The following is a 131,351-nucleotide window of genomic DNA, read 5'->3' as shown; positions in this document are numbered from 1 at the left end:
GATGGAGCCAAGGGTGCAGCTGTGGCACCCTGGCCATGCCGCTTCGGCTGTGCTGTGCCACTCTGGCTGCTCCTGACCATGCACAGGCTTCTTCTCACTGCCCAGCAATGGTCATTTTTACTCTGGGATCTTCTAACCCCTCACTGGGTTCTTTCTTTTCTATCTTGTGGAGTTACAGCTGCTTCTGACTGCAGCCCTCTGTTCTCTGTTTTGGGTGCTGGTGCACCTGCTCACTGGCAGAGCAAGGAACTGAAAAATATGTTGGACTTGAATAAACTCCAAGCAACACCTGACCCATCAGTGTGTTATCAATATTCTTGTACTAAAGGCAAAAGCCAGCCCTATACCAGCTGTTGGGAAAATTACAATGAAATTAACTCTATTCCAGCCCAAAAGGTATCCAGGTGTGAGCTCAAATCTTGCAGCCTGAGGCCGCAGCAATCCCAGCTCCCCATGCTGAGCCAGGAAGGAGAACAACATCCCAACTCACCCAGTGCCATAACTGAGTAATTCATCCTACTTAAAATTTATTTATTTGAGCTAAACTACTGATACCTCTCAACACTGTGCTGAGCCACTGCTGATGGCTCTGCTTCCCAGTGGGAGAGGGAAGCAGGGCTTAGAGTGGGATTTAGTGGCTCTGCTGCCTGTATCTCCTGGCAGCTATGCATCCGCTGCTGTGCCAGGGCTCCACAGTGTCCCCAGCATTGTGCTGGCCCTGCCAGGGCCACACGTGAACCAGTGAGAGCTCCAGTGCCACAGCAGCCCTGGGCACTGCTGCACCTCAGAGTCCCACTGCCTCCCAAAATCCCCGTCCCAGCCATCCAGCTGCTCCACACTGGCGGAACAAGAGAGAGGGAGGAGACATAATTCAATCTAGGGCTGAAAAATGCCTTAGCTTAATTTCGGTGGGTCATGGACATAATCAAATCAGCTCCGTGCATTGGAATATCATTTCCATGTTTCCACAAAGACGGATAATTGTGCTTGGAAAACTAGCCCTTGGTGCTCAGTGGGAAAATGTACCATGGGGGTGGGAGGGGGCCAGGAGCTGGGCTGGCAGTGCTGAGCAGAGCCGGGGTGTGCTGCTGTGCCTGCTCAGGGTACTGGTATGGGTTGATGAGGGCAGACAAGGGGCTGGGAGCATCGCCCCGCTGTGCCAGCAGTGACATGCAGGTGAGAGGTGGCCCGGGCAGGAGGACACCGGGCAGGGAGAGGTGGTGTTGGCACATTGCGGGGTGAGCCACGGCTCCGTGTGGAGCATGGTGCCAGATCCCAACTTTCAGGAACATTCAGTGATGGATTAAATGCAATCTGACTACCACTGTGGGAGGTTGGAGAGAATTACTTCATACAAATGCACTTTGGAAAGTATTTAGAGTCAAATTTTCAAAAGCCCCTGGACGACTTAAGAGCCAAAATCCCATTTTCCAAAGTCACTTAAATGAGCAAGAAAAGATCAGTTAAGAAAACACGCGAGCAGCCGGGGCCTGGGGGCACGGGCTGCGGTGGCGGCGGGTGCAGCACCACACCACGATCAGCCACTGCGGCCCTTACCCTGGGAGACACGAGCATGCATCGGCCTCAAAAAACATCCCTGTGTTTCTTCCGGAGGAATCAGCCCGGGATGGGTCCCGCTGGGTCAGATCAAAGGGAATGGTCCCGCTGGGGTCAGGGACAGCTCCCAGCTCAGCAGTTGTGGGGCTGCCGCTGCCACCTCCGGCTCCCATTGCGGACCCCGCCGGGCTATCCACCGGCTGTAATGGGAGAAGGCAGAGCTGCAGCTGGGAACTGAAGGGCTCCTTCCCTTACCCCACAACCGCTGCAGACTCCTAAAGGCATCTCCAGTTCCCCGCTCAGCATCCTAATGAACCGCAAGGGCAGCTGGGACCCTTTGAGGCAGCAACCATGGAGACTCAACCCCCACAAAGAGCAAATCCCAAAGCAATTAGCTTTGCAAGGCTCGGCCGGGCTGGTGGAGGTTCCACATTCCTCGGTGGCTGTAAAGCTCTTTACTGGGATTGTTTTCCTGCGTGAGCCCTGCCCGGGGTACACATAGTGGCTCCGGCTCCCAGCACCTTTGGTGCATGCAATAAAAAATCACTCTCACGTTGCCTTTGCTCGGGCTGAATCGCTGCGAGTTCATACACTTCCCCCAATAGAAAGCAAAAGGGATCTGAGACAGAATTCTTGATCCAGGATCCTTTACAATTCCTGGAGGACATTTTTGGAAAGGGAAGGGTTGTATTTACTTTGGCAGCTGACTCTGCTCCTATATACATATGCATGGAAAAACTGCACTCACCTACTGTTTCCAAGGCTTCCTTGTCTGCAGTGCACCAGCCCAGGTGGTAGCCGGCGGCCCCCGGACCTCTGTTTGGAAATGGCACGTGGAATTGGAAGCTGAAGTTTAGATCTCTCCCCAGGGCAGCCCTGGAGGCTGCTGGCCCTTCCCAGGAGCACTGGAGGGGATGCAGCAGGCCCGGAACTCATCGCAGCTCAACACAACCAGAGGCAGGACCGTCCCTGTGATGCCCCCAAGTGCCCCTACCACCCTCCTCTCCTGGCATCTCTCCCCACCTGTACCTCCAGCCTTCCCGTGGCTGCTGTGATTAATTCACTGACAGTGGGGTTGGAATAAATCCACTCATTGGCACGTTGTAAATTCATCATGTGCTGGGGACACACAGTCCAGCCCACCATAAACACCGCTGGCTACGAGCTAGTAAACCTGCCTCCAGAGCTGGTGGGTGAATGGAGTCCCTGGGTCCTGGGGGCTGCTCCAATCCGGAGCTGGGGTGACCCCACAGCACCCAGCTGTCTCTGAAAGGAGGTGGTTCAAGAAAGGGCTGTCAGGAGCAGCCCAGCTGCTGCTGTCACCCTCCCAGTTTGTATCTTTCCTCCCTGTGCCATTCCTGCCCTGGTGGTAGGGGTCCATGCTCCTATTAGTACTGGGGACCCATGTGATGAGGGCAGGGTGCTGCAGCCTGTCTGGGAGCTGCCCAGAGCACACAGAGGAAGTTTGTTACCCTGGTGTTCTGCTGAGCTGCTGAAATGTTCAGGCAGTAAACTAGTTGTAAAACAGAAAAAACAAAAACAAAAACAAAAACATTTTATTATCCACCAAACAGCTGCTGCTTCATTTTATGGGGGTCATTATCTGAGGAGGTCAGGCTGGCAGAGCAGAGACAGCAGCCCAGGTCTTGGTGGGCTCCAGGCTCCTGGCACCCCAGCTCAGCTTCTCCATCCCCCAGTGCCACAGGAGGCGCAGGCAGGGAAGGGTACCTGTGGCTTTATCAGCTGCACAATTGTTGGGGCTGTCAGCAGGTTGCTCTGGGGAAGGGGCATGGGGGGATCCACCTGCAGGGCCAGACAGTGCGTAAGCAGCTGCCCAGGGGAGAGCAGGGAGCAGGCATCAGGGCTGGTTCCCACCGTCTTCCCTGGGAAAGGAAGCTGGGGCAGAGATCATCTCTTTCCCAGAGGAAGCCAAGTGCTTGGGATGTGGCACTGGCACAGGTTGCAGATGCCATCCTGGGGGGCTGAGGCTGCAGCAGCCCCAGCACTGCACAGAGCCTGCTCCCCCTGGAGAACTGAATGCAGGGCTAAGGGGCACCACCAGGGATGATATCCCCATGGAGGCATGAGCATCAACCAGGGACAGACAATCATGTGGACATGCCAGATGTTGCCCTGCTGCTCCCTTTTCTCGTTCTCCATCCCTTGTGCCCCCTTTGCCCATTCTGGTGGGGGCTGTGTGCTCCACATGGGCCCATTTTAGGGACCTGGAACATGGATTCTTCCAGCACTGGGGAGGGGGCCTGGGGTCTGTGCCTGCCCAAGAGCTCTGGGCAGCTCCAGCCTCTATGAAATAATTTGTTATTTTAGTTGTAAAACAGTAAGTGGCCCCTTTCCAGGAGGAGAAGGGAAAAGCCAAACAGCCCCACTCCTGTTAATGACTGAACCAGTCATACAGCATGGGAGCAGGACTTGTCTCCCCTGTGCCCCCTCTGACACCCCTGTGCCCCCTCTGACACTCCTGTGCCCTCTCCATTGCCATGGAGGAGCATAAGGGCAGAGCTAATGATTGATTACCAGGGCTGCCACCTCTCAGAGGAGCTGCTGTTCAGGGCCACAGCACTGCAGTGCCACGGGCTGCAGGGACACAGCCTGCCTTGCCATGGTTTTCATCACAGGCTGCCGAAGATCCTCTGTTTCAGAGGTAACAGTGGAGCTCCAGTGTGTCCAGTACAGCACCACTGCCCGAGCCATTGCCCAGCTGTGGCTGTCACCAGGATGTTCCCAGGCACAGCAGTGAGGTGACAGCAGCACAGCATAAGCCAACCAAAGCTGTCACAATCTCTAACTCTTTATGCCCCATGTTGGATGCTGGGACAAGTTTCCCCATCTGAGTTTCAAAGGGGATGGGAAGTCCCAGGATGGAGGTGGGGATGAATGGGATTGTGTTGTTCCCTAGGCCAGGTGTGGGTGTCGTTTGCTTCTTGGCATCTTCCCTGCCCCCAGGGATGGGGACACCCCCTCCTGTTGCTCTGAGCAGGAGCCCTGGGGTGCAGCAGGGACTCAGCAGGGCCCTGCTCAGGGATTTTTCTCCCCAGCAGAAGCAGTGCCTGCTCTGAGTGCTGGGAACAAAGAACCCAACCCCATTTCATCAAGGTCATTCCCAGGATCCCAGGGATCTTGCAGCGGTGCTGGGGCAGCCCAAGCATCACTCCCAGAATCTGGCAGCACCATGTGGAAGGCTCCAGGGCCATGCAGGCAACACCCTTTCCACTGTCAGGTTAAAGACTCGAGTCCTCAAAAATGCAAAAAATGCACCGGGAATCAAAGTTGGCCTGAAGAGTTTTGATCTTTCTGCAATTGCTGCAGGATTGCTCTAAGTGCATCCAGATGGTTTAGACCACACAGACACAGCACCCACCACCATCGTCACCTTCATCCACCCTGTCCCACCCCTTCTGCCCTGCTCCTTCACCTCAGGGGCTGGGGGGATGTGCCAAGGGGCAGCGCTCAGGGACACAGCAGGTTGAGCTGCATGTCACTAGGGTCAACCCTAAAGGATGGCAGTAGGGTGATCTGTCCCCTAGGGCTGGTGGCTTGTCGTGCGGCCCTAAGGTGGCAGGGCTACTGCCCCAGCTTGTACCTGGGGTGAGGAATGTGACCTCCCATTGTTTTGCTAAATGTAATGGAGACCTGAGCACACTGTAGCCAAACTTCAGAGCAGCTGCTGAGAGGTGATGCTGAACTGTGTCTCAAAACCACTGGCTTTGTCCCCTTGGCTCTGGCACAACCCCTGCACAGCTCCTCAGTGTGTCAGGTCCCTGCCTGGCTCTGTGACTTCACTATTTCAGTGATCATTGCTAGTTCCAAAACTTCCAAGAGGAAGGAAGATGGTCGTGGTAGTTTAGAATACATGAGGGTTGTGCCTACAGGAAGCTGAGGCAGGGCAGACCTGCACTTATTCTGGTGCTTTTACTGCATCTCAGAGCTGAGGAGGGAAGGATGGAAGGGTAGATGAAGGCTGGCAGACACCCTGGCCTCGAGTTGTTCCCCAGAGATGTTTGGTCCCAGCTCAGGGCATCTGTTCTGGCCCCATCTTCCCATCCTTCCTTCCTCTCTTCCTGCTCCCCAAGATCTGATGAGCAGGTGATGCTAAATCAGACAAAGGCTCATTCTCATCCACCAATCACATTACTCATGCTCAGAGCCACAGTGGGAACAGGGCTGGCGAGGCAGTGCAGGTGCTTGGATTTGGACAGCGGTGCTGGAGTGGGCAGAGGGGCACAGGCAGGGCTGGTGGTCCCTCCTGCCCATGTGGGGGCCCCCAGAGCACACTGGTGCTGGCAGCGCTGACCCCGGTCTCACTCCTTGCAGGAGGGGGAATGTATTTACCCAGAGCTTGCTCCTCAGGGAACAAACCTGTAGTGGCTTTTTGTCAAAAAGCAAGAACATTTCTAGGCAGTTCAGAATTTCTTTTCCTGAAAGCCAGTTCCCAGGAAGGAAAACATGTTTTGGCCAAAAACTGATGCCCAATTCTGAGTGGTTTAGCTGAGAACAGAAGATAAAGTGTCAGCAGCGAGAGTGCCTCACCACCAAGGACACCAGGTCCCCCCGTGCAGGGGACCCGGGGCTGTGCCCCAGCTGGAATCACCCCAATGACAGCCCAGCTGTCAGCGTAGGGCTCATGTGGTACGTGGTGGGGATGCTCCCAGCATCCAGCATGTTCCTCTCCCATCACCTCCCATCACCTGGAGTAAGGTCCTGGTCCCATCCCTGCTGACCTCCTTGTCCCCAGTCCCAGCTGACACCCGCAGGCCGGTGGCTGTGTTCCCCCTCCCCTGCACTGCCCACCAAACTGAGGAAGTCACAACCGCAGAGCTCTTGAAAGCATTTTTTTGGTGGAGACCACCGGTACTGAGAGATTAAAATTGCTGTTGTTTCTTCCATTACTCAGCTTTCCTGAATTATGGGGTGTAATACTCAGAGAGTGGGAATAATTAGGGGAGAACAATGGCAGGCTTGAAGGCTTAACTACGCCTGTGTGGTACTGCTGGCCAGGCCAGCCTGCTGTCACATTTCTCTAGGCCTCCATTTTCCACAGGCTGTGCCAAGCCTTTTCCACCACGGTACCCGCTCTGGCTTCCTCATTCCTGGAGATCTGCTCCCCGGAATGTCCCGGTTAACACTCAGTTCCCCGGCTGCCAGCCAGCACCCACAGCACGGTGCTCTGTGCCCTGCCCGGCGGGGATGCGGGAGCCTGGGGGATGCAGGAGTGTGGGACAGAGGGATGCTGAACCCTGGAGTAAAGGGATGCGGGAGCTCAGGGGATGTGGGAGTGAGGGAGGCTAGAGGGATGCAGGAGGCCAGGGCAGGCCCATTGCCTTTCTGTCCCCTCCAGACTCCTCCGCATGAGGCAAGCAGAGGTCCCACCAGGTCATTTCAGTGTTCCATGCTCGGGGAAGCCACTGGATTTCTCCCCTTGGCAGGGAACACCCTCCAGCTCCTCAGTGGCATCTTGCTCAAGAGCCTTCCCAGCAATGGCTCGGCGCTGCGGGGCCTGGGGAGCAGTGACAGCCCTGGCCGAGAGCTTGGGCAAGAGGCCACAATGCTGGTCCCAGCCCCAGGCAGTCACTGGCTCCAGCCGGGGCATGCGGGCAGCTGTGGGGGGCTCTGTGCCTGCCATGGAACGGGGACAAGGAGCCACAGCCCAGGGCAGAGCCAGCCCAGTGCCTGGCAACTTCTCCCTGAGCTCTTGGATGTCAGCGCTAGCGCTAATTAAAATAAAAGCAATATTTTTTTGCTGTAAAAAGAGACATTGTTCTGGCGAGCACTTTCCCCGAGTCAGCTCCTGTGTCTGTGTGACAGGCAGGGAGAAGCCAACAGGATCCTGGGGCTGCAAGGACCGTCTGGGGCTTTGCTTCATTCGGGGAGGGGATTGGTTCTGAATTTTCAAACCGTTTTCTCGTTTCTCTATTAACAACTATTTGGAAGTCTTGACTGCAGCCATCCCTGGTCATCCAGGCATCTGGTTCAGTCCTGCTTGTGGTGAGCCACTTGCCATAGCAGGGACAGGATGGGGTTGGGGATGGGATCAGGGCTGGGGGATGAGATGGGATCAGGGACAGCTCATTAGGTCTCCACTTTAATTAATGTTTTATGGGCAGGTGGCTCCCCTTGAGCTTATCAGAAACTTGCTCTGCTCCCAGAATTCCTGGTCTCTCAGGAGCTCCTGTTTTTTCTCACAGTCAGTCTCAAGACTTCATTTTTCTGCTGAAAAACAGCCTGAGTGGAATAATATTTTAGTTATTGGGCACTTCGAGGAAAATTTCCATAGCTACCAATTGGGATTGTGGCTAGGATGGGAATTCACTAAAACCTGAAGTCAGTCATCCCACAACCCTGTACCCAGTGGTCCTGAGAGACACCCTTTGAGCTCTCCTGGGCAGCAGCAGCTGTGCCAAGACCTTGCTCAGAGCAGAATTCCTCTTGGAGCTCATCCTGTCTGTGATACCCAGAGGACCAATGATGATGGTGGAGCCTGGGTTGATGTCCTGCACCACCACTCTGGGGCTCTACCCTTCACCATTGAGAAAATGCATCAGTGTGAGTATTTTGCTGAACTCGAGGGGAATTTTTCACAGGTCTGTTCCTTTGTGCAAGCTCTTTATGTCCCAGTGTGTGCACATTATAGATGTTACTACTTTAGACTGATAATTCAATTAGAATGATGTTTATAGAAAATACCATTCAAGTCATTTTGTATGAGTTAAATTATTGAATTGATCAAGTGCTGCTATAGCTGTGTTAATGAGGTATTATTATGATTAAGTGTTGGTAAATCCTTTAGACTTAATCCACTGATCCAATCTGAGGCTAAATTTAGTAAGGGGATCCTCTCTGTGCCTGGTGACTCAGCTTGGGAGTGTCCTGTACCCCCTTGCATTCCTGACTTTTTCCTCCCTTCCTTTTTCTCTCCACATTTCCATTTAAATCATTGTAGACTGTTTTTAATCCACTTTTTCTTGGTGTGATTTATCTACACCATAGGAAATAGAGTGACAGAATTATATCAAACTTGCTTTTGCCTGTGATTCAGCCCCAAACCCCTCATTAACCACAGGCTCAGGGAAACAGCCACCATTCTAGAGGCTTCCTTACTTGGAAGCCACAATTAAAACTATTTTAAAAGAAAACGAACATTTCTCATCGAAATTCCTGCCTCTCGTTGTGGGCCAAGGCTGCTCAGCACCAGCAGCTTTCCGAGCTGCCTCTGGGCAAATCCACCATGCTGGGCTCTGGGAGTCCTGGCTGCAGCTGGGAAAATGGAAATTTTCCTGTGGAAATTCAGGAAGGCTGGAGCGGCTTCCTCGGGTCCAGCGAGCACATGGCTCCATTTGCTGTCTCTGGGCAAAGCCGGTGCCTGAGCTGTTCCCATCGCACGGCTCCCCGGCAGTTTTGGGGGGATCCCGGCTACCCCCTGCACCTCCGGCAGCTGAGAGAGGCTTCCCGAGGGAAGCGGAGCTGCTGCTGCTGCTGGGACCGCTGTGCTTTGAATTATTGGGGTTTGGGGCTGTGGAACGAGGTATGGGGGACGGGACTGTCCCACTCGGGGAGAGCCCCGGTCATGCCACGGGGCTGGGAATGGTGGCGTGGCCGATGTCACCCTCCTTCCCTGCGACCGGATCGTCCCTTCCCATTGCAGCTGCCACTGCCCAAAGGGCCACACAGAGCAACAGAGCACCACGGAGAGCCGGGACCTGAGCAGGGGCAGGAGGACACTGAGATGAGTCCCACCCTGCATGTGCCTCTGGTGGCCTGTCTGTGCCGGAGGAAGGACGATTCTCCCTGCGTTTCCCTTCGCCCAGGACTCAGCAGCCGCCTCCGGCGCAGTGTTGGCTTTCACAGGGCTGGATCCGCTCCGCAGCCGGGCAGAGCGTGGGAGGAGGGTGCCGATCCCGCTTAGGAAACACAAAACAATAAAAGAGGAACAATGGAGCTTCCTTCCCGTCACCCCAAATACCAAACGCCACCAGAATGTGGCTCAGCTCCGAGCAGCGCTGCCGGGGCTGCTCCTGTGCCCCCGGACCCGAGGGAGGAACTGCAGACACCTCCTCTTCCGCGCCCTGGCAAGGGATGCTGCGGGAGGGCGTGTGCCAAGGAGCATCGCCAATGGTCTGCCCTGACCCGCCGCTGCTGCCAGAGGCATTCCCAGCTTTGCAAACTGCGTTTGGGCCAGGGTAGGGGGTGCAGCGTGGCCGTGCCTTGCGAGGAGATTTTGTCAGCTGCCTGCACTTCCAGGGTAGCCAAACACGTATTGCAGCCGGCCCAGGGGCCCACGAAGGGTTATAAAAACATCCAGATAGTCAAACTCACCAGATCATTATCAGCCAGGGAACATGTTCTCATGGATTTGGTGCCTGTGTAGGGCCAAGCATGGGGAGATGCTCAGCCAGGTTGGTCACAGCTGGGCATTTGTGGGGAGCTGGGTCCACACCTGAGTGGTACTCACATCCCGTGTATCCCACAGCTGGATGTGGCAGGCGCTTAGGACACAGGGCCAGAGCCCCCTGAGGGACTGGTACCTGCCTGTCCCTGCTGGCTCCTCCTGCACTTTGGCTGCTTGGGGCCACCAGCACCGTGCCAGCCCTGCCAACAAGCCCCATCCCTGGTGCACGAGCCCTTGTGGGTGAAACATCCTTCGCACAGCCTCAGTGAGTGCCCGGCACCCTGGCCAAGCACATCTGGCTGAAAGCTGTGGGAGCTGCCCCAGCAATGAGGACACCAGCCCGGAAATGCCTCTTTCCCAGAGAGATTCTCTTGTCCCATGCAGCATCCCCTCCCAGCACCGTCACTGGCCTTTCAGCAAGTGCTGGACTGTGGGGTCTGGACAGTGCCCAGGGGTGTCACCCACCCTGTTTTGGGTGACAGAAGCCAAGCTAGGAGCTCTGCTTCCTACTGGAGAGTAGAGAAGGGACCACCTGGCTCATGGCTGGTGAAAGACTGGGGAGTGTGGCTGGAGCTCATCACCAGCCAGGAGCAGTGGCCAGGTTGTCCAGGTTTTCCAACACTGGCCAGGCTGTCCCCACTCTGGGGACATAAACTGGTTTAAACCCTCACCCTGGACCCTGTGAGTCACACATTGACCTTCAGCTCCTGCCAGTGCGCTCCATCAGGACACCAGCCAATGTCTCATTTTCCTGCAGGAGGGGGACAAAGGCTGGAAAGCTCCTTCCACCTCTGCAGGCACTGCAGCAACCAAAGCTCTTCCATCCTGCTGCTGTGCGAGCCTGGGATGTGGTTGGTACATGGTGCTGTGGCCAATGCCATCACGGGGTGCTCAGGCTGGTGATGGGGGGGCTCACCCCAGGCACTGGGGTCCTGCAGCGCTGCTCTCCGGCACCACTCCCACCCCATGTCCCGCATTCCCCCCTCGACTTGTTGCTATTGTCATCTCCAATATCACGCAGGGATGTGAGAGGCTGGAAGTTGCCTCTTTTCCTGCCAGGTTAAATCGCTCACTAGGAATGTCTATTATTCCCACAAGTCAACTTTCCCCTCCGCGGTATGTGTCAGGGGTCAGGGCTGGCACCACATGAAAGCGATGGGTATTCAATAACCGAGAGCTGTGGAAAGGCTTCAGTCCAAGCCCAGCCACGTTGGGGTTTATTGATGCAGATGCCTTTCCCCATTTGTTTCCTATAAACAGCACATGGTAATATTTAGTAGGCTTCAAACAGAGCTTTTTGCATATTCTCCCTTGTCTGCAGCGAGCTGCTCAGTAGTAGACAGTTTTAATTTTCTTAATGCAATTTCTGCTTTTTGTTCTTCCAGAAGGTCTGGGCTGGTTTTGACCCTGTCGCCCCAGCAAATTACTGTAATTCCCAAGGGGCTGGGAGCAGGAGTCCAGGATCTACTCTCTGAAGGGGTGAAGACAAGGGGTCTCACTCCCCGCAGACCCTCTGGGACAGCCTCAGGAGCCGGGTGCATACTGGGACTGTTTGGGGCTGCCCTGGCTGGCTCCTGCTCCTGGCCAGGCTGGCAGCACGTGGTGCTTGCCAGCTCGAGAGAAAAAAACCCACATTATTGCAAAAGCTGCCACTTCCTCATCCTCAGAGCTGGAAGAGGTCGGGGCACAGCCCTGGGTGCTCAGTGCCCAGGATGAAGTGTAACTGCAGGGTGACCCTGGAGCAGAGATCCCACCAGAGCAGGGCTCCTGGGGAGCACTTACACAAGAAAGTGAAGCATGAACTGCTCCTGGAGAGAAGCCGCTGCTGTTCCTTGTCTCCAAGCTCCTGGCAACAGCACTACATGTCTGATGCCAGCCATGGAGCCACATCAAGCTGGCAGCAGAGGAAGCTCAGATGCCCCTCCAGGTGATTTTTTGCCACTGTAAATGCCCACAGAGTCTTGGCTCTGCAGCAGCTGCCTTGGGCTGGTGGCAGAGTCCCAGCCACTGAGCACACAGTGGATTCACAGACGCCAAGTCAGCAACACTGAGTGTCTCCTCCCAGCCCCTCCATGTGTGGAATACTGGGCAGGTTCTGCCAGGCAGCAGCTTCCAGGCCCACCAGCAGCCAGGAATTCTTGGTGCAGTGCTACTGTCACCCTGCCAGCCCTGGGCACCCCATCACCATTGTCACCCTGCCAGCCTCAGGCAGGGGTTGAGCCCCTGCTGCCACTCCCCACCAGCACACAGGCAAGAGACCAAAGAATTGACACTGTGATTCTTTTAATGCAATTGATTCTAAAATGCAGCTGTAAAGTGACTTGGAATGGTCAACAATGAGAAATAAGGGATGGTTTTGAGCTCTGCACTGTGACCATGCGGCACCTCTGCCACCAACACCCACCTGCCACCGCTAGGCCACTGCCATGCCTCTGCTCTTACAGCCACTCACTGTTCCTTCACAGGGCACATGTCACACAGGACATCCAAAGGACTATTTGGGGCCAAAAAAGGGCAAGACATCCAGTGCCAGATGACCCAACATTCCTCCAGAAAAGCCAAAAAAGAGTAGCACAAGCAGTGGGTTGCTTCCTCTCACCTCATATTCGGGCATCAACCAATGCAGATTCCGGACCTCACAAAGACCTTGAGGGGCTGTTGTCTTCATGCTACATAAAGTGATTTGGGAACCCAGTGCCTGACTGTTCTTTGGCTCTGGGTGGTAGAGGAAGCTGATGTTCCAATCTCTTGCTTTTTGTTATCTAATACTTCTTTATGTATTTATTTTTGAGAGCAGCAAGTGCCACAGGTCAAGTTATTGGGAAATTCTACTGAACACTAGTGAGAACAAACTCAGGCACTGCCCTCACACCATGCAGCCTTTACATTCCCAAACAGAAGAACAGAACCTGAAATGCCTTTAACACCTAGCAGGCCTCAGCCTGAGTTTGGTTCTCACTCTGTGACTCCCCGTAGAGCCCTGGGCTGTGCCCACTGTGGAGCACTGGTGCCATTTTAGCCACTCTTTCTCCAGGTAAAATAGTTCCTACTGCTCCACTGGAGTTTGACCTCTCCCCTCCCAAGAGGCTTTCTGGGGGAGGGAGACTGGAAAGGCCATTGGATTCCCAGATTTCTGTGGTGCCCCCTGAGCAGAGCAGCCCCCACCCTGGTGCCAGCACTCCAACAGCTCTCCCCAGTCATCCCTTTGGATCAAGCCTGCATTTGCCAGCAACTTCAGAATCAAGTGCAGGAAGCCAGTTTGATCTACAGAAACACTACACACATCTCCAAACACCTCATTTAAAGAAGGGCAGGGTTTAGCAGGGAATCAGTGGGCTCTTGTAGCTTGGTCTCCAATTCTGGCCATCTGATACCGATGCAGATGTGAAGAGATTGGAACTCTCCTGGAGTCTGAGCAGTTGTTCTCACACAACCCAGGTCGCAATTGGAAACTGAGCCTAGGAAACCCCCAGAGGGAGGGAAAAGGACATCAAATGATGAAAAAGCTTCAGAATGAACCTGGGAAATAAACACCAACCAGACAATAATCTTCTACAGAGGATCAAAATGAGAGTAGAAGAAAACAACATCTGTGACAATCAGTGAGTCTGTCTGAGTGTGCACAGGCAGAAGATCTCTATGGATCTGTGAGGAAAGCTAATGGCCAAACCCAACTGGTCCCTCCAGTCCCCAGGGAGATGGGGCTGTGGTTCACTCTTCCCCAGCTGGAAGGTTGTCTTCAATCCTCCTGATGAACTTCATCCGTATTTCTGTGACGCTGTCGCCCTTCAGGGTGTCCTGGACAAACTTCACATCGACAGCCATCTGCACCTAAGTGAGGGAAGAGTAGAGAGAAGCTGGTAACTCCCTCCTCACAGCAGCTTCTCCAGGGATTGAATGACCCTGGAGCACCAGCTTAAGGGCTCTAAGGGCATGACATGACACACAGGGCTCGACACAGTCCTAAATTTGAGACACAGCTGTTCTCTTGTACTGAGCAATTCCCAGCTAGGGCTCACAGCAGTTGCAGAGTGAGGATTTTGGAACTTCATATAAACTCAGGGAGATACTACCAGTGCTTGAACTTGGCTTGAGAGTTGAAGGGGCTCAGGGACCACCTCTGGACCTCAGCTGCCACACATGACAGCACCCAAATGCTCCTGCAGCTCTGCCCTTCTCCTGGGAATGCGTTTCAAGTCCAAAGCAAACCCAGAAGTCAGGCACACGAGACAGAATTCAAGCATCTGCTGACACTTGGCTATCCATATACCCACCCCAAGGAAGACAGAGAGAGATGTGGCTCACCATTTCCAGGGCACCTCTCAGCACCCCACAGAGCAGGTTGGAGTAGATGAGGGTTGAGTGGTTGTCAGGGAGCTCCACAAAGTCCACCAAGGGGTTATTTTCCAAGATCAGGGAGAACTCATCACCCCCAGGGCTCCAGTTGGTGATGCTCGGAGTGATGCCCAAGTACATCTTAAATGCAATCTATTGTGGCAAACAAGAGAAAGAAAAACAGGTGAAGCAACAGCACAGTGTTGATCTCTGTAAAATTATTCAAGGGGTTTGCAAACATCTCTCCTTTCTTCCAGTTCCCACCAGCCAGCAGTACTTGGGCTAAAGCTTTTTTTTCCCTCCCCAAAATCTTTGTCAGACTCTCATAACCGTCCCATGAGTATATTCCATCCTCACATGCAAAACCCCAAAAAAGCCTGACAAAGCTGTGCTTGGACATTTACCTTTGCAATAACATCTGCAGTTTCACGGAAATCATGGCATCTCCCAACGTTGGAACGGGCCAGGAAGTCCTCAATGAGCCGGACACCGATGTTGTAACCCCTGTGAAGGGACAAGAGCAACAGCTTTAGAAAGACAACAAATATTTATAAAAGAAGAAGATAGTGAAGAAGCAAAGTCTAATCTGAGAAATGACAGTGTTAAATAACTTCAGCCTGCCTGGATTTTGCTGCTGGAGCAGCACACAGGCATGTGGTCGTGATCCCTGCTGTGATCCACGCAGTGATCCCAGCTCCCACACAGTTATAGCACAGCAGATCCACTCCTACTTGTGCATCCACTCACATTTTGTCCAGCTGCTTGTTGACATCATCGTCATTCTCATAGTCCTTGCAGAGCTGGGTCACCAGGGCGCCATACGTCAGCGTGAACAGCTCCGAGTTCTGTGCACAGGAAAAGAGACTGACCCACTAGAACCTGCCCAGGCTCCGCTGCCTCCATGTCCAGCGCCGCCACCATCGACACAGAGGGGAACCGGGACCTGCTGTCTCAAAGGAATCTGGTGCTTAATAAGGAGAGATCCCAGCTCCAATTCTGGCAACAACTTCATTCTCCTTGGAACAGGGCTTGGAGGAACCCGGTCTACTGGAAGGTGCCCCTGCCTTTGGTAGGGGGTGGAACTGGAGGAGTTTTAAGATCTCTTTCAACCCAAATCATTCTGGGACTTTGGGAAAGAGATCAACACCTCCTGGATAGCTGGAGGTGCCATGCCAGGGTCCTGAATTTACCTCTACCACTGGCCTAGAGCTGAGATCTGACTCAAACTCTTCCCTCTGTTTCATGAACATGCTACAAGTGGGCAGTGCCCATTAGGCTCCAGCTCTGGTCTTTTCAAGAGACCCAAAATGCTCCTCCAGTCAGGGATTTATGTAATTCTGTACCACGAAAAAGGACTCATCCGGAAAAAGTTTTCATCTTAGAAAATTGTCCAGGCACAGAATTTGCTTCACAGATTGAAATCAGCTCCTCAGACCCATAATAGGCTCAGGGAGGACAAACCCAGGCCAGCTCAGCATTCATGTTCTGCTGTGCATATCCACTCTAGGACTGGCCAGGACCAAAGTCACTCATGTTTTCTTTGCACAATTGTCAGATTTGCAGAAAAATTGGAAAAAAGGAAAAGTTCTCTTCTCCCAGCCACTACCTTCAATCCTCACCCTTAAATGATGTCAAAGAGCATTTTTTGGGAGCCACTAAGTCAGACCAGGGATTAACGAGGTCGTTACAGGCTGCAGAACAAAACTCTGCAAAAGGAAGTGTTTTGGGGAACAAACAAACCCCCAGCACTGGTTTCTGCTGTCAGTTTTGGCATGCAGAGGGATCACAGGGGCTGACCTGGGATCTGTCACCTACCATGAGCTGCAGAGAGGCAGAAGGTGAAATGAATGGCAAATACCAATACTAGAGAATGAAAGCAGCAGCAGGCAGGGAGGGAAAAGAGACAAGATCAGAGTTAAGTGACAACACAGATCACCATAAGTTCACACAAAGCCACAAAAAACACAAAGAAAACACCCCCAAACAAATAGAAATTTGGTTTATAGAGGACACAGGGAATTCCACCTTGTCTTGTTCCTGGATTAGGAAAAAACTCTTCCCTATGTGAGAGTGGGGAGGCCCTGGCACAGGGTGCCCAGAGAAGCTGTGGCTGCCCCTGGATCCCTGCAAGTGTCCAAGGCCAGGTTAGAGCAACTTGGGACAGTGGAAGGCGTCCCTGCCCATGGTAGGGGGTGGAATGGGATGAGCTTTAAGGCCCCTTCCAATCCAAACCCGTCTGGGATCCTGGGATTGCCATTCACAAGGACAAAATGCTTCAGGTATAAAAACAACCAGTCAGGCTGCTTGGAGCTGCTGCCCCACTTTGGATCTAAAGAACTGACATGTTCTTTGGGGGTTTAACTTAAAAATTTGCTTTTCTTTCAAAAAACTAAAGGTCAGGCAATTCACATCATCAGAAGGACAAGGTGGACATTCCTTTGGCTCAGCTGGAGTCAGAGACTTGGCAGAGAATTTAACAGACATGCAGAACAGGTAGTGTTGGTTTTAAGGGTTTCAGTTTTAGTAAAGACGACTGGAGAGGGGATGGGGATGGATGGAGAGAATCCAGCTGTCTCCAGCCTGAGGTGCTGTCACCGTGTGAGGCCATGGCAGCGTCACCTGCCACCATAAGCCCCAACACACCCGGAGCTGATCTCACTTATTGCCAAGACATTGTTATTAAAGGCAACTGAAGCTGTTGCAATAAGGCAAATTCCTAAATTCAAATTTGGACAAGAAGTTTTTGTTTTTATCCCATTTGATGTAATAAAAAAGCCCAAAGCTTTCCCAGTATTTTTATTATTGGACACTGCAGAGCAGTGTACACTCTTCACACTATGCATCTGTTGTATGGCTACAGAAGTGTCAGAACTCCAGCGAATTAACACAATTCTTTACATAAGCACTGTATTTAAGGAGCTGAATCCCTAGAAAATAGTCCCCTGGGGTTGGAGAGGCAGGAGAGGGCAGCTAAGCCCGACCCAGCCCCTCCTCAGGCCAATGAGGGAGAAAATCCCAGGTTTTACTTTTTATTACTTATTTTGCATTAAAAATTAATGAATTCGACCTGTTTTGACCCAGCATTCGAGCTCAGCTCTGGAGCTTTGGGCTCCATCTCTCAGTTCCTGACTCAGCCGGGCGGATAACGCGGAATGAGCTGGCGAGGGGAAGCGAGACATGCCAGGGAAGCGTTATGGGTGCGAACTCCCCATCAACGGGAGCGCTCGGTGCCGTGATTGCTACTCGGCCCCGCCGCACCGGGCCCGATCACCCCCGTCCCGGGCAGGTTCCCCGGGAGCCCCATGCCATGCGGTGGCCGCGCCGGCCCCGCCGTTACCATTTTCTTGCTCTCGGTGCCGCGCCCGCCCTGCCGCGACATCGTGTCCGCCCAGCCCGACCCAGCCGCTCCGTCCGCCGCAGGGCACCAAGGGACACCCGGGGCACCGCGGGGCACCACGGGACACGCAGTCCCCACCACGCCGCCGTCCGCGCTCCGCCTGCCCGGCTGGACTACAAAACCCAGACTGCATCGCGCGCCCACAGGGAGCACCTGTCCAGCATCACGTGACCGCCGGATATCGACCAATCCCGGCGTGTAGGGGGGGTCAGGTGATGGCCGCGGTCGCCGCGAGGGGGCGCTACCGCCCGCCGCAAGCGTGGCGCTACCGCTGTCGAGGCCGCGCTGGGCCCAGCCCGGCCGGGGACAGCCGCTCCCTCCGCCTCAGGTCCCGGGACAGCCGCTCCCTCCGCCTCAGGTCCCGGGACAGCCCGCTCCCGCCGCCCCGCGCCTCACGTCCCGGGATAGCCGCTCCCTCCGCCTCAGGTCCCGGGACAGCCGCTCCCGCCGCCCCCCGCTTCATGTCAAAATGATATGTGGATAGAAAAAGAACTCTATAACTCGCAGAGTAGTTATATGAGCAGGTATGAATTTATTTAGCACTGAGGCTCATGGGGGATATCTCCTCCAAAAAGCATGCACACCTTTTTAGGTTTGGCTTTCTCCTTTTATCCTTTACAAACTAGGGTTGCCCAATACGCTTAATACATATTCATTTCCTAACCCCGCCTGTCCTTGCTTCATATTACAATTAGCTCCACGCCCCTTTGCAGCTGCACACTGGTCGTTTCTGGTCAGTTCAGTGGTCGTTTGGGGGGGTCTTTGAGATGAGCTCAGCAATTTTCTCCTTAGCTGGACTCTTGTCTTTTCGCACGTGCCTCTTTCAGTCTTTTGACCACCTTTTAGACTTTGAATCCGTTCCTTCTGGCTTAGGGATCCAAGGAGTCTCCTTATCCTGTGGTGCCTCAGTCTTTGCATCTTGTTTGTGTGTTCTAGCTCTTTATCTTATCTTGCAGTCTGACACTTGTCCTGTTCTTGTGGAGTAGGGTATGTTTTTTGTCAACTCCGCCCTTCTTTTAGCCAAGCATTTCTTTATATTTAATTCGTAATTTCTACATTTCAACGGGACAGCCTCTCTCCTCCGTTGAGCGCTTGGCAACCGGCACAACGAACGATGTGTGCGGGAAGATGCCGGTTGGTGTCCAGGCGCTGGAAAGCGCGAGGGCTGCAAGGAAGGCGAATAAGGAAGGTGCTTTGCAGCCACAGCTCGTGCGCGAAGCTTTCAGACTGCAAGAGGAAGGTAGCTGCCGCTCGCCCGCTTGCTGAATAGACGCTAGCTGTCGTCTGGAAGAAGGTCAGCCACGTTGTCCTAGTTTAGGGCAAATTTGGGAGGAAAACTCCAAGTGGGTGTTTCCCCAGGAAAAAAAATTCAAAGGATCCCTCCCTCCAACGGGTCCGGGGGAAAAAAAACCAAACAACTACCTTGGAGAGGAGTGGAGAAACCTCTTTATTTAACAGAAATTGAACAATATTAAACCGTAAAAGCTCTCGCTGTTCGACGGGATGGCAAACCTAGGAAGAAAAGTCCTTTTCATGTGGTGTAGCTCAGCTCGCTCAGGTTCTTCTCAGTCCCTCCAGCGCTGGATAGCGCTGAGGCGCAGGCCCTGGTGAGCAACAGGCGTGAGCTCCCGGGATTTGTCTGGGAGTTTTTCAGTCCAAAAGAGGTTTGCACAGATCCAGGAAGAAATAAGGGAAAGCAAAAACAAAATCCCAGGGACTCCTCTGCCTCAGCTAGCTAAAACTAACTAAAAGGCAAAGAGAAGCTCTCTCCCGCTGTCTGTCCCTTCTGCAGACACCACAGTCCAGGAGTGGGATGTGTGGGAGTGATGTTTTCTTTCAACACAAACTGAGCGCTTCTTCTTCTCCCCCACCCCGCCTTCGCTCTCAGAGCCAGTCTTAAAAGCACAGAACTTCATCTAGAACATAAACCTGACGATTGGGGATAGCAGTATCATCAAGTCACTCCAGGACACACAGCTTCCTTGTGCTGCTACCTACTGCTCTTGCTGCTCTCTGCGGGAACTCTTGCGCTTTCCCTTAGGCTCGGAGATGCAGAGAAACGCCCTGTGCAAGGCAGAAGCCTGCCACACCAACGGTGTATGAGAGTGGTGCAAGTGCATGTTTGCCTAAGTGGCAGGGGTCAGCTGCACAAATATGTGTGGTCCTGGCGCACGTTCGCCTCCGTCGGACGCAGTGGAAAAGCTTTGCGCTTGCACCAAGACCAAGAAAGGCAGAAGGCGGGACTGCGGAGCTCGGAGAAGGTACACCGCAAGAGGCGAGCCTCTTTCGGCACAAGCAGCGTTCCAGAGCGCTTGGCAAGCGGCACAACGAACGATGTGTGCGGGAAGACGCCGGTTGGCGTCCGGGCGCTGGAAAGCGCGAGCGCTGCATCAAGTCCCGGGAGAGACGCTCTTGCTGCCCCCAGCCTCACGTCCAGGGTGTCTTCCGGCAGAGTGCAGTCCCTGCTTGGCCGGTGGCTGCTTGGTGGCCTCGGTGCTGCTCTATATAGTCAGTATGGCTTCCTGCAGGCCTCCCCACGACCCCCCAGCCCTGGCTCATGTTGCTGAATCAATAATTCTTCATGACCCGTCAGCAGAGCATGGGTCTCACTGTGCGAAAGGGCCTTTTCCCAGTACACTCGGGGTCGGCTTTTGCTCCCATCTTGGTCCCACACTGCTGCCTTGGAATCGGAATGAATTGTGGAGTATCCCAAACTGGAAGGGATACACAAGGATTATGTCCAACTCCTGTCCCTGCACAGGACACCCCAGCCATCCCACTGTATACCTGAAAACATTGTCCAAACACACCTTGATCTCTGCCAGGGCCGGGCCCTGGGGACCCTGTTTCTGTGCCTTCCTTGCCCAGCTCCAGAAGCTCGGGAAGGCTGATTCCAGGGGAAAGGGCAGCTGGTGTCCATGGGTGGATGAAGCAAGCCCTGTGCTGGCAAGATTGTGCAGGCTCAGAGCCTTAGGCTGCAGCTCAATGTGTAACACAAGCAGGTTTCCACCCTGTGAGGCCTGCAAATGGCCCCACAAGAACAGGACAAAGGAAGGGTGTCACAGAAACTGGCCTGGCTTGGGGCTGAAGGAGCTGCAGGGAATATTTCCTGGGACAACTCAGCTTCCCCTAACCCTCCACAAGCCAACATGGCTCCCGATGCACCAAGTTCTACTCCCACATAGACTGTGCCTGGCATTGTTTACTTATTCAATTTATTACTTGATTCAATCTCCTGTTGTTTACGTATTTATCCCATTATGTCTTTGTCCCGAACCTGTCACTGAGTGAATGCTGAGCCCTGACCTGGCTGGGGGGGTGTGCCGGGGGCAGAACATGCTCTGGGTACAGGGGAACCCCCCCACTTCTGCTGGCTGCTCAGGAATCCAGCAGCTGGGAGCTGGCTTGCTGTCACCACCGAGCAGGAGTGTGGGGACCAGCTGGGCTGCGGTGACCTGCTGGCATTGCCTTACATGGCTGCATCCCCGGGACACCGCCAGCTGCGAGGCACTGGGCCTGGCACTGGAGCGTGGTGCAATTCTGGCCTGGGGGGCTGCCTGCAGCACTTTCATTGTGCCAGTGAGCTGATGGCACTCTGTGCTCCCTGTCTCCAGCTCTGCAGTACCAGGTCCCCTCCTGCTCCCAGTCCCAAATGCCACCTTGTGCTCTCCACCACATTAACCCCAGTGTGGTGGTAGCTGATGGAGGTCACTGAATCCTATAACACCCTGAGTTGGAAGGGACCCACAAGGACCACGGAGTCATGCTCCTGGCCCTGCACAGGACACACCAACAATCCCACCATGTGTCTGAGAGCACTGTCAAAATGCTACTGGAGCTCTGGCAACCTTGGGCCTGTGCCCATTCCCTGGGGAACCTGTTCACTGCCTGATCACCCTTCGGGGGAAGAACCTTGTCTTAATATCCAACGTAAGAAGGCACCGTGTCCCTGGCGACTGCAGAGGTCCCTGGCAGTGTCCCTCTGTGCTGAGCTGGGGGGCGTGAGAGGACATATAGGGCACCCGCGCTGGCATCTCACTCCGTGTCCTGCAATAACGCCCAGGAAGCACACGGAGATCCTTCCCAGGTGGAGCCGTTACTGCTCCCCGGGCAGGGGCCGGCTGCAGCCGAGGGCACTGAGAACCGGTCTGACGGCGCCGGGCGGCTCTGCCGGTTCCCGCTCGCACACGGGATGCTCCGGGAGACGGGTGGAACCGAAACGCCGCGACGGGGCCGGGCTGCGCGGGGCTTGGGGCTCGTCGCCCCTCGAATATAGACCCGGATGCACGGGGTGAATCTCACAAATCGGCCCGGGGGGCGATGGGGACCTGACAAAACCCCGGGCACCCCTGAGCCGTCCGGCCTGCCGCGCTCCGCCCCGTCCGGTGGGCGCAGGGCAGACTGCAGCGCGCTCCGCCCCGCCCCGCCCCTCGCGGGGACCTCGGAGCGCCGGGGCCGAGCCGGGCCGGGCCGAGCCGTGCAGATCCCGGCAGCCGGGCCGAGCCATGCCGTGCGGGGCTCTCCCAGCAGCGGCGCTGGGGCTGCGGGTCCTGGTTCTGAGCGCTGCGCTGGGCGCGGGGGCGGCCCGGGCTCAGCCGCCCCCCTTCCCTTTCTGGGACCCCTCGCTGTCCTGGCAGCGCCGCCTTGACGACCTGCTGGGCCGGCTGAGCCCCGCCGAGCTGGTGCTGCAGGTGAGGGGGCGGCGGGACCCCCTCGGGGCTCCCGCGGGACTCCTCGCTCAGCGCCGCTGCCCTGCAGGTGGCGAGGGGGGGAGCGATGGGGAACGGCCCCGCGCCCCCCATCCCGCGGTTGGGCATCGCGCCCTACAACTGGAACACGGAGTGTCTGCGGGGTGACGGCGAGGCGCCTGGGTGGGCCACGGCTTTCCCGCAGGCCTTGGGGCTTGCTGCCGCTTTCAGGTACCAGCACCGGTGACCGGGGACCGAGGGTGTGGGATGGGACCTTGTGAGACAGGTCCCCCCTGTCTTGCCTACGCCACCCTGACACCGCTGTGCTGTCCCCACAGCCCTGAGCTCATCTACCGTGTGGCCAACGCCACGGCCACCGAGGTGAGAGCCAAGCACAACAGCTTTGCTGCTGCTGGCCGCTACAGTGACCACACCGGGCTCAGCTGCTTCAGCCCTGTCCTGAACATCATGAGGCACCCACTGTGGGGGAGGAACCAGGTGCCAGCTTGGGCGGGTGATCCCCGGCTGGGATTGGGCCACAAAGGACTGTGGCTGACCAGCTGGACATGACCATGGCTTGCCAGGCTGCGGGAATATAGGGACAGGACTCCCAAAGGTGACCTGCCTGTGCCCTGGACAGGAGACCTATGGGGAGGACCCGTTTCTGAGTGGGGAGCTGGCCCGCAGCTTTGTGCAGGGGCTGCAGGGCCAGCACCCCCGCTATGCCAAGGCCAGCGCTGGCTGCAAACACTTCAGCGTGCATGGAGGCCCTGAGAACATCCCTGTCTCCAGGCTAAGCTTTGATGCCAAGGTGAGTGCAGTGGGGCAGGGGGTGTTAAGAGGGCAGGCGACAGTCCAGATGCTGACCCCACTCTGCCATGATGCTTTCAGGTGCTGGAGCGGGACTGGCGCATGACCTTCCTGCCCCAGTTCCAGGCATGTGTGCGTGCTGGCTCCTACAGCTTCATGTGCAGCTACAACAGGTGTGGAGAGTGGCAGGAGCCACATCAGCTGGGCTGCCCCTGGCCAGTGCCCCGTGCTCCTGGCTGCCCCATCCCCTCTCCAACAGGATCAACGGCGTTCCTGCTTGTGCCAACAAGAAGCTGCTGACAGACATCCTGCGTGGCGAGTGGGGCTTTGATGGCTACGTGGTGAGCGATGAGGGGGCTGTGGAGCTCATCATGCTAGGGCACCACTACACACACAGCTTCCTGGAGACAGCAGTTGGTGAGCTCACAGGCTGGGCATGGGGTCAGTCCCCAGGCATCGCACAGCCATGACGGGAGTTCTCCTTTCTCCCTGGCATGGCAGCCTCAGTGAATGCTGGCTGCAACCTGGAGCTCTCCTATGGCTTGAGGAACAACGTCTTCATGCACATCCCTCAGGCTCTGGCCATGGGCAACATCACATTGCAGGTAAGCTGAGGGGAGTGGGTTCAGGGGTGTGGGCAGAGAGCCTGAGCTGTCCCTGCCAAGCACAACTGTGGTGTTTGGGTTGTGGTCTCCACAGATGCTGCGTGACCGAGTCCGGCCCCTCTTCTACACACGGATGCGGCTGGGGGAGTTTGATCCCCCAGCCATGAACCCCTACAACTCCCTGGACCTGAGTGTAGTGCAGAGTCCCGAGCACCGCAACCTCTCGCTGGAAGCTGCTGTCAAGAGCTTTGTTCTCCTGAAGAACATGCGGGGCACACTGCCCCTGCAGGCCCAGGACCTACCTGGCCAGCACCTTGCGGTGAGCCGCTGCAAGGTGGCAGGCAGGGGAACATGCTAGGCTCCACACCCATGGTACACAGGTGTCACAGGTTTTCTGGTGCCAAGCCTCACCTTTTGCCCCCTGCAGGTTGTGGGTCCCTTTGCTGACAATCCCCAGGTACTCTTTGGGGACTATGCACCAGTGCCAGAGCCTCAGTACATCTACACTCCCCGGTGAGACAGCATAGACCCACCTCATGTCCTCCTCTCCTGGTCACAGTTCCCCTCTGGATACTGTCCAGGGCTGCTGCTGGAGCTGCTTGGCCCTTGGCTGGTGGCCAGGGCAAGGGGGCTGTCCCCATTGGGCCCCAACCCTGGGGCACAGCTGCCCCTGTGTCCTCTGCTCTTCCCTGGTGCAGGAGGGGGCTGGAGATGCTGGGGGCCAATGTCAGCTTCACAGCGGGCTGCAGCGAGCCACAGTGCCAGCAGTACTCGCGGGCAGAGCTGCTGAGGGTCGTGGGGGCAGCTGATGTGGTGCTGGTCTGCCTGGGGACAGGTAGGTGGCAGCAGAAGGGCACTGGGTTGGCACTGCCAGGGGAAGGGGAGTGCTCTGGGAGAGGGGGGATGCCCATGAGCCATCTCTGAGGCGGTCAGTGCCTCTCTGCCCTGTCTGCCCAAAGGGGTGTAAGGGGCTCTCCCTTGGCTGTCCCCACCCAGGGGTAGATGTGGAGACAGAGGCGAAAGACCGGAGAGACCTGTCCCTGCCAGGACACCAGCTGGAGCTGCTGCAGGATGCTGTGCAGGCGGGTAGGGGCTCTGTGGGACTTCAGCTCGCCCAGGTGTTCCCATCCATGGGACATGCCAGGGCCATCCCAGCAGTGCCACTACAGGGCTCCCAGTGACTGCCACTTCCCTGCAGCTGCTGGCCGCCCCGTCATTCTGCTGCTGTTCAATGCGGGGCCCCTGGACGTGAGCTGGGCACAGGCACATGACGGTGTGGGGGCCATCCTGGCCTGCTTCTTCCCTGCCCAGGCCACTGGCTTGGCCATTGCCAGGGTATTGCTGGGTGAGGCGGGGACAAGCCCGGCTGGCCGGCTGCCAGCCACTTGGCCTGCAGGCATGCACCAGGTAAGGCCAGGGCTGCTGGTCACCCCCTTAGCCCTTCCCTGCCTTGGTGGCTGCAACAACTGGGGGATGCAGGGCTGATTCTTGCCTGTGCCTGCCCGGCTCTGCCCTGTTCCACTCGCCCCTTGTCCCACAGGTGCCGCCAATGGAGAACTACACCATGGAGGGACGGACATACCGGTATTATGGGCAGGAGGCCCCACTCTACCCTTTTGGGTATGGGCTGTCCTACACCACCTTCCGCTATCGGGACCTGGTGCTGAGCCCCCCAGTGCTGCCTGTCTGTGCCAACCTCTCTGTGTCTGTGGTGCTGGAGAACACGGGGCTGCGGGACAGCGAGGAGGTGGGCACAGCTGCTCTGTACTGAGCTGGCTGTACGGCGTACAGATGTGCCCGAGCTCCTCCCTGCAGGGGGACTGCTGTGGAATCCCATCGTGCTAACTCCCATCCCTCCGTGCAGGTGGTGCAGCTGTACCTGCGCTGGGAGCAGTCATCTGTGCCGGTGCCCCGCTGGCAGCTGGTGGCTTTCCGCCGTGTGGCGTTGCTGGCCAGCCGGGAGGCCAAGCTGTCCTTCCAGGTGCTGGCTGAGCAGCGTGCAGTCTGGGCACAGGACTGGCGCCTGGAGCCTGGCACCTTCACCCTCTTTGCTGGTGGGCAGCAGCCGGACCAGAAGACACGGGCGCCCTCGGAGGTGCTGAGCGCACGGTTCAGCGTCACTGGCACGGCCCGACCCTTACATGCATGTTAGCAGCATGGCCACGCATGGTGGCCACGGGGTGCTGGCAGAGGGAAGAGATGTGAGGCACCCCGTGTGCTGTGGGCAGCGTGGTGGTTCTCTGCCCTGCAATAAAGTGCTGGTGCTCCTGGCAGCTGTGTGGGGCCTCCCCTCCATCCTCCCTGCACAGCGCTGACATTTCCCGGGAGCAGGACCACGCTGCTCTTGTCCTGCTCAGTGCTTTCACCCTCCTCCCATGGCTGTCCCACCCAGAGGGGCTGCTGCAGGCCCACATCCTGCCCGTGCCCCACACCGACCATGGGGCAGCGGCCGCCCGGACCTGTGGCCACACGTGCCTGCGCCTCCCACTCTATTTATAGCTGCCGGGCTGCTCCGGTGCATTCCCTGCACTGAGGGAGCGGGTGACTGGCAGCCTGGGAAGCTCGGAGGGCAAGGGCTGACCCTTCTCCTTCCGAAGAAGGATCGCCTTCCCAGGCAGGATCCAGGGAGTGGGAGGGATGCTGCAGGGAAGGGGGCAGAGATGCTGTGTTTGGAGCTCTGGCCCGAGGGACAGATCCAACCCTGCAGCAGCTCGGGGGCTGCAGAACAGCCCTGGGATGTGATTCCAGCAGCAATGCTGGCAGGGAGACGGAGCTGGGCAGGAACTCTTCCGGATGGTGTTGGAAGACTGTGATCTCCTCCAGCTCCGAGGCCGGAGGCCAAGGTGGGGGTGGCGGGGAGTGCATGGGGCTGCCCAGGCCTGACCCCATGACATCAGGACACTAACTACAGATGCGGCTTGGGATAATTACAGACCAGGCGCGAGCTGTGGCAGGGCAGGGCGCAGCCCGCTGTGGCTCAGCCCATTTCTGGCCCATTTGTCACTGACACCCACGGGGGGTTGTCTTGCAGCAGCTGGGATTTGCCATGGGCTGTTGCGTAGCCCCTTGGCAAGATGCTGGGGTTCTGGTTGTTGCCCTGACATGCTGCTGGTGGTGGGTTCCTGTTGCATCCATCCACCCCAGGACAGGACACAGAGACAGACACTTGTCCCCAGGATCCTGTTGGGTCACTGCCCCACAGCTAGTGGGAATCAGCTGGAGTGTTTTGGGAACAGGGATTCAGATCAGCCCTTGTGGGCACTGTGTCACAGAGCAGCAGGGTGGGAGCAGCCTGGGGTGAGGGGCTGAGGACAGATGTGGGAGCAGATGGAAACAGGTGGGATGGGATGTACCACACATTACTTTGCTCAGAGGTGCTGGTAGGGTTTGTTTGATATCCTTGTCCCTGTTTGCTCCCAGACTTGCACAGTGTCAGCTCCTGCTGGCAGGGCTGAGCTGTGGCTGTAGTTATCCTTTGACTTTGGGGTGCTGATCACTTTGGGTCCCTACAATCAGTGTCAGGACCAGGTGTTGGGGCCCCGGGGTGTAGCTCCCTACCCAGACTGGCCTGATGAAGCCATGGTGTTGTTGCACCCCACGCTGCAGGGCTGAGGAGCACAGGGAGTGCTGGGGCATGCAGCAGCCAGGGCTGGGTGCCGTGCTCATCATGAGCTCATCGGATTTTCCATCAGCTCAGGGAGAGCAGCTGTTCCCAGCACCACAGAAATGGCGGGGCTGGACCCAGGAACCCCAACACAGTGGGGCTCTGCCTGCAGCAGAGTGATCAGTCAATCCCTCCTTGTATAAGCCCATCGACTTGCGGGGCATTCACAAGCCCTCTCATGTTGCACTGCTGGAGCATGGCCACAGGCCCTGTACACCCGTGGCTGCCCCTTCCTCACCATGCCTCCTGCTCCAGACTCACCCCACTGCGGGGAGGAGGACCATAGGACATGGCTGGATCCAGTACCAGGCTGTCCTAGAGCCTTGAGATGCTCATCTGCTCCAGGTGATTCTGTGGGACCCACAGGCAAAGAGGCTTTGAAAGCCACCCATAGTCACCCTTGGAGATGTCATGGAATGCCTCCAGTCCTGCTCTGCCAGATTCCTTCTGTGCCATGGAAATATGGGGCTGTGGGGCTGCTGCAGCCCCATGGAGGATCAGCCATGCAATGGGAGTAGGGTTGTTCCCCTTTCCTGTCCCAAGCCATAATCCTGGCTTTGTGAGTTCGCGGGGACACTACACTCCATGCCAACCTCCTGGGGTGCCCAGCTCCCTGAGCTGGGGCTTGGCCATGGAGCATTCCCTGGTGGGGAGTCAGCTGGCAGGTGAGGCTCGGGGAGTTTTGGGAAGCCTCTGCTCTGTCTGAGCCAGGTGAGAGGGTGCAGGGCTGGAGGCTGTAGGAGGGTGATGACTTTAGGGTGATTTGGGGTATAGAGCTACCCCTGCAGCATCATAGAGTGGGGCCACCCTGTCTGCTGAGGAGCTCCCCATCCCTGAGTCAGGGGAATGCACTTCCAAGGGAAAGGGTTGGGATTTCGGTAAACCTGTTTCCCTGGTAGGTGAGGGAGAATGAGTGGCAGCGGATCTCCTGGCCTGCGGTGACATCATCCCCAAAACAGGCATCTCTGATGGGTGCTGCCCGCAGAAAACTCACTCTGTTTATCCACACACCCAGAGCGGAGCACTCTGCGGGATGCCTGAAGCAGTCTGGTCGCGTGGTGGACAAGGACATGTCCCTGCCTCCTGGTGCCCCTGCAGAGCCTGGAGCCGTGTTCCTCCCACTGCTGCTGCTGCCCACTTGTCCCCTACCCTGGCCGTGCAGCTACATTCCCGTCCAAGCAGGGTCGAAAGGGATTTCACCGTAGAGCGGGGCCCGCTGCTCCTGCCCCAGGAGCGGCCCCCGTTGTCTGCCGGTTACCGGGCAGGGTGGGGTGCGGGGGGAGCCCCGCGAGCGGGGGCGGCTGCTGGCGGTGACTAAGACTCACGTGTGACGGGGAGCGGGGCAGCAGCAGCTCCAAGGCCTCTCGAACAGCTGAGGTGGGGCTCGAAAACGGGAAATCGGTGTCTTTTTGGGATGCCTGAGGCTGGAGCAGCTGGAACGGGTGGCGCTCGCTGTGCATCGCGGTGCTGCTTGGGGCGGGGCGTTTGCTGCGGGGCCAGGGCTACGGGAGTGACCGGAGCATCGTAAAATGTGTTTGCGAGTCCTAAAATCTGGGAGAGCAGGGGCTGGAGCAGGGCGAATGGCCGAGCAAAGCCGGGGGATGCTGAGCACGGCAGGGGCAGAACCGAGGCAGGGGTGAGGGGCGCGGGGTCCCAGCCACGGGCGCGGCAGGAGCGGCGCAGGCTCCGGGCTGCGGGGCCGCGTCTGGAGCCGGGGCGAGGCGGAGCATCCCCCGGCCGCTCCCCCCGGCCGGGGCCGCGGGGCCGGGGCGGGGAGCACTGAGCGTCCTCCCCCGCGGGCCGGGGGGAGCGGGGCTGGGCCAGCCCCTGCGCCTGCCGCGCCATGGAGCGGAGCTGCGCCGGGCGGGAGCCGCAGCCCCGGCCCCAGCCCCAGCCCCTCGGTAAGGATTCGCGGCGGCACTGGCGCCGGTACCGGTTCCGGGGGCGCCCGGGCCCCCTCCCGCACCGCGGGGCCGCAGGGAGTCCGGGTGCGGGATGCGGCCCGCCGTGCCGGCGGAGATGCGGCGGCCGGGTCCGCTGAATGCGGCGGTGCGGAGCGGGGCGGTGGCCCAGGAAGGCGGTGGAGAAGCCGGGGGGGCGAGGGGGGTGGGTAACGCGCTGCCCGGGCCGGGGCGGCTTCCCGAGAGGGACAAAGCCCGGGCACGGCTCTTCCATCTTGGGGAGGGCCGGAACGGCCCCGGCCCCGCCGGCGGCGGGGGTGCAAGGGGACCGACTGTCCTTGGGGAGCCCCGGGGGTGGCGGCGCCGGCGCCGCCCCGGCTCGTCCCCTCGTCCCCGCCGGCCGGTGGGCGATGTCCCCCGTGGGAGGCACACGGTGCCCCCCGCCCGCCCGGGGCCGGCCCTGCCCCGCCGCGTGGACTCGCGGCTCGTCCCAGCAGGGCCGATCCCGTTGCCCCGGGATGAAGCAGGGAGGGCGGCGGCGGCGGCGAGGCCGCTCCCGGGGCCGGGGCTGGGGCTGCCTCTCGGCACTCCAGCGCAGCGCTCGCTGTGACTAAGCAGAGCTCCGCGGCGGGGCCGCTTCCCACCGCGGGAGGAAGAGGAGAGGCGGCTCCCCTCCCCCTCGGCCCCAGTGCTCCGTCGCCCTGGCCCGCGGAGAAGGAGGGATGGCTGCGGCTCCCGGCGATGTTGAAAACCGGCGGCTCCTGCACCAAGCGGCCGCGGGTCCTGGCATCGCTGCCCGAACGACGCGTCCTGCGCCAGACATGTTGTCTGAGTCCCTGTCTTTACCTCCGCCGCCTTCCTGCCTGCCGTGGCCTGCCCGCTCGATGCTGTCGCTGCCCGGAGACCGGGGCTGGCTGCTCTCGGCCACCTTGGGCTCTCCGCACACCCGGATGGGTCACTCTGGCTGCTCTGCTGTTTGCACAGAATGGTGCTGAAGAAGCACGGGTGGTTTTGCACCATGTCCTCCTTCGGTGACCATCCCTGACATGTCCCACGTGTGTGACCTGCATGACTGGGCAGCCCGGGCTGCTTCCTGTCTTGCTGCCTAGAACAGGTGTCGGGGTCGGAGACACAGCAGGGACGAGATTTCACTCAAGGGACCCACCATGTGTGCGGCAGCCAGTGGCACTGGAGGCCAGAAACTCGTGAAGGACAGCCAGGGCAGGGTGGCCTGCGGAGCTGCCCAGCTGGGCAGAGGGATGCAGTGGACAGAGGGACTAGGAACTAAGCAGGCAGAGGAGCACACAGAGGTCTGTCCTTATCCAAGTTTCCCCCAGCTTCTCCAGCCTTTCTCCCTTGGCAGGGCAGAGAGGGAGGGTGAGCTGGTTGCCTGCCAGTGCCTGTGTTTGGGAGCAGCAGCTCAGAGTTCTCCCAGTGCGGGAGCCGCTGCTGTGTAACCGTCAGAGCAACGTGATGCGATGTGCAGAGTGGTGATGTGACAGTCCCGTGGTGCCATGTCCAAAATAGTTAGCACAGCTCTAGCTCCTTGGAGGGCTCTGAGCAGGGTCAGGCAGCCCCACAGGCAGCTTGCCGGGAGTGGAGCTGGATCCTGCACAACACCAGCCCTGGTAGGTGCCGCCTCTGTGTTGTGAGGCACAGGACCTGTTTTTTGGGGTACTGACCTGCTCCCCAAGGGGCTGGATGCTGGCAGGTGCACAGCCCCGTGCTCTGCCTTCCAGCCAGGTTTCTGTTTCCCAGCGTGATGCTAGCAGACAGGTTTTTGGGAGCATGGCTGGGTTGGCTGCCTTGGGCATTGGTGGCGCCACATGGGTCGCCCCAAGGACGAGGGCACCTCCTGTCATCACTGCCAGTGTGCCAGATGGATGGTGGGCAGGTGTTCCGGCCCCTGCCCTCGGGCTGTTTGGGGTTGCACTGTAACCACAGTCACAGTTTGCTGCGGGGGTGCTGCGGTCAGCATCAACTCCAGCTCTTTCTTACAGATGTGTTTTAAACCCTGGAAACCCCCTGGCTCTGGGCTTGGTCTCAAGATCGCAAGTTCCCCTTGTTGCTCTCCAGCTTGGTACATCACTGCTGGCTCGGCAGTGGCGCAGGAGCTTGGTGATCTCTGCCCTTGCCCAGGGGCTGGTGCAGTTCCCCCATGACTGCCCCCCATACCCTATCCTGGAGCCTTGGCAGGACACAAAGTCCTGGGAAAGGGGCCAAATATGCCTCTTTCTCCTGCCTGGCACCTGGTTGTGCCCTCCCAGCAGCCCTGCTGCCTGCCCCCTCCTGCCCTGCTCCAGCCTGTCCCTGGAGGCCTGTCCCTGAAGCAGGCTGTGGTGGGTACTGTAGGCTGAAGCCCAGGCAGCTGCCAGCTGTGTTTCACTGGCTCCAAGCTGGCGGGGAGAGGAGCCAGCCATGGGTGACAGTGCCCATGTGCCTAGGGACAGGCTGCAAGTTGCTGTCCTTGTTGGGGGCAGGGTGTCATTGCCGATGGCGGCTGCCCAAGGCAGGGGCTGCTGGCATTGCCCATGTCTCCTTGCCCAGGCATGTGAGCCAGCACTGAGGTTGTGTGTCAGTGCTGTGCCTGCAGATACATAGTGGGGACGTATTGGGAATGCGGTGTGGACGTTCCAGGGATGTGTTAGGAGCATGTGCTCACTGTCCCTGTCATCCAGGTGTGAGGGTTGCTGCAGCGCAGGGGAATCCCAGGAGCTGGGTGGGACAGGGCAGGGCTCGGCCCCAAGGCATGTCTGAGTGTTGAGGCAGGGGTGGGATCAGGGGCAGCACGGGCTTGGAGCACCCCTAGGGCTTGGAGCATCCCAGTGCATCCCACAGTGCTCTGGTGGTCTCAGGTAGATCACACGGAGTGATCCCTGCTCTGTGGCCATGGCTGTCATCCTGCTCTGCACGAGGACCTGCTGGCAACAAGAGACCCAGAGACCTGTCCCCATGGGGCTGCAGGGGAGGCAGCTGGGAACAGCTGCACCAGGGAGGGCCTGAGGGTGTATTGCTCACATGGATGTCCCCACAGGCTGCAGGGAGCAGCCCTGCAGGGCCAGCAGTGACTCTTTGGGCTGGCCTCAGGGTCTTGTCCTTGGCACAGCAGGGACTGGTGCAATGCCTAGTGTGTCTGGGCACTGTGATGTCAGCACCTTTGTTTGGCTTTCCACTGCTCACCAATGACATCCACTGCATCATCAGCCCTGCTGTCCTGCCCCCCTGGGGTAGGGGCAGGTCCCAGTTGATGCCCCCGGCCCCGCTGGGCACTGCACACGGAGCAGCCTGTGGCTGCAGAGCGAGAACACAAGGATACAGAGCTGGGGGGAGCTGAGGTGACATCAGGCGGGTACCCCCCCCCCCCTCTGTTCTTACAGGCAGTGCCCTGCAGGGACAGTTAATGAGGGCCGCTGGTCCAAGCAGCGCCCGCGGGCCTCAATGTGCTCTCGCTTCACGGCACCGGGATCTGCCTCTGCCTGCCTGAGCATCCCTGGCCATGTGCTGGCCAAGGAATCACGCTGCACTGGGCACCACCGGGCTGGAGGTGCCACTGGTGCTTGGTGGCATGGGCACCAGTGCCAAAGGAACCCGTAGGACGAGCAGGATGGGCTGGATGACGCCGCATCTAGGGCAGCACCTCAGTCTGTGCTGGGCACAGCGCAGTCCCGGTGGCAGCAGAGGGGCCGGTGCCATGCAGGCTTGCCTGGGCTGGGTGCTGCAGGGCAGCCATGCCTGCGTGTCTGGGGGGACGGGAGCTAATCCATGTGGAATGGCCTGGCCGGGGGAGAGGGGACTCCCGCACCGCCTGGGCGCAGGCAGCGTTGGGTTTCAGGGCAGCTGCCGTGCTGGAGCAGCGACAGGGACAGATGGCGGCAGGGCTGGCTCTGCCCCACCTTAGGGGTCTTGGCTGGGCCTGGAGGTCTTGGCCGTGCCCACAGCCCTACCCTAGCCACAGGTGCTGTTGTCTTTCTGGACAGTGGGGCAGGGCAGATCCTGCCAAGGGCTCTGTGCCTGACTGTGTGGGGTGGCAGGAGGCACCCACTGTTCCCTGCCAGTGCTTCCCACACATCCAGGGCTCTCTGAGGTATTTCCATCTGCTCAGGGGTTCAGCCGGGCCTTGATTCTTTCACTTGGCCCTGTGGGTAGCACTTGGCTGTGCCACCACGGTGGTCCCAGCTGGGACACACATGGTGACACTGCAGGTGCTATCCTGGGATCTGGCACCTGGGGTTCCAAGCCTTGCTGTCTGTGGTTGCCCATCTGAGGCAGGGCTGGGGGAACGGAGCAGGGGACCCCCCCAGTCCCAGCCCCTCATCAGACCGATGGCCGCCTCACAGGGTGCAGCGCTGGGGACATGGGATGTGCAGGATCGGGGCCAGGGGATGGGCCGGCTTCCTGCAACAGAAAATACCCGGAAAGCCTGCGGGGGGGCCAGGGCTGGCTGTGTCCCCACAGAGTCCAGGGTGGGGAAAACTTGTTGGCACAGCCCTGGCCTGGGGGGCTGCAGCAGCATCCCCAGCCCCTCTCAGGAGACCAAGGGACCTGGGTGTGCCCATGCTGTCAGTGCAGGGGGCTGGAAGTGCCTCTTTGGGTAGCCTGGGCTGACCCTGGCTCGGAGCGCTCCAGCATGGGGTGGATGAGAATGCGAGGGGCGCGTGAGGAGCTGTGGGGTGGGTGAGCAGCCATGGAGTGGGTGAGGAGTGGCGCCGGCTGTGTTTGCAGAGCCCACACTTTGCCCCTTGCTGATGGTTGTGGAGAGCTCTGCAAACATGGCTGAGCTGGCGTGTGACATCAGCTGGTGGTGTGTGCTTGTCACCAGGGTTCTGCCATCCCCCCCTGGAGCGGGGACCCACCCTGCAGTGATGCCCATGGAGATGGAGCTGTGCGTCCTGGGTTGGATCTGGCATCATTCTGGCCAGAAGTGATGGTGCTGCCACTGTGTGGGGGTTGGAATTGGGATCCTGGAAAGTACTGAAGGGTTTGTTTGTAAAGGGCTGATAATGGGGGCCAGGGGAGTCACCACTGTGGTCACTGAGGACACTTTCCACACCTACACAGGGCATTGCCACGCACTGGCACCATGGTGGGGTGTGCTCAGGGCTCCCTCGGGGTGCCTGGAGGCCATCCAGAAGGGGGAGATCCCCGAGGCTGCCCCATGGCTGGCCCCAGGCAGGGAGGGGGCTCTGTCTGGCAGCCTCGTGTGCATTCCTGGGCCATGAGTTCATGGCTGCGGGTCCATGGCGCGATGGGGGCCATGGGCTGTCACAGTGACGTCAGGCCATGGCCCGCACCCATCCTGCCTCCAACTGCACTGTGGAAGCACTTGAATGCCTTGTCCCCTTGGGGAGAGTGGCAGGGGAGTCTGTGGATCCCTGTGCCCATGGAGGGTCTCTGGCCCCGTGTCCCCCCATGGCAGGGCCAGGCAGCAGCTGCCAGGGGATGAAGGGCAGCTTTGTGGTGGCAGTGCCTGGTGGAGCCCGGCTGTCCCTCTGTGCATTGTGTGCCCAGCGCCTGGCACTCGCTGTGGGTGCCTCTCAGTATTGGGGCAGCAGCAGCAGAGCTCAGGTGGGGTCACAGTGCCCTCCCCAGCCTTGCTCCTGAGGGCTGTGTTTGGGGGGACAGGACTGTGCCCCCCAAGGGCTGTGTTTGGAGAGGATGCATCTTCCACAAGCTTCCACAACTGAGTGACCTTGTGTTCTGCTCTACCCCTCTTGCAGGGAAGCCACCATCCCCGATGGGAGACAGCATCCCCCCGCTCTCTGTGCCACCCCCTTCGCCTGGAGATGCAGTGCAAGGAGAGCGCAGCCCCTGCCCACACAACCGACCTGGCCCTCCAGATGTCATCCCCTCGGAAGAGACCGTTCCACCTGTCCCTGCAGCCATCACCCCCTCTGAAAACATTGTCTCGTCTGTCCCTGCAGCCATGCCCCCCTCCTGGCAGCCCGTGATGCCCCCCGCTGCAAGCAGCCCCCCGCAACATGACCGACCTGGCCCTCCAGCCGTGGCACTGCCAGGACAGCCCGTGTCTCCCAGCCCTACGACTCTGGTCCCCTCAGCACAGAGTGTTCCCCCCAGGTGCGACCGGTCCCCCTGCCCCAAGCCACCTGGGATGGAGCGCCCCAAAGAAGAGGCATTGCCCCACACCGCTGGCCAGCCTGCCCCCATCCTTGCTGCTGCCCCTTGCTCTGCGGAGACGCTGCCCCGTGGGAGCCAGCTCCCAGCCCCAGCTGCCACTGAAGGGGCCCCTCCTGATGCCAAGAGCTCCCTGGGTGCCACAGCCGGGCCCTCAAAGGATGTGACCCCCCGGAGCAGCCGCCCCTCACCGTCTCCTGCCACCAGCCCCCGGCCCAAGCAAGGTGGGTGCCAGGAGGTTGCAGTGCTCCAGTGATGCTCCACACTATGGGCACCAGTCGATGCCTGGTGGGGCCAGGCACTACCCTGACAGTGTTTCCCCTCTGCAGATGCCCAGAAAGCCCAGGCAAGGCACAAGCAGGCAAAGGAGCGGCGTGAGGAACGGGCCAAGTACCTGGGTATGGGGCTGGGAGGGAAAGTGGATGGGAGGAGGCAGGGGCTAAGGAGCTTTGCCGGGTAATGACCAATCCCATTAGCTGTGGTGAGCTGAGCCCAGCCAGGAGCTGAGGTGCTGGCAGCTCTGCCCACCAGGCACACCACTGATTCCCCAGCACACCGCTGACCCCTGGGCACACTGCTGACCCCCAGGCATGGTGCTGATCCCACAGCACATTGTTGCTCCCTGTTTTGGATGCTTGCCGGCTCTGTGCAGGTGCCAGCAGCCCCGGTGCCCGGCTCTGCCGTGTCAGGCAGCCCCAGAGGGGCTCGGGGCAGTGGGCGAGCGGGGCCCCTGCGCTGCGCATGGGGCCTCCTTGTCCCCGCGCTCTTTCCACCCTCATTCCCCCATTGTTCGCCGCGCGGCTCGGCGGGCTCCCGGCGGGCTCCCGGCCTTCCTTTTGTCCTGGCCCAAACCCCTCCCTCGGCAGCCGTGATGCTGCCTGCCCCGCGAGCCCGGCCGCGTGCCCCGGCCGCAGCCGCTCTGTGGCCCCACGCCACTGGCATGGGCACGCGGTCCCACCAGGGGGCTGGCCAGGGCTGTGCCTCTGGTGCGACCCCGCTGTCCCCCACAGCTGCCAAGCGGGTGCTGTGGCTGGAGAAGGAGGAGAAGGCCCGGCTGCTGCGGGAGAAGCAGCTGGAGGAGCGGCGCAAGCGGCTGGAGGAGCAGCGGCTGCGGGCGGAGAAGCGCCGGGCAGTCCTGGAGGAGCGGCAGAGGCAGAAGCTGGAGAAGAATAAGGTGGGGATGGGAATGGGTATCATGAGTGCAGTGAACATGGGGCTGAGGTGGCATATGGGATACAATCCCTGAGGAGTTCTTGTGGCTCCAGCAGCCCTTCAGAAGATGCTTCGGGAGCCCTTCGGGAGCTGCCCACTGTGCCCGTTCTCTGCTGCCCCTCCTTCATGGTGCACAGCCTGTGCTGTGCCCAGCTTTTTTGGCTGTGTGCCTTGGCCAGGGCAGGCATCACTGTCCTGTCTCCCTCCAAGCACCCCCATCGCTGTGATGGCCTCATGCTGGGAGGCTCTGGCTGGCCCCAGCCCCACTCCTGCAGCCGCTGGGCTCAGCCTGTCCCTCTCCCTTGGGCAGGAGCGCTATGAGGCAGCAATCCAGCGGTCGGTCAAGAAGACGTGGGCAGAGATCCGGCAGCAGCGGTGGTCCTGGGCTGGGGCCCTGCACCATGGCTCCCCTGCACACAAGGACGGTGAGTGCCAGGCTGGGCACAGGCACCTCGGGACCCTGTGGCTCTGACAGTGGTGAGGGTAGCTGGGCATCTTGCTGGCAACCCTCAAGCCCAGCTCAGGCCCACTTGGTGGGGTCATGCTGCCATCACTCTGGGCTGTGCTGGGGACTGATGGGGTCCCGTGGCTGTTCCCTGCTCCTGTGGGGCTGGGTGTAAGCTGGAGGCTGTGCATCACAGTCACTGTTCCACTCAGAGTCCTGCCTGGGGGCAGACCTGGCTGCCTCAGCATGCCATGGCCACACTGCCAGGTCTCCAGCAGCCTGAAGAGTCTCTGGCCCCAGGGGCTGTGGAGCTGCACAAAGCCTCTGCGAGCTCTGGTTGGGGTCTGTGCTGTGGTGTCTCCCCTTATCCCGCAGCTGGGTGGGGGCAGTGCTTGGCAGGTCCAGTATGGAGGTGACTGTGGCTATATGTGTGGCTGCAGAAGCTGGTCCTGCTCCTTGGGGGCTTCTTGAGGAACGATTAGGAACGATTCAGCACTTGGACATGTGGAGGTCTCCACTGTCCCCTGACTGCTGTGCTGTGCTGGCAGGTGCTAGCACTGTCTGGCATGGATGGTGACATGGAGGAGAGCGCTGTGTCCCTGGGAACTGGCCTTCACGTGCCATGGGGCAGCTGTGGTGGCCGTAGCTGTACCTGGCCAGGCTGTGTAGAGGTGTTGTGTTTCTGGCTGTACCTGACCAGGCTGTGTACAGGTGTTGTGTGCCAGGTTGTGTGTACTGGCACTGTGTGCCCAGCGCCGCGTGTGTTCAAGTGTTGCGTGCCCAGCAGTTCCTGGCTGGGCTGTGTGTACTGGCTCCATGTTCTGGGTACACCTATCTCGGTGCCGTGCGTGCCACTGTGGCTCATGGCTCTCTCGGGGTGTCTGTGGTGCAGCACCTGGCAGGGTCTTGCAAGGGGACACCTTCCCCTGTTGCTTCCCATTGGGATGTCCTGCTGGAGCTGCTGCCATCTGTCACTCACCAATCTCCCCCCTGCACTGGCCCTGAGCTTCTCTGGCTGTTTTGTCCAGAGGAGCCTGGGGTGGGGAGATCCCAGCTACCTGTGGAGGTGCTGCCAGCCACCAGCACTATCCTGGCGATGCCAAAGTGACCCTGCACTGGTGTGATGTTGTCTTGTGTCTGTCTGGACCTGCTGCCCTTCCCCAGGGTGGATGCTGGCCTGATGCTGCCGAGGTTCCCAGCCACCTGCTCCTGATTCCCAGGACTGTGTTTGGAAAGGCTGTTGTAGCGTGGCCTGGGAGCCACCCTGGCACTCTGAGGATGAGATCCCTGCATGATCCCAGCATGACCCTGCAGGGTTCAGACACTGCCATACTGAATGCCAGTGCTGCGTGTCGTGTCCCCAGACAATGGTAGCTCCTCTAGCCCCACTCTGTGCCGTATCACTGGATTCCAGCATCTCCTGTCCCACTCTGTATCGTGTCCCCAGACTCCAGCGTCTCCTGTCCCACTCTGTATCGTGTCCCCAGACTCCAGCATCTCCTGTCCCACTCTGTATCGTGTCCCCAGACTCCAGCATCTCTTGTCACATTCTGTGTTGCATCCCTGGATTCCAGCATCTCCTACCCCATTCTGTGCCGTGTCCCCGGACTCCAGCATCTCCACTGATCCTTCCACTTCTGCCCCAGTGCCCTGGCACAGCCGTGCATGCTGCATGTGGGGGGCCTGGCCCCGGCCCCGGGACCTTAATGCCCTTGTGTCTTTTCCCTCCTCCAGGTGCGAGCCGGTGCTCGGTGTCCGCTGTAAACCTCCCCAAACACGTCGACTCTATAATCAACAAGCGGCTCTCCAAATCCTCCGCCACCCTCTGGAACTCTCCCAGTAGAAGTAAGAGCCCTTTGCGTTTGCCCCAGCGCAGGGGGCACAGCCCAGCCCCCACCCAGCGCTGGGGACCCCCTATGCCAGGGTCCACCATTCCCAGGTGCCCGTGGAGAGAGGAGAAGCCGTTTGCTGTTTGCGGGAGGAGGCTGGAACCGGCTGGTGGCTCTTGAGGCTGTGTGGGCTGGGAGGAGAAGGAAGAGGAGGAGGAGGAGGAGGAGGAATGGCTGGGTGGTGGCAGCCCCATGGGGCGCCAGGATGAGGATGGGAGCCTGGCTCCCTGCCCCAGGGCAGTTCTGGTGGGTGCTGGTGCAGCCACAGAGGGGCTGCCTGTCGCTGGCTCTCCTGGGGCTGGGCAAGATGCCAGTGTCCCCACAGGCTCCTGGGGCTGGGTGCCATGGAGCTCTGTGACCGTGCTGCTGCAAGGTCATCCTGGCCCAGGGAGCGCTGCCCAGGGCTGCAGCCATGCCGGAGGGATGTGTCCAACCAACAGAGGGTTGTGTCCAGTGCCGGGGCTGCCCGGATGGGTATAAATAGCCAGAGCAGCTGACGCCGGTGGCTGTGGTGACGCAGGCAGCTCCCACCACCCTGTTCTGGGGCTCAGCCCACGGACAGGCACCTAGGGGCTGTCAGCACTGCCGGGGTGGGAGCAGCATCTCCCTGGGCTCGTGCCAGACCTGCCACCCTGTCCCCCTGCAGCACCCATGGCTCTGTGCTCTCTTTTCCTGGCAGCCGGTGCTGCCCCTGGCCTGACATCCAGGGATGGGATAGGATGCCCCTCTGGAGAGGGGCAGAGGGGCCCTGTCTCTGTGGGTGTTTCCCATGCGCCGTGGGGTGTTTAGTGATGTGCTGCAGGGAAGCCAGCAGCAGCTTGGTGCCCAGCTGAGCCAACTGTGTGGCCAGGCATCACCGTTCTGTGGGTGCTGTGAGGCTGGCCTGGCTCCTGGGACATGCTTGGTGATTCAGCACAGCTCCTGTGGGATTAGGGCACGCTGTGGTGTCCCCTGGGCAGCTGGCACGTGCCAGCGCCTTGGTCACACAGGACAGGGCCACAGAAGGGTGCCATTGCTGGGCACAAAGAGAGGGCAGAGTGGGGAGGATGCTGCTACCAGGGTGGCACCCAGCACCACTGGTACACGGTACCTGCGGTGTCCACAGGACACAAGGACACCATTGTCATCATGCCACAGCGCCGTCCACAGGTGCCCAGCCACCCACCCATGCCTGGGCCTGCATGGCCCTTCATCCTGCTCAGCTGTGTGGGGCCCTGGGGACCCCTCCCCAGCACAGCCAAGCTCTGGGCGCTCCTGGAACTGTGCATGTGCCATGGTATTGCTGCAGACACATGGCTGCTCCTCCCAGCAGTGACTGTGCGGACAGGACTGGGGTCTGGAGGACTGTGGTACACTAATGGCCCCTCTCCCTCCCCAGACCGGAGCTTGCAGCTGAGCCCATGGGAGAGCAGCATCGTGGACCGGCTGATGACGCCCACCCTGTCTTTCCTCGCGCGCAGCCGGAGCGCTGTGACACTGGCTGGGAATGGCAAGGAGCAGGGTGAGCCCCCAGGGTGTCACGGACACAAGGGTTCTGGCACAGGCAGGGACCCAGCATGAGGGAGCCTGGAGTCAGTGGGCAGCTGGTGTTGCTGCTGGCTCCATCTTGACCCTGGTCACTCGTCCCCCAGTGCCCGTGTGCCCCCGCTCAGCCTCCGCCAGCCCCCTCAGCCCCTGCCACAACCACCGCCTGCCACACCGCTGCTGGGAGCGCCGGAAGGTGGCCGCCGCCAGCCCTGATGTGACACCGCGCCGCAGGACTGAGCCCTTGCCTGTGAGTGCCATCTCCTGCAGGGACCACGAGTGCCAGGGCAGCTGAGGGGCACAGCGTGGCTTCTGGCTGAGCGCAGCACCCAGTGCTGACGCTGTCTGTGTCTGTCCTTGGCTGGAGCAGAAGAAGAAGGAGAAGAAGGAGAAGGATCGGGAGAATGCCAAGGAGCGCAGCGCCCTGTCCCATGAGCGCAGCCTCAAGAAGCGGCAGTCACTGCCGGCAGCACAGCCCTGGCTCCTGCCTGCAGCTGACAGCAGGTCGGGACCCCCCACCCTGAGGCTTCCCCTGACCCCACCTGGGGGCTTCCCCAGCCCCACTAACGCAGTCTCTTGCTCTGTTTGCAGCCCTGGTCCCAAGAACCGTCCCTCATCCCCTGCCATCCCCAAGAATCGTCCCTCATCCCCTGCCACTCTCAAGAACCGTCCCTCATCCCCTGCCACTCTCAAGAACCGTCCCTCATCCCCTGCCGCCCCAAAGGACCGTCCCTCATCCCCTGCCATCCCCAAGAATCGTCCCTCATCCCCTGCCACTCTCAAGAACCGTCCCTCATCCCCTGCCACCCCCAAGGCCCACTCAGCATCCCTCAGCCCGGCCCTCAGCTCTCCCCACAAGCCACCCCTGCCTCGAAGCACCCATTCCTCCCCCAAGGTGCGGGCCAGGGCCCGGGAGGAGCGGGGAGAGCAGGAGGGCCAGCCGAAGGCCCGTGAGAGGAAGGAGGAGGAGCGGGGTCCGGCACCCCCAGCCCTTTCTGAGCCCCCCAAGGTGCCCGCTGAACCGACAGCAGGTGGGTACAGCATGGTCAGGGAAGCCTCAGGGCTGGGAGAAGCCAGAGCAGCCCTGATACTGCCTACCTCCCCCAGGCCCCCCAGTACATGCAGCCCCCGGCCCTGTGCTGGCCAGCCCCCCAGCCAGACCTCCTGCTGGCACCACGGACCGGGAGGAAGCTGCCCGGCTGTTGGCGGAGAAACGACGCCAGGCCCGGGAGCAGCGGGAGCGGGAGGAGCGGGAGCGCCGGGAGCAGGAGGAGCAGGAGAGGTGGGTGTTGTCCCCCCTGGCCCCCAGCCCCGTCCTCCTGCCGTGCTAAGGGCCCCCTCCCCGCAGGCGGATGCAGGAGGAACGGGCGCAGCGGGCGGCCGAGGAACAGAGCCGGCGGGAGGCCCTGGCACGGCTACAGGAGGAGCGAGAGGCCCAGGAGAGAGCCCGAGCTGCACAAGAGGAGGTGGAGCGGCTGCAGAGACAGGTTGGGGGAAAGGGGCTGAAGGAGATGGGGTACAAAGGCAGGGATGGATTCAGTCTGCAGGGGGATGGAGGAGTGAGAACCAGCCCAGCCTCTCAAGGCCCAGGGTGGCAGGGAACACGAGGCAGGGCAGTGCTGAGCTGTCCAGGCAGCACATCCCCACAGTCCCTGCCCCATCCCTTTCCTCCCTGTCACATCTCATCTGTGTGTCTGTGTCCTGCTGTGACACAGAGGGAAGAAGCTGAGGCGAGGGCACGTGAAGAGGCTGAGCGGCAGCGCCTGGAGCGGGAGAAGCACTTCCAGCGTGAGGAGCAGGAGCGGCTGGAGAGGAAGAAGGTGAGGGTGGGGGCCATCTCCAGGCATGGGGCATGGCAGGTTTTTTCCCTGGAAGGGACCTTGCCTGGCAGCAGGGGCAGGTCTGGGTGTCCAGGGCCATGTGTGAGTCCCTCTGTGACTGCAGCGCCTGGAGGAGATCATGAAGAGGACGCGCAAGTCGGACGTAGCAGACACCAAGGTGAGAGCTTGTCCTCTGTCCCGAGGCACTGGGGACTTGGGGCGCTGCACAGAGTGCTTCCCAGCACTCTGCACAGAGTCCCAGCATTCCCAGCAGAGTGCTGCAGACCCTCACAGCTCTCCTATCCCTGCAGAAGGAGGATGACAAGAAGGTGGTGAATGGGAAAGCAGCCAAACAGGAAAATGTCCCAGGTGTGTGGGCACCCCAGGCCTGCTTCTCCCAGCCATGGTGTGGCCCAAGCCATGGCTGAGCCAGGTTCTGCCATGTCCTCAGGCCGCGAGAAGCACCTGGGGCCAATTCCAAAGGCAGAAGAGCTCCCGGAGATGGAGACCCCAAGTGCAGGGACACCAGGGGGAACGAAGGGCTTGGTGGGTGAGGGGCTGCAGCCAAGGTGAGCACAGGGACACCGGGGGGGGCCGGGGGGCGGCGGGGCTAGGGCTGAGCCCAGCCCTCCCATCGCGCAGCTCCAAGGAGGCAGCAGCCCTGGTGAACGGCATGCAGCCCGGCAAGCACGAGAACGGCTTCTCGGGCACCGAGGGCTCCAAGGAGCTGCGGGATCTCTCCCACCACGGTGGTAGTCCTGGCAGCATCATCCCCTTTGGCGACAAGGAGCCCTTCCTCAAGCAGGCCGTGGTGAAGCCCCCGCAGGTGACAGGTGAGCAGCGGGAGGGTACTGGGGGGACGGCGCTGTGCGCATCCCAGGCTCACGCTGCTCTCCCCACCCGCAGAGGTGCTGTGAGGGCCTGGCCGATGTTCCTAGGGCCACTGCCTACACCCTGACCCCGGCGGCCCACACAGACCTGTAGCTGTCATCAGAACACGACCCTCACTGCTCCTCTTGGGCGCCCGGGGGCTGTGGGACCCCGGTGAGGACGCCTGACTCCTCTCTTTGTTCTCGTTTTTATTTCGTTTTTTTGTTGGGGTTTTTTATTTTAAATATGCACCTTATCAGACTGACAGCCCACCCTCGCAGCCCACCGGAGCTGCCCCAGACGTGTGGTGTAATGATGTAGTTATTTAACTCGCTGGGTACAACGTCTGTGAATACTGTAAATAGAGCCGGCCGGGCGCGGGGGTGCTCTGAGGGGCTCGGGGTGGGGGCCGTGTCATAGCTCCCTGTCCCCACGTTCCCCCGCATGTCCGTGTGTCCAGTGTCCCCGGGCCCGGCCGGCACCACGCTGCTCTGTGCCCTTGTGACAGTGTTATGCATCCAGACAACCTTTGACAACAATTAAAAGTGGACAATGCCCTCAGCGTGCCTCTCTGTGTCCGGGGAAGGGACTGGGCGGGTCCGTGCCCGCGCCTCGATGCTCCGCCAGGCAGGGCAGGGCACTCTCCCCGCCTCCACAGCAGCGGGGCAGTTCGCCCCCGGAGTCCCCAGCACTGCCCAGTCCATCAGCTCCGTCCCGGCGATGGGGGGAAACCTCATCCTGGCTGCCCCACTAGCATGCAGGGCCTTCTCTCCCGGGCCCTCAGGAGCTGCACATGGGACAAACCGGGAGCCCGGGGCCTGCATCATTAGGGCTGGACGGGAGAGACCCCGGAAGGCCCCTTCGGAGAGGGCAGCGCCGCGCCCTGGCCGCCCGCGCGGCAGAGAAGGCCAGGCCGGGCCGGGCCTGGCTGGGCGGACGCGCCCCGTCACCGCCTCCGCCGCCATTTCCCGCCCGCGGTCCCGCTCCCCGCCGGAAGGGCTGCGCGCACTGCCGCGCCACGGCCGGAGGCGGAAGTGACGGATGGCGCGCGCGGCTCCTGCCGGGAGCTGTAGTGCGACGGAGCAGCCGGATCCCGGGCGCGCTGCGCGGACCGGACTACGGCTCCCGGCGGCCCCCGCGGGCGGGCAGAGCGCGAGCGCGGACCGGAAGTGCGTGAGGCGGAGGCGGAGGGGGCGCTTGGTGCGGAGGGGCCGTGGCGAAGCGGCGCCGGTGAGTGCAGGGGCACTGGGGGGGTCCGCGGGGTCCCTGCTCCGCCCCGCCCGCCGCCACCGGGAGCTTCTCTTACCCTCCCTCCTCTCTGGGCCCTCCGCAGCCGCCTCGCCCCGGCTCTGCCCACTCCCCGCTCCCGCCCCTCCTGGGCCTCATCGCGGCGCTGCTCCCCCCACTTTCCCAGTGTCCTGGCCCCGCATGTCCCCGGGCGAGGCTCGTTCGCGGCTCTCTGGACCGCTCTGGCCCGGCCCCAGCGGCGCCTCGTGGTGCGCCTGGGCCCGGCCAGGCCTTGGCGCCTCCTCGCGGCCCCGGGGCCGGTTGGGCCTGCCCGGTCCTTTCCCGGAGCCGCTCGTGTTCGGCTGTGGTCTTCGGAGACTGTTCCTCTGTCCAATTCCCGGAGATCCCTGTCCTCCACCCGCGCCTCTGAGCCGTTAGATTCTCCTCCGCATCGGTCTGTCCCGGAGGTCCCATCCCGGTGTCCGGGGCTCCGCGTGCTGCTGCGATTCGGGAGGCGCTGCCGGGGCCACCGAGGAGGCGGGCGGGGCCCGGCAGCTTGAGGGGGCCGCAGCCGTGACCCCGCGTCCCAACCCCTGCAGGTGCGTGGCTTCCGCGGCGTCCCGCACCGGCGCTCAGCACCGCCCTTTTCCCGGTTCAGCAGGAGAGATCGGTGCTTTCTCACTGCCTGCTTTGTGTCTTGCTTAAACGTGAAGTTTGGCTGAACTTCAGGCGATGTGGCAGAAGAGGCGTTGCAGTGGCTCAGACGCACGTGTGAAGCCTGAGTCTTCATTTTTCGTGTACTGATAAAGGGTTTTTTTGCTAGTTCGTGTTGTTTCGGGGAAATGAACGTGTTTGGGGTTTCTACGAATGCATTTCAAAGTCTACCCGATTGTCACTGTATTTTCTCGTGCATGGGTTTCTGGGTGTTTGTGTGGAAATTGACATGGAATAAGCATGGAATTGGCATGAAATAAGCTCCACAGAATCATCGAATCATAGGATGGTTTGGGTTGGAATGGACCATTAGGCTCATCGCTCCCACCCCTTCCATGTGCAGGGCCGCCTTCCACTACCCCAGCTTGGACACCTCCAGGGACAGGGCAGCCACAGCTACTCTGGGTGACCTGTGCCAGGGCCTCCCCATTCTCACAGGGAAGAATTTCTCCTTAAGCTTCGATCTAAACCCGCTTTCAGTATGAAGCCATTCCCTGTGCCCTGCCTTGGGAGGAGTGGGTGAACTCAGTGTGTGTGGTGTGTATGCAACAGCGTCCTCTCAGGTCAGAGGTGGGGGACTCCTTGATTTTTATGGGTACAGTGATGTGCCAGACACTGTGGCACAAGGACTGGTTTGTTGCTTGAAGTTAACAATTTAAAACCGTTTGGAAGATGTCTTATAACTGGTGGTGGAAGAGAAAAGCTTTTATTGCTGCAGTAGCAGGGTCATATCAGCAAATGGATGTTCTCAGGCAGCTTTTCCCGAGAGTACAATTAAATCATCCAGTTACCCTCTGGAAGGACTCGAGAATTCCCTCTCGTAGGGAGCGAGGGCAGATGCTGTGAGAGTGCAGATGGTGTGTGACATTTTGGGTGGGCTTTACTGTGCCCTTGGTGGGTGTCAGGCTGGGAGAGCTGCTCCCAGGTACTGGATGTTACAACCTTGGCTCCACTCACTCAAAAGGTGTTTCAAAGCTTTGCCTCTCAGGTTCCCTCAAAGGCAGTCAGGTGTAGGCACAGGAAGGCAAGTGCTAGGATCCAGCAGTGCTTTCTTCCATGGCTGCTGTGTGTCTTGCTCTGGAACTTCACAGGTGCCCAGCATGGAGTGAGGAAATGGCTGGCTTTTTGACCTCTTACGAATTGCACAGTCTCATAGCAGATGAAAGGACTAAAGAAGACAGTTACTGTAGAGGGCTTTTGCAAATACACATTTTTGTGTCATAGGATCCTCTGAAGGGTCTAGGGCCTTGTGATTTTTGTCTAACATTTCTTTGGGTGCTGCTACCTATTTTTGAATTGCATCCTTCCTTCTAGGAATTATTGTCCCTGCTTCAGCAGGAACAGGGAGGGCAAGTAAGAACTTGATTTGAACAGTTACCTCTAATGTCTGTAGGCAGCTGAAGGTTGGGAATGCTGCTCCTGAGGCAGTGATCTGCATGGGCCTTGGTGTGATTTGGAAACGCTACAGCCTGGTCACAGGGGATTGCAGAATTCTGAGGTCTGAACCCTTCCCCTCCAGCTGGAGTCCTGTCCATGGGACGAGGGAGGTGCAGGGCAGCCAAAGCCTTGCTGCTCCTTACCTCATTTTCACGTTCTTTTTGTCCAGAGGTTCAGAGAGAAAACCTTGTACCTGTCAGGTTATTACAAAGGGTGGTCAGGCATTGGAAGGGAGGGGCTGCCCAGGGAGGTTTGGAGTCCCCATCCCTGGAAGTGTCCAAGGAACATGTGAATGTGGCACTCAGTGCTCTGGGCTGGGTGACGAGGTGGGGATCAGTCACAAGCTGGACTCGGTGATCTTGCAGATCTTTTCCAACCTAAATGGATCTGTAAAGACCTGGCCCTGGGAAGGAGGTGCCTTTCCAAGGTGCTGTAAAGAACAGTGTGCTCTGGCTGCAGCCACATGTTTGCCCAGGCTGTGTTGGCAGCAGCAGGCGTGTGCAGCGATGGATCCCTGCCCATGTTCTTTGTCTGCAGGAGTCCTGCCCGTGTCTCTGCTGAGTTATACCCTGGTGACTTCCTGCTGTTTTCTATCCCTCCTAATTCCCTGTCTCTCTTGAGTTGTGTGTCTGCAAAAAAGTTCTGCTGTCAGTGCTTAAGGGCTGTCTGGGAAGAGGCTTCTCTGGATGCTGGGGTTTTGGACCAGCCATGGGCCCTGACCTTTGCTTCTGGTTCTTTTTCATGGAAGTAAAGCTTTGTCGTGTATTGTAAATAAAATGGGTATTCTGCTGATGGGGCTATAATAATATAATTTAGCTATCTGCTGCTTTGTCCAGTTCATTTAAGTCAGGAAGTATGTAAACAATTAAAGGAAATAGTTATTTGGGTCAAGCCAGGCATGTGGGCTCATAGTGAGGTGTTTGAGGCTTCAGGAAAGCTGGTGAACACTTTCTGACATGGGTATTGCTATTAGAAAACAAAAATGTTACGGTTATAAAACAGCAGCATATAGTATAAGTGACGATCCATGCACATCAGCAGATCTAAATTTGGTTTACCTGCTCCCACTTTCTCTGCTGTTAAAGAAGTGTTGCTTTGGGAGGCCTAGGCAGTGCTGAGCTGGACTGGATAATCCTGAGGATTCCTTTTGTTGTAAGGCTGTGATGTCCCTAGCTGTATCCCTGAAGGAATAGAGTGGTTTTTGCCAGAAGTTTGAGTATTTTTCAGCTCACTTGGCTCTGTCTTTGTGAAACGACAGTTTGTCGTTTTGGAACTCATTAATTGTTTGAGCAGCCCCGGAGCCCTTGAACTTTTTCTCCATTTCTGGAAAAGTTTACAATATCCTGAGCTGTGTTTAATGGCTGCATTGTACCAGGGTAGGGAAGTGGGGTTTGGGTCGTGTGGTTTCCTTGGAATTATGGCAGTACAGGGAGTTCTTTGGTGAGGCAGGAATTTCAGGGTATTTAGCCACATAGTTCAGGCCATGGGCATTGGAAGAGAGGGGAATGGTGGTGGTGGTTGCAGAAGCTGTTCTGGCTCCCTGGGGAGATTGTGACAGTTCATGGTCCCAGGCTGTGTGACAGCTACTGGTGGCAGTGGGGCTGTGGCAGTACCCCTCGAGCTGACCCTGTTCCTGGACATGGCAGTGCCCGTGCTGGACAGGCCTGGGAAAAAGGCTTTAACTGCTCTGTTGGATTCTGTAGTGGGTCACAAGATGAGGAAGTTGTTAAATTTGGCCCTAGCAGCTCATCAGGTCTTTGTTCCTGCTGGTGCCAGGACAAATCAGCGTCTGGGAAGGAGCCGGTGCCGTTTTGTTCCCAGATGACAGGTTGGGCGTGTGGGTCTGGAGACTCCTACCGTAAAGGAAACATCCTTCCCCTTCTCACAGAGAAACTGTGTTAGGAGAGCCTGAGCGCTGGGGGAGTCACTGCTGGGAGCTTAGAGAAGTGAAGAGTTCCTGCTTAATTTAGCTTTATCATGTCAGAGCTATGAATAGTGAAATCACGGGATCACATTTCATGCCAGCTGGGAATGGTGTTTGTACTGCCTCACTCCATGGTAACCGGAAGCTGCCAGGCCATAGGAAAGAAAGTGAAGCTAATGGCACACAGAGATGACACCCGGCTTCACTGGGGGCTGTTTCTCCGCCAAGAACGGGTTTTCTGTCCATGCCCTTGCTCCTGTCACACGTGAACACAGCTTCTGCCTCTCTGGTGTCCAAGGGAGGCCTGTGCACAGCCCTGCTCACGTCTCCAGTGATCCCAGAGCAAGTGCCCTGCTCACAATTTCACCTCCACATTCGTCACCCAGCCATTTTTAGCCTGCTGTGATTTACAGGGTGAGGTGGGTGTGCAAACCCCAAAGAGCCCCCACTGTGACCACAGGGTGTGGAGCTGGCTTGGCCGGGCACTGCTCCTGCTGGGTCACTCCTACCTTTGGCTGAGTGAGAGCAGCAGAGGAAAGTGGGGCAAGGAGCCTCCTGGGCGTGTCTGCTCAGGGAGCACTAAAGGTGATGGGGAACTGTGGGGTGTAGGGCTGGAATTCAGTCCTCCAGGGACTGAGACTCAGCTTGTATGATGGTAACTAACCTGTGCCTTAACAGGGGGCTGGACATGTGATACCAGGTGGTGTCCTGTATGTCGTAATTTACATCTGAAATAATTACAGTAATTGCTCCTGTGGGGCTGTGGGTGAGATTGGTTTCCCAAGTTAAGACCTGTGTATGTACTGTCTGATTAAATGAGGTTATTTTGGCGGCCTTTGTTTACTGGGAAACAGTGCTGGGATGAATGGCTGAAATCAGAATCCTTTCCTGTGCTCCTAAAATAAGAGGATTTGCCAGTGTCTGGTTTGGCTTAAATTTGATTTTTCCTTTTTCACTTAGGTCAGTCGCTTCTAAAGAGGCAGAGTTTAGAGCCACATTTGATGGGACACTTGTACAAGGTAAGTGAACACAGCACAGAAAATTGTTCAAATAAGCTTATTCCAAATGTACAGGATTCCTGTGGATAGGCATTTCCCTCTGTTTTGAAGTCTGACAGAGTGTAGGGATGGCCTGGTCTGGTGCCTTGTCCTTACAATAGTGCCACAATTTTTTAAAAAAAATTTAGAGAACTTTAAATGTTATAGCAGGTCATGGAAATACTTTTCCTTGTTTTCCCCTGAGGTAGTGGGATTCCAGTTAAGGTAGAGATAAATGAAGTGCTGGCTTGAGAATATGTGATTAGTTTTGCTTTTTTCAGCTTATAAATGAAGTCTGATGGAATTTGTATTTTCATAGGTTAAATGTGTGGAGAGTTGCAATCCCTCAAGAGATTCTGTTTTGGCTGTAACTGTACTGTGTGCTGCAGAATAAATTCCAAAGAGCCCCAAATCAAACAGTTTTTCTGTTACTTGCTGTTTATTTGGAAGCAGAACTTTCACATTTTTCAAGCATGCGTGGAGTCCTGGGCTCCAGCTGGCAGACACCTGAGAGGGTGGAAATGTCCTCGAGGGCACAGATCATCCTCCCTTTGCTAAGAACTTCACTTACACACAAGTTTGAATTCATTGAGTTAGCTGATTTGTGAATAGTTTGCTTAAGGAAAGTAAATTGGACCATTTTGTGCTTCTTGTGGGGGTTCCAAAACTCCAGGCACGGATTCCCAGCCCCAACAGCAGTGTTGTCAGAGTGTCAGTTTGCATCCAGAGCTGCTCAGAACAGTACGGCTGTGCTGTGATAAAGCCATCAATTTGGGGAAAGACCTGACCTTTCTGCTTTTCACAGGCTGTGTAAATTTAGAAGGAAAAAGCTGATGAAATAGGTTGGTTTATTTTTTTATTTTTTTTATTATTTTTTTTTAATTATGGATATTTTCTTCTGTGTTTGATAGAAATTCCATCCGCCCAACTTCTATAACAAAAGCACCCAGATTTCTAATCAGCTTTTTCTCGGATTGTTTCCTTGAGCTAAACTGTCTGAATAACTACATACGACTTTTTAAGCTCAAATATTTGTAAAATAGTGTCTCTCAAGTACCCACTTTCAGAAAAGTCACTCACTGGGGTTTGTAGCTGGTAAAGTTATTTGGAAAGGGATTGTTCAGCAATAAAATCTGCAGAATCAGTCCTTTCCAGAAGAACCTGTAAATACTCTTCCAACCATTCCATAGAACCTGCTTCTAATTATCTGAACTCAGGGCTGGAGCTCAGGGTTAAACTTCTTTAGGGATTAGTTTAATGGTATGAAAACCCAAATGTGATGAAGGAAAATCTTAATTTTGAAAGCACGTGGACTAGAGAGAAATTGAAAGTGGTGCTGACAAATTTGTTTCTCTTGCTGTGGCAGAATAATTCTGGATGTTTTCCCTCAAGTATGTTTAGCACATGTTAGAGTAGAACATTCTGTTTTGTGGTTGGGTTTTTGGTCATTTTTTTTAGCAGTGTTTGGGACATTTTTTGCTGAGGAGTTCGGTAGGTTTAGTTGTAACTTGAGTTAATGTGCGTCGTAAACCTTCTGAAAACACCCTGGCACTGGATCTGGGAAGAAAAAAACATTCTGGTTTTTGTTTCCCCAATGAAATTTGATTAGAATTAACATTTTAATTTGCTCCCTGGATGGCTGTTGGAGCTGTGCAGGTGGTTCTTCTCCTCAAGTGTTCTGTTGATATCAAGAACATACTTAAGGTTTGGTCTTACACCAAAAATTAGCTTGAAAAGGAAGAATCCAGTAGAAAGTGAGGTGTTAAGAATTGGATTATTAGCTAACAAAGATGAGTCTGCTCTCTGCACTTGCTGCTGCACTTAAGGGATGTGGAGAGAGCTGCAACTCTTTATAAGCTTATTTTTGCAGTGGTTGTTACCTCATTATACAGAGCACACTTTGGTGGTAAGGTGTTTTATGGGATTATTCCTTTTTTTCAAATTGAACTAATCTTGTTTGGGTTTGGGGGCTTGGGATTAGGAATTGTAGAGCTGGAAGAAGGAGAATTAATTTTTTTTCTTCTCTGATAATGAAGGGTGTTGAGCAAATGAAGGAGCAGTTCAGCTGTTCCTCCCAAGCTGAATGTCTGTGATGATGACACCAAATGGATGCCAAGAGGCTCAGGCAGAAATGTGCTCTCTAATGAGGTGCCACTTCATTTGCTTTGGGCCTCACAGCAAAATAAAGCACAACAGCTTCACACAAATGCTAGCCAGTGAAAAGCAAATTCTTGTTTTCCTACTGCACTTCTAGAGAGCTTTCTAGAAATGGTTTTACAAAACTTAATATTTACGAGCTGAGTGTTTGCAAACATCGTGTGATAAATGTAAACCACTGTAAGGAATTTTACCCCACTGCTTGTGTCTGAGGCATGTACAGAAGCTGTGTCACTTGTTTCCAGGTGTTTAGTGGTTTATGCTTAGATATGAACACAAACAGCTGCCTTGGCAGGGAGGTGTGTGCTGGCTTTCCCTCTCTAAGCTGCCCAGCTGTGGTGCTCAGTGTGCAGGATCCGCAATGACACCTGGGGATGGAGTGGGCTCAGCTGGAACTTGTGCCAGCTGGCTGCTTTGGGCAGGGCTGCTCTGCAACAGCTGGGGAAGGGCAGAAATCCCAATGTGTGCTACCTGAAAGACCTTGAACAAAGGAGTGGAAGATGGAAAGAGTCACAAAGTAATACAGGCCAGTTGGAAACAGGGAACAAATTCCTGGAAAAAGGCTTTTTGACAGCCAGCAGTGTTTTTCATTTGAACCATGACTTGGATCATGGAAATGTTCTTTACAGTGTTCTGGAATAAGAAGCTCTTGAACTATGATGTCTACTTGAGCAGAGAGCATTGAGCACGTTTCCCAATTCCCTTTTGCTATCTGGAAGAAGTGTCTGCTACTCCTGCCTGTTGTGTGTTGACTTGGTTCCTTTTTCTGTAGTAGTGCTCTAAACACAACATAGTATTTTTCTCCAAAGAAGAATCCAGGTTTTGTTCTGGATGACACCTCTGTGTGTGGGATTGTAGCAAAACTTGGTGGTAACAGTGGTGTTTCAGAAATAGGCAAAAACCCCCAAAACCCAAGTGTTCTGTCACAAAGCAAGAAATAATGGTTATGGCAGACTCTTTCTGCCACTGTGAAGGGCTGAAAGTCAAAGGTGTTTGTTAGATATCAGTTGAGATTTCTTTTTATGGACATTAAGACTGGTGGACAAGACAACAGTAAAAATAGTAAAAGAAGGTCTGTGGCATGCTGTTCTTTGTGGCTTTTTCCCAAGATTGGTAAGCAGGGTTTAAAAATCACTGAACTTTGCAACACCACCTTCCCGTTTGGATGAGAACAGGACTTAATCACCAGTTCAGAGAAAAGTTTCAAGGCTACTTGAAAATTGCTTTTTCAGTGAAGTAAGGACAAGAAATTTCTATCTTTAAACAAGTCTATTTTATGGCTGAACACAGAGTAAGTGACATTCTTGCTGTTAGATCAGAAGTTTAATAAAATGGAGTAATTTTTGAGGTTGTGTTTACTCTTGTTTTCTCTTCTAAAACCTCCACCCCTCCAGCAGTGCATGGAAGGATTCTGAAATGTAACTGTAGACCTGTCAGAAAAGCTCCCAGTGGACTGGTGGCTCCCTTGGATGACGGCGATATGCTGATGGATGAATTGTCAGGAAAAGAATTGTTTCTGTTGGCTTGTGGATTCCTTTAACAATATGGGAAAATCCTTAGTCCTGAGCCCAGTAAGACCATTCAAATGGGCTGAGAGAAATGACTCCAGCACGGCTGTACAGGTGCACTGACAGATGCGTGTCACAGCAGGTGGGATGGGGCAGGGGAGGTGGAGCAAGGAAGGAAGAAGACTTAAAATTTTGAAAGCATGAACGATCATTTTGAAACCTACATTTTCCATTAAAGTCCATGAAAAAATTCCTGGTCAGCTGTGGTGTGTGTGCTCTCTGAAACACTGGGGAGCTGATGAACTTTTTGGGTGCAGCAGGAGCTTAGGGCAGCCAGTTCACTTCTGGAGGCAGTACAGCAATGCATGTACAAAGGTGTATTTTCTTTTCATTTCAGGTTTTCTTCCTGATTTCATAATTGACAAAGCTGAGACGGTGAAATCTGACAGAAAGGTGCAAGGTGTGAGCCTGCTGAAGCAGGTAGGCACAACAAATAAAATATTCATAGGAGGTAAAACCGCTTGTCTTGGGATTTGTAATAGACCTTATATCCCTTCTCTTCTGGGCATGCTACAAGTTTGACTAATGGTAAAATTCTGCCTTCACTGATAATTTTGCTGTGCAAAAGATATGGAGCAGGTTTAGAAGAAAAAATCAGCTTTGTGTCTTAGAATGTTTGGGTTTATCTTCCCAAGTAACTGCAAAATATAAGGGTAAAGTAGAACAATTTAGTGAAAAAATCCTGGATGTACTGAAGAAGTAGTACCTATTTTTGGTTTTTTAGTGGTATATTGACTAATCTTTAGATGTACTCCCTGGTGATTTTTGGGAGAAGAGCACTGCTTCCGTCAGATACCATAACTGGCCACATTATTAAATGTCACACTGATCTAAGTGTTAAATCCCATATTGTGCCATGTGCCTTCCTCCAGTTTTTGGTCTTTGCTTGAGCATTGCAGTGATTTCAGTCAGTGGCCTTAAAAGTTTTCCTTGGCTATTGTGAGCATTTAAATTCCAAAGCTGTGGAAGCTCATTGAAGTGCATAGCTGGGAAAGACTCTGGATGGTGACCTTTTTTAATTGCTGCAGAGTGAAGCACAGTTGTGCTTCTTTTCTGGCTTATGTCAGGAGGTAAAACATTAACTTTCCTGCCACTGTGTCCTGACAATAGTTTGCCTTCTGGGCAAAGTCCATCGTGGTGCTTTAGTGGGAGCATTTGCTCCTGTATTGTTTCCTTCAGTGGTCTGCTGGATTGCCCTGAATATTTGGAATGGAGAAGGCAAAGTTTGCTCTATACAGTGTGGTTTTATGACAGATGAACAAGCTGTCAGGTGTCTATTTCCCAGGGGGTGATGCCTTACCAGAACTTCTAAACTCAGCATACAGATCACATCCAAAAATAGTGTTGGTTTTTTGACGGGAGACTACACTCCTTGGGAAGATCTGCTGGACAGCTTAAAACTGGGCCTGCAGAAGAAACAAACCAAAAACCAAAAGTTGAAAATTCCTGGCAGTGCTTGCAGCAGGACATACCCTCCAGATGTGTGTAGTCACGCTTGCCTGCTGGGAGAGGAGATCTGGATCAGGCAGCAGCATCAGCCTTGTCCCTTCCCAGGTGCAGGAGGAGCTGGTGTTGGGGGGTTCTGTAGCTGTAGGAAGGAAGTGGGACCTGGGCAGGACAGATTAAGGATGAGTCCCCATAGCGCTGTGCAAATTCTTCCGCTTGCAGTCCCTGGTCAGAGCCAGACACGGCATCTCCAGGAATTGTGTGCCCTGAGCACAGCTCCGTGGGCAGGGGAAAAATAGGAATGACAGGGAAAAAATGGGAGTGGGAGGTCAGCAGCCAATGCTGTTCTCAGTTTGCCTTTGCTTCACTTACAGGCACCACTTTATTTAAAAAATATAAAATCCTTTTTATAAGAACAGATGCTTTCAAAGCAGGGTATTTTGCTGAGCATATTTTATCTGTGTCAGTCATTCTTAAAAGGAAATGTGTATTACAGTAAGTTTACAGCTGCAGTTAACTTAGGGGAGCTGACCTGACTCCAGTGTGCAGTTTGTTTAACATTTTGAGTGCTGATAGACCATAGCAACTCTGTTTCTATCCTAGTATGAGTTACTTCATGTGTTAGGAATGAATCAACTTTAAAATGTTGGCAGAGATAAAGAATCCAAGACGTGAGGGTTTGGCAAATGTTGCACACACCATGGTGATTTGGCTGGGAAGTACTGTAGATCAACGTGAAAGGCAAAAACTATTAAACAGATCAAAGTGATATACTTAAAATCTATTTTGGGGTCTTCTTGGGACTTCCTGAGAGTTGGTGCCACATCTTCCGTATCTTGCAGTAGTTCCTGTTACCATTTTTTTCTTTTCCTCTTCCATGTTTTGGTTTCCAATGCTCAGCATTGGATTGTTGTGGGCAACAGAGTAGGAAGTGTTGCAGGAAGTGGTTCAACAGACACATTCAGTGAATTAAAAGGAAATTTTATCCTTTCACATGTTCTTTCCCTGAAAAATGACCAAGCACAAGAACAAGCTTTGGTTATCAGTGGCAGTATCTTTTGATTTTCATCCCTAGGGCAACAGGGAATAAAACAAATTCTGTTGTTTCCTAGCAGAGCAGGAACATAAATTTTATTATTTTTTCTGCATGCTTTCTGATGTGGAATATATTCAAATGCTTCAGTTGAATTGATCTAACATCTTTAGTATAGGTAAAGGGAAGAATGGGAACATGTAATGTAATTTTTTAAAATAAAACCAACTTCCCATTTCTAGGAAGTCTCAGCTCTGGTGATGAACCACCACCCACTCTCCCAGCAGCTGCTCCTGTGCTGGGCATTGTGTTTTTCCTGGAAGTGCCCTGGCAGAAGTTGAAGCCTTTGGTGACCATCTATGTAATTTTGGAGAGCCCCTGAAAGTGAAGGCATTGCAAATCAGTCCTCTGGAATTTCCTTAAAATGGATAATAGCAGCAGCAGCCGCACTTGATCAGTTGTGTTTATATACCTGAATGTCTCTATTTTTAATCAGTGGGTAAAAAAAAAGATGAACTTCGTACTAATGTAGTTCCTTTTTATTTCTGGCTCTTTTTCATTAGTCATTTTAGGTGGGAAGTTCATTCATAACTTATTGAATATGCAATTAGAGCAAATTTCACTCATTGGTAAAGGAGAACAGATCAGGGAGGGTGTAACTGAAAGATTTCTGTGGTCAGACTATTCCCTGAATCATCTTCTGAGGGACTTTCTAACCTTTACCTGGATGCATGCCTGAAAATAGCCCAGGTGATTAATAATTATAGCTATTTTGAGTCGTTTAGTGCTACAGTGTAATCTCTTCTGTCTCTGAATATTTGAAAGGACATCTGATTTATTTTGGCTGCAGCGGAACTCCTGGCTGGGTGATGCATGCTGGTGACTGATCACAGCAACTGCAGGAACTGCACAAGCAGAGAGGACAGGATTGAACCTGAGCAGAGCTGTGCAAATGGGGTCACATTCCTGTGACTTGGAGTATCAACTCTTGTTTGATTGCCTCTGAAAGTTTAGATGGAAGTTTAGATAAAAGTTTACAGGGTGGGTTTTTGATGGTAAGCTTTTTTATTTCTTTCCTGTCTTTTAAAGCAGTGGCAGCTAGCTGCAGAGACAGGGATGTGGCTGCAATTACATGGAATTTTCACTTCCAAGGGCTAGTTTGCCTCTAGAGGTGTCCTTGCCTCAGCCAGCAGTGTGGCCCTGCCTCTTCCCAGGTTTGCATTAACTTGGTGCTTTCAACTGTCACACTCTCATTTGTGATTACTCTGGGTTTAGAGCCTTTTATTCTTTTTGCAGTTTTCCCCTTTAGACTGAAATAAACCTTCTATTCTGATCCATTCATCTGTTCCTCGCAGGCACTTCAAACATTCCTATTTCCAGCCTTATCAAGCTCCATGTCCCTGGAGTCTGTCAGCCTGCCAGGTGCTGGCTGTCCTCTCCTACCAGCCACATGCTTCATTTCTCAAATACTTCTATTTCCCTCTTTCCCTCAGGTGCACTGAAAGGTACTTGCAAAGATGTCTAAAACTAACAAATCCAAATCTGGATCCCGTTCCTCCCGCTCAAGGTCTGGATCGAGGTCCCGCTCCCGATCCTTCTCCAAATCCCGCTCCCGTTCCCGCTCTATCTCACGGTCAAGGAAACGCAGACTGAGGTGAGTGTGCGCAGCCAAAGGCTGGAATGGGCCTTTTCCTCCCTTGCAGATGGTTTGTCACTTAGCTTCTTTCCAGGGAAAGACTTTGATTAGATCCCAGGACAGATAACGTCCTGTGTCTCAGGCTGTTTCCTGCCAACCTGTGCTGTTTGGGTGTTTTCAATCACTTAGGAGAATAAATTGTGAATAAATAAATAAATTAGGAGAGTAAGATGTTTGTCAGCACAGTAAAGATTTTTCTTTTGAGACTTTGGCTTTTTTAAAGACGCTTTAATGTACTGGATCCCAGACTTGAGGGGTCTTTGCACATGTCGTGTGCTTTTCCCCTCCTGAGAAATGAATTCAAGCAAGTTTTAATATCAATTTTAGACACTGCTGTGAAAGGTGGGGCCAGTTCTTTATATTCCCTTGCCCCTCCCCTCAGCATGCCAGATGCATGCTCCAGCAGGAGCCAGGTAACAGGGAAGATCCTCCTGGAGGGATAAAGTGCATAAAAGATAATTTTGCTGTTAAAAGTTAATTTTAAGAAATAATTAATGTGTATAATAGTTGTTCCTGTCTCCCTGAATTGCTTCTGAGCAGGCCAGTTCCAGACTTGTCTTCTTCCCTGGATGTCAGTTTTTATCTTTTGTCTTGGCGTCTGGCAAAACCATTGCGATTGGATGAGGTGTAATGGGTGTGAAATTGGATGGGGTCCTGCCTTTTCACTCACGTGAATAACATGTATTCTGGAAACCACTGGGCTGTGAACACATGCAAGTGTTACCAGTTAGAAATTTTAAAAATACAGATGCTCTAATGAATGTACAGTTGGAGAAAGAAGGACATGACAAAACTAAATTAGAGGCGGAGACTTGAGTTCAAATGAGCCCTTTGCAGAAGGAAGCTGGAACGCTGGAAGATCCATGCATATTTGGGAATACCTCCTAGTTGTGAAGGAACTTTGGCAGTTGAGAAAAAGGCACCCTCTGTGAATATGATTGCTTCCTCTGTGCTGCTGCTGAAGCTACTTTTGCTTTATAAATAGCTCCTTTTTTTTAAAAAAAAAAAGGAGTCCAAATGGAGGGGGTCAGCCCAGCCCAGCTCCCCTTGGCCTTGGGATGTGCTCTAAGGTAGGTCTGGTGGGTCTCAGTAAAAGGCCATTGCTGTGTATTTCAGGGTGCACCACAAATTGTTTTCTTCTCATTTTGGTAGGTTTGCTGTTTCTTCTAAGTTACTGTGCTGTGTTGGAGTTTGCCTAATACATTCTGCTTTCTTGGTGACTTTATTTCTCACTTGTAAATGCTGGGCATTTAGCCCTGGAGCAGTGCAGTGCCAAAAGTTCTGGGAGGTGGCAGTGTTGGGGGAAATTATCACTTTTGGTGTTTCTTTTACTACATAACTTTTACTGTATTTTTCTAAAAAGATTTCTGATAAATAGTCTCTGTGACTTTTGGAGCAAAATCTTCTTGCTGCAGCCTCTCTAAAGCGCTAGAACAGATTTTGGAAGCATTGTACGACAGGCCCTTGCTGATAATTGATGACAGATGCAGCCGTTGTCTGAAAATTGTGTGTCTCTGTTCCTCATGCCTTGGACTAGAGCTTGTTATAACTGGTCCTTGCCTCCTGCCTCTCTGCTTTTCCTTCTGGTCGCTATTGTTTGAATGAAGAAATGTCTCAGATAAGTTTGTTGGTTGTTTGAAGGATTGAAAAATCTGTTAAAGTGGTCATAGAGCTGTTTGTTAGCAATGATTGGAGTATGAGTAAGAGTTTCCTGTTAAACTATGACCTGTTTGGTAGGAGGAAGAAATTAGAACGGGACTAAAGTTAATTTCTGACTGCACATGTGTGCTAACGGTGTAGGAATTCCAACAGCAGGTTGTTATCCCTTGGTTCTGGGGGTTTGGGATGCAGGTGAGGAGCAGCACTGAGATCTGTGTGAGGAAGTTCATGTCCATTGGAGTACAATCAACGTGTGTGTCAGAGCCAGACCTTGGAATGCAGAAAGGGGCTGTGGAAACTCTTCCAATGAATGTTATTTACTAAAATTCCATTCGGAAAACTTTTCTTTTTCAACTATCTAGTTTAGCCAGTCCTTCCTGTACCTCTGGCATCTGAGCTACAGGGGGACTTTTAAACTGCAGCAACTGCAGCAATTTAATGGGAAAGACTGCTGGGACAATTAGCCGCTGGAATCTGCGTTTTTCCAGGGTTTGTGTGTTCCTGGATTCAGGTTTTGTGGATGCAGGCAGGGGCGTCCACAGCGGCACCTGGTGGCGCCTGGCAGAGATGTCCCAGCGCTGTCCCTGCCCGGGAATGCCGTGGGATGGGGCCATGGGATGCACCTCTGGGAGCTTAAACCCATACGGCAGCGTGCCCTTCACCCAATGCTGCCCTGCTGCTCTTGGCGTGTAGCCATGCATTGAACTTGCCTGACAAAGAAATGAGGTTTCATCTGGATTATCAGAATTTTAAAGTGCATCTGAAGTTGACAAGAGAGGGAGATTTGGGGTCTGTTCCAGTAACAGTAGTGTGATTTGCATAAAAAGTACTTCTTTGTGGGTGAGGTGTAACTGACCTTGAGTTGTTAAGGGCTGGACGCTTGAGATCTGTCACTTTTTCTGAAGCTGGATAGCAGCCATTTTCATCCCATCAAAACTGAGAGCAATGTGTGCTTATCGTGGTCTCTGCAATGATCCTGAAATCAAATATTTGACAGTATCACAGGTACAAGTTATTTCCACTGCTATTTATTCATGGCAAAGTGTAGTACCTCAATCAGATAAGGGTAAACCAAAGAAATTTCTTTTAAAAGCTAAGAATCGAGTTTTTCAAAGTCTTATTTTAATAAGTCTTCAAATAAAAAGTTGTGGCAGATGAAAAAACTCTAAAAATAAATTATAAAAAGAAACTATAACATAAAATATTTGTTTAATTTTTTTTTTAATCAGTTCTAGGTCTCGTTCGAGATCCTATTCTCCATCTCACAACAGAGAAAGGAACCATCCAAGAGTCTATCAGAACCGTGATTTCAGAGGCCATAACAGAGGATACCGGAGACCGTATTATTTCCGCGGCCGAAACCGAGGGTTTTATCCCTGGGGCCAGTACAACCGAGGAGGATATGGGAATTACAGGTCCAACTGGCAAAACTATCGCCAGGCTTACAGCCCTCGCAGGGGGAGGTCGCGCTCCCGCTCGCCCAAGAGAAGGTCTCCTTCCCCACGGTCCAGAAGTCATTCCAGGAATTCTGATAAGTCATCTTCTGACCGGTCAAGGAGGTCTTCCTCTTCCCGCTCATCCTCAAATCATAGTCGGGTTGAGTCTTCCAAGCGTAAATCTGGAAAGGAGAAGAAATCATCCTCCAAGGATGCCCGGGCATCCCAGGCTGCAGGAGATAACCAAGGAGATGAGTCTAAGGAGCAGCAGTTTTCAGGAGCGGGAGCTCAAGATGCCAAAGCATCCGAGGGATCAAAACCATGGCAAGATGTGAGCAGCTATGGCACGGGCTCCACGTCCAGAGGGTCGGTGTCAGAGCTGAGCCCCCGGGAGCGCAGCCCTGCCCTCAAGAGCCCGCTACAATCGGTAGTGGTGCGGCGGCGCTCGCCGCGGCCCAGCCCTGTGCAGAAGCCGAGCCCGCCGCGCTCCAGCCCATCCCCAATGGGCTCTGCTGCCCAGAGTGGCTCCACCTCCTTCCAGGGGGGCTCCCACCAGAGCCCCTTCGAGCATGGCTCGGCAGGAATGAGCCCCACCAGAAAGAGCCCAGTGTGCAAAAGCCCCACGCCTGTCAGTTCGCTGTATGGGGCCACACCGAAGGAGGAGGGCACAGCTCCTGGGGGAGGAGCCTTCTCCAAGAGGCAAGTGATGTGTTTTGTGGGTTATTTTTTGGGTTACTTTCGAGGAGCCAGCTGCACATGTGGGTGCTCCCTGTGAGCAAGGCAAGTGGCTGGGGCAGGCTCCAGCTGAGAAGCTGTGCCAGCACACTGCCACTCTGGGCCTGGTCCTTTCTGAATTACGGAAAAAGCAAAGACAGCCCAGAGTTGTAGGAAGTTGGAATTAGTTTTCCAACTCGGATAATTCTAAAAATTCTGTGTATTTCCTGCAAAAGTATTCACAGCTCATGAGCACTTGAAGTGAAGACTGCCCAAGGAGGTTTCTTGGCAGCTGGAAGTTCACATTGCCCAGTTATGTACGTGTTGGTTATAGACATTTTTAGTGTTGCCTTCTGGAATTGTTAGGTACTGTAAATTAAAAGAAATTAATTAAATCCTACTGCATATCCTGCTGTAAGCAGCCCAAGGCAGGTGCAGCTGCAGTGCTTGTGCCTGTGTGTGTGGGTAGGATGAGAAACTAAAGCACCAAATACATCTCTAAAATGAAGACAGCCTTCCATGCAGAAGGCATCTGCTTCCATCATTCTAGTCTCTTGATTAATCCACTACTGATTGTGCCCAGAGGTGACACTTTGTTTTAAAAGATACAGCACCATTCACAAAGTGCTTTCAAATCTTTGTTTTTGATGGTTTGATCTGATTCTATATTAAGGATGTCTGAAATTTAAAAAAAGAAAAAAACTCCTGTGACACTTTGGGCTTTCCAAAGCACTGAGCTGGTGTCTGTGGGCTTTCCTGCTGTCCCACAGAGCCGGGGTTTTGATTTGTGAATGCTTTAAAACTGTTTAGATGCTATAAACCAGCTGAATTGTTCTCACCAGAAGTATTTTATCTCTCCCAGCAGCTTATTCTCCTCTGTTAACCTGTTTGCTTTTATTTGTGTTTGCAGTCTGTCATGAAATATTTAGCTTACCTATGAAACTTGCATCCCAAATTTGAAGTAGCTTTTGAGGCTTTTATTTCCAGTGTGTTGTTTAAAGCAGAACAGCCCAATTTGAAAGGTTTCATGTGTTGTTCTCCTGAACCAGGTTTGTAAGTAAATAAACTGAGTGGGTAAGATGTTCCTCTTTTCCTTCCAATCCATCTGTGGGTCAGCTGGGTTTGATTTGTCCTTGAGCCTCATTCCATCAGTTCTGCATATCCTTGTACATATGCATATCTCCTTGTACATTTGCTGAATTTAGTGAGAACAAAAGTCTAAATTCAGGCTGAGTAATCTGCTTGACTTTTTAATTATTTTAGGGCCTAGAGGCAGCTTTCAGTACATGCATATCTTAGTGTTCTCTGAAGTTTGACTTTATGAACTAAAGAATTGTCCTCATTGTGCTCTAATAAGAAATTTCCGGTAATGTCTATTTATGATCAGGTATCTGGAAGAGCAGAAGACTGAGAATGGGAAAGACAAAGAACAGAAAGTAACAAATGCTGAGAAAGAAAAGAGTAAAGAAAAAGGGAATTTCTCTGAGTTGGGATCAACAGATGGAAAGACAAAATCTGACTCATATGGATCAAAAGCTGACTCGGAGAAGGGATACCGCGGCAGCCAATCGCCCAAGCGCTACAAGTTCAGGGATGACTTTGACAAGCTCAAGGTCCCAGAGTTCCACAAGGAAGGTCATTATGGGAAAGATGAAACAGATGAGCTGGACAAGAAAGACAAGGCAAAGGGCCGGAAAGATTCAGAATTTGATGATGAGCCCAAATTTATGTCTAAAGTCATAGCGACTTCAAGTAAAAGTCAAGAAGAGGATAGGTCAGGAAAGTGGGAAGGTGTGGTGTTCTTGCCACCTGGAAAAGAGAAGCAAAGGAAACCTGATGAAATGGAGGAGGAAAGCTATTCTGAAAGATCCAAAAAAGAAGACAGATCAGGATCCAAGAGAGCCGAACCTGGTCACAGGGGTTTTGTACCTGAAAAGAATTTTAGAGTGACCACTTACAAGTCAAGCCAGGAAAAAAGCTCTTCCCCTCCACCAAGGAAGGCTTCTGAGGTGAAGGAGAAGCCAGGCACCAAAGTAGAGGGGCTAACTCCTGGAAAATCATCCTTTTCCATTACTCGTGAGGCCCAGGTCAATATTCGAATGGATTCCTTCGACGAGGATCTTGCACGGTAAGGATCTGCCAGCTTTTGAGCAGTCTCAGTAGTGATGTTTTTTCCTGTTTCTCTTCCTGAGATCCCCATGTGTTTGCCAGGTGTGAGGAAGGCTAAGCAATATTGCATCACAGTTTGTGGTTTTGGGAGCTAGAGATTAACTTTTTCCTAACCTTTCCTAATCTTTGCTGTGGTCTAATCTAATGTAAGATTAGTTTGGGAAGCTCCAGACTGGGAAGAGTCCCAGATGGAGTCAGGTACTCGGTGGCTTCTGGCTGATGGAAGCTGAGTTGCACAGGGGAACTACTGTGCTGCTTAAATCCATTTGATTCTCTACCATGTATTTTACTACTCTTAATCTCCATGCAGCATTAGAAGAGTGACCTGAATTATTGTGAATTAACGTGGGGCAGTCTATTTAGGGATGATCAAAAGAGCTCCTCACTCATTTTTTTGAGTATTTGAGGGTGCCTCCCTAATAACAACATAAACCATCAATGAGTTCCCAGCTCCTGCAGAATTAAGCACCTTAAATTGCTTCCCTTCATTCTATTCTTCTTTCATGGGCTCTCCTTTTTGCAGTCCCAGTGGCATATTGGCTCAGGAGCGCAAGCTCTGCCGGGATCTCGTGCACAGCAACAAGAAAGAGCAGGAATTCCGCTCGATTTTCCATCACATCCAGTCGGCTCAGTCACAGCGAAGCCCTTCAGAGCTGTTTGCTCAGCACATAGTGACTATAGTCCATCATGTAAGAGGTAGGTCAGGAGTTCATGTGTCCTCAGGGAAAGTTCACTTCTCCTTTGCCCAGATAAGTGGGGTTTGTGCACTCAAAATGCCTGGAGTTCTTTTCCAGCAGATATTCCAGAGAGGAGAGCAGCAGCATAGTCACGATCGTCTTTATTTACATAAATATTCTTCTGCACAGGTGGTGTTTTCACCTGAGAAATATTCAGAGTCTGGGACTTAGAATTTTGTGTTCTGAAAAATTTGTGACTCACTCGACAAAATTGTGTTCATTTCACTTGAAACACCAAAAATTGAAACTGCAGTTTGTGAGCAGCATTAGAGCTTATCCCCACGGTGCTTCACTGCCTGCACCTGGGTTTTAAGAAGTTGTGGGATGGGTGGGCTTTGTCTTTTTACAAAACTGGCACAGATATTTTGGTATTGTTTATTTGAACCCTTGACAGAGCATCACTTTGGGTCTTCAGCAATGACACTGAATGAACGCTTTACCAAATATCTAAAGAAAGGAATGGAACAAGATGCAGCTAAAAACAAGAAGAGCCCTGAAATCCACAGGTTGGTGCCATTAGACACTGCATTTCATTTCTTAAACTCTGGAATAATTCCAGAACAATTCAAATATATAACTATCTTCAGACAAAAAAAAACCAAAAACACCTAAAAATATGGTGAGTTTTAAATATCTTTGGAAATACTAGTCTGCTTTAAAGAACATTTGATCTAAAATCTTCAGGTTCTTCTTAGGAGCAAGGTTATATCTGTGTATTGTTTTTTTGCTTTAGGAGAATAGATATATCTCCCAGTACTTTTAGAAAACATGGATTCTCTCAAGAGGAATCGAAAAGCTCCAGAGATCCTGGCTTCAAGGTGAACTGTTACTCTGATTAGTTTAATTCAACAAAATGAGTACATTGGGCATGAACTTAACAGTGATGTTTTTGTTTAAATTACTCTCTACTTAAGTTTGTGTTTTTCTTTTAAGGATGGGCATAATTCTAAAAATGAACTACAAAGGGTTAATTTTTATTAAAAGTGTATCAACAACCTTTGTGAAGTGGTTAGACTATGGTAAATGACCCCAAAGTCAATTGAGGTGAGCTTGAGAAAAAAGAGAGGATTTTTGGAACAAGTGCCCATGATGAGAGAAGAGACTTTTTGTGATATTTTTCTGCTTGTAAGTATGATTAACTCCATTGTTACGTGCAATTTTGCCAACCATGTTTTCAAAGACATGCATGTCAAAAAGAGGAAAGTAAACCTAAATGCTGAGCTAAAGCAGATACACTGTTAAGCTACACTATTATAAATTTTGTTCTAACAACTGACTGTGCCATTTCTGTTGATTGCTGTTACTTTAACATTCAGCACTTGTCTTAGGTCCAGAGCATTTGGGATTGAGTGTTTTAGCTTTGCTGAGTAGATGAATGTTAAGCCATTGCACTCACTGTAAACAATCATAAAAAAGGCTTAACGTAAAATGTTTGAGATTTTAACCTTTGTTTATTCACCTTCATACATATTTACATTGAAGAGATTTTAACCAGTCCTGCTGAAACCTTACTTGTTTCATATTTGTTTTCGGTTTTTTCCAAACACACTTGTGGCTTGACATGGACGATGGTGAGATGGATTTGATGGGCCTGAACTCTGAGCATCAGCTTGGCAGAGTGTGTTATAAACGTGGTTTCCAAACAGCTCGCCAGCCTTCCGTGAAACAGACGTGCCCTCCCAAACCCAAATAGGTGTTTGCTGTGCCACATAAGGGAGCTGCTGCTGATTTTGTCACTTATCTGTCATCCATCGTGTTGGGAGCAGTTTTATTCTCAGAGTAGAAATTAAAGCTCTTTGCCTGGGGAAAGTAGAAGAGCAAAATACCAAAACAAAATGCCTGCTCTCACTCCTGCGTTATTTGACATATTTATTTAAACAAAAAAGTGGTTAGAAACTCATGTAAGTAAAAAATTTAACAGCTAGAGAATTACTAATCCTTTTGTATTTAATTGAAGACACTTAATTTGATGTATGTTGCATATCAAGTTGTACAGTTCCCAGGATGAGTGTTGTGTAAATGCAGTAGCAATGGCTGAGGCTGGGTGTTGGTACCAACATGGTGTAAGGCTTCCTGCAGTCCTCCTGCTGCCCAATTGCCTGTTTTTCAAACCACAGCCACTGTCACTTTGGGCAGGTAGCAGAATCTCACCCACGTGCCACAGGGCTCAAAGGAAGCACAGGGAAAATAACTGCTCCTTTCCCAGAGAAACTCCTAATCTCTTCTTGAAGTACCAATTTAAATACAGCTCCAAGCAAGCATTACCAGGTGTCTTTTATGTTTGTTTTTAATTAGCAATGTAAATTTAGTTTTAATTTTTCATGCAGCTGGTGGGTTTTTGCTCTGTGAGACAGCTTGCTTTAGCAGACTTGGCAGGATTGTGGGAGACAGACATGATGTGTCTGTGGGGCTTTGTAGCACCTGTCACATGCTGCCCTCCAGCCCAGGGGAAGGAGCTGCAGGTGGCATCTGCACCAAGTAAATCTTCCTGACAGATGTAGTAACGCCTCCCTATCCATGGGATGTTGGCCTTTTCCCAGACTTCTTGGATGCTGCCTTTCACTGGCCTCCTCCTCCCCCTTGGATCACTAATCTTGGGTAGCTCCAAGCAGCAAAGAGCTTTTGCTTCTCCCAGGGTATCACTTCTAGACCTGGGGACTAAAATCCCTCTGGCCCCTGCCCAGGTGAGGCTCTCAGCAGGGCCTCAGGTGCACCCATGGGCCGTCGAAAGAGTTCTGCCACACTGTACTTGTGATCCATAATCAGCTGGATGGGATTCCCAAGTTGTTCACATTCTTGCTGGCTGTGGTGTACAATAAGTGTCAGCTTCCATGTCTCCCTCCCCTCTAGCAGACTGTTTATTTTAATGCTGTTTAAAGAGGAGATTAAAAGTTTAAGAAGCAGTGATTTTAAGTGCAGGAAAATTGAATTCTGACAGACTTGAATAGTGCATTATTTGACATATTAAAGTGGAATATTCATTAGTGCTCAGTTAAACTCCAGTTCTCCAGAAGTCTGTGCAGTCAGTAGCAAAGTAAATGGTGCTGAGCTGGGGCACTGCAGGCCTCATGTTCAACTCTGCCCTCCCTCTCCCCTGCATTTGTAGGCTGAAGGGAAATATAAGGACGACCCTGTTGATCTGCGCCTTGATATTGAACGCCGTAAAAAACATAAGGAAAGAGATCTTAAACGCGATAAATCCAGGGAGTCGGTGGACTCGAGAGATTCAAGTCACTCAAGGGAAAGATCAGCTGAGAAAACGGAGAAAAGTCACAAAGGCTCAAAGAAAAAGTATGTAGGAAACCCAGTAGCCATTTCCTTGTGCCTCCCGTGTCTCTGCTGCTCAGGTTGGAGATAACACCGTGTACAACAGTTTTGCACACAGTTGTGCACCTGTGACATAACTCCTCCAGTGGCCTGAGCTACTCCTCTGTGTGTGATCTCGCTATCATTGTATCTCAGAAACACTAAATAATTGTAAAAGGTAGATGGGAAAGCTCCATGTGTCAGGATGGGTGAGTCACTTTTCCTTCTTGTTCCTGTTGTGTCAGAGAGAAATGGCCATGTTAAAATGACTTGGCTTTGATGTTCATTTAATCCTTTTCTACTAGCTTAATTTTCCATTTTACTAAAACTTCATGGGTGTGTGCTAAGCTGAGAGGAGATGGTGTAAACACCTTAGGAAGGAGCAACAAGTTCCTTCTGGAGAGATCTTGGGCCCTGTGTTAGAACCTGAGCTCTTAGTATGTCTTTTCCTCTTTTAGTAGGAAAAGGAGAGCATGGCATTGATAAGAAAGTGATAAAGAAGAGGGTTTGTATCAGATGGATCATAGCTGAGTTCCTAATGCTGTTGTGTGCCACTCCCCTCTGTTCCCATCACTGAAACAGGAAACACCGACGGGTGCGTGAGAGATCCAGATCCAGCTCATCGTCTTCGTGGTCCTCTCATTCAGTCAAAGCAGAGGAGTATCCCGAGGAGACTGAGGAGAGGGAGGAGAGCTCCACAGGCTTTGACAAGTCCCGGCTTGGGACTAAGGAATTCACTGGTCCAAATGAGAGAGGAAGAGCAAGAGGAACCTTTGTAAGTATTCTCCACCCCTGCCCCAAATGTTGTCCACCTGTGCCCTGAGAGTTGATTCTCAAAGTGGGCAGGAAGTGGTCGTTGTGTGTTGCTCAGTCAGTTAAAGCTGCCCTAGAGGAGAAGCCCTCAGGGTGATGAGCCATAGTGGAATCGCTCCAGTTCTGGGGCATAAACCAGGCTGCTGGGGATGTGCTGTGGGCAGCAAGCTCCAGATGGGAGGAGCAGAACAAAGCCTGGAAGCTTCTGTGCTTTAGTGATGCTGAGAATCCCAATGAGCACACGTTGTGCTTCTATTGGGGTTTGGCCACACTTATGTTTACACTCCGTGTACAGAGTGATCTCACCTGCTTGGGGTTGCCCTGGAAATGCCTCTGTGATCCTCACCAGCTTTACAGGAACTGTGATGTGCTGTGTGATCAGATGAACTAAAAACCCAAGCCTGCAAGTGCAGGGGGTAGTGCGGCCACGCTAAAGCTGTCCTCTTGCTTTAGTGGTAGGTTTTACAGGTGTTTTGAATGGTCAGACAAGGGATGTTGGATATCTTGGGAGCCCTGGAAGCTGGCTGGGGTGGGAGGACACTGCCTCTGCAGCCGTTCTATTTTTCTCCTGTGTGTTGCTGTTGCAGCAGTTCAGAGCTCGAGGGAGAGGATGGGGCAGAGGGAACTTCTCAGGCAACAACAACAGCAACAGCAGTGGCAACAACGACTTCCAGAAGCGCAGCAGAGAAGAGGAGTGGGACCCCGAGTACACACCTAAGAGCAAGAAATACTATTTGGTACGTACCTGGGTGCTGAGACATCCATGTGCTCTGGGTGTGTCTGGTCTCAGGTGCTTTAGAGGTGAAAGCACCCACTGTCACTGACACACCAGGTAAGGCTTCGGGTGACGCTTCACGGGCAGCTGCCGGCTCGTGCCTAAAGAGAGCTTGTTCCTGCTCCCTGTAGAGTGGTTCCCATTAAGTGGATTCCCAAGGGCGGTCGCAGAGGCGCGGTGCAGGGCGGTGCCAGCCTGTCTCACCTGCTGTCCTTGGCTTCCCGTGCAGCACGACGACCGTGAGGGCGAGGGCACTGACAAGTGGGTGAACAGGGGCCGCGGCCGTGGTGCCTTCCCCCGGGGAAGAGGCCGCTTCATGTTCCGCAAGTCCAGCACCAGCCCCAAGTGGGCTCATGACAAGTTCAGTGGGGAAGAGGGAGAAATCGAAGACGACGAAAGTGGAACAGAAAACCGGGAGGAAAAGGACGCCCTGCAGACGACGGCCGAGTAGCCGCGGGGTCCACGCACTTCTGGGAGCCCTGGCAGGAGGGGAGGGGTCAGGCTGGTGCTGGGGTGTCAGGGTGATCCCCACGTGCTGAGCAGAGCCCTGGAGAGCAGCTCGGAAACCATCCCGATGCTATTTAACTGCATTTCCAGAGTTCAGCCTCCCCAAGCACGGACTGGGACTGATCCATCATTTACGCTCGGATCCACTCCTGGAGTTTCTCTTCCCAAAGACTTCCCTTCTGGACTGGATACGGTCAAGTGCTGGGTGAGACCCCAGATTTTCCCTTCTCTGTGACCTTATGGTCAGTCAGTTATTTTTTGGTAACAGGCTTTGAGGACGATGTGGTTTTAGCTTGTGCCCACCTGACCCCACCTGTCCTGACATTTTGTTTTTCTTTTATAATTTGACCCAGTGACAGTCGGGGTTTACTCACCCGCTCAAATTTTCCTCCCCTATTGTGTATTCAATTTTCTAAATTCTGCTTATTTTAGGCCTTTACATACGTAGTAGCATCAATTCAGAGATGATTTTGGAAATTATTTTTTGTTCTTATAAATAAGAAAACAATGAAGCATGTGAGTAAACATCTAAATGTTCACTTGTTGGGACCAAACTGCTATGACTTTTTTTTTTTTTAACCGTTTTTTATGTAGCAGTTGAGTTTAGGGCCTTTTAAAAATTATTGTTTTCCTTTTATGTTGGAAGTTAACAAAATTAGCATGGTTTAAAAGAGAAAAAAAAAAATTACACCCTACTTCTGGCCACTGTTTGTGTTCACTATTAGGCCTGGTGTGTGCTGGACCCCCAAACTGCTTGTAGCATTTGTGTCTCCTCCCTGCAGCTGGTTGTGACCCGAGTGCCCTTTCCAAGGTGACAGTTTTCTAAGGAACTTCTGAATTCTTCTTGGGGAAAAATATAAATGGAGATGAGAATTTTTCAATATTTTTTATTAATCTTTTTATAAAACCAAAAAGCAGATTCCTCCAGAGCTGGTTGAGGATAGCCCTTAGGATGCATTTCTTCTTATCTTCTACTTTAAAGATATTCTGGAGCAGTTTGTGGAGGGTTCCCGGCCAGGTCGTGAGCCTGGGCGGGGAGGCACAGCTGTGCCCGTGCTCCCCCTGTCCCTCTCCCCAGGATTGCTGTGCTGTTCCCCACACACCAGCTAGAGTTTGGTTTGTTTTGACTTGAACAGTTCCTGTTTAGCAAAGCCCTGAAGTTTGTTTATGCAAATAAAAGACAATAAAATAAGTTGTAGGTGTAACTCTGCTTGGTTTGTGTCCTGAGTTGCCAGGGGGGAGCCTGAAAGGACCAAGTGCCTGGAGCAACAGGGGAGCAACTCCCTGTCGGGTTTTATACATTAATAGATCATTCAGCCCCTGTTTTGGCATTAAGTGCCTGAGGACAGTTGTGACACAGCCACAGGCCCTTCCCCAGCCTGATACCAGCAGGGATTGTGTCACCCATGCACAGGACCAGCTCCATACTTCCCACACCCAAGCTCCTCCCAGGAGCTCACAAGGGACACACTGCAGCCCCGTGTGCTGCCCTTGCTGCTGCTTTTCCATCACTGCTGTCCCAAGAGGGGTGCTGGGGAGGCCGCTGGGTGTGTGGGGTTTGCAGAAATTCGTATTTCCTGGCTGCTGTGGGTAACGGTGTTGGCCAAGAGCTGTTGGGACAGTGCTGGGATAGCAGTTGGTGTTTCTTGTCACACTCAGCCTTGAGCCAGCCTGAGGTGCCCAGTGTTCCCAGCTCCTTGGCCTGAGTGGCCACACCTGGGGAGTGCAGCCTCCTGGTCTGCAGTGGAACCTCTGTTCTGCCATCCTGCTTTGTTCCATGGCTGATTCCCGGCCCTGCTGTCAGTTCAATTGCCTGGGTCAAATGCATTTGGCCAGAAGGAATATCCACGCTGTCTCCTGGACCAGGCACAGGCCAGGACCAGCCAGGATCCCTGGTGTCACACAGTCTGTGGGTTTTGGTCCCTCTGTGGTTTGGGTTTCACTTCCCCTCTGGCTCAGGGTGACAGAACCACTGTGAGACCCTGGTGAGTGTGAGCTGTCACCCAGCTGCGGTCCTCTCACCCATGCACTGGCCCCAGCTGCCCCTGCAATTGCAGCTCTGTCACACAGGGACCCCCACGGTGGCACAGATGGCACAGCCCTGCCCAGGGCCGGAGAAGGTGGGTGGGTGGGGGCTCCAAGCTGGGGATGGCCAGGGGACACACGGCTCTGTGGAGCTCTGCTGTGCCAGCGGTCCCTGCCTGCGATCCCATCCTCACCCAAACCCTCTCCCACAGCCGAGGCTGACGCTGCCTTCCCAGCACAGAGAGTCCCGTGGGTCTGGCCCTGGTGTCCATCATGTGCTGGGAGCTTTGGTATCCCGCTAGGATGGCCAGGCAGCCCCAGGAAGGGCACGAGGTTGGCTCCGGAGCAGGAGTCCTCTGGTGGGGCACGGGGATGCGGTGTGGACCAGCACCGAGGTGTGCTCTGCTTCAACTTCCTTCCCAGCACAGAGCTGATTTCCTCTGGCATCACACGTGTGGTATGGGGCTGGGGAAGCCTGGCACTGCACGGCACCACTCGGCCTCGGGGGCAGCCCCACATCAGCAGGTAGAGGGGAGCAGTGGCGTCTTCGAGGGTCCCGGGCACAGGGATCATCCCAATGGCAGCACTTGTGTGGGATCACACTGCTCCAGGGCTGGGCCGTGCCCTGGGCTCCAGGAGAGCTGCCCATAAGGGGCTGGCAGGATGCCAAGCACCTCTGAGCACCATCACCCCTGGAGCCACCAGAGCGGAGGAGCACTGGGGCCTTGGATAGGGGTGTCCTCATCCCTGCAGCCCTTGGAGCTTCAGCCATATCTTTGGGTGATACCAGCAACATCTTTGGTGTCTGCAAGGTCTCTGTGACAAGGGCTGTGCTGGTGACAGCAGCAAGCACCAGGCACCATCAGGGCTGCTGGCCCACCACAGGGACATGATGACCCACTACAGTGACAGTGCAGCTGACCATGGGGACAGGGGGACCTGCTGTGAGAACAGGGTGGTCCATGGGCACATGTCCATGGCCTGATGTCCTGTGTCACACCACGCCAGTGGGCTTGTCCTGGCATGACCCCAGGGTGCAGCGGTGCTGCTGTGATGGTGGTGGAATGGCATCCTGCCCCTGCTGCAGCACTGGTGCTCAAGGGAGCTGCTGCTGCTCTGCCACACACGGAGGAAACGCCAACCACAGCAGGGCTGGTGTGGGGCTGTGAGAGGCCTCACCTCTCACAAGGGTCCTTCCCCAGCACCTGATGAGCCCCATTGCTCCCCGGCAGCTGCAGCCACAGATGGACTGTGAGGGTGAGGACAGGGAGTGAGTCCTGGGCTGGAGGAGAGGGAAGGACAGGGATGTGCCTGGGCGAGGCCCCCTGGGCCAGGGAATGGCACATGCAGGAAGCACTTCCTGCCCCACTCTTGTCAGTGCCAGTCCCAGCCTCAGCCCTGCTCCTGCCTCTCTCCAGAACTCCCAGCACCAGCAAGGATGAAACCAACCAAGCTCCCATTTACCAAGAGGATGGCTCCTGCTCCCCCAGTTCCTGCCAAGTCCAAACCAGCCCCCGTGCTGGCCACCAAGTAAGAAACAAGTGGCTGTACTGGGGTGTCCAGGGCCACTGCAATGTCCCAGTGCCAGCCCCATTGTGGCTGTCCTGGTGTGGGGCTGGCAGCTCCCCAGCTGTGCCACTTCACAACTCTGCTGTCCCCAGGCCCAGTGACCCCCAGCCTAGTGCCTCAGCTGACATGGAGCAGGGCACAGCCGGTGACCCAGGTAGGCTGCAGGGGCCGTGCAGGGGCTGCAGGGGTGGCTGGGCCCTGCCCAGGACCAGGTGCTGATTCCTGTTCTTTCTCTGGCAGATGCCAATGGCTTCAACACAGTGTTGGTTACCACAGCCAGGCTGAGCCACCCCACAGCCATGCGGCCACAAGTACCCAGCCAGCAGCCACCCAGCATCGCCCCAGGGAGCATGGGGGGACCCTGTGAGGGAGAGCAGACCCAGGGGCTGCCCCATGCTGCCTTCTGTGCCCCTGTCCCCAGCTCAGGACAAGTGTCTGTCCCGCCATGGAGCACAGATGGGCTGGAGGTGTTGGAGGGGAGGTCAGTAGCCCTGGAGGACCTGAAGGCTGAGGTCCTCACCCTGCACATCCTTGTGGACCTGATGCAAGTCCAGCACCTGTGAGTGGGGATGGGGGTGTCAGGGAGTCCCCAGTGGCTCCTGGCCATTTGCTGCTTGTTCTGGCCCCGGCTGAGCCATCCTGGCGTGTTGCAGGCGGGACCTTCAGGACCTGCAGCAAGAGCTGTGCCAGGAGCGGACTCAGCGCCAGGCGCTGCAGGTGAGTCCCTGGCAGGGGTTGCCTCATCCTGGGGTTCCCTATGTCCCCCAACAATCACAGCCTTTCCCCACAGGTGTAGACAGAGCAAGTGAGGAAGGGGCTGGCCAGTTAGCATGTGGGGGCTACGGTGCCCGCCTATGGAACAGGGCAGGTGGGTGGCATATGGTTCCGTGTACCCCCCTGGCCTCGCTGCCCCCAGCCCAGTTCTGCACCCATTGGGTACAAATGCCCACCCCACACCCAGACACTGCTCCTTGAAGAATAACAGCCCCTGGATCTATAGAAATTGTTTAAAATAAACTGTTTTGGGTACAGAGTTCTGTGTGGGAGCTGCTCAGGGCTCTGTTGTTGGCTGCCATGCCCCTGAAGGGCTGGCCTGGTCCTGCCGGGCACAAAGGGTCCCACCGTGGCACAAGGATGGGGTGTCCAGGGCAGGGTTGGGGCAGGGTCTCCTCCTTCTCTCCCTCCAGCTCTCCCTCCTCTGCCTCCACCCCCGCACAGTTTCCCAGGCCAGCTCCAGTCCCAGCCCATCCTGGCCTCCAGCCATTGGAGAACATCTGGAAAACATCTGGATTTTGCTGGCGCTGGCGGCGGGGGGGAACCAGCCTGGGAAGGAGCTATTTTTATAAAGCTGCTAGGGAAGGGGGGCCAGCACCCCGTGGGGCTGTGAGTGGGGCAGGATGCAGCCCAGCCCGGCGGGAGCTGCCGCATCCCTGGGGAGCAGCGGCCGGCCCAAAGTCCAGCAGGAACATCCGCCTCGGTCCGGCCGCAGGGCGTTGGGTCACGGCGGGCGGTGCCGGAAAAGACCCGGCTAATTTTAGTGGGGCCGGGAAAGAAATTAGCTCGGGGAGGGGCCGAGACCGTCCCTGTGTCCAGGGCCCCCCAAAACGCCAGACCCGCCACACTGGGCTCTAGCTCGTGTAGAACAGCACCATGTTTGTGGGGCAGGGGCCCACGGCACAGCCCGGCCGTGCCTCACAGGGTGAAACCCCCGGCAGATCCCGGCTGAGCCGGGCAGCAAGGGCTGCTCTGTCCTGTCCCTGCCCCGTGTGTCCCGGGGCTGCTCGGCTGGTGCCAGCCGTCGTACCAATGGCTCAAAGTGCATCGTGCCCCACAGTGGCGGGGGTGAGTCCAGCCCCGAGGGTGCCAATGACATTGGGGTCTGTCTCTCCGTGCTGCAGGGACAGTCCAAGGCAGCTCCTCCAGCTCAGGGGCAGCAAGCAGCCCCGCTGTCCTCCTGGTCCCTCCTGGCACGGTGTGGGTCCAGTGGTGCGGGAGCAGAGCCCGTGCCAGGGCAGCTGCCGGGCTCAGTAGTAGTGGACGCGGCCCAGGGTGCCGATGGTGCCGGAGCCCAGGATGTCGGGCTGCCCGTTGCGCCAGATCTCGCGGATGATGCGCTCACGCTCCTCCAGCCGCTGCGCCCGCTCCAGCTCCTCGGCCGACGCGAACACATTCACGGCCAGCGCCCCGTCCCCGGGGCCGTGGCCTTCTAGCGGGATCTCGGTCACCGGCAGCAGCGATTCAGACGCTGCGCGGTCGACGGTGTCCTCTTCGTCCTCCTCGTCCTCGTCCTCGTCGTCCTCGCTGAGGTCGTCGGGGCGCGCCGGAGGCCGCGGGGAGGGCCGGCAGGACAAGCGCAGCACCAGCAGGCACAGGGTGAGCACCAGCCCGAAGCAGACGCCCAGCACGAAGTAGAGCCCGAAGCTCTCGGGGTTGGCTGCAGGGGGAAAGGAGGGGGTGAGGGACCCACCCGCGCCTGCCGGGGCCCCGCGGTGCCCCCCAGATGCGTCCCGACTCACCTCGGATGTGGGCGTACGCGGCCATGCTGTTGCTGAGCAGCTCCATGTCCCTCTGGCGACTCTCCATCCTATCCCTGGCAGTTCTCAGCGGCTCCAGGGACGGCACATGCTTGGCATCTGCGGTACACGGGCAGAGCAATGCTCTGTAGGGGGCTGGGATCCCCCCCGAGTCCCCTGTCCCTTTCAAGGCTGTGCCTGGATGAGCTCCAGCTGAGCAGGGGCTCGTGTCTGGGCCGGGCTGCTCCATCCAGGGCTGGAACCCCACAGATGCTGAACAGGAGCCGTCCCACTCCCACCGCCCTCCATCCTTCCTGAGGGACCGGGACGGCTCCTCCTGGACACATCAGGCAGGTCTGTGGCACTGAGCCAGGCTTTCTGTCCCGTGCCCGGCCATGGGATGGGTCATGGGGCAGAGCAAGGTCCCAGAACCAGGCTGCCCGTGCTCACGTGCACACATGTGTGCTCTACATGCCCGCTTGGGACACTGCCCCTGTCCCTGTCCCTGTCCCTGTCCCTGTCCCTGTCCCTGTCCCTGTCCCCCACACTGCTCCAGCCCAACTCCAGCCTTGGCCCTTTGCTGTGGGGCCCTGTAGAACAGGGTCAGGCAGAGACAAGGCCAGGCACAGCACAAAGGCCACCAGGACAGGACAGCGGCCAGGAGGAGAGGCAGACCAGCAGGAAGGATGGGCAGCAGGGCAGTGGGAAGGATGGGGGGCAGGACAGCAGGCAGGGCAAGGTGGGAGGAAATCTGGCCCTGGCAGGGGACGAGCCCATTCCCAGAAACGGCTCCAGAGAGAGAGGAATGAGGAAAGAAATGCAGAAAATGTGACACATCAGCAAAACCATCCCGGACGGTCCAGAGCTGAGGGGCCGCGGCACATCCCAGGGCTGGGCAGCCCCTCTAGTGGACACCCCAAAATGAGGCCAGCAGGGTCCCCAGGAGGGGCGGGCACCCTCCCCGTGGAGCAGCTAGCTGCACGGCCAGCCCCTGCCCCGGCAAGGGACTGCTGGGGGGCTGGAGGGGCACAGCCCTACCACGGAACCCCAGGGATGATGAGGGCCAGGCTGGCTGTAGGGCCTTGCGGGTCCCCAAGAGCTGAGCCCCGAGTTGCTCGGTGCTGCGTCCCCAAGCATTACACTGCGGCCCCAAGCCGCCTGCTCTGCATCTTCAACTGCTACGTCCCCACAGCCCGAGTTCTGTGTCACCAAGCCCTGTGCCCTCAGCCCCCCTGGCCCTGCACTGCGCCCGCGTTCCCAAAGCCAGAGCACCCGAGCCGGGACGGGACCGAGCCTCGACACCCGCCGTGCCCGTGGGGCTGGGCGGCCGCGGGTGCCCAGGTCCCTCCGGGTGCCCCGGCCTGAGCCCCACGCCGTGCCCGGGCTGGTACTCACCGCGGTGGGAAGGCCGGTGAGTACCGGCAGAGCCGCTGCACTTTGGCTGAAGCGAGGGAAGAGAGAGCAAGGTCTGTTTAGCATTAACGCTGCAGCAACAGGAAATAGTTCGGAGGCGGCTGGCGGTCAGCGCTCCCGCCGGAGCCAATGGCAGCCCCGGCCGGTGCTGAGCGGGCGCGGGGCCGGGGCTCGTCCCGCTCCCCCGGGACGCCGCGCTCAGCCCGGCCGTGGAACCGCCCCGGAGTGGGGCCACAGGCGGCTCCAGGCCCCATACCGGCCTTGTCCAGCACCCATCTGGCTAGGCCGGGCTTGGCTGTGCCCAGCCTAGGCTGGGCTGGCAGTGCCAGACCCTCGGGGCTGGGGGGGCTCAGCCTCAGCTCGGGCTCAGCGGTCGCCGTGGGCTTGGGGGAGCTGCCGGGGATGGTTCCAGCCGCACGGAGGTGGAGGCCGTGCAGGGTGCAGGCCCTGGCTCAGCCCCGCTGGCCGAGGTGTGGGACATGCCGGGGCCGGTAGGGTCGGACCTCGGGGACTCGAGGCTCCGCGTTCCACCTCTGTCCCCAGCGGCCGCTCCGGGCTGGGCTGGCAGGGACAGGCTCAGTGGCTCAGCGAGGGCAGGGCCTTTGGAGCGGGACAGGGCTAGGGGGCCCATGGGACACTCAGGGCTGCTGATCTGTGAGCCTGGCCCTCCCCTCACTCCCAGAGCACATGGGTACCCCAAAATCCCCTGTGCCACCCACCCCTTCCCTGTGGGGTCGTTGGGCTTCATATGAAGTTTTATTGCCGACATGCAGGAGTAGTTCTGATGTAGTACAAAAATAACGTCTTTATACAATTTTTTTTCTTTTTTTTTTTTTTTTTTCTTTTTCTTTTCCTTACAACAGGCTCTGTCCTGCCGTGGCCCTGTGGCCCCCCCATGCCCCCTGCACCACTCCCTTCCAGTTTGCCTTAGCACAAATGGATTGACCAGTGCTGCCACTGCAGAATCCTGGTGAGATACAGCCTCAGGGAGTCCCAGAATATTGCTTTTTGCTTTAACATTGGGGAAAAACAGTAAAGTAAACAGAGAATGAGTCAGGAGAGAACCAGAAGGAGAGAGCAGGGCCCTGGTGGGGTGCTCAGGGGATCCCTGCCCTGCTGCTGGTGGCACAGGGGGTGATGGGCCCACAGGACAGACCCACCATCTTCAAAATAAATAAGGCGAAAGAGTTGGGGCTACTGGCTCAGCTGGGGTGGTGCAGGAACTGGTCTGTGTTAGTGTTCATGAGGCCCTGCCTGGCCACAGAGCCTTGGTGAGGCGCAGGCAGGACGTAATGCCCGACATGGCCAGGGAGGTTCATGTCCAGCCCCCTGTCCCCACAAAGCCACTGCTGGGGTGGCCCAGCTTGGACCCCATCCCCTTCCCCAGCCCGGGGCAAGAAAAGGCAACAACACGCTACAAACATCTGCCACTGGCTCCCTGACCACGCCTGCTGTGCTGCAGGAGCTGGGCCCAGAGAGCAGTGCAGCCCCAGAGAGCTGGGCAGCCCCCCCAGCTCCAACCCTCCTGGCTCACAGGGATGGCAGGAGGGTGATGCCAGGGTTGGGAGCAGCCAGGAACAGGGAAGGAGGCAGCTGAAGAAGGTGCTGCCTTGAGCAGGAGCCCTGGCCAGGGCACTGGGAGCCCAGGGAGCACTGTGTGAGAACAGTTCATCTGGCAAGACAGGCATCCAGTTCATAAATGAGGCTCAGAAACAATTGTCCCTGTTCTCAGCACAGGCCAAAGCTCTTCCAGTGGCACCAGGTAACAAACCAGGATGTCCTTCCCCTGCTTTGGCATGAGAGCAGAGGCAGAGGTTTGGGCTGGGATGGCAAGAAAAGCTGGGAACAAATACAGTAGAGACTTCAGCCAGCCCCTCCAATCTCTAGGTGGATTATTTTGGGAAGCTTTTCACATTATAACTCATATATTACATCTGTACCACAACTGAGGGGGGAAATGCTAAATCAGAATTAATGCAACTGTAACTGCACCTGGGATATGCTACTGAAAAATAAGATTAAATCATAGATCCTTATAAACTAAAAGAATCAATGAGAGGTGGGAGAGGGAGCAGGGGCCCTAGTGGGCCAAGTCCTGTGAAAACTTTGAACTGGGGACAGGATCCGATCCCTGCAGGCAGAGCTGCCCGGACGACTCCTCAACTCCTGCCTGAGGCGGTGGCCAGGATCTCCGGTCACAGGGGTGGCCACACAGGACTGGCCAGCGTGGCCAGACCAGGCATGCAAGGACAGAAACATATTTGATGCAGATGAAGGGAAGTGGGAGGTTTCAAGAAATTCTGCCTTTCGAGAAACCCTGATAAATCCAAGCTTATTCAAACCACACGGAGTGGGCGCCACGGGCCAGCTCCGCGCTGCACAGCCAGGGCTCTGTGCCAGCAGCTTCACCCTTGGAAGTCTCCTCCTTTCCCACGGGCTTTGCTCGATCCAGAGAACAGCATGGTTAAAAAGACAAGAGAGGTAGATTACAGTCATGATTAAAAGCAGATTAGTCATCTAGGCTTCGATTTTAAAAAACAGATTCCAGAAGATGCCAAGAGGTTGCTGCTTCCAAAACTAGCTTTTCCAAAAGTCTTCTCCCTCCGGAGCAGGTGTGAGTGCGTGTCCCTGGACAGAGCTTGGGATTGCTACATTATTCCCCGTCGTGGGACACTGATATTGCTGTACGCTGGAGCAGGTGAGGTGAGGGCAGACTGCAGGGTGGTGCTCGTGCTCTTGGGGTATGGGAAGCTACTTCCGGAGGTACCTCTGGGCCAGGATGGCTGCATCCAAAGGGTTCATGGGCTGCGCATCGTGGCCCAGGCGCCGCACCGGCGGGATGTTCCCGAACTGCCGTTTCTGCAGGAAGCTCTTGGCCTCATGCAAGGTGTTCTTCTCCTCAGCCAAGAGCAGCTGCTGCCTCATGTAGTTCTCAAACTCATACTGGGAACACTCCTCTGTCACCTTCACCTGCAGAGACCGACTTGTCAGAGGTGTGCCTGGCAGCCCCACGGGATAACTGGGATCCTAATGCAGGAAAGGGATGCTGGGCATGCAGGCAAGACTCCTCGTGAGCTGGCAGTGCCACCAGGACACAGCTCTGGCCACCACAGCCACTCTGTCCTGACCTGGCTCATTCCAACCCTGGCAGCACTGAGGCTGCAGCTGCCTGAGCCCTGTCCCTGTGGCACCGCCACAGATCCTGCATGGCTGTCCCTGGGCAGCCAGGCCATGGCCAGCACTTCTAGCATGAAACATACTGGCAGGAAAACAGGATGTTTGCTCCCATGGCAGAGCTCACTGGGAGCCAGAGCCAACACTGCTGCCTCCTCCCAGCATTCCCAGCTGTGTGTGAGGGAATGAGCGCTGCTGGGTGCGGAGTGAGCTGCTCTCATCAGCTCCGGGGCTGAGCTCACTTCCTGGCAGCTCAGCCAGCTGGATGTGCCTCCTGGTCCCAGCAGCATCGGCCTTTCCTTCCATTGCACAACATGAGGGACTCGGCTGCGTCCTCCCCGCCCTCCCCTTCCCAACTTGGGGACACAACGGGTGCCATCACAGATAGACTGGCACAGAAAAGCAGTTCTGTGGAAAGCAGGGAAACCTACCTCCTGGGGGTTTTCGGGATTAGCCACTTGGTCATCTATGTCTGGCACCACCTGCAAAGGGCCACTCAGCGAGGACATGGACTGCCTGGAGGAGAGCATAGCATTGGGATCCAGAGCATGGCACTGGCTCACCCAGCCCCAGGGTGATCCCACTGGGATGGCCATGCCTGCTGTAAGCATTTGCACAGGCCTCCCCAGCTGTATCCATCAGCACAAAGTGGTGGACACATGGGATTTAAAGGCTTACTGCAGTTCCCAGACCCTCCTCTGGTGAGGTGAGCCAGCCACAGCTGGAACAACACAGCCTGCGGCCAGAGACAGCGTGTCCTGTCTCTCCCCTTGCACATACCAGGACGCTATGATGGAGCTGAGGGAATCCAGCACTTCAGAAGCCGTCAGCCGCTGCTGCGGGTCCAGGACCAGCAGTTTCCGGATCAAGCACACAGTGTTTTCTGAGACCCGGCCATCCCTGGGAGAGACAGCATGTGGTGAGCCTGGGGTGGGCAGAGTGGTGGCAGGATGGACATGCTGAGAGCACAGGCCAGGAGCTACAGGAGCCACCACTGCTCTGAGCCTGCCTCACCTTCCCCACAAGCTGTCCCAGCCCTGCTCCTGCTTCCTAGTGTCTACTGCACACAGCCTGTTGTCAGTACTGCTGTGACTCTTGGGGTGCTGAGGGGAGCTCCTCCAGCTGTCCCAGTAAGGCCCAGTGAGCCCCAGCATGGCCAGGCAGGAAGGGCAGGCTGTACTCACTCAGGGATGGTGTACTCGGCAGCCTTGATTTTGCGGAAGAGCTCCTGAGGTATGCTGTCGTAGAAGGGGAACTGGCCATAGAGCATGGTGAAGAGCACCACCCCCAAGGCCCACATGTCGCTGGGCTTCCCACGGTATGGCCGGCCTGTGAGGAGAGGGCACACACAGCCTCAAAACACTGGAAAGCACAGCCTTGGCAACCCCCCTCACCTCCCACAGCAGAGGCGTTGAGCAACCCCCACATGGGACCCTTTTTCTAACCATTAACCAAAACACTTGAGACTTCCCATAACATGACACCAAAACTATCCAAGCCGCATACTCTGCGAGTTAGCAAATTGTCCATCTCCACACAAGTGTCCTCCTGTTCCCTATGGAGCAGGATTATCCCTGCTGTGAACCAAGGGCATCAGGTAGTTGGAACTGCTGTGCTGGAGTTCCTGGGTCAGTGTCCCTTGCACAGAGCCACCCAGCTTGCAAGTCTGTGCCAAGGGAGAGGGAATTCAAGGACCAGGGAGCACAGGGTAGAAGAAGGCAGGAAAGAAGTCTAGGAAAGATAAACCTGAGCCATGGAGAAGGGACTCTGTGGGATGGATGTAGCACACAGCCACTGAAGCCAGATGTAAAGCCACAGAGTGTGAAGGAAGGTGCTTTCCTGTACAAAGACATTTACACAGACACTAGACAAACCCTAACCGAAGGCTGCTGCAGCCCCAGGATTCACCTCATGGAAATGCTGCTTCTAAACCCCTTTGGTCACAATAATCAGCACTCAGCAGCATGGACAGGGTCACAAAATAAAACCCCAGTGGTACAGCAGCACACAGGACTCAGGGAGAGACTTCCTCTGACTCATACAGTGAGTCACTGCTGCAGCATTTGGTATTTGTACTAATTATTCTTTGCTTTATATGTTCAGAAAAAGGCACCTCTCCCTACTCCTCCAACTTTTCCTGCTGTGACATTTCAGCAGTCATCCTTCAGCAGAGACAGTTTCTCCTGGAGACCCACAACAATGATTAATTCCTCAGGCGTTCCAGCTTCCCCCTGCTCAGGAGCACCGGCAATACAGAGGGATGTGCCAAGCCTGAAGGTGGTGGTGATGCCTGGAATATCCTCAAGTAACTTCCCCCTTGATACTGGGAACTGCAGACTGAGGAATTTTGGGAGAGCGTTTTGGAGAGCACAGGATGGGCCCCACAGGAAGGGTTTTTGGCAGACACTGGATCTGGGGTGCAGCACAATGACAGCGAGAGCCAGGCTGGGCAGAGCAGGATGAGTCCTGAGCTAAGGCTGCATCTTGCAGGGTCTAAAACAGTCTCAGATGTTAGAGATCAGCCAAGACAGCCTGTTCAGTGCCCCATGGCCCACAAGAGAGCCCTTAAAAGAAACATGAGAAGAAGTAGATGATCTACCCTGGAGGCCTGGGTAGATCAGCACCCAGGAGCAGTAAGGAGCAACTTCCTGTAGACCCTTTCAGCCACTTAAGCCACAGCTGCTCCAAGCGCCTGCAGAGCAGTTGGCTTTTATCATCCATCTGGTCACAAAGGCCTCAGGATATCCTGCAGAACAGGACAGGCTTGCAAAAACCCCAGGATCCACTTCCTCGCTTGGCTTTGCTCCCTTCCTGGCCAGCCTCAAATCTGCCTGGCAGATCATGATGGAAGAGCTCAGCTACATTTACAGCTGCTGCCTGCAAACCTGGCAAAAAACCTCTTGAGGGGAGTCCACTAGAGCTGGATCTTCCAGGACTGCCTCCCTCTGAGGGCATTTCTGCAGTACAGCTGCTTGGAACAAGTAACTCATGTGTTACTGCCCAATATCTGGATCTACAAGAGGGAGGGGCTTTGTATGCACAGTCCTACCTGTACGTGCACACTTCAACACTCATCTGGCTCACCTGCATGAGAAGAAAAAAACCCCCAAATGATGCCTGTGTCACTACACTGACAACCAGGACCATCCCTGCTTGCTCAAAAGCTGGTACAGGAGCACAGAATGACCAAGCTGGAAGAGACCTTCAAGATCGAGTCCAACCCAGCCCTAATACCTCAACTAGACCATGGCACAAAGTGCCACATCCAGTCTTTTATAAACTCACCAGTGATGGTGACTCCACTACCTCCTGGGGCAGACCATTCCAGTACTTTATCACTTTTTCCATAAAAAACTTTTTCCTAATATCCAACTTCTACTTTCCTTGGTGCAGCTTAAGACTGTGTCCTCTTGTTCTGTCAGCTGCTGCCTGGAGAAAGAGACCAACCCCCATCTGACCACAACCACCTTTCAGGAGGTTAAAGAGAATGATAAGGTCACTTCTGAGTCTCCTTTTCTCCAGGCTAAACAACCCCAACTCCCTCCATCGTTCCTCACAGGGCTTGTGTTCCAAGCCCCTCACCAGCCTCGTTGCCTCCTCTGGACACGCTCAAGAGTCTCAACGTCCTTCCTAAACTGAGGGGCCTGAACTGGACACAGCACTCGAGGTGTGGCCTCACCAGTGCTAAATACAGGGGGAGAATGATCTCTCTGCTCCTGCCGGCCACACTATTCCTGATCCAGGCCAGGATGCCGTTGGCCTTCTTGGCCACCAGGGCACACTGCTGGCTCATGTTCAGTGCCTGTCACCAGTACCCCCAGGTCCCTTTCTGCCTGGGCACTGTGCAGCCACACTGTCCCCTAGCTTATAACATTGCAGAGGTTGTTGTGGACAAAATGCAGGGCTCAGCACTTGGACTTGTTAACTTCATCTTATTGGATTCTGCCCATCTATCCAACTGTTCCAGGTCTCTCTACAGGCCCTCCTATCTTCCAACAGATGGATGCATGCTCCCAGCTTAGTGTCATCTGCAAATTTACTCATGGTAGACTTAATACCCTCATCCATGTCATCAATAAAAATATTGAACAGAACTGGCCCCAGTACAGACCCCTGAGGGACACCACTGGTGACTGGCTGCCAGCTGGATTCAGCACTGTTCATAACCATTCTCTTAACCCAGCAAAGAGTGCTCCTGTCCAAGCCTGGGCTGCCAGCTTTTCCAGGAGTGTGCTGTGGGAGAGAGTGTCAAAGGCCTTGCTGAAGTCCAAACAGACAACATCCACAGCCTTTCCTTCAGCCACCAGGCAGTTACCTGGTCATAAAAGGAGATCAGGTTGGTCAAACACAACCTGCCCCCCACTAAACCCATGCTGGCTGGATCTGCTACCCTGGCCAGCTTCCAGTCATCTGGAACCTCACCAGTGAGCCAGGACAGTTGGTAAATGATGGAGAGAGGCTTCAAAAGCTCATCTGCCAGCCCCCTCATCACCCTGGGACAGATTCCATTTGATCCCATAGATTTATGAACAGAGCAGAGATGAGACCTCATGGAGAGAAACCTCCTGAAGCAATTGGACAGAAAGCACAGCTGTTCCTGAAGGTCCCATGCACTGGGAACAGTTAAAGGTAGGACACCAGGGAAAGCTGCTCTGTGCTAGAGCCAGACTCTGCTCAAAGACTCTGCACAGGCCAGGCTGCTGGAAGGGAATCCAGGCCAGACTGCTCTGGCCTGATGTCATCATTCCTTTAATTTTAAGTAACTCCTCTCTGTTGGTCCAGAAGCTGCCCAGAAGGTCACTAGTTCTCTCCTGTAAGTAGCAGCAGTTGGAGGAACTGGTGCTCTTAATGCACAGCTGAAACACTCTTGACATCCTGGTGGGATTTGGACTGGCTGCCCCTTGGGCCCAGGGTTTTACCTGCAGCTTAAGGGAAGCCTCAGGAACTGAATTCAGACACTGGAAACAGAACGTGTTGTCTGTAGTCAGACTCATTTGGGAAAAGCCAGATTTGAATTAGCTTTGAAGTTCAGACAGGCCTTAAGAAAAAAGTCAGGATCACTCCTTCCTTCCAACTTTCCCAGCTGGAAAACCAGACCAAGTCTTCTAACTGGACCTTAATTAAGAGGCTCTCATGAAAGTACATATGGGAACACAAAGGTGGTTTTATTTATTGTCAGGAGGCACAAATGAATGCCATGAGTGTCAAGGAGAATTCCTACCACTGAGCACGTCTGGGCTGATGTAGGCAGGGCTCCCACGCTGGTCCTTCAGTAGGTCATCCTCGCTCACCAGGTGCTTTCCCAGGCAGAAGTTGGTGATGGTGATCCGGTGAGTCCTGGGGAGAAGCACAAGGTGTCAGGGAACAAAGGCCATCCTGCACAGGCCATGCAGCACAGACAGCAAGTTGACTCCAGAACAGAGACTGTGCCTGTGGGGCTTTCTAGGAAGCTTGAAGTGCTGAGAGAAGACATACAGAGCTGTAAAATGAATTCCATCCCAAAGGGGAGGGATTCCATGCCTGCCAGCATGGCTTGCAAAGCACTCACAGGGCAAATAAAAGCATCTGTGACAATGCCTGGGTGGCCTGTGTTGGCATGGCTGTAAGAACAGGGTGAACCTGGCTCATATTGCAGCCACAATGGTGCCTTGGCCAATCTCCCAGGAGCATCCCAGCCTGCAGCACCAGAGCTGCAGGATCTGCCCCAGCTGTTGCCTGACCACTGGAGGGCATGAGTGTCAACAGAGTTGTGGTTTATTTTAACTGCTGACATCTTCTCCACGCAGAATTTTCTGGGAGCTAAGGGAAAACACCCTGTGGAAGCTGCCCCGTGTCTGGCCCCTGAGCACTGTGTGTTTACAATCACCAGAGGAGCTACAGGAGTTGTGATCAGACGCAGCACAACCACGTCTGTGTCACTCAAGAGTCCCACACAGCAGCCTCGTGGCAGTTCTACTTGATCCACAGGACTGCTCTCCACATACAGGTGTGCACTACACAAAGCCTGATTAACACCCAAAAACCTCACACAGAAATGGGAGAGCTGCAGGTACACAAAATTTCTTCATTAGTTCACCCCTTCTTCCCTATGGTACTGCCAGCTCCCATTAACATTTTTTTCCAGTACAAGTGAGCTAATTACAAAACTATTGTTCCATTAATCTTCCCTGTCATTCAGATAATTTGGATTTTAACTTATAATGTAAAAGGTGCGAGTACAAAAACACTGTCTGGAAGATTTCTTGAAAAGTATTTCACAACTAGAGCCTGAGTGAATGGATTAAGTCAGTCACAATAACCAAGAAACATTTCCAGCCAGTCTCACAGACAAACGAAATACAACCAAGTGTGGGCTGGCCATGGGGAACTGGTTATTAAAACAGACAGACTGGTGTTTAAGAAGTGTTAGCTTCAACTGTCAGGAGACTTTCCTGGCTGAATAACAAGCTGCAGGATTTGTTAAAGATTTAAAAGACTAAGTGTTCTATAGGACACTAAAATGTTCAGGGTTGCTTGGTTCTGTTTAGTCCCTGAAATTTGATCTAATCTGTAATCACCCTACTCTTCCTGCACTGGCTAATGGGGAAACCTGAGAAGCTTTAATGTCTGTGGGAGCTCCAGGTGGGACGTGCCTGCCAGGCCCTTGCAGTGCCACCTTGTTACCTTTATTCCCTGCCCTGAGAAGGCACCTGGTTCTTTGTGAGCAGGGCTGGAACAGAACAAACGGTTCTACTCAGCCCCACCGGCTGCTCCTCTCCATGGAGATCACTCTTACACCTCTCCCACCCTTCCCTGTGACTCACTGCTGCACAGGCTGCAGCTTTCCCTCACCAAGGCTGAGTAAAAAGCAAAAGCAGAGTTGTAACACAAAGAGTGATTCTGGCAAGTATGTTCAAAGCTTCAAATACCTCTTCCTGCTAGTGGGGCCCTGGGTGTAGCCCCATCGGTGGGGTGCTCCCCTGCACTGAGTGCCCAGAAAAGAAGGGAAGTTCATGAATCCTTTAAAGCACCAACCTTTGTCTGCATCTTCCAGCAAGGATGAGAATCAAAGCAGCAAGAAGAGATTTATCCTACTGCAGCTCTACAGAAACAACTTGAAACAACTTAGAGGTGGCCCTGAGAAGCAGCAGCTGCTGCATGTGGGGGGGGGGGGGGGGCAGGGGGAACCAAGAAGTTCAAGCTCTGTAGATAAAACCCCTTTCCTTTCAGTGTTAGGGAGGAGAAAGCAGCAAGCTGTGAGCCCAGCAAACCTACAAGCTTTGTAGACTCAAAGCCTGGAGAACCCCAGCCTTCCCGCTTTTTATTCATTCCACAGAAACCCAGAGAGTGTGAAAAGGATGAATTCCACTCATTCTTCAAGTTAGTGCAAAATATTTAGTCAGTAATGTAATCTTGGAGGAGAGAACAGAGGATCTGAGCTGAACTAGGCTGCCAGCTAAAGTACACAGACCCCAAGACACTGAGCAGCTCCAAAGAGTCACCAAGCAGAGCCAGGCCACCACCCCCTGCCCTGAGCTCCTGTCCCTCTCTGGGCTGATCCTTCCAGGTCTGCACCAACATCCAGCACCTGCCAGGCTCCAGAGGCTCCTGTCAAACCAGCAGTGGAACAAGGGAGCCATTTCATACACAAATACATACTGGACAGAAGTGCTTTTGTTTAGATAAGTCAATATTTCACTGCAGTCAGATCTAACACTGCTGTGATTGTAGGACAGCCAGCAGGGCTGGGAATGCCTTTAGCATGATGGAGGGTGAATGATGGAACAGAAACAACCATCATATTTTTTTGGTTCTTTTTAATATCTATTAAATCAGTATTTCTCTTGCAGGTTACTAAATTATTATAAAATTCAGTTTTCAGCAGTTGAATTCAAAAAGAAGACCTGACAAATGGCCACTAAGCTGGGTAGGAAAAGTGAACTACCTAGGCAGGGTTAACTTAATTTTTGGAGATTAATTTATATAACTTTGAACTGGATTTGTGTTTTTGCACAGCCTGCTTCCCTTTCCCTCAACCTCCAGCACCAGAGCACTCAACAAGTGCTGCCTTTATCCGTGTTTGTATTAGAAATCTGCTTCAAGGAAGAAACAAGACTACTGACAGGCCAGCAGCTCTCCAGCACGCTTACCTTTTGTTTAGCACCATGTTTCCTAGTTTCAAGTCTCTGTGCACAATATTTTTCTGTAAAAAGTACAGGAGTATTACATGAGCAAAAGTCTGTTTGTTGTAGAAGTATAAATTTCATACTTGCATAATAGCACTAAAAGAAATCATGGCATCTGTACTCTCTGAAATAAACAAGGTCAAGGTTTCAGGCCAGGTTCCAACCTGAGTACTTTGTGCCCTTCACTTTTGATTGTGATCAGGACAGAACAAGCACATTTGCTACTTTGAACACAAAGACAGACTTAGTGTACCTAAGAGACCTGAAACTGAAGTAGCCAGGTTTAGTTAGAGCAATCTGATAAAGCATTCCTTTACCAGAGCCATGCTGCACTGCTGTGCCAAGGCAAGACATGTCTCCTGTGTCACAGGGGAACAAGTCAAACATCAGCAGAATCCATTTTTATTACAATAGTTTCTAGCCCGGTAACCTGGCCATTGTCTGCCCCAGGAAGTTTTGAAGCATCTGCTATTCTAATGTGGGAAAACTCTGCCCCCCAGCACTGGAAGGGAGCTCTCTTTCCAAGCTCTCACCTTGTGTAATGCTTCTACCACTCGTACCACATCATAAAATATCACCACAGTCTCCCGCTCGCTGAGTCTCTTCTCTTTAATGACATAATGCTGCAGATTGATCAGATCTGCTGTTTTGTCACTGAAATCATGAGCACAGAGACAGTCCAACACCAGGCAAATGCGCTTCTTCATCTTTCTGACCATCCTGTTGGCTTCAAGATCTTCTATGATTTCACAAGCTCGGTCCTGCAGGGAGGCAAACACAGCAGCAACCCCTCAGGGAAGCTCCAGGGCACATGCACAGAGCCTGGCAGAATAAATAACTGGATAACTGGGGAGTGATCTCAAAATGAGCAAATGCAGTCACAGTGATTGGCCTTTGTCCCAAGGCAGGACTTCAAAAAGACACAGGAGCTCTACTTAACAAATCACAGAATCCCAGACTGGCTTGGAGGGAACTTAAAGCTCATCTCACTCCATCCCCTGAAATGGGCAGGGACACTTTCCACTATTCCAGATTACTCCAAATCCCGTCCAACCTGGCCTTGAACAATTCCAGGGATGGGACAGCCACAGATTCTCTGGGCAATCTGTGCCAGGGTCACCCTCACCCTCACTGGGAAGAACTTTTCCGAGGAGGAGTGCAGAAGGCAGAGGAAGTCTCTGCTGTGTGGCTCTGTGTGCATATCAGCTCTAAGGCTCTTTATGCACACAGACACCTTGCTGAACCCAGGACAGTTCTGCAGTGGAGAAGCCTTTGGGAACACACGGTTCATATGAAGAACAAAAACCTCAAGGCACAATTAACAGTTCTTCCATGACAGTAAACAATACACAGTTGAGCTGGACATTTGGCTTATTTAAGATTTAGTACAGATGGTCTCAAGTGAAAAGTGTGTTGGCAAAATATAACCAGCAAATCAGGCAATACCAACACCCAAAGCAGTAATTGCTATCAGCCCCTCTCATCAGTGAACAGCCCTAAAGGCACTAACAGCCACACAATCCACTCACACCAAAGTTGACCAGCACAGTGACTGGTTTAACTTGCTAAAACAGTTTCTTGGCTATTTGTCCCCTCTTAAAAGTTATAAACAGTACAGAGACCAGAAAGCACAAATTTAATTCTAAAAGGTGCTAATTAATTTGCCAATGAAATAGCTGTTGTTCTGTTTGAAGGGGGAGTGCTGAGTGCCTGTCCCATTGGTGAATGCTCTCACATTTCCCAAAATCCTGCTGTACTCTCCAGAGCTCCTGTTTGAAGCAGCAGTGGTTAACCTCAGAGTGCTGCAACTTGGACACACAAGAGCAGGGTCAGCACGAACTGTACATCAAACAAAAGCAGCTCAATCCATCAGCAATCCCTAGCATTGCCCCAGCCTGGATGGTGACCAGGTGTACCTGGAAGAGCCCGTGATGATGGACCACTCCTTCCTGGTTGTGGAGCAGGGAAAGAAGAGAATACTCCGTGTGCAGCAGCATCTTGCCCTGTCGCTCCTCCTGGGTTTCTATTCCTTTATCACCTCTTTCTTCTAAAGTGAGAATCTTCAGGAAAAGGGAAAATGTCTTTACAGTTCCCAGAGGCACACAAATGCCCCAGCCCTCTCTCAGTTTTGGCATTCCCATGTGTTTAACAGCGGGTGGAACTGCTCTGATGGTTGTGTCCTTGCCACAGGCCTGTCTGAAGTCAGCACCATCCATGCAGAATGGACAGCAGCAGCTTCATTAATGTGGAAAGGTGGCTGTTTGCAAACATCCCAGGTGCTTTTTCCCTCCTGGAGCTGCCCCATTGAGGTACAGTTCCAAGGGCTCTGGGAGAGCAGCACAGCAGCAGAGGCCTCATCTCAGGCCTGATCCGGACACAGATCTGTACCTAGCAGCACTGCCCTGCCAAGGGGGAGCTGCAGCAGCTGTGTCCCGCTGCACTGGTTCAGCCCACACCACTCATTCCCTGCCCAAGTGCTTCTGCACAAGAGCTGGAGAGCTCTGAAGGTCTGGGAGCCTGCAGTTTGCTTACCTTGAGCTGATAAAAGTCATCTGTCCCATCCTTTCTTGCCAAACACTGAACAATACTTGGCACAGGGGAGTTACCTAAACGTGGACCTACAGCACAAAACAGAAACAGACTTGTTTTCCCTCCAGCAGCAGTGACTAACCCAGATTACATCAGCTGTCACCACCTAAATTTGCTTTCACCAAGTTCCCTTTTTTGCAGGAGCTTGGGTGCATTTTCACAAATCTAAAGCAAAAAATAAAGAGGTCCTGAACTCTGAAATCTTCTGGGACAATGTTTCATTTGTTCCCTGGAGAAACATTTATCAAAGCCCACACATGGCCCAGATGATTGCAGAAATCCTAATTTCTGCATGCCTGAACCACACATCTCTTACATTCACAGCAACACCCATGGCAAATGTTACTGCCACACCTGGGAACACAGCTGCCACCTCTGTAGGGATGGCTCAGGGGTGTCCAAATTAGCCTAGACTGCAGGTTAACATACAGTGTCCACTCCTCACTTTAAATCAGTCAGCTCTAATTGATTATCCATTGGTTTCCAATGTGAAGTCCATAATTTTTGGCAGTTTATATAAGCCATTCTGAACCAACAACTATTCTAGCAACTCTCCAGAGCTGGCAGAGTGGCCTTGCCTTGGTATATACCACTTTGAGTGACCACTAGTGAATTATTAAGTTGCCCCCATGCTGATGTGACAATACATTCCAGGTCAGCAGGGTCGAACACCTCCCCAAAGCTCTAATCAAAAATTAGAATGAATGAATTAATTAATTTAGTCTTCAACAAAGCTTAAGAATGGAGTTTAAAAAAAAATAATTAAAAAAACAACTGAAAAACTCAAGGGGGTAAAATCAAGATCTCGTATTTCTCTCCCAAGCCCTGCCTGCCTTGCTGCATTGGCATCCCACATCTCTTCAGCTTGGCCCGCTGCATGAACTCCCAGGCTGCTGCTCTGCACATCCAGTGACCTGCACTCTCGGGTAAGACACCGAGTTACACACCTGCTTCCCCTCATTTCACAGTGCCTTTTATTTTCAGTTTTGCCACCAGCAGCCACCCTGCCAACTGCAGAGCCCCCTCCCTGCTTACCCAGGATGAAAGGACCTGCTCTTTTGGCGTTATTCCCCGAAATCCCCGCGCACAGAGCCTTTGCCTTAGCGGATGTTTCCCCGGCTCCTCTGTCTGATGCACGCCGCTTCATCCTTGGCTCTTGAAAGAGAAGATAGATCACATCTGATGAGCCACAGAGTTATTTTCTCCTGTTACCCCTAATTTCTGCTGGAAGGCTCTCACCTACAGATGCACTGGTGGCTCTGCCTACTTGTGTGTCTACACACAGCCCTGGCTCCCTGCTGACAGACCAGGGGTGGGCTGCAGGCTCAGAGCAGTTCTCAAGGCATAAATCAGCCTCCTAATTCAGGGCAACATTTCCTACAACAGTTGTTTGAGAGACATAGTGGGAACAAGTCAAGATAATTAAAGCTTGTTTTACAGCAAAAACAAGTTTGCAAATTAACATATTCCAAAAGCTCTGAAAGAAGATGCCCAAGTTAGCCCTGTGTATGGGTGTCTGCTGCTGCTGCAGCCTTTTGGGGGTTCCTCCACAGAGGATCCACATGAGGCATCACAGCCACCCACTGAGTCCCTCAGAGACTCCAGTCTGCTCCTCAAACAGCCAAGAATGCACAAAACTGACCACAAAAATTAGTATCTTTCACCTTTCCCAACAAGGGCATAGAAAACAAGCACAATAGTTATTGTGAGATTCAGTTCAGTGAAAAATGTATTTTTAGCCTTGAAAAAAGTCCCCTCTCTTTGTACCTTGTTAGGCTCTGACCTTATTACATCTCCATCTACCTACATTCAGTGCAGCTGGAATTTGGAGTCCAGCACATGTCACCTGAGCCTCTACGTGCAGGAATCAATGATGTTTTTAGAACTAACTTACTAAATGCTCCAATGGACAAGGCAACACTGGTGACAACACGTGTGTTTGCCTGCACAACCACTATGGGCAAAAACCCATTTGATCTATTAAATGTGAATCTCATTGTTGACATCCAGGAATTTATTCAAGGTCCACACATCACCACTATTCAGCATCAACAACTAAAAACTCGACTACCTCATCCTTATTCAGGTAGTGCAAAAAGTCTGATTTTCAACATCCATTTTCTGCTGCTTAAAAATCTAAAGAGAATTTGCACAGCCAAGACCTAAAGAGACAAATAAATTCACAGTTTATCAGCAAAACACTTCCTTCTCTAAAGAAGAGTGCTGTTTCAGTTTAGCTGGAAAAGCATCTCTCAGGTGAGCTGCTGGGTGTGGTCTGAGCTCTCCACCTCCATCAGCTCCAGACAATGGAATCTTTGCTCCCAGTACACTTCCTCTTCATCTCTAGCTTTTGGAAAATAGTTTCAAAGACTTTCACAAACATCTTCGCATTCAATGTCTGTGCTCTCACTTTTTAAAGATACTTTGGGGGGTAGGTGAGAGGAGGAATCAAGCACAGCTCCATTTCCTTACTCAAACACAATCCCAGGAGTTCTTCCCTAACAGGTCACTAAGACAGGGGAAAATATTTTTTGGGTTGTAAATACTTGTTTTAGAAGATCCCGGGTGTTTCACCACATAAGAGATTGATAAATCACCTCCCTGTGAGTGAAGTTCACCCTCTGGCAGTCCCACCCTTTCTGTGGACACAGGCTGATCTCACTGCATTGATTCATCCAGCAGCACCTGTCTAGGCTCAGCACTAGCCAGGAGATAAAGGGAGAAGTCTTGCAGCAGACTTTGCATCCCTGCACTCCTGACTCCCAGCACCTTCACACCTCCACACGGTGTGGAGACACACAGAGCAGTGTCACCATCCCAGTAAGCTGAACAGGACACGGTTCTGAACCCCACATGCTCCTTGCTCTGCTCATTCTGCATCCCTGACTCAACATCGTTATAAACTCCTCCTCTCCCTGGATATCACTACCTTTACTGGAAACATGTGAGTAACATTTCCACTGGAGAAACCCCCTGCACAGGAACTCTGAGGTAAACCCATTGTGCAATCTGGGTTGGACAGGCTTGCTGGTGCAATGGAGTTACTGTAATCAAAACAAGGACTCACGTAGTTCAGCATCAACTGTATTGTTACTCTTCTTCCAAACTAGGTTTTCCAACGTCTCAGGAGGCAGGAGTCATCACCTTGGAGAAGGCTGGATGGGCAAAAGGTCAAGGACTCTGTAATGGGAAATGAGATACACTTGGTGCTGCAGTTCTGGATTATTCTGAGTATGAAAATACAGGATGCACTGAACCTTTACAGCCCAAAACATCTCTCTTTGTTTGGGCAATAAAAGGGCTCTGGAAGTTCAGGCCCTGCACTGCAGGACAAACTCCGATGTCACCCATCTCCAAAGTGATGAAGGTCAGGCCCTTGGAGAAGGGACAAACACGGGCTCCACTTTAACCCCTGCAATGCAGCACCTGCCTGGGATGCCTAACAGCATCTCAAACACACCCAACTGAGCACCAAGAGACTCCATGCCACCACCAGCAGCTTTTTATCATGATAGGAGTTAACAGAACTCGAGTCAGACCAGTATCTGATATCACTGTCCCTGGGATGGAGTGTTTTAAACACAGGTTTGTCCTGGTTCCTTGCAGATCTGTAGGAGGCTCTCTCTCAAGACTGATCCTGCTGATGTTAAAATAATTTTTTTTCTTTTCAGTCTTAAGAACTGGAAAGTCCCACCTCTTTGTGGACAGATGCATCCCCTCCCCCCAAAACCAAACTGAATCAAACCACCCTTCTCCCTTGTCCTGCCATTGGAACAAAAAAAGGTCCCTCACACAGACAAAGTTACAAGTCCAGCACAGTTTCTTATACTTTTAAAAACCTTATTTTTTTATATAGAAATTTATACTTAATTTTGATGTGGCACATGGAATGAATCAAACAGCTCACTGGAGAAGCCAGTCCAAAGCCTCTCACTGTGCTAGTTATGGCTTTAATAGAATTATGAATCAATTAATTTGGAGACCTACATGTAATGTTTTTTAATTATGTAGCTTAAGGAAATTGTTTAATTCCTGAATTACTGCATGTCCCAGTGCCCGCTGTAACACAAATGGAAAACATGAGATGAGGAAACTGCCCTTTTCATCCCAGAATAAGGAACAAGCAGGTCCTGCAGTCCAGCAACCACAGCTCAGAGCTGGGGCTGGAAAAGGTATCTTTGGGGCATGAGCAGGATTACTCAGCAGCACAGAGAGCACTCATGGCTCCAGAGCAGTTGATCCAGCCACCACTGCACTTTTTGGGGGGGTTCATCTTGCACCAAGGGCACAACACAAGCTCAGTGGTGGTTATACTTCTTGTGTGAGAACTGGGAACCCCAAAAGTGCTCGACTCCACTGCTGTGATGAGCTGACTGTGGATAAGTCAGTGGATGAGCTGGGAACCAGCAGCAGGTGACAGAGCCCAAGAGCTCCTGCTGGAAGTTCAGCACTGCTGATAAGATGCTCCTTCAAGGAGCTCACACCATTCCAGGGACCTGCCTCTGGAGCCCACAGATGGGAGACATCCTGCCACCCACTGCAGCAGCATTTCTGCCCAGCATTCACTCCTGAAGCCAAAAGCATTGGGGATGAAGCTGGAGAGCTGCTCCACAGGTTTTTGTCCCTCTCTGTGCAGCCTTCATGTTTGCAAAAATGAACCAAAAAATGGAATCTGGAATCACATGAAGAGCATCAGGCTGCACCTTTACCCACCCAAGTACCACAGTGGGCAATATTTACCAGTCACTTTAAGCCTGTCTTGTCTCGTGGGAACCTGTGTTGGACATGACATAAAAACCTCCATGAAGAAAACATTAAATGGGTAAAAGCTGGAGCACAGCCCAGCTTCTCACATGGAGCACCAGCAGGTTGGTGTCACTGCAAGGAGCAACTATCCCAGTGTTGCCTCACTCCTTCCTGGGCAAACCCGGCCAGGAATAGCTCAGACCCGAGTCATCAGCACTCCCAGGGACACAGCCTCGGTTCTCATTGGAAAAGTTTCCCTGAGAACAGGCGGAATTTGGATCAGGCAGGCCTGCGGAGGAGTCACTGGCTGGGGGATTAAAGGGAATGTTTGCAGGGCAGATCCCAAGGAAAGCAGGCTGTTTTGTGTATGAAATTTGGTCAAAAACACACCCCTTGTGTCCCAGTTGGTCATCAGAGACCAGAAGTGCACCAAGAAGACATCATCCCACCCTGGGAGCAGGAAAAGGAGAGTCACCCACCAAATGTCTCCAAGAGCTTTTCAGCTTTTCCTCCTCACCAGGCAAAATTTCTGCCCCCCTCATCTACAGCCCACCCTTGTCCTCTTCCTCCCACATCACACACAGCATGATCTAGGGGGGAAATTGAGCAAGAGAGTCATGTGTGGTAACATGTACTGTATTTCATTAAGCTGATGTGCATTTTAATATTTAAATGACCCTTAATCAGGGGAAAGTTACTTTCTGGACATAGTGTCCTTTAAAGTTTCAGTCACAGGACTTTTGTTTTGTTCTTCAGCGCCAAACCAGCTCCCATCCTATCTGCACTGTCCCTCCTCCTGCAGCCAGCTCAGCCTTCCCGACATCATCCCTAAAGATAACGTGCAATACACAGGGGATGCCTCAGCCCTTCCCTGGCTCCTTGCTCATCATCTCACATGGGCATGTGGGGAGAAGGAGCAGGGGCATCAGGATGGGCTCCACTCCTCTCCCTCTGCACAGCAGGGGGGAGATTCCCTCTGAAGGAATGTTAACATTACTGAAGGCTCTGGGAGTTGAACCGCTCTCTAAGAGAAATGATAATATAGATATAAAAAAAGCCCATTGGATGACTCAGTCCAGCCTGTGTTCCGCTGCACTGCCGTTCCAGGAAGGGAAGTCTGCTCCCGAAACGGAGCCCTGAGTCACAGAGTTCTTGGAACCGAGTGGAGACTCATTCAACTTCTTCCCTAAGCAAGAAGTTTAAAAACCAGGAGCAGAGTTTCTCTGCCCACAGGAGTAGGAAGAATCCTGGGGCACCAGCACAGCACAAGGGACTGGGACAGAAGGCACCCAGGGAAGTCTGGACTGGCTGAGCTCTACAAGCTGGGAGACAGGAATACCTCTGGCAGCCTTTGCTAAACCATCCCACTAGAGATCCTCCTTCCTTAGCCCAACCTTCAGATTAGCTGAATCCTGGGCACATGAACAAGGCACAGCCAGCACCTAGGAGCCCCTACAGAAGCCCAGCACACCTTACCTCCACCCACATCCAGCTGAGGTCAGTCTCCAGCTCTTCAGGGACAAAAACAGCTTCCACAGGCCAAGTCACATATCAGGGAAAGCAAATTCCATCCCACCTGCCCCCCCGGCAGCCAGGGAAACTCTGGGTTCCAGTGCGTAATTATGGCACAAGCAACAAGCCAGGCTTCTTCAAGCCCTTCTGATGCATCAACACATGAGATAGCCAAGGACTCATCTCTGGGAGTTCCCTCTTTGGTTACATAAACACCAACCTCAGCTTAACCCTTTTGTGCCAAAGCACAAGCCACATCCACCAGGAAAAATCCCCATTCCAGCTCAACACCGTTACATCAGGAGCCTGGAAATGCAGCTGCAGCACTTGAGGCTGCACTGCTGCCCCAGCACATGAGACCCTGACCCAGTCTGTGCCTGCGGTCAGGCTCAGCTTCCAAACCCCACCAGAGGTGAGGGGTGGGTTGTACTACAAGGTTTTATTTCTCATTTATTGCTTCTGACACTATCAGTATGCCATAAGCCCCTGCAGCAGGACCTCTGTGTGCACAGAGTGCAGTGTGACCCACACACGTGCTGACAGTTCCCAGTGAGGTGTGGCTGCAGTTTCTCACAGTGGTGACTCACCTGCCCCTACCAGGAGACAAACGTGTTGAAGTTACCTGCACACACTGCCAGGCCTACAGTGTGACTACATGCTGACAGAAACTGCACACTCACAAAAAAATATTAACCAAAATAACCTGTTTCATACAGAAAATGAACACAGACACATCAAACCTACTCTGTCCAGCAAGAGCTCCCAGCTGAAGCTCCCAGGCAGGAAGGAGACACACACTGTACCCGCCCAGAGCACCTGAGCATCTGCACAAGTAACACACCTCTGAGCTCAGTGAGCAGCTCAGGCACAATCCCCAGGGCAGTCCTTCTTCATAGTCACAGCATAGTCTGGGTTGGCAAGGACCTTAAATACCCTTCCACCCTCCTGCCATGGGCAAAGAGACTTTTCACTATCCCAGGTTGCTCCAAGCCTCATCCAACTTGGCCTGGAATGTTTCCAGGGATGAGACAGCCACAGTTTCTCTGGGTAACCTGTGCCAGGGCCTCCTCACCCCCCCAGAGAAGAATTTCTCCCTAAAATTCCATCTAACCTTGCCGTCTGTCAGTGTAAAGCCTTTCTCCCTTGCCCTGTCACTTGAGACTATTTAGTCTCTGTCCATCCTTCTTGTAGCCCATGCAGGTAACTGGAAGGGGCAGTTATATCACCCTGAAGGCTCTCTTCTCCAGGCTGAACAACCTGACTTCTCTCATAGCAGAAGTGTTCCAGCTCTCTCATACACTTGGTGCCTCCTCTGAACTCACTCCAACAGGTCAATGTGTTTTCTGTGCTGAATCACAGCACAGCTTGGTGTCTATGAGGCTCCCATTGCCTGTTCCAAGCTCTGTAACATCCTGAGGGTCACAGCCCAGCTGAACTTTGCTTTTAAGGAACACAAGTATGTGATCAAACCCTCAGTATGGATACCACAGAGAAACAATCAAATGATGCAGCACAAGCCCTCCAGCAACAGGGAAATATGTCCTGAATCCTGCCTGCTGCTGGCCCAGGGCTCCATGCCAGCAGATGAGTGCTCCTAGGCCGTCCCTTGGGTCACACCTCACCTGGGTGCCAGGCACCTCACCTGTGTCCCACTGTGTCCCTGCTGCCTCAGAGGAGCTGGCTGTCCCACAGAGGGGTGGAGGCTCAGCCCCACCACATCAGGCAATGGCCTCTGCTCTGACTTCTCCCGCTCCCTCTGGACATGAGATTGCAGCCTGAGACCCTCAGCAAACCTGTTCATACCAGTAGATGTTAAGCCCATACATGAAAGCTCTAAACTAGCAAAGAACTGAATCACTGCACTGGTGCAGCACATTTCAGCACAGCCTAGGCAGAAGGGAGCAGCTGGATGGACACATGAGGAACCCTAGACCCTCCGTGTCATTGGGCAGAGATGCCATCCCCTGGGGTCCCCCCAGCAGTGAGACCTTTCACACCCTCAGTTCTGCAGAGGCAGCAGGCTCCCAAAGGCTACGACCAGAGAGGGACAGCACCCGGCTCTGGGGGTGGGAGGTGTCCCAGCCCCCTGAGACCCTCGGGTAAGCTCCCTTGGGAGTGCAGGGCAGGGTCCGTCCCTGAATCCGACACCTGCTGATATTACTCACCCTCACTCAGAGGCACAACCCTCACCTACTCACTGCTGAAGCACACGAGGCTCCTCCTCGGTACAGAGGTCCCAGAAGTCTAAATTCAAGGGTTCCTGCCCAGACTGGAGGCAAAACCAGCCCTAGTCACGGGCTGTGCCTCCTTCGGCCCCCCAGACCTGCTCCTGTGCTGGCAGCAGCGTCCGGCCCCCCGAGCTGCTGCCGGGCAGAAAGGGACGAACAAGCGATTTACCAAGGGGCCTTTTCAAACCCAGCCCCCCAGCCCGGAGAGCACCGGCAGCACCCAGCCGAGCGGGGCGGCCAAACCCCCGCCGAGCCGCCGGCACCTGGGGGACTCCCCTGGCCCGGCCCCGGTTCCCCCCGCTCTCTCGCGCACCCACGGCTCAGCCCCGACTCCCACCGTTCTCTCCCACCCCTCACTCACCCATGGCCCCGGGCCCGGCCCGGCCCGGCCCAGCCTCTCTCCGCTCCGGCGGCCGCCTGACACCGGAAGTGACGCGCCGCCACCGCCCCCCACCGCCAGCCCGCCCCCTGCCGGCCGCCGGCAGGACGGGGACACGGCGGCGCTGATTGGGCGGCGGCGCTGATTGGGCGGTGATTGGAGGAGAGAGCAGGGGCCGGACGGGTTTTGCGGCGGACTCTGATTGGTTGGGGCGCGCAGCTGAGAGGGAAGCAAGCAGAGGAGGCTGATTGGCTGTGGTGCGATGAACCCGTCGCTGATTGGCCCGGAGCCCGGAGGGTTGGTGAGCACGCGGGAGACTCGAACGCGCCATGATTGGCCAAGGGGCGGGGCTTGTACAGACGGCTCCGCCCAGAGCCCCGCCCAGCGGCACTGGGACCCCCAAGCAAGGACACCCCGGGTTGTGTATCCCCGACAGGGACCCCGTGGGTTTGGACCCCCAGACTGGATACCCCGGGTTGTGTATTCCCGACTGGGACCCCGTGGGTTTGGACCCCCAGACTGGATACCCCGGGTTGTGTATCCCCGACAGGGACCCCGTGGGTTTGGACCCCCAGACTGGATACCCCAGGTTGTGTATTCCCGACTGGGACCCCGTGGGTTTGGACCCCCAGACTGGATACCCCGGGTTGTGTATTCCCGACAGGGACCCCGTGGGTTTTGGACCCCCGGACTGGGACCCCCACGCTGGGATTCTCCGGGCTGGACGCATAGAAGCTCCATGCTCTGAGCCCCGGTCCGAGACCGTTGGTGTTGGAACCCTCTGGGCTGGGCCCCCCAGATGCCCTGTGCTGCTGCCCAGCCCCAGGCCCGTGCAAAGAAGCACCCCCAGGGCACACCCCCCAGCTCCTCTCGCAGAGGACACATGGCTCCGTGTCCCACGGGGTCCCTGTGGGAACAGGCTACAGTGGGCTGCACCTTGGTAGCACCGCAGTTTGTGGTGATGGAGGGGCAGGAAGTAGAGGAGCCGGCAGTGCCAACATTCTGTGTCCTGGGTGAAGCACATTCCTACTTTTTGAGGCAGACAGTGCTGCCCCTTCTCCTGCATGTTCACACCCCTTCACCTCGCTCTCTTCTCACTGAACACTTCCAGAACAGTGGCCCAGCAGGAAGCTGAGCACAGAACCAGAACCAGCCCCTGCACAGCTCAACACCAGCAGCTCCAGCTCTCAGGGTAGCCATGCTGAATGACAGCAAGTTCTTTGCTCTGTGGGCAGGGAAAGGCTGAGCCAGGGGCAGTGGAGAGACATGAGTAGCTGCCAATGGAACATGAAACGAGCAGAGAGACCACAGAGACTTTAAGTGATGTTATTCACTACAAAAACCAATCCTGCTCCTCTGCAGGCACCAATGGGGGGAACCGCAGAGCCCCAAGTCCCTGGGGTAAGATGAAAATGTTCCTGGAGGGATGGCTGGTGTGGAGGGGGCTGGCAGTCCACCAAAGGGACACATCCATCCCAGGCCTATCCTGGGTGTATCCTGGCTGTTGTAGGCAGCACCAGGTCCTCACCTGTGCTTGGCACAAGGGAACTCCCTGCGGCCCTTGTCGCGGCCCCCGAAGCACCGCACCCTGTGGATGGCCTGCAGCTGCTCCTCAATGGTGGCCCGGATGTCCACCTCATCAGGGATGTGCACGTAGCGGATGTTCCTGCCAGTCACAAAGAGCTCATCCAGGTGGGACACAGCACCCTGCCTGTCCGTGAAGGTCACCTTGGCCAGGCGCACGTTCATGAAGGCGTCCACGCTGGTGACGCGCCCCACGGCCGCGCTCTCATCACGCAGCTCCACGGTGGTGATGCGGCCACACAGGCCCTGCAGCAGGATCACCAGGCTGTTCTCAGCGATGGTACGCTCCTTCACCGAGTGGCTCACCTCCATGGCAGCTGTGGCAGGACAGGGCATGCCCTGGGGCTGGGGACACCCACCCACCCACCCACTGCAGCTCACAGTCCCTTCCCATGGGCCAACCCCTGCACATGGAGCAACCCCTGCATGCTCATCTGCACGTGAAGCAGCCCCTGAACGCTGCCCTGAACACATATCTAGCACACTGTACCAAACCTCAAACACTCACCTACGCACACACACATCACCCCTTGCACTCTCACCTGCACACTGTACCAAACCTCAAATGCTCACCTGCACACACACATCACCCCTTGCACTCTCACCTGTATACTGTACCAAACCTCAAATGCTCACCTGCACACACACACATCACCCATTGCACTCTCACCTGTACACTGTACCAAACCTCAAACGCTCACCTGCACACACACATCGCCCCTTGCACTCTCACCTGTACACTGTACCAAACCTCAAACGCTCACCTGCACACACACACATCACCCATTGCACTCTCACCTGTACACTGTACCAAACCTCAAATGCTCACCTGCACACACACATCGCCCCTTGCACTCTCACCTGTACACTGTACCAAACCTCAAACGCTCACCTGCACACACATATCGCCCCTTGCACTCTCACCTGTACACTGTACCAAACCTCAAATGCTCACCTGCACACACACATCGCCCCTTGCACTCTCACCTGTACACTGTACCAAACCTCAAATGCTCACCTGCACACACACACATCACCCCTTGCACTCTCACCTGTACACTGTACCAAACCTCAAATGCTCACCTGCACACACACATCGCCCCTTGCACTCTCACCTGCACACTGTACCAAACCTCAAATGCTCACCTGCACACACACATCACCCCTTGCACTCTCACCTGTACACTGTACCAAACCTCAAATGCTCACCTGCACACACACACATCACCCCTTGCACTCTCACCTGTACACTGTACCAAACCTCAAATGCTCACCTGCACACACACATCGCCCCTTGCACTCTCACCTGCACACTGTACCAAACCTCAAATGCTCACCTGCACACACACATCGCCCCTTGCACTCTCACCTGTACACTGTACCAAACCTCAAATGCTCACCTGCACACACACACATCACCCCTTGCACTCTCACCTGCACATGTAAGGCCGGTCACACGCCCACCTGCACACACACAATCCCTTTCACACTTACCTGCACATTTATCTGCACCCATGCCATTCCCCGCACTCCCCTACACACCCCCACCACCCCTCGCACACTCACCGCACGCCGCCCCTCTCCCCACTCACTCCCATTCTCCTCGCCCACCCCCCTGGCACACCACCCCTGACACACATAGGCCCCCCCCCTCCGCATGCTGGGTTGTTTCGTGTCTCCCTCGCACTCTCCCTGCCTTCAACCCCCCCGCATACTCGTTGTCCCTATCCCATGTCCCCCCATTGTCCCCGTACCTCCCCCCTCCCCCCGCGCACTCACGAGCCGGCGCCTTCCCGCGCGCTCGCCCACCCCGCCCCTCGCGCAGGCGCTCGCCCGCCGCAAGCCCCGCCCCAAGCCCCGCCCCGTCCGGGAGAGGGAGCGCGCGCCGCTCCGCAACGCTCGTGTGTCCCCGTGTCCTGCTGTCCGTGTGTCCCGCTCAGAGCCCGTCCATCAGTGCCAGCAGGTCCTCGCCCTTCTCGGCGCTGCCCGGGCGCGGCTCCGCCACCTCCAGCTCGCCCAGGATGCGGGAGAGCTCCGCCCGCCGGCCCGGCTCCTGCGGGACAGACACCGCGCTCAGCCGCCGCCCGTGCCCGCAACCGCGGCCGGGACTGCGCTGGGCTGGGACCTGCCCCTTTTACACCCAAGTCGGCTAAAACTTGCTCTGGTGTTTTTTCAGGATTCAAATTTTCTTAGTGAATATTCACCAGTTCCACTGTCCCGACAAAAAATTGGCCATTGCTTAGTTACAAGCTTAAGTGAAATGGGAAAAAATGTCTTTTCAAGTCCCTACTCTGTGTGAAATATGGTCCTTAGCAAGGCTGGGATGGTGAGAACCAGCGATGTGAAACATGTTGCGTACCTGTGTGGCTTCAATGTTGATAACCTTGTAAGACAACTCCTCTGGTCTGGTCTGTGCAGCGTGTCTTGATTAAAAACATGAAATGAGTGGTTAATCCCATGAAGATGTATAAGGAAACGATAAAAATCAGACTTCATGAGGCTTCTGTAAGCACAAATGATGCTCAGAGGATGCTCACAGGGTGTGATTGGATGGGGCTTGAAGCAGCCTGGTCTATGGAAGGTGTCCCTTCCCATGACAGGGTAGAATTAGAGGACCCTTAAGGTCCTTTCCAACCCAAACCATTCTGGACTTCGATAAAGTTTGGACTATGCCTCTGTTCCTACTCGGCAAATTAATATATTCACCCGTTTGGAGGCTTCTCCCTGTCCTAGATATTTTTGTTAGGTGTAGAAGAACGGGAATATTTCTGTAGCAGAGATGAAAAGCAGATAGAAATATCCTGCTAAAATGGCTGAAGGGATGTTTCTGTCCAGTGGCATTGGGAGCATGGCTGCATCACAGGAAACATCCTGGAGTAGGATAGCAATGTGCTGGTCTGACCCTAAAGCTGCTCAGGACCAGCTTTGGCCTCCAGGGCTCCCCACAGGCAACCCAAACCCAAACCATGAAGGACTCCAGCGTACTCTTCCTCCTCATCGGTTGTGAACAAGTTCAGCCGAAATCCTGTCTCTCCACCAGTGGGTTTCTGGATGTCCAAACCTCCCAGCAACCGGGCCAGAAAGTTCAGCTCTTCTTTAGCAAGAGGGTTGGGGGCTATGTTCTCCTGCAGGAAACAACAGGGGGTCTGGTGGACAATTACCTGGGAGACTGGGGCTGCAAGGAACTTTGGTATTCCATATATGTCCATCATATATTTCTGATATTCCATACACGTCCTTCAGAGGGATATAAACACATTTCCCTGTTGTTCCTGGGACAGACTGTGCAGATTACCAAGTAATCACCAGCTCAATACTAGAAATGGTTGCTTGAATTTATAGACTCAGCACAAGATACTTTTCCAGCTAAACTGGACAGATGAAAAATCTGTAAAGTCAACTTTCTGTTTTCTGAGGAGATTAAAATGGAAGCAAGCACATCCTTGTATGAACGTGTGGATTCTTTGGGAAAATGTGCCTTTCTCCTGGCTTCAAAGGACTGGGGAGGATTGGATGGGGCTCTGAGAACAACAGAAAAGCTTCCCTGAACTTACCCCATATCTAGAGACTAAGAATTTGGCCAGTTTAAGCAGTGACAGGAACAGGACAACACTGACCTTTGCCTGGGATGCCAGGTTTTTGGATGATCCTGACATGTGTGTCTCCACTGGCCGGGTCACGCTGTACCTAGAGGGAAAACACACAAAGAAGAACAGCTTGTTCTGGGACGAGCTACAGCAACCAGAGGGAGCAGCACAGGATGCAGAATTTTGAGATATTTTTTTGAAGAGTGAACAATTGCAATGAGAAGTTAAAGCTCAGTGTGGTGCAATACTGAGGAACTAAGACGTGTGAGGGACAAAGTTGTGAGAAGGAACAGATCTCAGAAGGATGGAAAATGTACATTAAGGCAAACATGGAGAACAGAAAGGATTTTTTGACTGTGGTTACATTAAATCACATTTCACATAAGGTGCAGCACCAGGTGAGAACACTCTTTCCTCAGTTCCACTGTGGAAATCAAAGTTTTGCTGTTTTCTGCAGCTCTTTATACAATGTTCATACATGTCCTGGTGCAGGACAGCACCTTGTAACAAACTGAACCTGATAATTAATAGCAAAAGAGGCCAAAACCATACTAGGCTGAAGATGTGCTTCTGAACAATCTATCAGATTTGGTTCAAGTTTCTACATAGAACAAAAATTACTTACATATTTGTTCCAAGTTTGAGGACTCTGTCTCCATAAAGCTCAAAAGATCCTTCCCTTTGTGGAGTAACATAATTCCCAGCAGTGGTGAACTCAGTCCTTCTAACTTCCACTCCTTTGTGATTGAACATCCTTAAAAATGAGCCATTATTGAAACGTTTAGTAGTTTCAGTCCTGATTTTAGTACCTAATTCCTCTGCTTTCTGCATGAGGGGAATAAAACTCCATTCTGTACATTGCCATACAGTATGGTATCCCATACCTCTGTTATGGGATAAATTAATAACAGCTAATTTACTGGGATAGAAAACTCCAAAAGCAGCTCAACATTTCATTGCATTAAATTTGGTGACTTAGTCCCAAATTCTGCCCTTTAAATAGTATTTACTGGAGGTTCAGCTGTCCATGCAACAGGAATGGCAATTTGAGCTGGATTCCTGAGCCTTCTAGAATGAAATGCTCTTCCCTGAGCAGCCCCACACATGGCACCAGCTCACCTGATGAGCCCTGGCACCTCTGTGCCCCACGGGACAGGCCCCGAGATTGGCAGCACAAAGCGACCGTTTGAATTTTGCACTTTATCCTTCAGGAAGATGGAGACCTGCAAAATGAAATCACAAACATCACACCCTGGGGAAATCCTCTACGGACCTTCCCACCCAAATTCCCTGAAATCTGAGCTTAAATTTCTCTGCCTACAGTGGGGAAGGTCTCCTAGAGCTCTTGATGTGTGTATAGGGATGTATTTACAAAGCCAGTGATGTGGAATTATGGTCCAGAGGATGGGCACGGATATAACATGAAAAAAATTAAATTAAAAACTACATCCTGTTTGTGCACCTGAGTGTGACCAATTTGTTTAGAGAACATCAAGACTTCATGCTCAGGTTTCCTATCAAGTTTCTTCTAAAAGGAAAAATGGATTTATCAATCAGCAAATCACACTCATAGAGATTCCTTTTGTCATAATATTGTAGAATTATTCAGCAGTATTGCAGTATATGTGCTCAATTTATGAAATTTGAGTGCAATTACAAGCACATCAAGATGACTGAAAAGCACAAGCAACAAACCCAGACCTGCAGTGTTTATAAGCAAATCCCTTTGTATTCCAGCCCCAAACTCCCTGTCATTCTCCCTGCCTAGTTGGATTGGGCTCTTACCCTGATGTGCATATCTTGGAAGAAAATGAGAAGTGTTTGCCTGATGAGCTGGAATTCACCATCAGAGAGACAGTTGTAGGTCTGGAAAAGGAAAATCATCATGGCAAGGGTTTACAGGTGTTCCATGTCCCACTCAGGGAAAGAGGGAACAAGTACAGCTGAATATTCTGATCCGCTTGCAGGGGGAGCAGAGATGCTCTAAGGGGGCTGCTGGTCATTATCAGTAATTATTGTCTGTGACTGAAAGTCTGATTTAATTTCTGCTGAAATCAGTGGAGACTTAAATCAGGCTGAATAAGCAATACATTGATTTAAACTGGGCCAGTAGAAAAATACTACTTAACTCACAGCCCTCTCCAATGTAGTAATCCATCTCTGAAGAGGTAAAAAACCCATAGAATCAAACCACAGCGTGTCCCACCCTTTTTTTGAGGATTCTTACCTCAATCAGCCGCCGGAAGGTCTCATCCACCTGGTTTAGAATGCCAGGGGAGTCGGAGATGAAATCCTTGATGGCATCCAGGTGGTTGAACGTGACCAGCAGAATGTCCCTGGGCCGAGGGCACAGGAGCACTTGGTATTTGAAGGCCATAGTCATGAGGTCGTAGAGCTGCAAAGGAACACAGGAATGTTGGTCCTATTACAGAGGAAACCTCCTAGGCATGGAGAAAGGGATTAAGTCAGGCCAGCACCTGCCTGTGGGCCTGTGGCACAAGGAACCATTTTAGCTTCATTTCCTGAAAAAACAAGATCTCTGCAGTCCCATCCCCAGCCTCCCTGCTGGATCTTCAATGTCACCAGTGCTCAGTGAGGTCATACCTCAAGTGCCGGGTCCAGTTCTCGGCCCCTCAGTGCAAGAGAGACATCGAGGGGCTGGAGTGTGTCCAGAGAAGGGAACAGAGCTGGGGAAGGGGCTGGAGCACCTAAAGCAGCTGAGAGGGCTCAGCCTGGAGAAAAGGAGGCTCGGGGGGGACCTTCTGGCTCTGCACAACTTCCTGACAGGAGGGGACAACTTGGTGGGGGGTCGGACTCTGCTCCCACAGAACAGGGACAGGAGGAGAGGGAACAAGTGCTATGCCAGGGGAGGGTTAGATTGGACATCAGGAAGAATTACTGCATGGAAATGTTGATTAAACATTGGAAAGGGCTGTCCAGGGATGTGGTGAAGTCCCCATCCCTGGAGGTGTCCAAGGAATGACTAGACGTGGCACTCAGTGCTCTGGGCTGGGTGACAAGGTGGGAACTGGGCACAGGTTGGGCTCAACGCTTTTGGAGAGGTTTTCCAACCTCACTGATTCTGTGAATTTCAGCAGCCCTGACACCTGGGTAGAGGGCTCTCTGGTAATCCCATTCCTACCATATTTTCCTAAATTGGCTGTGGATACACGGTTTGCGGGCAGTAACTCTAACACCTGCAAGACAGTGGGTGTCAGTACAGAAATACAGACATTTATCCACACCCATATACCAAATATGTGTATCTTTTTATATGAATATATACCGAAACACCTGATAAACTTAAGGAATGCTTAGTGAACTTGTTCAAATCAAACATTTAGCTGTTCAAGCAGAAAAACTCAGTTCTGAAGCAGCTGATACCACCACGGATTTTCTTGGCCGAGAATCATTTACACAAGGAAATCTGTTCCAAAATGGTAAAGCCACGGGTTAATTATTGCAACAGAAACTGGTGAAGGGCAGCTGGGGAGTGCAGCAGAGGCAGGCTGGGCAGCAGGAGTGGTACCTTGTCCATGCTGGCCTGGTTCAGTCTCATGATGGAGGCGTGAGCCAGCCGGTCGTACACGGTGCGCAGGGCTTTCTTGGAATACAGATCCTGAGGCTTGAACAGCTCATCCATGAATTTTTTGTTGAACATGGTGGTGATGATGTCATTCATAACTGCAAAGACAAATAAACTCTGTGGTTTGCTGCAGAACAGCACGTTCCTGGTCCATCCCAGCTGCAACAGTCACACTGGGGTTACCTGTGCAGAGCAGGGACAGAGCACATCAGGAGAGAGGGAACAGCACCTCTGGATCCAGCACTGCCTCACTCCCATCTGGGCTGAGCCAGCTGGTGTCCCCCAGGGCACAAATGCCACCTGAGCTGAAGGCAGCAGTCCCTGCTTCCCCATGGGAATAAGGCTGGCTTTGCTGCCCCGGTTTAACAGCTATAGCTGACACTTTTCACTTTGAAATAATGTTGCTCGTAGGCTGCTCTGATGTGTTATTATCTAAAAAAGCTGCAGTTCTGCTTCCTAAGGAGAGTGTTTTGCACTGTGGTAAATCTTTGCAGATTGCAGCTGCCTGGCTGTGCCTTGACACCATCAGTCTATTTTTTAACTTCTCAACAGAAGCTCCTGCAGGGCTCTCTGTAATCTTTATTCCAAGCAGATTAACACTGGCAGGTATTTAATACAGCATTTATATCCCTGGGATCTATATCAACATTCAAGGCTCTCACAGCTGAAACATCTGCCGGCCCTGAAGTTTCAAATGCTGAACTTCAAACTTCCTTATTTGTGGTTCATTTTTTATGTGCAAATTTAGCCATTTTTATTTTTACTGTTTTATTACTGAGGAGTTCTTAGAACTCAGAAGTGCTGAGTGTGAGGGCTGTGCTCTTGTTATTGAGCTTTTAATGCAAACAAGATGGAAAACATTGTGCAGTGGTTCAAACAGATGCAGCATCTGAGCTTTTGTGCTGGATCTGCCCCTTTTATTATCTCTCTGATACACTCTTAAGAGTTATCATCAATAAACATTTATTCCTCTATTAAAAAAAAAAGTAAATGAATACATCAGGTCACAGATTACTGTATAAGTGTGGAATTTCCTAAGCACCTGACTTTTAGGAAGCTCATAATGCCAAACAATTATTGTGGATTAGAAAAATATCAGAAATAATAATAATAAAAAATAAAAAGGAGAAAAAGTGAACATACAGAGAGTCGTAGTGACCGATGGTTTAAATTATTGCCCTTATGATTCCCTGGAGGGGTCACACAACTGGCTTTTCACACCTGTCATACATCAAGAGACAAAACAAAGGTAATTTCACTGTAATTTCATCTCTTCCTAGAGGATAAACTTCCTGGGGGTCTGCTGGGAGCCTGGGCAGGGAGGGCTCTGCTCCCAGGAGCAGAGACCTCCTGAAGTGACTGCCTCCTCTCTAAACCTGCTGGTCACAGGTTCCTCGTGCACTGGTCACACAGCTCAGCATCCCCTGTGCTACACCTGACAGGGCTCCCTAGTCCTGGTTTAAACACCCCAAAACCACAGACAGATCTCAGCTCCTGAGCAGTCAGGACTAGGAATACACCTAATTACAAAGGGGAAAAAAGTCCCTCCTTTCTCCCTTCCTTTCAAATAAAATGACCATAAAACAATCCCTACTTGCAATCTCAGACAGAAATCCCCTGTTTTTCATGGAGAAAATAAAATATATTAGTACTAGTAGATATTAGTATCTAGTTAATTTTGCAGGGAATCAATAATGACAAAATAAGAACTTCTGCTTCATACTGCGATTAAGGAAAATATTTTTAAGCTGCTTGTGTGTGTTGCCCACACAGACTTCTCCTGTGTTTGGAGAGTCACAAACAACCCAAACCACCAGGAGACAGACACCTCCTGCACACTGATTTTTCAACAGAATCGAAGGTCTGTGTGAACCACAGACATTTATCTTCTGAAATTAAAACCTCTTGTGTGGGCTATAAAAAGAACTAAGAAAGATATTAAAAAAAAAAAATCACAGTAAAGGGCAAATTGATAATAAATCTCTCACATGTTTGATAATGACACAGCAAAGGTCTCAGTGGGGCCCTGGAGTGGCCATGGCAGGTGACACAGGAGCATTAGCCCAGGAACATGGCACAAGCAACACAGAAAAAGCAAGTGAGCAGAGAGTGGAGGTCATCAACTGGGATGAGAGAAGGGAAACCAGTATAGCCAGTGCGATGGACAGGACTGAAGCTGGGGGTGACGGTGGCTTTGGCCTCCCCATGCCATGTCTCTGGTGACAGACAGCATGTGTCACTGGCATGGCTGGGATGCATGACACTGGAGCCACACCTGGGTGATGCTGGTGGTTCCTGGAGGATGTTTGGGGCAGCAGAAGGAACATTCTGAGTTCTGGTCAGTCACCTTGCGTGCCACAGATTCGTGGTTCCTCAGGGAACCTTCTCACAGCTCCATCAGTGACAGCCTCAGGTGGTGACTCCAGGAGCCTCCTGAGATCCCCTGGGGCACTGAGAACAGGCAAAGTATTCTCCCTCAAAGGAGAAGTGATGGGTCTGGGATCTGCCTTTGAGCCGGCCCTGGCTCACTACATCACAGCTCTGGGCAGCTCCTCATCATTTTGGATGGGATGGAATCTGTTCCTGGACTTCTGAGTTAAAGGCTAGGAAAAGGGTGTGCTTGGAAACAGGAAGTAATGGTAAGAAAAAAGCTGGGGAAAACTCCATGACATCACCATTTACCTTCACTAAATATTAAAACCTACCAATGATGCTTAAACACAAATCATAACCTTGACCCCTCTTATAAAAGGGCTGCTCAGAAGGACCCTGTAAGTTCTGCTCATGCTCACCGAGCAAAAACCTGAGATTCAACACATTAATTTCCTCATTCCTTAGCACAGCCTGTGCTGGAGGCTCCTGTCCCAGGGCAGATTCCAGAGGGAAACATGTCCACACCTCAGCTGCTCCCCTGCAGCACCCCAGGGCTCAATCCCACCCTCAGGATCCCTCCAGTCAGTATGAGCTTGGCTGAGGTGTGGGCACCTGCTCCTTTGGGATCACTGCCAGGTGTAACCACCAGCACAAGTGGGTAAAGCAGCTGGGATGGGAATGCCTTCAATCATCCCTGGAGTTCACCTGTCCAAACCCTGAGCAATGAATTAGAGAAGACCTTAGAAAAATGGAATATACCAAATATTCCTGCATTTAAGAAGAAAAACGACCTGCACAATGCTCACATAATTGCATGCTTGCATGAAAACAGTGGTAAAGAGACACAAATACCATTTTTTGCAGGCAAGACCACCAGGATAAAAAGTTTTGATCCATTTATAGGCTTGGTTAAATTAAAAACTGATTTTTGAGGCCATATGATTTTATGATATGGTCTGTTTTTTCACTGATTTACAGTCAAAAGAGCATTTAATGCTCTTTAATTTAATTGAATGCATTTAATGTAACCAGATGAGAATTATTGTTCATTTGTGACACTGACTGAAGGCTGCAGGAACAGCCTCAGGTGTTCAGGCACGATGAGCCCCAGGTGTGCACGTGGGGTTGGACTGGTGCATGCAGCCAGCAGTTACTGTACCTCGTTTCCTGTCCACATCTGTCCATTCATCTACACGAAGCATATAAAACAAAACAGCAGTTCAAGATGTAAGAACAAGAGTTGCAAGGAAAAGAAATAGAAAGAAATAAACTTTTTTTTTAAAAAAAGCTAATGAATGGATTTTGTCTCATCAGCATTCAGCACTGAATGAGAACCTCACCCTCCCCTTGGATAAAATCCTGTTGCTTCAGTGCACATCAAATTTTACCCTTTGCATGAGCTTAGGTAGGTTTCAGCTGTATTTTGCACTTACAAGTAACCAACATTTGAGTGAAGAGTTTTAAGCATCAACAAACACCTCAGTGTGGATGAACCACATCTCAGTGAAATCAACACACAATTTTTTGGAAGAAAAAAAAAATCCATGCATGGACAAGCTAAAACAGTCCAATTCTCCTGCTGAGATACTCCATCAAGATTTAATTGAGCTAAAATCCTAAATTTGTCCCTGTATGAACAGCAGTAAACTTCTGTCAGATCACTGCCTCATCAGGACACACATGAATAATAACAAATTGCTCCCTCACAAACAATACAATAATTACACAGTGAACCCTTTGTGGTTAGCACTTCATAAAGGACAGGCAGAAGGGATAACAATACCAAGCTCATATCAAGTTGATTTTTTAATAAAACACACCAGAGCTTCCCGAGGCACATTCCCCATCCCCTGACACAGAGGTGCAAGGACTTGTAAAGCAAAGCTTTAATTTGAAGTGGTAAATCCAGAGGTGCTTGGCTGTGAACTGGAGTTTCATACCCCTCATGAAGCCACATGAGGCTCTGTTTGTACAAGGATTTTGGCCAAATAAGATTGTAGAAAAGCCAGACAAGGTTTTCAGGAGCCGTATTAGTATTTGAATTTCACACAACTGCACATGTTGCGTCTGCACAAGATTTACATATTTATTCCTGGAAGCTCCTTCCCATTGCAAAACAACCTGGTCTGCCCCAAAAGTCCAGGACCTGGGCTGACATAACCAAATCCTGAGTTGAGTCCAAAAGTGCATTTCTGAAGCTTTAACCCCCGAACTGAGCACAGAAACACCGACACGGACTCTACTTTATCCTTCTGTGTGAGAACCTCCCAAACCAAACTCAGCAACACCTTTGTGCTGTTCTTATCACACGAACTTCACCGAGCTGATCAACCCAACGGGCTGCACTTCCCAGTGGAGACCACAAAACACAGAGGGGTGATAATTAAGAGTGGGAACTACTACGATGGAGCCCTGAAATGGGGGCAAGGGAACTCCTGGCCAGACTGATGCTGTCAATTTGCAGCATCCTCTGCTGACAGCACAGCGTGCGCCTGTGTGTCCTGGTGCAACAAGTGACAGAAGGAGAGGACACAAAGCTGCGCCAAGGGAAGCTTAGATGAGAAAAAAATTCTTCACTGAAAGAGTGATTGGGCAATGGAATCGTCTGCCCAGGGAGGTGGTGGAGTCACCGTCTATTAAAAGCCTGGACGTGGCACTCAGTGCCATGGTTTTGTTGATGAGGAGGTGTTAGGTCATAGGTTGGACTTGATGATCTCAAAGGTCTTTTCCAACCTCGTTCATCGTGTGATTCTGTGGCAATCCCGGGAACCGACAAGCCGGGGGGAGCAGCCCGAGCCGCGTTCGGGGAGGGGGGAGCGGGAGCAGAGCCCGGCCCGGGGACACCGGCAGCGGCTCCCCGGGCGCTCCGAAGGCACCGGGAGCGGAGGGAGCCGTGCCCGGGGACACGGGCAGGGGCTCCCCGGGGGCTCCGCAGGCACCGGGAGCGGGAGCAGAGCCCGGCCCGGGGACACCGGCAGCGGCTCCCCGGGGGTTCCGCAGGCACCGGGAGCGGGAGCAGAGCCCGGCCCGGGGACACCGGCAGCGGCTCCCCGGGGGTTCCGCAGGCACCGGGAGCGGGAGCAGAGCCCGGCCCGGGGACACCGGCAGCGGCTCCCCGGGCGCTCCGCAGGCACCGGGAGCGGAGGGAGCCGTGCCTCGGGACACCGGCAGCGGCTCCCCGGGCGCTCCGAAGGCACCGGGAGCGGAGGGAGCCCTGCCCGGGGACACCGGCAGCGGCTCCCCGGGCGCTCCGCAGGCACCGGGAGCGGAGGGAGCCGTGCCCGGGGACACCGGCAGCGGCTCCCCGGGCGCTCCGCAGGCACCGGGAGCGGAGGGAGCCGTGCCTCGGGACACCGGCAGCGGCTCCCCGGGGGCTCCGCAGGCACCGAGAGCGGAGGGAGCCGTGCCCGGCCCCTGCCCGCCGCTCACCTTTGCGCGCCTTCTCCCCGGGGATGCTCTGGGCGCGCAGCCGCTGGTCCAGGATATAGAGCATCTCCCCGCCCAGGTTCAGGAACAGCAGCGGCAGCGTTCGCGCCGACATGGTCCCAGCACGGCTCCGGTGCCCGGCACGGCCCAGTGACGGCCCCGCTCCCGCAGGCCGGGCCGCCGCCGCCGCCGTTGCCGGGCAGCCGCGGGGCCAATCCGGGAGTGCCGTCTTGGCCGGCCGAGCCGCGCATGCGCATCGGCAGCGTCTGATTGTGCCTTCATCATCCCTGTGTACCATCATCATCCCTGTGTGCCTTCATCGTCCCTGTGTACCATCATCATCCCTGTGTGCCTTCATCATCCCTGTGTACCATCATCATCCCTGTGTACCATCATCATCCCTGTGTGCCTTCATCATCCCTGTGTACCATCATCATCCCTGTGTGCCTTCATCGTCCCTGTGTACCATCATCATCCCTGTGTGCCTTCATCATCCCTGTGTACCATCATCATCCCTGTGTACCATCATCATCCCTGTGTGCCTTCATCATCCCTGTGTACCATCATCATCCCTGTGTACCATCATCATCCCTGTGTGCCTTCATCATCCCTGTGTGCCTTCATCATCCCTAGCTGTGTGCCATCATCATCCCTGTGTACCATCATCATCCCTGTGTGCCTTCATCATCCCTAGCTGTGTGCCTTCATCATCCCTGTGTACCATCATCATCCCTGTGTGCCTTCGTCATCCCTGTGTACCATCATCATCCCTGTGTGCCTTCATCATCCCTAGCTGTGTGCCATCATCCCTGTCTGTGTGTGGAGCGTCCCAATCCATGTGCGCATTGTCCCAGTCCCTGTGTGGATCATCCCAAGGCACAGGCACGGCTCCAGCACAAGAAGAATGGTTTGGGTTAGAAGGGACCTTAAAGCCCAGCCAGTTCCACGCCCTGCCATGGGCAGGGACACCTCCCACTATCCCAGGTTGCTCCAAGCTCAATCCAACCTGGCCTTGAGCAATGGGGCAGCCACAGCTTCTCTGGGCAACCTGTGCCAGGGCCTCTCCACCCTCACAGGGAAGAATTTATTCATAAGGTTCAATCTATATGTCTTAAGTTTCACATTTTAAGAAAATGTGACAGTGCAAACCTCTGGACTCGCTGTGCTGACAGGACACAGGCAGCACTTGAGCTGTTCCTACTAACAGAGCTGCAAGGTAATGCTGGAGCCCACAGGTCCTCTCACAGACCAACCTGCCCAGCACTCGGCCTGAAATTAAACTTCTAAACCATTTAAATCACCCACTGCCCTTCCCAGGTGCTCAGAAGGGCGCAGACCACACCACATAAGCAAAGAGGCTTGAGGTCTTTGGGCAGGTGTTTATTGTCAGCCTGGCTGTGCCACTACACAGGCGTCCCCTCCTGTGCCTGCTTCTCCTGCACCTGCTTTTCCTGCTGTTCCCGTGCAGTCCTTGCTCTTGCCTGCCTCTCTCTCCTCTGCTTCCGTCTCTCAGCTGCTTTCAGCTTCTGCTTCTCCTGGTACACCTGCGGAAGTAGGAGAGAGATAAAGCTGCCTGCAGAGCTGCTCCCCAGGCTGTCTGCTGCAGGAAGAGTGGTTCCAGCAGGAGCCAGATCAAATCCTCCCTCTGTGCCTTCCTTGTTCCAGGCAACTATCTGAGATTATTCTGTTACAGCCACTCAGCCAATCACTGAATCATTCAGGTTGGAAAAGGCTTCTGAGATGACAGAATCCAACCTGATCCCCACCTTGTCAACCAGACCAGAGCACTGAGTGCTATGTCCAGTCATTCCTTGGACACCTTTGGTCCAGTCCTTTGGTTATAATTCAATCTGACTGAAATTCAGGATTTACAAACCTAAGGCATGTCCAGCTTTTCGTTCTGCTCAGTTATACCAAGATCTACTGCATACAGCAGTTACACTCATCTATTCTGAGCAAATCAGGGCAGACAGTGGGTGCACCCATGTCTCTGTTCCAAACTGCCATCAAATTATATCACATGTCAGTTCCCATACCAGGATTTGAGAAAAAAGGTTTGAATAATAAATTGAATTATTTCAGTGGTTTGAATTTTTGAGCAAACCAATGGCCCAACCTTGTGGACATGATTTTCTAAGTCTGAGAGAGTTTTCAGCCTGTCAATGGCTGATCTGTTCCCAAGGGAAAGTTTCTTGAGAACATTTCTTCCTCAAGGACTGTTTTTTGTAAATAGGTTTTTGGTTCCCAAAACAATATTGTACAGCTGTGTTAAGTGTTTTGTCTTGTCCCACCAATGGGATGAGACATGATTTAACATGATTTACCAATCATGTTAAACCTGTACTGGAACACCTTCTAAAAGGGACTGAAAAACCCTGAAATAAACCCTTCTGATAATACCTCTGCCTGCTGTAACTGAATCCACGCTCCTATCTCGTGTCTAACACAACCTGAAGTACCTGAGTACAGCATGTGTCAGTGCCCATGACACCAATGTCCCCACAGAGCTCTTGGCTGAGCTCAAGCAGCTCTCTACAGACAGGATCAAAGTCCAAAGTCCTCTGGCTTAAGAGGACTTGGCTATCAGTCACCTCTAACTTCTAGTGAGGGTGTTTTTCCCTGTCCAGCCTGCTCCATACCTTGATGCATAAAGCCTTCTTGACCAGCCAGCGCTTGGTGACGTGGCGGGTGTAGGGCTGCGGGGGGCTGTACTGGATGCCCAGCTGTTTGCAGGTGTTCTCAAAGGTGCTGTAGTTGACCCGGCGCAGGTACCCCAGCATCTTCCTCCGCCGGTCCAGGTCCATCAGCATGAACCGGCGGTTGCTTTTGTCCTGCAAAGCACCCAACGTTCACGCCACTGCAGGAAGATGGTCCTGCCATTCCAATAAATTAATGAGAACAGACCAGATCTAGGCTGAAAGTGAATGATCAGGTTAAGGACAGAGTCTTAGGACAACTTCTGTTGGCAGATGCTGCTAGTACATCAGGTCAGCACAAGCTGATCCAAGGAGATATAATTTACTTTGCACTGGAATTTCTTTCTCCCTTCCATGGCTGCACCTTCACCTTCCCAGAAGACAGTTTTCAGCTTGTGTATAGTTTCAGGCTGTGCCAAAGCTGCAGGGAATATCTTCTGGCTAAAACCTGCTTCTCTTGAAGTGTGCTGCTTCAGAATAACACAAGCATTTACCTCTGTTTTGTCAGAAATGAAATATGAAAATAATCTGTGACTTGGCTCTGACTGGTTGTTCTCTGCAAGGGCACAAGCGTAGCCTGAGCAACACCAGTCAGGGCAATCCCTCACAGGAGACATCTCCGTGTCCTATATGAGTGATTTGTGTAAAGAACAGGCTTCAGCCAAGGAATTCCAAAAGGTCCAACTTCACTGTAACACTTGGCACAGCTTCTGGCTTGTAATAAAAAGGTCAATTCTATTCTCTTGTACCCTTCAAGTTTTCATGAGTAACAATTATGTACTTCTTTCAAATGCAGTTATCAATCCATTTCTCACCTATTGTCCTTCATAAAGAATCTTTGGTATCTGTTTTATGTACATAAATTCAGTTGAGATGTCTCAAATTTGGGCCTGAACCCAGATAGCTGCAGGCAGGGGAGTGGGACATTCACACAGTGTTGCCCACCAAACATTTCCATGAGCAGACCAAGCACAGACTTTGCTCTTTATTACTGCAGCTGCATTCATTAATTAGAGAAAACTAAGTGGTGAAGACACATCTGCAGCAAAGAGAAATGGAGCTCAACTCTGCCCAAAGGAATCTGCTCAGCCATTTCCTCCACTACAGTAACAAACCAGAATACAGACCAGAGTCGGCCAGAATCCCAGCTGTGCCTGAGCCAGCAGCTCCTCACACTAGCACCAGGGAACAGCTGTAACTATTTTATAAACCTCCTTAGGAAAGCCATAATCCTCAGGATTAAAATCCTTTCATTATAAACTGAGCAAACCACCTGAGCAGCTGCTGTGTGTAGGCTCAGATCCCCGAGTTACCTTGGGATGCCTCTGGAGGTGCTCCTCGAGTGTGCGTATCCTGGCAGTCAAAATAGCAACTGTAAAGGCCAGAGAGAGAAGCTGTGTGAGAGCAGCAGCTTTCCCAGGTGATCCAGGATAATCTGCTTTGCCTCAAGCTGCCAGCTGAGCACTGCTGCCCCTGCAGGTCCCCACAGCAGCACACAGTTTGTTGTGCTCTGTGCTGTGGGCAGGGACTGCCCACGAAAAAGACACTGCCCACAGCAGCAAAACAAACATTGCCCACAACAAGCACTGCCCACAGCAAACACTGCCCAAAGCAGCCCCTGCCCACAACACAGAGCACAACAAACAACACACAGCTTGCACAGCTGTGAGTGTTACGAGGCTGCTAAATTAGAGGATAAGATTTTAGCAACACATCATATAAATTAATCTGTGAATTTATTCCTCTTGCACTCATTCAATTCCCAGTGATTTGACATTTATTTCACCTCATGGGATTTAAGCTCTGGGGGAGCAGACAGCAATAAAGGTTTTTTTTTCCAAGGGCAGCAGCCAGGTCTTTGGGATTTTGGGCTCTAGAAGGAGGGGGTGGTGGCATCCTAAGGTCTTTACTGATGACAAAGGAGTTGTCAGTGTTGGTCAGTGCAACATGGCCTTTGTCCCTGCACTGTCCCCGCTGTGCTTCAGCCACAGCTCTCTGATGCAGGGGAAAATCTGGGTTCCATGGCTGAATTTGGTTCATTCTGGTAACAGCTGCAGCTCAGTGCTTCATGTCACAGAAGCGCTACAAGCAGAATAATGCACACTGCCTTTGGAGTGTGGATGTGGAGAGGGAATTTGGAAGCACCCCAGCAGCCTCTGCAACACCTCCAGACCTGGAGCAGTCATGCAGGGCATCCTGCAGGCTACCTGCCTCTCAGCAGCACTCCTGGAGGAGATTCTCCTGAGTTATACAGCAAGCTGGAAGTGCTGGGGTGGGAACAGCTGAATAGCAGAGATGTTTCATCTGCCAACAATACCCTTCCCTTTTTTAACTTGCCTTGCACCTCAAAGGAGCCATTGTCATTGGGAGACCTCCTGACCTTCTCCACCAGCTGCTGTATCTTTACCTTCATCTTCTCTTTCTGTGGGTCACAGAAAAGAGGTTGTCACTGTCCCAGAACACTGGAGGTCGGAGACAGCTCTCTTCCCAAACACCCAGACAAAGGCTTTGCAATTCAGACCTTTACTCAGGGCTTTTACATACTTTTAAGATGAAGTGGCAAGCACAGAGGAATGGCATAGAGATCTTTGTGCCACTTTCCTACCTGTTTGTTTTCTGGGCATATGGAAAGTACAAATAACCTGAAGGACATCTGCTGTCCAGTGCAATGGTTTCTGGAACAAAGGGGGTCAGCCACACGCAGCATCAGAACTCAGTGCCCTGTCACCCCTGAATACTATCTTCTCTCATTTTAATATGCAACTGTTACCACTTTAGTGCGATAAATTTTAAGAGCAAATCAGACTTACCACTGTATTTCATCACCCCATATTTACAGTCACTTAAAAATACAATAAATGAAAGATATTTAACAACATAGACAAGTCTCACATGAAGGTGTTCATTAAATCTGTTTTTTTCCAAGCAAGCAGAATGACACTGACCTGACTTGCCATTTCCAGGGACAGCAGCCGTTTCACTACATCATCCACACTGCAAGGAGATGGCAAATTAGCTTATAAACCAGGAACAAGTCTATTTAACACCAGAAATGAACTCAGGTTCTTTGGAACATACTTGCTTTTCTCAGCTTTAATTTACTCTACAAATTTACAGGGACTCTCCTCCCTTCCCAAACCTGGCAACCATGAACCAGTGTTCACTTTCCTAAGCAAAATCATGGCTCAGATTACAGGAGTATTGAGTAGTTTTGCTGCAAAAATATTTAAGACTGGTTCCTTCAGAGAGCAGTGAAAAGTCACAGTCAAGCCACTGGGGGCCCTCCCTGCACCACACACGAGCAGCTCTGCATCAGAGCACAGCAGTGCTGAGCCCCAGAGCCCAAATTCAGCAACAGCTGAATTCATGCTGAGTTTTTTAATGACACTCTCCATCACCTGAGTTCAAGACAGGCACAGATTATTTGCAAGATGACTGTTTCTAGTAATTCAAGGTTATTTTCCTTTTCATTTCTTATGGACTACAAAGCCCACAGACGATGTGGGCAACCAGCACTTGATCTCACACGGAGTGAACAATCAAGCCCTGACCACTGTCTGTGTCTGAAAATTTGACTTTCAAACGGACTTTGCAATTTTTGTCCCACAGAGCATTAATAATTAGTGAGCAGGTGACAGATTCCACATACCATGGTTATATGTAAGATACAAACCCCTGGAAAGAGCAGCCATTCTCTCTCCCTGGTTTTACCTGTTCATTACTGGGAGATTGGCATAATCCTTCTTCAGCATGCTGGGAGGAAGGTCATCCAGATGGCTGGGGGTGTCTACAAGGAGATAAACATTTGAGGAAGAGAAGGACAAAGTCAGAGCTCTGACCTTGCAAACCAGATCAGAGGAAACATGTTCTGAAAGAAACTGGCCATGTGCTCCAAATAAGAACTGAGCAGATCCAGCCAAGAGGGCGGGAACTGAGAGAAAAAAATAGGTTCAGTCTTTTCCCTTCAGCACTCTGGATTTAGAATTTGGTGTGTATGTATTTACAAAAATCCACTGAGCTCAGAGATCACAGAATACCAAAAGAATCTGTGCTGCAAGGGACCTTAACACCCATCTGATTCCATTCCCTGCCATGGGCAGAACACCTCCCACTGTCTCAGGCTGCTCCAAGCCACATCCAGCCTGGCCTTGGACACTTCCAGGGATCCAGGGGCAGCTACAGCTTCTATGGGCACCCTGTGCCAGGGCCCCAACATCCTCACAGATCTCCTGCTACTGACAATTGTTCATTTCTCCACATTCAGGAGGAGGGGAATCTTCTGAGTAACTCCTGAGCTTGCAAGGAACTATTTCTGGAATGATTTCTGTGCCATGAGGGTATAGCTCTGAGCATGTCAACAGCAAAACATTTGCTCCTGTGGATCCTGACATACCTTTCTTCTTCTTTGTCACAGGTCTGGCATAGCCCCTGGCTGCCTGGAGCACAGGATTGCAGGCTGGATGGAAGAAACAGAAAGATAACAGATCTGTGTGCCCTTCTCCAGCTCTGTACACATCAAATACTTCTTGGTCTGCATAGGGTCAGAGCACTGAGACTTGGGGGTGATCAGTGACCAGGCAGATCTTTAGTCCCAGAGGAGCATGTGATAGTTCAGTCTTGCTCTCACACGGTGCTAGAACAAACAAGCTGCGCTGCTTGAGAGCGAGCAAATGCCGAGGGTGGGGCAGCACAACAGACTGCACACACTGAGCAGAGTGTGAGGGCTCCCCCGGGCAAATGTGTTCATTTAGAGGGTTTTAACTGCTGAATTAACTCAATCTCATTAGCCAAGTGGAGGGGCTGCTGCCGACCACCCCGGTGTCAGAGCTTAGGGGTGGGGACAACCTTTGTCTGACACAGCTCGGTACAGACGCGAATATTCATCACCAGCCGAGACTTCGTCATTCTTTGACCTTTCAAGAACTTTTCCAGCTGCTCTCCCAGGGCCCTGCTGCTGGAATCAGGACCTGCTTCAGGCCATCCGCCTGTGCCCGGCTCGGCCACCCCCGCTCGCCCCCGCCGTTCCGAGGGACCCCGGACTGCCCGCGCCCCCTCCCCAGCCGTACCGCGGGGACCCCCAAGGTCACCCGGCTCCTTGTCTGGTTTCAGGGGGCACAGACCATGAGGCCGGTGTGTGGCCCCCTGTGTGGATCCCGGCCACCCCGAGACCGCCCCTTTCCCGCATCTTCAGCTCCCACCCCGGCTCCGGCCGTTCCCCAGTTCCTCCAGCGAGGTCCGTTTCCCTTTCCGCCCTCCCTCCCTCCCTGCGGCCTCCCGAGCCCCCGTGCCCCTCACCGGGCTCTGCCTTGCCCAGCACGGCGGCCCCGGCGCGGGCCAGCCCGGCCAGGCCGCGGCCCAGCAGCACCAGCATAGCCCGCGCTCACCGACACGCCACCATGGGCGCCGCCATCTTGCCCAGGCACGTCTGCCGAGTGCCGAGACAGGGCGGGGAAGCGAACGCCGAGCTCATCGATAGCCGCCCCGGATTCTGGTCCCCTCCCCGTCTTCGTCCCGGCCCCGGACCCTTCCCAGTCCGACTCCTGTCCCCGTCCAGGTCCCGTCCCCATCTCCATTTCCATCTCCGTCCCCGTATCGGTTTCGTCCCCTACCTGTCCCCGTCCTCGTTCTTGTCCTCGTCCCAGCCCCGATCCCAGTCCGATTTCAGTCTCGGTCCCATCCCTATCCCTATCTCCATCCCTGTCTCGGTCCCGTCCCGGTCCTGCTCCTGTCCCGGTCCTGCTCCTGGTTCCCGTCCTATTCCCGTCCCCGTTCCCGGACCCGGTTCCCGTCCTTTTCCCGGTCCCACTTCCCGTCCCCGTCCCCATCCCCTCCCGCAGACGCGCCCGGGTTGCTCTCAGCACGTCCCCGTTTATTTCAGAGAGAGAGACGGTCGGTTCGGGACACACACACAGAGCGGGGTGGGGCCCGGAGGCGCCCCGGGGTGCGGCTGGAACCCCGCTGTCGGAGCCGGTGTCGCTGCCCGGCTCCATCCCGCTCTAGTCCGCCCGGCACTCGTGCAGTTCCTCGGCCCCGCCGATGCGGAGCCCCTGCAGCAGCGGGAAGGTGGCGGGAGGCTCCTCCAGGAACTCCCAGTCCCCCGCGCCGCCGCCGCCGTCCCCGCGGCCTCGCAGGTTCTCGTAGAACCAGGGACCAGGCTCGGGCAGCAGCCGCTGCCCCCGGTACCCCGCGGCTCCCACCCGCGCGTACTGCACGGGCTCCTCGGGACCCTCCTGCCGCACGTAGGGCCGGGGCAGCGCCGGCGGGGCGGCGGCCAGGACGGGCTGTTCCTTCCCCGGTTCCCCTTCCAGCACAGTGACCGTGGAGATGCCGGCCGGGCCGGGCTCCCTCGAGACGAGGACCTGGAGCGGCTCCTGGGGACAAGCGGGAGGTCACTGCCAGTGCCATCTGCCCCTGCTGTCCCTCACAGGGGCCATGTGCTGGGTGGGGACTGAGAAGAGCCGCCCGGGCTCACCTGCGGCACCGCTGCTGGCACCCACTTGCCCAGGCTGCTGTTGGCGGGGTCGGGGACACTGGGCCAGAGCTGCTCCTTCATCCTGGGGACCACGGGGATGAAGGCACTCAGCGAGGCGGGCTGGAATGGTGGCCTCAGTGCTGGACTGGCTCCCACCAAGCTCCCGGCGAGATGTCAGCACCTCGCAAGGGCCACCCTGTCCCACCAGCAGCCCAGCCTGGGCTGGGGCTCTGCTACTCACCGCTCGTTCTTCTGGAAGCAGATGAGCAACACCATGAGCACAACGAAGACCAGCCCCAGGGTCAGGAAGAGGAACTGGATCTCGGTGTCATCTGGGAAGCAGGACAGGGTCACAGGGAACTGCAGTGGGCACCTCCAGCTGTGCTATGCCACAAGGCCAGGGCAGGACTGGGGGCTGTAGGTCCCCTCCCACTTGCCCCCACCCTGGGTGGCTGCAGCCCTCACCCAGCACTTTGGTCACCAGGGTCAGGCTGGTGCCGTTGGTGCTGCCAGCAGCTGTGGATGCCATGATGTGCACCTTGTACAGGGTCGATGGCTTCAGGCCCCGGATGACAAAGGAGCTGAGGGAAGTATTCACGGTGGCACCTGGGGACACATGGGGCTGTTGGTGTGGCAGAATCCCCCCCCTGTACAGCCCCTCAGGTCTCTGCTGGTGGGGAGCCCTAGGAGGGACCCATAAAACTCCCTGACCCTCTCTGAGAAGGACACAGGGACTCCACCCGGCACATTGAGATGGGACAGAGGGCAAAGTCAGTGGTCCTGCGGGCAGGACTCACTGGCCAGGTCAGCGATCCTGTTGGCCCAAAAGATCGTGTAGCTGGTGATGAAGCCGTTCTGCATGTCCACTGGCAGTGACTCCCAGCACAGCTCGGCCTCTGACTTGCTGATCCTCTTCAGGTGAAGTTTTGGGGCATGGGATGGTGCTGGAAAAAGCAGAACAAGGGGGGGGACCAAGTGCTGAGCAGAGCCACTGCCTCGGGTGGAGGGTTCCACTCCCAAAGTGTGGGAATCACGACCTGCCCATGCTGTAGGGGAGCTGAGAGCACACTCAGAGCTGAGACAAATCCAGCCCCCAAACTGAGCTCTTTACTACAGCCCCTGCGTTAGGCGTACACGGGGAAAAGGTCATTCTTCCTCTTGGAAGGGGCCAAGTCTTGGTGGTGGGGCACCCTTCATACGTACCCTTCTGCTGGGAATAGGCTGTGGTGTGCACGGGCACCCCCACAGTGCTCTCGTAGAGGGGGTACAGAGATATGTTGTACCGCTGGAAAGGCTCGATGCCATCTACAATGGAGAGCAGATGGGGCTGGGAGTTCAGGTCACTGGCTGCTGAGACCCCAGAGCTGCGCCGGCCCTGCCCCACGATGCCAGCCTACCTATGCCAGGGGTGGATCCAGAGGAAGGAGGGAGGGTGGGGAGTGGGCTGGGGGCAGGGCTTGGTCCTGGTTTGGTCAGGATGGGTGCCAGCCCCCTGGGACAGCTGACCAGGGGGTCAGGACCCCCTGGCAGCCCCCACTTACCCTGGATAAGAGCTGTGGTGGCTGCCCTGTCATGCTCCATCTGCCAGAATGCGCTGCAGTGCCCAGGCTCTACTGTCACCCGCTGCCACTCCAGGATGTAGGCGGTCACTGGGACCAGCGGTGCCTCCCAGTGCACCCAGAGGCTGTGCTCGCCCCCGGGCACGGCCCGGAGCCCTGCCAGGGGCTGACCTGCACGGGACAAGCAGCCGGGATGGTGGAAGAGGGGAGCACCTCTCCCACATCACCCTCTGTGCGCCCAGGTTTGCAGTCTGCCCTCTCCTTGCCCTGGCCGTGCATGCCATGCCAGCCTGCTCGGGGGGAGTAGAGCCCCGGGGAACACTCGGAGGAGGTTTCGGGCACTGGCCTCACCTTTCCTCTCCAGGAGGACGACCTCAGTCGGTGCCGACTCGCCGGCGGCGTTGTAGGCTGAGAGATAGACCCTCCTGGTCCCCACGGGCACCGAGAAGTTGCACTGGGTGTGGGTGGTGTTGCAGACGGTGGGGGGGTCCCTGCCCCTCCTCCGGGGGCTCAGGGTGACGCGGTAGCCCAGCACTCGCCCGTTGGCTTCCTGCTGCTGTGGGGCCTGGGTGCGGGCAGGGTGTGTGGGTGTCAGTCCCTGTGGGGATCTCAGGCCCCAGGGCAATGCCCCGGCAGCTCCCGCGCCCCCCTCCCAGCCCCTGCTCACCTTCCAGCGCAGCTGCACCTCCAGCCACCCCCCTGTCCCGGCCGGCTCAGCCCCCCACCACGCATCCAGCTTCCCTGTGGGGGCTGCAGTGGGAGCAGGATGGCAGAAGGTGAGAGGGTGACTATGTCCCCAGTGCTGTGCTGTGTGTCTCCAGGGTTGTGCTGTGTCTCCCCAGCACTGTGCCATGTGTCCCCAGCGCTGTGCCGTGTGTCCCCATGGCTGTGCTGTGTGTCACCAGCGCTGTGCTGTGTGTCCCCAGCTCTGTGCCACCTGCTCAGGCAGAGGGGACCCCCTGGGTGACTCACACTCACCTTTCTCGTGGGTGGTGTAGCTCCTGCATGGGCTCCACTCACTCCAGTGAGCCAATGCCGATGCTGAATTCCGCTGGCACCGCATCTGGAAGTGGTACTGTGTGCCGAAGAGGAAGCCGCAGCGCTGTGCAGTGCCTGCCCGGCCACTGATGCCGGTGACCTGGTGGCAGCCGGAACGAGGGCTGTGCTGGCTCCTGCCTCGGGCAGGGGCTGGCCCTGGTGTGGGTGTGAGGGGACACCTTGCTGTCCCACTCACATGGGGACCCTTCCGTTCTCACTGCTTGGAGCAGAGGGAGGGTCCTGGCTCCTGCCTCAGCAGCACTCACCAGGGCCCAGGCAGAGTCCTCGGGTGCCCGGTATCGCAGCTCACACTGCAGCTCCATATGCTCTGTGCCCCATGCCAAATCCCAGGCCAGGGTGATGCAGTCGGTCTGGAAGGGGATAGACTGGATGCTCTGCAGGGTTGGGGGGTCCAGCTTGGCTGTGGGGAGAGCAGGGGAGAGTTGGAGAGGTGTGTGGTGGGCAGCACCCAGAGCCATGACCTCACATGCGCCTGTTGTTCATGCCAGGAGCTGCAGCCAGGGTGCTGCAGGAAGAAATGGGGGGAAACCACCCCAAAACATTTAGGAGAATGGCTGGTGGCAAAGGACAGGAGCCTGTGTGTGCTTCTTCTTGGGAGGGAGTAATGCTTGTGAGTGCAACACTGGCACAGCTCTGCATTAATGCCTATGCAGAGAAAACAGATTCCATGGGGCTGCTGTCTGGAACACCCCACATTTGGGTCTGCTCGAGGGTGAGAGTGTGGCATAGCTGTGGGAAGGCTTAGCTGGCTCCTGGGCAGCCCTTCCCCAGCCCCAGATCAGGGAGGACCAGCGTCTCCATCTGGGAAGGCTCCTTTTATAAATAGTTTATAGGCACTGGATCCATTATTAATAGACCTGCTGAATAAATGGGTAATCAATTGCTGCAGGAGCTGTGGAGTGCAGCAGGTCAACTGGCAGCTCATAACCCACCGTACGCTCTGCTCGCTCTGTAATGTGGCGCTGGACCCGACTCATCCCGGCAGGACATTCATCATGGCACCTGCCCGTAAAATGTGACCTCAAGCCCGACGCGCTTTAATGTCACTTTAATACCCCTGTCACCGCTGACGAGCTTCCCTGGCCCCTGACCTCTGCACTGTCACTCACCCACGTCCATGGGATCGATGCAGAGATGCTCTGACTCGGCCGTGCCCAGGGCGTTGGTGGCAGACACCCAGATCTCCATTTGCCGGTACAGCTGCAGCAGCCGGCGTGGCACCGTGCAGTGGCTGTGCCCTTCTCGTGGGGTGCAGCCCGTCACCTCCTGGGCTCTGCTCCTGTGGTACACCGAGCAGTGGGCTCGGGGTCCCTCTGGCAGAGGATGAGGCTTGCTATGGGGTTTGGCAGGGGACCGTGGTTCTGGAACTTACCCTGTGCACTTCAGCACGACGCTGGTGGGGAGGTGGCTGTCGGTTCCCTGCTCCCATTGGCACGTCAGCCCGTAGTCACTGAGGTTCAGGACGCAGCTGAGGTTGAGGGGCTTCGCAGGAGGGTCTGGGGGAGAACAGCCGGGAAAGAGCCTGAGCAAGTGCCCGTCCCTTCTGGGGAGGAGGGTGACCTGTAGAGGCAGCAGACTTACAGCCCGCCCTGATCTCGGCCATGCCAACGCGCTGCTTGGTCCCGTTCCACTCCACACAGCACCATAGCCTGGCCTGCGTGTGGTTGAACCGGGGCAGGGTGAGGTTGGACACCTCTGTGCCCCCTGGACCCTGGCGCTGGCTCCCAGCCACAAGCTTGTTGTCCAGCATCCATCTGATCCGGACCTTCCCCTGCTCCAAGCCGCGGCAGAGCTCTCTCTGGACGGTGCAGGATGCCGTGACAGCCGAGCCCAGGGGCACAATGGGGGAGCCCACAGTCACCGAGGCACAGCCCAGCGTCCCTGTGGGCAGGAAAAACATCTCACATCCTGGGCACAGCTGTAACAAAGCCATCTCCGCTCCTCAGCTGCCAGGCAGGACATAGGGAGGAGCCTCTTCCCTTAGACGGGCCCCCCATGTGTGGAGAGGAAGAGCCGAGCGTTGGGCAAGCCACCGGCAAGTGCCAGGCCCTATCCTGCCCGCTCCTGCTGTGCTGCCGCTGTTCCTCCTGCCCCTGGCCCCAGGCAGCCCGGATAGGCGCAGGCTGCTGCGGATGTGTGGCTGTGGGACAGGACAGGATGGACCGCACTCACCGCCCAGGTGGAGGAGCAGGAGCAGGGAGAGCTGCAGCAGGAAGGGTGTCCCAGCACCGCACCCGGCCATGGTCTCCTCCGTGCCTTTGGCATCACCTGGAACGGAGAAAGCGGCTTGTCCTGGGGGTCGGCGACGGCTGGGGACGAGGTGGGCTGAAGGAGCCGGGCTCCATTGTCACTGGCGCTTCCTGGAGCAGAATGTCCTTTCGCTGTCAGCGTCAGCCCTTCCCGCAGCCCTTCTGACACCTCCGCCCCCGGCTCGGCGCCGCCACCGCCGGCGTGGGAAGCGCAGTGGAGAGACCCGGGACGCGGGTCCTTCCACACCGCCGTCACCGGCCCCGCGCCCCATCCCGGGCACAGCGCCCTGTGCCCGGCCGCAGGCACGGCCTGATGTTTATCTCCACTATCTCCAGCCGCTGCCGGGCAGAGATTTGCGGTTTGAGGGCGGGTGAAGGCGGCGGAGGGCGATAAGCTGGGAGAGGGAAGCGAATGACCGACAGCAGCAGAGCGGGACTGGCCGGAGCTGCGGGGTCCTGCCCGCTCCCCTCCCGGATGCCCCCGACAGCTGCATCCCCCTCCTGCTGCTGGAATGGCCCTGGGAGCAGAGGCTGCCTCTGCCCCTGCCCGGATCCGCTGCCCTGGATGGGTCCCAGACGCGTTTGGGACCCAGGAGGGGCTGCTCACACTGTGCCCAGCTCCAGGTGCCCACAGCTCCTCACCCCCCAAGCCAACATCCAGAGGGAAGCACTCGAGTGTGGGAAGTGGGACAGCGGCCACCCCTGAGCACTTGGCACGTGCAGCTGTCCTAGGCAGGGGACAGGGCAGAGCAGCCACAGACCAGATGCTGCTCAGTGGGACCACGCACCCACCCACCCCTACCTCACCTCCATCCCTACCTCGCCTCCATCCCTGCCTCTCCTCTGTGTCTGGTGTGTCCAGCTGCTGCTCACTGCCTGCTCCAGGCGCTCAGCTCTGTGCTCAGCCTGTTTGTTAACATGCTGCTTTCCCCGTTAGTTCCTCAAAACCAGGGCCGTTAGTTGATGTGACGCTCTGAAGAAGGTGATTGCAAAACACTTCCCTGAAGTCTGCGACCCACTTGCTCGCCATAGACAGGAAAGGCCAGGGGATGGGGACACCCCGAGCAGCACCTGGCCTCCACCCTGCCTGCTCCAGGGCCGGGCATGGCACAGCCGGGATGTGGCACTCAGTTCCTCACTGCAACTGCCTTGGGGCCACCGGGCTGGCCTGGGGGACACGGCAGAGGAACGTGGGCTGGTGAAGGTGGTGGGAAGTCATGGGCTAGGGAATGAGCAACTTAAGGGACAGGAGGCAAACGCAGCTGTGGCTGCCAGTGCACTGTGATGCCACCTGGGAGCAGCTCACATCTTCCATCCTCCACGAAGTCCAGCTTGTCCCTGGGTGAGCGGCCTGCAAGATGTCTGAGGGCAGCCCATGACATGATGTTCCCACCAGTATCTCCCAGTACTGATCATTAACTCATTTTAACAGCTCCTTGCCTGGGGCCATGCCGAGCTGCTGCGCCCACCCATGCCAGGCTGGAGCACAGCCCCAGCGGGGAGTCCCGTGTCTGGTGGGATGGGGCTGGCAGGGGAGGTAAACAGAGGGTTGCACAACCCTCCACACACTCACAGCCTTCGCAACCACGGCGGCTGTTGTGCAAAAAGCTGTTTACTCTGGGGTTGGGGCGGTGTTTCGCCTCCATGGCACGCTACAGTGCTCACATAGCTCCGCGCTGCCAAAATCTGGGGGGGCAGAGCAGCCCCCTGGGAACAGGGAGTCTCAGTGTGGTGGGACACCAGCCTGGGGACATCTGGCTTTACCTCCTGCAGAGCCAGAGGGAATGGCCTGGGGTTCGCTCTCACTACCGACCTCACAAGCTCGACAGCCCAAGCAAAGGCACTACTCCCCAAATCTGCCCTGCTGTAACGGGTCAGGCTGCTGGAGGGGCTGGACTGGGGGTTCAGCACCCTGGGCTGGGGCACGGGGCCGATGCCCAGTGCCTGCCCGGGCCGGGGGAGCTGCCCTCGCAACATTTCTCTGGGGTGTAGCAACCCCCAGCCCTTCGGGACGGAAGCCGGAGCCGTGCGGGCTGTTTACCAGCCGAGCAGGAATATCCGTGGGTAGCCATGGCGACGTGGGCATCTCCCTGGGAACCGAGGGCGCAGCGCTGCCAGCACCCAGCTGGACACCGAGAAGCGCCCGCCGCCGATGGGGCCCCGCCACAGGCTGGGATCCGGGTTGGGGAGGAGACCTCGCATCCCACAGCAGCGCACGCCTGTCCTCGGGCTCATCTCTGCAGGGAAAGGGCTCGTCCCAGGAGGCTCCGAGCGTGCCAAGCTGGCGGGACAGCCGCCTGCGAGCGGGGATGGAGCAGACCTGCCTCCTGACAGCGCTCTCGGTTCCCCTTCGCCTCTGAGTCACGCTCACAAGCTCACACATCCCGTCCCGGGAAGGGACAGGAATATGAGGCAGGGTGCAAGGTGCCATCCCGGCAGAGATCTTGAGCCGTGGGTCCCGGCCAGCCTGGCAGAGGGGCTGGGGCAGGAGGGTGCATGGGGAGGGGGCTGCCGGGATGCAGAGCTGGGTAACAGAGGGTCCCACGGTGCAGAGGCACGATGGTGACACAGAGCACGGTGTAGGACAGCAAGGGGAGCACAGTTTGGAGGGAGGGTGGATGCTCACGAGGCAGATTTTGGGGTGAGCGGTGAGGCAATGGCTCCCAGTTTGTGACATGAGAGCCTCCCAAGCCTGAGGCCATCAGGCAAGGGGGAAGGTGGAAAGAGGAAGCGGCTGCGGGGTTTTTCCTGGTCGCAGTGCGTTGGATGGCGTTGGGCAGCAGCCCGTGGGCATGGCCAGACCCTGCGGGCAGCTCTGGTTGCAGTCCACAGGCGGCAG

General features: G+C 54.3%; 11 protein-coding genes across 61 annotated transcripts; 4 read left to right on the top strand and 7 right to left on the bottom strand.

The window, feature by feature from the left end:
* Positions 1–12,227: 12,227 nt before the first annotated feature.
* TRAPPC3 (trafficking protein particle complex subunit 3) lies at positions 12,228–17,846 on the bottom strand. 2 transcript variants are annotated; one of them, XM_086863214.1, is made up of 6 exons: positions 17,634–17,794; positions 16,112–16,159; positions 15,044–15,141; positions 14,701–14,800; positions 14,267–14,449; positions 12,228–13,792 (listed from the first exon to the last, which is right to left on the bottom strand). In XM_086863214.1, exons 1-6 carry the CDS (start codon positions 17,673–17,675, stop codon positions 13,673–13,675), a joined length of 591 nt encoding a protein of 196 aa, XP_086719340.1. In that variant the 5' UTR covers positions 17,676–17,794; the 3' UTR covers positions 12,228–13,672. The 2 variants fall into 2 exon arrangements, with proteins under 2 accessions (XP_086719340.1, XP_086719339.1); XM_086863213.1 differs by lacking the exon at positions 16,112–16,159 and having other exon boundaries at positions 17,634–17,846.
* Positions 17,847–17,894: 48 nt separating this feature from the next.
* LOC111944486 (uncharacterized) lies at positions 17,895–26,069 on the top strand. Of its 2 annotated transcripts, none has more exons than XM_086863689.1 (14): positions 17,895–18,217; positions 22,452–22,612; positions 22,720–22,879; positions 23,022–23,192; positions 23,273–23,364; positions 23,451–23,608; positions 23,693–23,796; positions 23,891–24,115; positions 24,224–24,309; positions 24,495–24,631; positions 24,793–24,882; positions 24,995–25,203; positions 25,337–25,543; positions 25,661–26,069. In XM_086863689.1, exons 2-14 carry the CDS (start codon positions 22,470–22,472, stop codon positions 25,946–25,948), a joined length of 2,070 nt encoding a protein of 689 aa, XP_086719815.1. In that variant the 5' UTR covers positions 17,895–18,217; positions 22,452–22,469; the 3' UTR covers positions 25,949–26,069. The 2 variants fall into 2 exon arrangements, with proteins under 2 accessions (XP_086719815.1, XP_023802989.2); XM_023947221.2 differs by lacking the exon at positions 17,895–18,217 and adding an exon at positions 21,736–22,384.
* A 2,668-nt stretch (positions 26,070–28,737) lies between these two features.
* Positions 28,738–43,814, top strand: MAP7D1 (MAP7 domain containing 1). 3 transcript variants are annotated; one of them, XM_086863685.1, is made up of 18 exons: positions 28,738–28,837; positions 35,079–35,717; positions 35,823–35,891; positions 36,504–36,667; positions 37,016–37,130; positions 38,885–38,995; positions 40,418–40,540; positions 40,671–40,813; positions 40,934–41,067; positions 41,155–41,594; positions 41,671–41,845; positions 41,912–42,050; positions 42,279–42,383; positions 42,508–42,561; positions 42,695–42,752; positions 42,835–42,952; positions 43,026–43,216; positions 43,290–43,814. In XM_086863685.1, exons 2-18 carry the CDS (start codon positions 35,096–35,098, stop codon positions 43,298–43,300), a joined length of 2,772 nt encoding a protein of 923 aa, XP_086719811.1. In that variant the 5' UTR covers positions 28,738–28,837; positions 35,079–35,095; the 3' UTR covers positions 43,301–43,814. The 3 variants fall into 3 exon arrangements, with proteins under 3 accessions (XP_086719811.1, XP_086719810.1, XP_086719812.1); XM_086863684.1 differs by lacking the exon at positions 28,738–28,837 and adding an exon at positions 29,227–29,361; XM_086863686.1 differs by lacking the exons at positions 28,738–28,837; positions 38,885–38,995 and adding an exon at positions 29,227–29,361.
* A 431-nt stretch (positions 43,815–44,245) lies between these two features.
* Positions 44,246–70,813, top strand: THRAP3 (thyroid hormone receptor associated protein 3). 36 transcript variants are annotated; one of them, XM_086863667.1, is made up of 16 exons: positions 44,397–44,483; positions 49,516–49,574; positions 53,147–53,371; positions 53,655–53,737; positions 56,039–56,253; positions 56,647–56,837; positions 57,290–57,450; positions 60,381–61,286; positions 62,689–63,429; positions 63,994–64,166; positions 64,602–64,713; positions 64,941–65,025; positions 67,314–67,498; positions 68,096–68,288; positions 68,914–69,063; positions 69,331–70,813. In XM_086863667.1, the coding sequence occupies exons 7-16, from the start codon at positions 57,314–57,316 to the stop codon at positions 69,550–69,552; spliced, it is 2,904 nt and encodes a 967-aa protein (XP_086719793.1). In that variant the 5' UTR covers positions 44,397–44,483; positions 49,516–49,574; positions 53,147–53,371; positions 53,655–53,737; positions 56,039–56,253; positions 56,647–56,837; positions 57,290–57,313; the 3' UTR covers positions 69,553–70,813. The 36 variants fall into 36 exon arrangements, with proteins under 36 accessions (XP_086719803.1, XP_086719797.1, XP_086719809.1 ...); XM_086863672.1 differs by lacking the exon at positions 56,647–56,837 and adding an exon at positions 56,886–57,010 and having other exon boundaries at positions 53,144–53,371; positions 68,917–69,063; XM_086863665.1 differs by having other exon boundaries at positions 53,144–53,371.
* Positions 70,814–71,936: 1,123 nt separating this feature from the next.
* Positions 71,937–74,184, top strand: LOC147649266 (uncharacterized). The gene is made up of 6 exons (XM_086863915.1): positions 71,937–71,966; positions 73,012–73,163; positions 73,295–73,356; positions 73,443–73,761; positions 73,856–73,919; positions 74,119–74,184. Exons 1-6 carry the CDS (start codon positions 71,937–71,939, stop codon positions 74,182–74,184), a joined length of 693 nt encoding a protein of 230 aa, XP_086720041.1.
* An 11-nt stretch (positions 74,185–74,195) lies between these two features.
* EVA1B (eva-1 homolog B) lies at positions 74,196–77,768 on the bottom strand. Of its 2 annotated transcripts, XM_086863688.1 has the most exons (3): positions 77,111–77,768; positions 75,719–75,835; positions 74,196–75,636 (listed from the first exon to the last, which is right to left on the bottom strand). In XM_086863688.1, exons 2-3 carry the CDS (start codon positions 75,783–75,785, stop codon positions 75,227–75,229), a joined length of 477 nt encoding a protein of 158 aa, XP_086719814.1. In that variant the 5' UTR covers positions 75,786–75,835; positions 77,111–77,768; the 3' UTR covers positions 74,196–75,226. The 2 variants fall into 2 exon arrangements, with proteins under 2 accessions (XP_086719814.1, XP_023796737.2); XM_023940969.2 differs by lacking the exon at positions 77,111–77,768 and having other exon boundaries at positions 75,719–76,093.
* Positions 77,769–79,003: 1,235 nt separating this feature from the next.
* STK40 (serine/threonine kinase 40) lies at positions 79,004–100,014 on the bottom strand. 2 transcript variants are annotated; one of them, XM_023940970.2, is made up of 12 exons: positions 99,904–100,014; positions 94,124–94,236; positions 92,092–92,211; positions 91,000–91,085; positions 90,384–90,527; positions 89,001–89,228; positions 88,432–88,484; positions 85,524–85,639; positions 81,487–81,631; positions 81,083–81,202; positions 80,734–80,818; positions 79,004–80,098 (listed from the first exon to the last, which is right to left on the bottom strand). In XM_023940970.2, the coding sequence occupies exons 3-12, from the start codon at positions 92,201–92,203 to the stop codon at positions 79,880–79,882; spliced, it is 1,308 nt and encodes a 435-aa protein (XP_023796738.1). In that variant the 5' UTR covers positions 92,204–92,211; positions 94,124–94,236; positions 99,904–100,014; the 3' UTR covers positions 79,004–79,879. The 2 variants fall into 2 exon arrangements, with proteins under 2 accessions (XP_023796738.1, XP_023796739.1); XM_023940971.2 differs by lacking the exon at positions 99,904–100,014 and adding an exon at positions 97,279–97,762.
* A 1,217-nt stretch (positions 100,015–101,231) lies between these two features.
* On the bottom strand, positions 101,232–103,353 carry LSM10 (LSM10, U7 small nuclear RNA associated). The gene is made up of 2 exons (XM_086863645.1): positions 103,285–103,353; positions 101,232–101,822 (listed from the first exon to the last, which is right to left on the bottom strand). The coding sequence occupies exon 2, from the start codon at positions 101,815–101,817 to the stop codon at positions 101,446–101,448; it is 372 nt and encodes a 123-aa protein (XP_086719771.1). The 5' UTR covers positions 101,818–101,822; positions 103,285–103,353; the 3' UTR covers positions 101,232–101,445.
* Positions 103,354–103,360: 7 nt separating this feature from the next.
* On the bottom strand, positions 103,361–114,724 carry OSCP1 (organic solute carrier partner 1). Of its 7 annotated transcripts, none has more exons than XM_086863637.1 (11): positions 114,481–114,671; positions 112,211–112,240; positions 108,622–108,776; positions 107,320–107,487; positions 106,878–106,958; positions 106,212–106,315; positions 105,718–105,846; positions 105,123–105,192; positions 104,491–104,651; positions 103,865–103,928; positions 103,363–103,558 (listed from the first exon to the last, which is right to left on the bottom strand). In XM_086863637.1, the coding sequence occupies exons 1-11, from the start codon at positions 114,590–114,592 to the stop codon at positions 103,442–103,444; spliced, it is 1,191 nt and encodes a 396-aa protein (XP_086719763.1). In that variant the 5' UTR covers positions 114,593–114,671; the 3' UTR covers positions 103,363–103,441. The 7 variants fall into 7 exon arrangements, with proteins under 7 accessions (XP_086719767.1, XP_086719768.1, XP_086719763.1 ...); XM_086863638.1 differs by having other exon boundaries at positions 103,365–103,558; positions 104,491–104,630; positions 114,481–114,669; XM_086863641.1 differs by lacking the exon at positions 106,878–106,958 and having other exon boundaries at positions 103,361–103,558; positions 114,481–114,673.
* A 1,118-nt stretch (positions 114,725–115,842) lies between these two features.
* On the bottom strand, positions 115,843–122,933 carry MRPS15 (mitochondrial ribosomal protein S15). The gene is made up of 8 exons (XM_086863636.1): positions 122,469–122,933; positions 121,567–121,629; positions 120,885–120,960; positions 120,119–120,167; positions 119,511–119,595; positions 118,487–118,545; positions 117,117–117,308; positions 115,843–116,021 (listed from the first exon to the last, which is right to left on the bottom strand). The coding sequence occupies exons 1-8, from the start codon at positions 122,542–122,544 to the stop codon at positions 115,881–115,883; spliced, it is 741 nt and encodes a 246-aa protein (XP_086719762.1). The 5' UTR covers positions 122,545–122,933; the 3' UTR covers positions 115,843–115,880.
* Positions 122,934–123,021: 88 nt separating this feature from the next.
* CSF3R (colony stimulating factor 3 receptor) lies at positions 123,022–129,903 on the bottom strand. 4 transcript variants are annotated; one of them, XM_086863631.1, is made up of 16 exons: positions 129,332–129,903; positions 128,436–128,531; positions 127,845–128,144; positions 127,636–127,759; positions 127,373–127,542; positions 126,509–126,663; positions 126,183–126,342; positions 125,872–125,954; positions 125,556–125,769; positions 125,187–125,375; positions 124,849–124,950; positions 124,443–124,589; positions 124,111–124,251; positions 123,887–123,977; positions 123,646–123,727; positions 123,022–123,544 (listed from the first exon to the last, which is right to left on the bottom strand). In XM_086863631.1, exons 2-16 carry the CDS (start codon positions 128,503–128,505, stop codon positions 123,170–123,172), a joined length of 2,403 nt encoding a protein of 800 aa, XP_086719757.1. In that variant the 5' UTR covers positions 128,506–128,531; positions 129,332–129,903; the 3' UTR covers positions 123,022–123,169. The 4 variants fall into 4 exon arrangements, with proteins under 4 accessions (XP_086719757.1, XP_086719760.1, XP_086719758.1 ...); XM_086863634.1 differs by lacking the exon at positions 124,849–124,950; XM_086863632.1 differs by lacking the exon at positions 129,332–129,903 and having other exon boundaries at positions 128,436–128,782.
* Between the last annotated feature and the right edge of the window lie 1,448 nt (positions 129,904–131,351).

The sequence above is a fragment of the Cyanistes caeruleus genome, chromosome 26, assembly GCF_971803275.1.
Source record: "Cyanistes caeruleus chromosome 26, bCyaCae1.hap1.1, whole genome shotgun sequence".
NCBI lineage: Eukaryota > Metazoa > Chordata > Aves > Passeriformes > Paridae > Cyanistes > Cyanistes caeruleus.
The sequence above is the reverse complement of the archived record's forward strand: the minus strand, read 5'-3'. Positions and strand labels throughout refer to the sequence as shown.

What these genes read in the sequence shown, in the direction of transcription:
- OSCP1 (XM_086863637.1), bottom strand. Translation starts at nt 114,592, where the DNA reads ATGTCGGCGCGAACGCTGCCGCTGCTGTTCCTGAACCTGGGCGGGGAG. An exon ending in ACCTGGCATCCCAGGCAAAG is followed by an intron (nt 104,652 to 105,122) that starts GTCAGTGTTGTC and finishes ATTGTCCACCAG; the next exon opens with ACCCCCTGTTGTTTCCTGCA. An exon ending in TCAACATTGAAGCCACACAG is followed by an intron (nt 103,559 to 103,864) that starts GTACGCAACATG and finishes TCTGTCCCGCAG; the next exon opens with GAGCCGGGCCGGCGGGCGGA.
- EVA1B (XM_023940969.2), bottom strand. Translation starts at nt 75,965, where the DNA reads ATGGAGCAGCCCGGCCCAGACACGAGCCCCTGCTCAGCTGGAGCTCAT. An exon ending in CGCGTACGCCCACATCCGAG is followed by an intron (nt 75,637 to 75,718) that starts GTGAGTCGGGAC and finishes TTCCCCCTGCAG; the next exon opens with CCAACCCCGAGAGCTTCGGG.
- TRAPPC3 (XM_086863214.1), bottom strand. Translation starts at nt 17,675, where the DNA reads ATGTCGCGGCAGGGCGGGCGCGGCACCGAGAGCAAGAAAATG. An exon ending in CTGCCTCTCTGCAGCTCATG is followed by an intron (nt 15,142 to 16,111) that starts GTAGGTGACAGA and finishes TCCTGTGCACAG; the next exon opens with AACTCGGAGCTGTTCACGCT. An exon ending in AACAAGCAGCTGGACAAAAT is followed by an intron (nt 14,801 to 15,043) that starts GTGAGTGGATGC and finishes GTCCCTTCACAG; the next exon opens with GGGTTACAACATCGGTGTCC.
- STK40 (XM_023940970.2), bottom strand. Translation starts at nt 92,203, where the DNA reads ATGAAGCGGCGTGCATCAGACAGAGGAGCCGGGGAAACATCCGCTAAG. An exon ending in AGCAGGTCCTTTCATCCTGG is followed by an intron (nt 91,086 to 92,091) that starts GTAAGCAGGGAG and finishes TTTGTGCTGTAG; the next exon opens with GTCCACGTTTAGGTAACTCC. An exon ending in GCCGAGTACACCATCCCTGA is followed by an intron (nt 81,203 to 81,486) that starts GTGAGTACAGCC and finishes TGTCTCTCCCAG; the next exon opens with GGATGGCCGGGTCTCAGAAA.
- MAP7D1 (XM_086863684.1), top strand. Translation starts at nt 29,304, where the DNA reads ATGGAGCGGAGCTGCGCCGGGCGGGAGCCGCAGCCCCGGCCCCAGCCC. An exon ending in CTCCCCTGCACACAAGGACG is followed by an intron (nt 37,131 to 38,884) that starts GTGAGTGCCAGG and finishes TCCCTCCTCCAG; the next exon opens with GTGCGAGCCGGTGCTCGGTG. An exon ending in TGGAGCGGCTGCAGAGACAG is followed by an intron (nt 42,051 to 42,278) that starts GTTGGGGGAAAG and finishes GCTGTGACACAG; the next exon opens with AGGGAAGAAGCTGAGGCGAG.
- LOC147649266 (XM_086863915.1), top strand. Translation starts at nt 71,937, where the DNA reads ATGGCCAGGCAGCCCCAGGAAGGGCACGAG. An exon ending in GGGCACAGCCGGTGACCCAG is followed by an intron (nt 73,357 to 73,442) that starts GTAGGCTGCAGG and finishes TTTCTCTGGCAG; the next exon opens with ATGCCAATGGCTTCAACACA. An exon ending in CTGATGCAAGTCCAGCACCT is followed by an intron (nt 73,762 to 73,855) that starts GTGAGTGGGGAT and finishes GGCGTGTTGCAG; the next exon opens with GCGGGACCTTCAGGACCTGC.
- LOC111944486 (XM_023947221.2), top strand. Translation starts at nt 22,199, where the DNA reads ATGCCGTGCGGGGCTCTCCCAGCAGCGGCGCTGGGGCTGCGGGTCCTG. An exon ending in CCGCCGAGCTGGTGCTGCAG is followed by an intron (nt 22,385 to 22,451) that starts GTGAGGGGGCGG and finishes GCTGCCCTGCAG; the next exon opens with GTGGCGAGGGGGGGAGCGAT. An exon ending in GGCTGCGGGACAGCGAGGAG is followed by an intron (nt 25,544 to 25,660) that starts GTGGGCACAGCT and finishes CCCTCCGTGCAG; the next exon opens with GTGGTGCAGCTGTACCTGCG.
- LSM10 (XM_086863645.1), bottom strand. Translation starts at nt 101,817, where the DNA reads ATGGAGGTGAGCCACTCGGTGAAGGAGCGTACCATCGCTGAGAACAGC.
- THRAP3 (XM_086863646.1), top strand. Translation starts at nt 57,314, where the DNA reads ATGTCTAAAACTAACAAATCCAAATCTGGATCCCGTTCCTCCCGCTCA. An exon ending in TCAAGGAAACGCAGACTGAG is followed by an intron (nt 57,451 to 60,380) that starts GTGAGTGTGCGC and finishes TTTTTTAATCAG; the next exon opens with TTCTAGGTCTCGTTCGAGAT. An exon ending in AGAGCAAGAAATACTATTTG is followed by an intron (nt 69,064 to 69,330) that starts GTACGTACCTGG and finishes CTTCCCGTGCAG; the next exon opens with CACGACGACCGTGAGGGCGA.
- MRPS15 (XM_086863636.1), bottom strand. Translation starts at nt 122,544, where the DNA reads ATGCTGGTGCTGCTGGGCCGCGGCCTGGCCGGGCTGGCCCGCGCCGGG. An exon ending in AATCTCCCAGTAATGAACAG is followed by an intron (nt 120,168 to 120,884) that starts GTAAAACCAGGG and finishes ATCTCCTTGCAG; the next exon opens with TGTGGATGATGTAGTGAAAC. An exon ending in ACCTCCAGAGGCATCCCAAG is followed by an intron (nt 117,309 to 118,486) that starts GTAACTCGGGGA and finishes GGTGCTTTGCAG; the next exon opens with GACAAAAGCAACCGCCGGTT.
- CSF3R (XM_086863631.1), bottom strand. Translation starts at nt 128,505, where the DNA reads ATGGCCGGGTGCGGTGCTGGGACACCCTTCCTGCTGCAGCTCTCCCTG. An exon ending in GTCGTGCTGAAGTGCACAGG is followed by an intron (nt 127,543 to 127,635) that starts GTAAGTTCCAGA and finishes GGTGTACCACAG; the next exon opens with GAGCAGAGCCCAGGAGGTGA. An exon ending in CAGGATCGCTGACCTGGCCA is followed by an intron (nt 124,252 to 124,442) that starts GTGAGTCCTGCC and finishes ATGTGTCCCCAG; the next exon opens with GTGCCACCGTGAATACTTCC.